This window comes from Caloenas nicobarica, chromosome 1 (genome assembly GCF_036013445.1).
Source record: "Caloenas nicobarica isolate bCalNic1 chromosome 1, bCalNic1.hap1, whole genome shotgun sequence".
In the NCBI taxonomy this organism is placed as follows: domain Eukaryota; kingdom Metazoa; phylum Chordata; class Aves; order Columbiformes; family Columbidae; genus Caloenas; species Caloenas nicobarica.
In genome coordinates this window covers 97318791-97443896 of record NC_088245.1, presented here as the reverse complement: position 1 = coordinate 97443896, position 125106 = coordinate 97318791, and the positions used below count along the sequence as shown (strand labels likewise).

Below are 125106 nucleotides of genomic sequence, written 5' to 3'. Positions count from 1 at the left end.
CCCCACGCGGGGAAAGGGCTGCGGGGAGCCGGGTCCCACCCGCGGCCGCAGGCGGGTTCAAGTAGCCAGCGCGGGGGCAAAGTGTTCGGTGCGGAGTGCGAACGTACAGTGGCTGGTCCTGCAGCGGGTAGGAGAGGGAACGGCCTCGAGTTGCGCCAGGGCGGGTTCAGGTTGGGTATCGGGAAAAATACCTTCACGGGAAGGGTTGTAAATCGCTGGAACAGGCTGCCCAGGGAAGTGGTGGAGTCACCGTCCCTGGAGGGGTGTAAAAGATGCGCAGATGAGGTTCTTAGGGACATGGTTTAGTACTAGATATAGGTTATGGTTGGACTCCATGATCTTCAGGCTCCCTTCTGTATGGGAACGTAGCGGAAGATTTGGCGAGGAGGTTGGTTAAATGTAATACGCTTAAGTGACTTGGACCTGTCTGTAGAAAAAGCACATATATCACACTAATTGTTTTACTGACTTTGTGTGCTTGGTGAGTAGAACCTCTGTGTTAGGTAACATAGGCCTGTGAGAAACTCCAGGCACCTTATCACTGCGTCTGAGATTCCTGGTTTGTTGTGAGAAAGAGCGAGGGGCTGCACCTGCCTGAAGCCTTGAAATGCAGGCGAGCTCAGCAGGCCCAGCGATCTTCCAGCAGGGCTGAACTCACCAGCGCCCGCGTCCCCGCTTGTGTCACCTCTGCCTGGGAGCTCAGGTGCGACTTCGGAGATCCCCCAGTAGAGAGGCAACTAAAATAAAACTTGCTCTTTGCAATGCATTCGTGGCCTCCGGCTCTTCTTGCGACGTGCCTGCGTATGTGTACACACCTTCCAAGCGAAATGATTCTATAATTCTATGATTTTTCTATCGATGCAACATGTCTTGTAGGCAAGGACGTCACCCTCTGGATGTGTGACACAGCAGGTACCGCTGCCCTGCGCACGCTTCTGAGAGGACTGCACCAGAAGACCCAGCTGGCTTCCTTGGCTTCTTGCAAGTGTTTCAGAGCACCAGCAGCACCGGCAGCGTGAGAACCCGCAGCGCCCTGCTGCTCTGTGCCTTCCTCGGCAAATAGTCGGGCTTTTTGTGTGGGTTGGCGTTTGTTGATTGTGTTTTTCTTTTTCCCCGGAAGGAAAAAAAAAAGTCACAATTTTTATCAGACTATCCAGCCATTCAAAGACATTGTCCCCAAGATTTTACAGATTTTATTCCTGAGGGCAGAGGGGGAAAACTTCAGAATTGTCTCTGACACTTTGTTATCCAGTGGTGGGTTGACCTTGGCCCACCCAGCTGCTCTCTCACTGCCCCTGGACTGGGGAGAAAAGGTGGAAAAGCTTGTGAGTTGAGGTAAAGACAGGAACATCACTTGCCATTTACTGTCACAGGCAAAACAGTTGCAACATGGGGAAAATTAATTTAATTTTTTTGCCAATTAAAAATAGAGTTGGATGGTGAGAAACAGAGACAAAATGAAAATAATGTGTTCCTCCCACCCTACCACTTTCCCTGGACAACTTCACCCCTCCATTGCCAACTCCTCTACTTCCCCACCACCCCCCAAGCAGTGCAGAGGAGTTGCAGTCAGTGCATGGGGGTTGCAGTCAGTCCACAACAGTTCCTCCTCACTGCTCCTTTCTCCTCTTACTTTTCTCCAGTCTGACTCCTTCCATGGGCAGCAGTTCTTCAAGAACTGCTCCCCTATGGGCTATCCACGGCCCACAGTCCTTTCAGGGCATGACCACCTTCTCCAGCATGGTGTCCTCTGTGGGCTGCAGTGTGCATATCTGCTCCACCGCGGTCCTCTCCATGCGCTGCAGGGCAATCCTTGCTCCAGCACCTGTAGCACCTCCATCCCCTCCTTCTTCTCTGACTTTCGTGTTCACACCACTGTCTCTCACTTTTTCCCTCGCTCCCCTCACACTGCTACACAGTGGGTTTGCCCTTTGTTAAATATGTTTTCCCGGAGGTGCATCACTAAGGGGCTCAGCCGTGCCCTGCAGTGGGTCCCTTGGAGCCATCTGGAAGTGGCTGTGTCCAGCACAGAGCAGCTCTTGGCCTCTCCTCACAGAGGCCACATCTGCAGCCCCCCGCTAGCAAAACCTGGCCATCTACACTCGATATGGACCCACTTACAAAACCTTAGACCCGTTTTATGTAAACTGAAGGATGGCATTCCTGATGCTGGAGGAGGAGAGGAGAGGCGAGGCGAGGCCCTGGAAAAGTAGCAAGAACTGCTCTGCCAGCTGAACAGGCTGAAGGGCTTGCCTGGCTCAGGGCCCCAGGGGCAGCAGAAAGGAGGAAGCAAGACCAGTTGGCCAGAAATGGTTGCTAAGGAAGGGGGTGACTGACACCATTTTTGGCATCAGCTGTACCGTGCCTGGGCAGGTGTGGAGCCTGCTCTGGGCTTTTGATGCTGCAGCCCAAGTCAGCAGCTCAGCCAGCGCTGGCAATGACAACACAAAGTACAGTTTTACATCTCGGCTACAACATGGATTTATTCTATGAGCCACTCATGTGGGTTTCTTGGGCACTGGCTGGCTGGATCCTGGTCTTTCACTGAGTCCTCTGTGCAGCAGCTCTTTCCACGGTGTGTCCATCTAGGCCAGCTGGAGACAGTTTGCAGCTGCAGGGAGTCTGGTACTCCCTAATCTCTTCTAGCTCATTCTCTTGAAGTCTAACTGTCCTCCCAGACCACTGTAATTTAGCAAAGTTCCGCAGACTTTTGGCAATCAGGCTCCTCTTTCTGCATATCCATTAACAATATTATAATCATTAGGAGGAATAAAAATAACATTTGATACATTTTTGTTAAAAGCTGAATTACCATTTAATTAATCTATGCAAAACCTAAAACTACATTTCCAGAACATTGTTACCTCATAATAATGGATTATCTGTTGTAACAGAGGACTTGATCATACACATGTGTAAAGAGACTACCTCTTCCCCTACTGAGATGTAGGCAGCTTTACAACGGAAATATTTAATCACCGATGTCCATAATGCTTCACAAAGGTGTTTAAATGCAGAAGAAGAAAGTAACTTTCCTTTCTAATGAGCAGATGCAAGGCAAATGTAAGTTTCTGAGTTGAGATTTTTCCATGCTGCCATGACCAATTTACTTGCAAAATCATTGCTCCCATAAAAACAGAGGATTTTATATGGCTACAGCTGATCAGGACAGGCCGTAGGTTTTATCTCTCTGTCATAACACAATCTCTCAAGCTCTGGGGTGTTTCCTGACACTAAAGCTTCAGAATATTTATTCCAGACCAAATTAGTATGACTTGTGACTTGTGAGCACGTGACTTCTTAAGAAATTGCAAATGCCTACTTCATTTCTTCATTCTCTATTCATATGCCAGTTAGACCCATCCTCTCGGCTTCTGAGATTTGATACAATAATAGCCCGAAGTGTAGTCATACAAGATTGCAATAATATCATAGTCACAAGCAACCATTATTATACTTACTTTAATTTCAACAAACTGCTGTAATTAGTGATTTGCCTCGAGGCGATGTTGTGAAATATACCTAATTACCATCTAATACAGAGCCTTGTGATCCCCAAACAGTAGTTTCCAGGTAACTGAAAAATAAAACATTTTCACTGTTAAGTTTAAATTCTAAGGCATTTGGTGAAAGAGACTTGCCATATCCATACCTTCTGGGCACTTACAGCTCACAAGGAACTTTTCAGACCTCCAGTGCCCTTCCCAGGAGGTCAGTGATTCTTTTTCAGCAAGAGAGAAGTCGCTTTCAGATAGATGCGCAAAGCGTGTGCATGGGCTGTATGGGTTGGCTTTTATCCTCATGTAGCTTTGCAGTTCCTGCTTACCCACAGGTAAGAGGATGGTAACTCCCTTTTTTTCTCTCGTTTAACACCTTTGAGCATCCCCCCAAAGGCACAGGGAGGCAGCTGTTCTCAGGAAACATCGGGACCTGGAAACCTGCCTAAGGTCTTGCACAGGGAGCGTAAGGAAGGGAGAGCTCCCTGTGTGCACATCTGTTCTTCTCCCAACGCTGGGCAGAATCAGGTTTGCCCACTGCTGTTGGAAGCTTGCCAAAATGCACAAAAGTGAGCTTTCACAATCTTCTCGATGAGATTCATTGTATTCTGTGCGTGTGTCTCTTAAGGCTCTTGAAATCCTATCTTTGTGACAAAATCTGAAGGGTGTCTTGCTTAAAGCAGGTTCTTAATCCTGTTGGTTATAGAGAAGACCTTGAAAATATCACCTCTAAGACGTGAAAATGAAGAAAACAAACCAAAAGAACTTAAATACTACTACTTTCTGAAAGCTCATTTCATGTTTTCTATCAGGAAAGGTTGTAAATCCTGTACTTGAGATCCTGACAACTTATCTAAGATTGGTATAAAGCTTTGAAAAGGATTCCTAGTTAGGATTAGATTCACCTATACTCGTATGAAATTGTGAATTACAGTTGAGAAAATTACACCTGACAGTGGCAATTCCTTACATAGTATTCAACAGGAATGAAGGGAATGATACTTTACTGCTGGGTTCACTTTCTGAGGCTGTATTCTGATACACGTTTAAGACAGAACAGTTACAGAAAACATCCCTTGCCTCCAGCTGCTGATTTAAATCCCCAACCACCTATGCAGTGGGACAGCACAAATGTTTGTAAAGACAGGTGGTAAACTGTGTTGGACAGCTGATGAATGTGAAAAACAATAATTTCAATTAGACATCTGTGCATTGGAGTCTCATACAGACACTTTTTTTTTTTTTTTTGCAGAAGCAGATGACATATACTGAATAGTATTTTCACACAGCAGTCATCACATACTCTGAGATCACATTGGCCTTTCCTTGGTGTCTCACTTATGTAAAATGTAGGAGTAGTCACATTTATACAGTCCTAAAATTACATTCGGCCCTTTGAAGGCAACTGCCAGGCTGATGTGGCCGCCGGTGAAAATGAGTTTGACATCGATGTGCTAGAGACACCCGCGCTCTAGCAGATTCTCTACTGCTGGAGACTCTTGCCAAACTGAACACCAACAGAAGCTAATCTGGAACTTGAGACCAGGCAAACCAAGTAACATGGCTAATTTTTTTATAAAATCTACTAGAATCTATTTTGCATTGCTATCGATGATTTTGGACTAACATCCTCCTGGTTTTCAAGCAACATATGACTTTCCAACATCTCCTTGCATATAGAACTGAGCCCTGGTCATCAGTAACTTTGCTGAACCACAACGCTGCTGGTCAATACAGGAATGCATTTTTTTTTTTTTAGCTGCCCCCAGGATAGAGTCTGTTAAGTGTGATATACAGCTGTAGTGCTGGGGTTAAGTGGGAACGACAGACAGGTGTGTCTGTGTCCCAGGTTACTGTGAACTTACATGCTATAACAAGGAAAAGCACAAACAGCAAAACTGAATAGTTCACATTTGCTAGCTTGTTTGTTCAGAAATGACCCACCACATATTCCCAATTTAAATTAACTTCCCTGTAAGAAATTATATCATGTCCACACATCTTTTTCTGTTGCTGGTGTTTGGGACAAAGATGAGCAAAGTTCTATGCAGTACATGAGGTGCAGACACAGAGCATACTATTTAAAATCATTCTTTAAAGGCACTACGTGGAACCCCAAGTAATTTCAGAAGTTTTTTCCTGAAGATTAAATAGTCAATAATTTTTAAAAGGCATAAATTAAATATTGTTGCCCAAATGAATGAAAGAATAATTTGAAAGCAGACCATAATATATTTTATGCGATATAGTTGAAGTATATATCCTAATAGCATAATGGACAGCATAATGTATGATACAAAACCCACATTAATTCTGAACTTTGCTGCAAGCCATCTCTGTGACAGAAATTCTGTAGCTGAGAGGGTCATAATCTGCTTAAGGGCTGCTAATGTACTGAGTGCACTTAGAGCAACAGAGCACAATTAATTTTTCAACTATAAAGCATATTCCTGTTTAGCAGTTACAGGTTCATAGATCTTACAGAAGAGTCTAGATCCCAGTGATATAAAGAAATATAAAGAGAGCTGCCACAACCAGGGTGTTGCCCAACATTCACTTGGCCAGAAAATCTTGTGTTCCACCCTGAACCTCGAGCTGAGGCAGACAGACTCTTCAGTTTAATGTTAAATGAAAATGCAATACAATGACAGTAACGTTTATGGAGTGAATCTTTTGTGGTTTGTGTCTGATAGGGTAGCAATTCAGATAACAAGCTACAGTGCTGATTCAGCAGGGCATGTATGCACATGCCAAAACCTACAGATTTCAGTGGGATTTAAGCAAGAAGACTTAACATAGTTAAAATTAAGATGAGCTTTAACAGCTTGCTGCGTCATAGCCCAGCAGCCCTGACTTTCTTCCCTAAGCTTCCAGGACTTTTCTTGTTCTAAAGAGGCACTCCAGTTCCCTTTGTATCACAGTTAATATTGACGAGATCATCTGAAGGCATCTGCCTCCAGTTATATCTCTTCATGCTTTTTCCAGGTCTCTAGCACTTAATGTTTGGGTGCTCAGTGGAGCACTGTTCCAAAGGTGGGCTCTTAGAAAGTTTTGCTCTGTCACAGTCCTAATGTGGAGAAGAAAAGCCAAGAATGCATTCAATAAAGGTTGTTTGCTCTTATAACTTAATACCTTGCCATTTTTACAGCCTTGATAACTTTTTGACTGTAGAAAGACAGGTTCTGTTTGGGTTTTTTTTCTTGCTTAGCCTCTGACATGGTATCAACCTTCTTTCGCTGTTGGGTTGAGCTGCTGCTGTGGCACGGGAGAAGGATTGCTAAGGCCAGGGATAGACACTGTCTTCCTCATTCTGGTGCAGCAGACCATCAAAGAGAGATAGCTGGAGGGAGCCACTTGTAAATTTGCTGTTGCACATTTCATCAGAATTTGTCTTTCTGCAGTCTTATTTTACATTGTTGCACAGTCTGTTTATGCTTTTCCAATGTCAAGCTCTTCACACTCATTTTGTGGAGTGGCTTTGTCTATGGTGCCAACCTGCCATGCACATTGTCCTTGTGGGTGAGAACAGTGGCTGCCTGATGCTTCCAGGGACACTGGCAAAAAGTGAGAACAGTGGCATCTGCAACAAAAACGTAGGAGGCAGCACTTATCTGGACCTTGGTGGAATCCTGGCAAAATATACTTAAGGGCTGCAGCAGTGCTGGCCTCTGCCTACATTAACCTTAGGGAATTACACAGGAATCTGTAACCCTGAACGATCCCCGCAGGGGTCAAGATTTTTATCAAACTTCATCAGCATCATAATAAGCCAGTGAATCAGATCTAAACTACACTTTTAAATATTCAGTGTTAACTGTAAAACAGTCCTGCTGTTAAAGCAAACAAACACAAGATTCCATTTGTTTTGCCTTTTCTTCCCTTGCTGTCTTTCAGCAGAATGTGCAATAAACATTCTAGACACTGTTTTTGGAAATACTGCTGCGTCACTGTAAGACTCTGAGGAATAAATTAGTTAAACTGTTGATAACACAAAATAGCAAGGGATTCTGCAGAGACAGCAGATGGAAAAAAAATACTGAAGTAATTATTATTTGGAAGAGTTTAAACTCTAAAGCTTGCTTGCATGTTAGGAAGACTCATTACACCAAGACTGGGTTTCAAATAATGTAATTTGCACTGGAGTAGCAAAAATGTTCAGTACAGAAATCAATAAATTAAAAGGGTCAGATGGAGAGGAACTGGCGTGGAATGAAATATAAGTTCTCTTGCAAAATAGACCCATTTGCCGGAGGGAGGTACCAATTGGACAAAGCTGTCATGTGGAAAGACCTTCCTCTCAGTCCAGACAGATAGAAATACAGATTTTAACACTGTAAGATGAAATCCCAAAGGAATTCTGTGATCCTATACAGGAGAAGGTACACTCCCTGTAACCTGTGTACTGTTCAGGTGAATTGATCTTGACTTAGAAGTCAAAAGAAGGGAAGCACAGCCACACCATGAGAATCTGGTGCAGGGCTGGCCGATGAGCAATGGGAGAATGGGAAATGTCTTTGAGTTAGGGCAAATGAAGTCTCCTCTCATTCAACCCTGTGCTATTTTGATTAATTTCAGGTCCTCTCTTTCCAGGAGCTCAGGAGTTATTAAAACTGCAGTAACCTCTCTAAAAACTTTTCAGCATGAGAGGCATCAGGACAAGACCAAATATATATATAAAAAAGAAGAACCAAAGTCCAATAAGGATGGCATGCTTTGGGACTCATCTTTTACTCTGTTTCAGACCTGTTCAGCAGGATCTGTGTCCCCAACAAAACAGTCTATCAATTGTCTCTGATTTGATCATATGAGGAAAAACCTGTCTCTGCTCTCCTTCTGCAAGTGACTGCACATCTTCAGCATAGGCAAACTATCAAAAAGCACCTTTCTTTTGAAGATTGCAGCACTCACTGGGATCCACTGCTGCCAAACGAACTAGGTTTGTGGGTAGGTTTTCTTAGCCCTAGCGTAGGAGATCTGCTAGTTTAGATAAGTAACTCTGAATTTGTCACCCAAAGCAATCTCTTTGTAAGCAATTGATCCCAGATAAGCACTTTCAGAGAGTAGCTAACCCAACCTATCTCAACTGAATTTCTTCATGAATCAAAAAGTCAACCAAGAGTGACAGACACAGGCTTAGACATTGAAACTTTAGCTGTCTAAAGTTGATCTTCCACAGCCATTTCAGGTAAGTCATACTTTTTATGTGGAACTGTTTATGACTGATTATTTCTAGCAGTTCTCTGTTTGTTATAGGTGCTATATGTAAGTGAAACCACAGTCCATGCCAGAAGCAGCTACACCAAATCAGCTCACATACACATTAAAGAGGTACTTGCTATAACAACTCAACTTCAAACAACTGGCTGAATTATACTCACTTGTTAATTATGAAGGTGATGTTTCTATTTAGATAAACACACTGACTAAATAACCCTGGATTATACCTTGAAACAAATCCATTAAAAGTCTAATTGAGGCATGTGAAAAGAGGTTCCACTTTAAATAGTATTGTAAGACAAAGCAAACACAATGTTGATTTTCTGGATAAAAATGGTTTGTGGTCAATTTAGTATATTGTTTACTTAAAATTATTTCCTTTTAAAATAATTTTCTTTGAAGTTCCTCCATCTATTTTGCAGCTGTTTACACACCAAAGGACTAAACAGCAAATAATAGAATACAACCAGCAAATAATTAGAAAACATCGAAAATACAGCCAGCTGCCACAAATGTAAACAAAGTGCGCTAGAGAAAGGTCCCAAACCCCAGAGTGTGAGTGAAGCCAAACTTAAGTGCAAATAAAACAAAATAAGTCTTCCATAATGAGTAAGTGCACTTTGTCAAGATGTCCGTACATCTCTCTCAGCTGTGGCAGAGCATCAAAATACTTTCCACTGATGGGCTGCTGGGGACTGACTCATTGCACACCCAGTGTGTCTCAGAGGCCACAGAATATGATGGATGGGAATGGAAACCATGGAAATAGGCCCCGTAACTCTAAAAAACGTAACTTGTCTGTCTGGGGGTGTCTGGCGACCTGCTGGCTGTCCTGCCAAGAGGCTGTGCCAGCAGCTCCCTGTGACAACGCTGGTCTCCTCCTACCAGTCCCGTGGGAAAGCCTGCTTTCCTAATCACACCGTCATGTTCAGTGTTTTCTGTTGCCACGTTTGTTGCCATTTGCACTTCATCTTTGCCCAAGTAGCTTTTTTCTGTCAGCCCTGGCCGTACCTCTCCCTGCTGCCAAAGTCTGTGTCCCAGGCAGCAGGTCACTCTTAGCGTCCTTCTCTTGCTATGGGGACTCTGGACCCCCTAAGGGGATGTCAGCAATGATGGCTCCACGTCTTCGAGGGGATAGGTCCCTGATAGAACCCACAAAATCAGCGAAACAGAAGGTTATTCTTCTGCTGATGTTAAAAGAAAAGGTTACTTCTCTTTAGGTTTCACTGCAGGGAAGACACTCCCGATTTTACCTCACAATCCTCATTGCTGTTCCTTCTTGCACGGGTGCCACCACATTCCTTATTCCTCCACAAGAAGACAATAGCAGGGAAGATTAATGACCATGTGTGATTAGTTGGCAATGAAAGCATTGCTGAAAGATATCTGCTGTGCTGAGCGTTTGGAATTTCTGGTGAACTGAAAACTTTTCTCAATCTTATTCTGGCAGCGAGACAAAATTTGGTCCGGCATAAATCTGGCAGTAAGGTGGGGTACAGCAGGCTAGAACTAACATGTACGTGACAGCGCCTCTGTAACTTTGGCTTTTCCTCGACTGTATCAGACTGCTATGGGAGACTTTGACAGTGCCTTGGGCGTAATACCACTAGAGGTCATGCAATGTACTTATTATCTAAGCTGCTTTTGAAAAATGCTCTAATACTCCACATCTAGTAGGGGTATTTGTACTGTGTTTGCAGACACTGCTTTGGCCTCTAGATGTCCCTGCTTTGTATGCATGTAATAACCACACCACAATGAATCACCCCATCTATTTTGTCACCCAAACTTGGAATTTATCTCAAATAACACAGGACATGAGAATCTGAAAATAGTATTAGCATGAAAAGTCTTCTTTATAGAATGAAATATCCTATCCACTAAAATAAGAAATAAACAGGGAAAGACTGCAAAATAACACCAGATCCTTCATTACAATAGCACAGGAAGGTGGCTTGTGTCTGACCTGACTACCGTGTCCCTGATCCCGCTAATGTATCTGACTTGCACTTTTCCTATCTTGGGGGTACAGCTTGAGATAATATTGCTTGCATCTTGAAGCAGCTGATAATTTCTCCCTGTCTTTTGATTTCAAGCCTTTTGGTGTCTTTCTCCTCTTTGCCTTTGGCCAGAAGCCTAGCAGTCAACCAAGTAACAAACACCCCTGTCTGCATCACCCACGTCCAGCTCCACGTAGTATAGACATGATTTTAGGGAGCTGTCAGACTTCACCTCCTGTCACAACTTGGCCCAGCCCCACTATCATAGTTTTTCTGGTAGATGCAGTGCTGTTGTGAGAGGGCTCAGCTGTTGGAGATGGCATGTTTTCCCTTAGAGCTTGCCACTGGTGTTAGCCAGCATCCATCAGGAGCTAAAACTTGCCCAATGGCACTGCCCTCAGCAACCTGACTTTGCTTATTCTTGGAAAAGAACAACCATCTCCCAGTACTGGCATCGCCTGATCTGACTCTGCACTTACGTCTGACCCTTCCCTTTTGGCTAGGCAGCCTCTTCTGCCTCCCTGACTCAGGGTTCTCCCAAGTTGTAGGGAACTGGATGCCTGCACAGCCTTTTGAAATACATGTCTCCAAACTTCCTGCACTATTTGGCAGACCCTGTAAAATGAGATCAGTAACACTCAATCAGTTGTTAAGTTGCCACAGTAATAAAAATTTACAATTAAAGTGTTCTTGTCCTTTTGAAGTGCCATTCTCTTAGACTTTTGTAGTCTGGGAAACTCTGGAGATAATTATTGTTACTAAACTAGAGATAACATTTATAATCTCATCATTGGTAATCTCATCTAATTTCATCATGCATTGATAATCTCATCAGTGTATATAAATACCTGAAGGGAGGGTCTAAAGAGGATGGAGCCAGGCTTTTTTCAGTGGTGGCCAATGTCAGGATCAGAGGCAATGGGCACAAATGGAAACACAGGAGGTTCCCTCTGAACATCAGGAAACACTTTTTCACTGTGAGGGTGACTGAGCACTGGCACAGGTTGCCCAGGGAGGTGGTGGAGTCTCCATACTTGGAGATTTTTAAAAGCTGCATGGATGTGGTCCTGGGCAGCTCTGAGTAGCCCTGCTTGAGCAAGGGAGTTGGACCAGATGAGCTCCAGAGGTACCTTCCAGCTTCAATCATCCTGTGATTACTGGCCAGCTGACCTTCAGTCACTCTCTTAGTAGGCTACTTATTATCTATGTTGGAGATTGGTTAGATTATACAAATTGACTGTATTAGTATATTGTTAATAATTCATCCCTTTCAGCCTATGGAAATATGACAGACAAGTTACATCTCCTTACCAGACTACTACGCTTCCAAAACTGCAGAGTGCAGTGTCCAGCACAGTGGGAGCCATTTATCACTCAAGAACAGTTCTCTGTGGGTGTTTTAGGATCTAATATTTTTAGGAGAGCTTGTTTTCCTGTAGAAGGAACTTAAAGCTTCCTGATTTGTTCCAGAACAAGAGCAAAAGTAAGCACATTCAGACATAACTTCTTAAGATGGATCTAACCTTTTTCTTTCATGTGTCTAGCCATGCCTTTAGACTGCCTAATTCAGATGAAGCCAAGATACTTAGCATAATTTTACTTACAAAGATTCGCTTTCTAGCCTATGCAATGCCTACAGGCATAGCGTATTGAGCGTAGTCAAGATTTAATCAAATATAATTTTGACTTGCTATTTCTCTATGAAGAACAGAACAGTGGGCTTTTCTGGGAGAGCTTTGTCAAAAGATTTGGTATAATTATACAAATATAGAATATAAATAGTTTATAATAAATTTGAATGCCACAACACCGTATCTACATTTTCCCCACTCTTTCTTCCTCTGTGCTTTAGAACTGTGTTCAAGGAAACCTTCCGTACACACTGTTTCTGGTAGTGGCCAACTGACAGCTGACGGTGACAGAGCATCTATGTACATGCTTGCAGGTTCAAATGATGTTTACACAACTCCTCATAGTACTAGACAAGATTAGTTTTGTGCAGGAGGTCAAATTATAATTTGTGTGCCTCAGAAGAGGCTTACTTGCTATTTTCTAGAACTTTCTCAGGTGCTTCTGACACAAGTTGAGCCATGTAGCTAGGATATTCGCTTGTTTAAATATTTATGGTGAATGCAGTGGGGAGTGATGAGTAATGAGAACAGCGACCACTTAGCTGCTTCTTTGAGCAATTGTAACATTGAAAGTCATAACCATGATTTGCACCTGCAAAGGTATAGTGGAAGAATGGCGAGGAGGTTGGTTAAATGTAAATACGCTCAAGTGACTTGCACCTGTCTGTAGAAAAAGCACATATATCACACTAATTGTTTTACTGACCTTGTGTGCTTGATGAGTAGAAACTCTGTGTTAGATAACCTAGGCTTGTGAGAAACTCCAGGCACCTTATCACTATGTCTGAGATTCCTGCTTTGTTGTGAGAAAGAGCGAGGGGCTGCGCCGGCCTGAAGCCTTGAAATCCAGGCGAGCTCAGCAGGCCCAGCAATCTTCCAGCAGCGCTGAACTCACCAGCGCCCGCGTCCCCGCTTGTGTCACCTCTGCCTGGGAGCTCAGGTGCGACTTCAGAGATCCCCTAGTAGAGAGGTAACTAAAATAAAACTTGCTCTTTGCAATGCATTCGTGGCCTCTGGCTCTTCTTGCAATGTGCCTGTGCTTGTGCACACAAAAGGGTAATGAACTGCCTTCTTCTGAGGAATAAGAGAAAATCTGCTTTGTTCCTAGAAGAAAGACATTTCCTGATATCACATACAGCTAGAAGGGGAAAACAATCTGTTTGGATATAAGGGAGATGGCAGAGCACTCTTGTGTAGATAAAATTTCTAGTCATATCCCTCTCAGACACTTTGAAAGTTTGCCGTGACATACAAGCTGCACAGTGAATGACTTTTGCACCTTGCAAATAGCACGGAACAGCTTTTACTCCAGCTAGACTTTTGTCTGCTGTAAAGACTAATGTTGATTTCTGTATTTGCACTGATGAAAAATGGCAGTTCTGACATTTTCTCAGATATACGACACCTCTGCAGAACTGGTACTAACAGAAATGTCACAGTTGTTAGTGCTTCCAACAAAGCAGAGATTCGAACAGATTTGGTTTTCAGTAAAAACATGACATATTCTTCAGAATCTAATTGCAGAACACTTAAATTTCTTTCAACTCACATCTGCAGTAGGGCATGTTTTATGGCATCCCGGGGTGTGGGGATATCTTACACGGACATAGAAGGGTAGCCCACAGGACAATCCCACTCCAGAAATCACCTGTAGGTTCAAAATGAGTTGCCATTTTAAAGCACAGAGACGGGGAGGTTTTGGCTTAAGGGGGATGAAAGGAGAAAGAAAGGGAGGCAGCAAGGAGAGTGGCTGGCATGCCAGCTGCTCTGCAAGGTTGAGCTGCCCTGCTACTGCATTCTGGATTAATGTGCTAGAAAATTTGAGTGTGCAAGGGCAGTTGCATAAACATGCCACATATTAAGATAAGGATTTGTTTGATTTTCCAGTTTGTTATAAGCACAAGAAACTGTGAGGCCTTTATCAGAACCAGTCCTACAACCTCATGTTAGATCAGTGAAAAATCTCAAAACTGCTGCTTCTGTCAGCACAAAGGGCTGGCCTCAACAGACTTGCATAGTACAGAAAACGTCTCGAGAGAGTGTGAGCTCTTCAGTGTTACTGACAAGGAGTGGACAACGTTACCACCAATAGGTCAGAGATACAGCGGGGCTTGAAAACAGGACCTCACATTTGCCTCACATGACATTATTCAGCTCTGGGAATAAGAATAAACCTGAAGTCTGTGTCAGTTCACGTGATTACAATGACTTTCATAACAAAAGAAATTGTAAAAATGCTGAGTGAACTATTTAATGGTGCTTCTGGTAGAATGAACTTTTTAATAAGAGAAGACTGGTAGGCAAAAGGAATGGGGTGGGCTGATCCATATCTCTATAGTGTTTTGGTCAGACTCATGTGAATCAATCCTGTGAGTCAATCATTAACTACATGCAAATGCACATATTTATGGGCATTTAAAACCGAAATCCTCCTGCATCCCTCCAGGTATGGCTGAACTCTGTTGAATGGCTAGATTTTGTCCTCTGCTGTATTTCAGTGCCATCTCATAGTTTTAGTTTTAAGCCTTTGATATCTCTGCTGTGATCCCACTTGGCCACTGTCCTCCATCTCTCTAAGCACACATCATTGTTTCTGCCTCAGGTGTGGCCTCTCAAACAACAAGCAGATCTAAGACTAGGGTTGGACTAGATGACCTTCAAAGGTCTCTTCCAACCCAAACTATTCTATGATTCTATGTTTCTGTGATTCTATTGTAAGACCTCTGCCTGGGACCAGATAAAAAATAATAAATGTGAAGAAACCAGGAATAGAACAAAATGATAGCTTTGCTAAACAGGCAGGCTGACTTCTGCGACATATGTGGTGGCCTCCAGACAGAGGTAGCATCCAGGTGCCACCTACAGAAGACACAAGGGAGGTTTAGTGCAGAACAGCTTGGGAAGGCAGGTGGAGACCTGCCAGAAAAAGGTTGGAGCACAAACTGTAACCGCAGGGTTATTAAAGTGACGGAGCTACAGCTTGAGGTGAAGTTACTGGTGTTCCTAATGACTGAAAACACCACAGCAATATGCCAGCTATACCACTGTAAGGAACTGAGCTGCGCAAACACAGCTCTATTAAAAGGATGCAGCCTGGTTTACAGCTGACAAGCTCAACTTGATACCTTTTTTTCTTATTTGATATCATACTCTCCAGACGATCCTGTGTAAATCAGTTAAATTATTCATGCACCATGATACCAATCCATGACTGTAAAGAGACAGCAAACTTTGTCCTGTATGAATCAGATATACTGTGCATATCAAATTCCCTGGCAATGACATAGTAGACAGAACACTGAGTTGAGAAGAACTTAATTACATCACTAGTAAACTTAGATGCCTTAAACAGAACCAATCATACTCCCATCACCCATTTGTGTATGGGTTTAGTTATGTGCACATAGTCCAGAGTAAGGATGAGTTGTGCCCAATTTTGTGTGAACATATTTTTTTAATTCAATAAAAATACTATAGGACAGTGCCTACTGGCATGCTGATTTCAGTGGAGGTGTTCTTAGAATAAGGTGATACCTGTGCGGAGGCTACAAAAGCAATGTAGCAGTAAAAACACTCGTAAACACAAATGTGAAAGTTTAAAGCTCATGCTGATGGTAGCACTGACACACCAAACTATGGATGAATGTTTTGCTCCACAAACAACATAGCCAAAAAGAAACAAACAAAAAACCCCACAAACAAGCAAACAAACAAACAAACAACAACAAAAAAGCGCTAAATCTGGGCTATTATGCTCAGCTTTAAAAAAAAAATGCCTGGATATTTCTCACTGTTGCCTAGAGAGCAAGAGGTGCAGTGCACAGTGACCTGCACAAAAGTTGAAGGATAAAACACAAGTTACTGATGGAAGATTTCACAGAAAGTACAATAACTTAAGACCCTGGCTGCAGCTTAGCTGAGAGGCAGATGAAATTACAATATACATGTAAATTGTCTTCTTAAAAAGAGCCAGCACATACTTAGCAACAGACTTCACCCAGCACTATGCAGCACATGATATAAAAACCCCAGAGCCAATTGTTGCCAGTCAGCTTTTTATTTTATAACTTCATCAGCATTACACATACTTAGCTCTGCGTTGCATACCTGTAGTCTGCTGTGAGGCCTGTAGGTTGTTCTATCCTAAAGATACACGTTGTATTGTATGTAGGTTGTATACCCTAAAGATATACAATAAAGATTTAGTGGTATAATGCTCTCATTTTACCAGAAATGTTAATTTTGAATGTGAGATTTAACGTAAGGCAGGCTGGAGGCAGTAATTTTTAATGGTTCACGTAGGTTCAAGAGCCAGGTCTTCAGGGCAAATTAATGCTTTTCATCTCTAAAAGGTTTACAAATGACAGCACTATAAGTGTAAACTTTCAGCCCTGCACAATCAAATATTTAAAGGTAATTGTACATAATTATACTGCATATTGAAGGTTGTTGAGGAATTTGCATAAATACCATCATTAAAAGGACTACATATAAATAAAAATGTAGATTTTCATAGCTGTCATCTTAAAATATTTCCAAAAAGGAGCCTCCTAAACGAAAGTAAATGTGACAAGAGACAATTCCAGATTCACTAGCAGGAGGAAAGTTTGGAAGAGAGACTCTTTTAACTGGAACACCCCAAGGAATGCTCCCAGAAGCAGCCAGACAGCAGTGCTAAGGACAGCACTAGGATCTGCCACATAACTAATCAAACATATGGCCAAAGGTATTCTGCTTTCTTTTTATGCAGAATAATGGCTAGAATATATCTGTTAGAAGTTGTGATTGAAAATAACCATGCTGGGGGAAATGTTACAGGAGCAGAAATGTCAGCGCTGCTTACACTACCACTGGAAACTGGGAGGGAATTCCTCTGGTAGCCAAAGGCAAAGCACAATCCTGCTGAAGCTGATAAAACCAACCAAACAAAAAACCCCCACAAACCCGAGTTTTACAGTGCTTCACATTTCTCTAAAACCAAACATTTTAATTACTTGGAATCCTCCCCCCCCTTTTCTGTTTGGTTTTTTTTTGTTGTTTTGGGTTTTTTTTTTTAGGTTTGTGATTCGTTGAAGAAAAAAGCTCAAGGAGAAAGTTCTGATTTTGGCTCGCTTGCAAAAAGTGACTTTTCTTTCCCTCCCCCAACTCGAGATGATTTTAAAACAAATAAATTCCAAATGAAAAATACTGACTAGCTCTATTAATTTCCTATAATTGTCTTGCTTTCTAGAAGCAAATCTCCAGTAGGATGTATTTGGTTGGAAACCCCCAAGGTGACAATGTACGTCTGGTAAGTTTTCCTGTATGTGGGAAAGAAAGGAAAAAAAAAAAAAAAAAAAAAGGAGGGAGAGAAACCCAAGTAGGAAAACGCTCGAGTGACTATATTCTCACTCTTTCGGGAGAACTTGTGCACATTCGTAGAGACCCAGAGCGAGCAGCGGCTGCGTTTATTCCCTTGCAGGTCTCACGGACACCACCGGCTCCCGGCCCCGCTCGGTCCCGAACGAGGGCAGAGCGGGCTCCAGGGTGATTTTCAACACCGCACCCGTGTGACAGCTGCTCGCCGCCTTGCTGTGCGACATGGGGACAGCGGGACTGCGACCGACCCCACAGCGCTGCCCGCGCCGCCGAGGCGGCACCTGGGACTCCCGAGGCAAAACCGGCCCCGCGGCGGGGCCGTTCTCACCCATAGAATCACAGGATGGTTTGGGTCAGAAAGGACCTTCAGAGGCCATCTAGTCCAACCCCCCCGCAATGAGCAGGGACATTTTCAACGAGATCAGGTTGCTCAGAGCCCCGTCCAGCCTGGCCTGGAATGTCTCCAGGGATGGGGCATCTACCACCTCTCTCTAGGCAGCCTGGGCCAGTGTTTCACCAGCCTCAGTGTAAAACATTTCTTCCTCATATGTGGCCTGAATCTCCCCTCCTTTAGTTTAAAACCATTGCCCCTCGTCCTGTGCCCCACACCCCGGTGCCTCCCGCCGCTTCGCCTCCGCCGGGCAGGGAGGACACCGCGTCCTCCCGGCGGGCCAGCCTGCGCTCCCCGGCCGAGGCCGCAGCTGCCAGGGCTGCGCCTTTAAGGGGCCGGGGGAGGCGATGGCGGGCGGGTTCTTGTGCGCCGGGGCTGCTCCCTCCCGCTGTCCCTCCCTCCCTGTCTTCCCCGCCGGTCGGGCGGTGGGCAGTGCCCGCGGGCTGCCGCCGCGGGTGTGGGACGGGGGGCCGTGGCCGGCTGCCCGCCCGCCCGCCCGCAGCCATGGCTGTGCCCGCGCTGCCGCTTCTGCTGCTGGTAGCCGGCGGGCTGCGGGCGGCGGAGCGGAGCGGCGGCAGTAGCAGCGCCATGGAGGAGCTCGCCACCGAGAAGGAGGCGGAGGAGAGCCACCGGCAGGACAGCGTGAGCCTCCTCACCTTCATCCTGCTCCTCACCCTCACCATCCTCACCATCTGGCTCTTCAAGCACCGCCGCGTCCGCTTCCTCCACGAGACCGGCCTGGCCATGATCTACGGTGAGCCCCGCCGCGGCACCGCGCCGCAGCCCCGCTTCCCCCCGCGCCGCCCCTCCCGGGGCCGGCGGCTCTCTGAGGGCCGGTGTCAGCCCTGGCAGGTGCCGGGGCGGGGGGCGGCCCGGAGGTGGCGACGGGTCCCGGTGCTCGGCCGCGCCCCCGCCGCCCGAGGCGAGATGCGGCGCTGCGGCCCCGCTCCCCAGTCCTCCCTCCCGGCCGGCGGGCGGGCGCGCAGGGGTAGGCCGCACCCTGGCGGGGGGAGAGGGAGCCCCGGAGCGGCACAGCGCGTCCGTGGGGGTGCTCTTGGATCCGCGCCCCTCGCCGGCGCTGTTCCTCGGGTACCCGGAGAGCGGGGCGGGGTGGGGTACGGCCCGCTGCGGTGTCCTGCCCAGAGCTGCGCTCTGCCACCGGCCCCCGGCGTTGGGGTGGCCGTGCTGGCTCGGGGACCCTCCCCGCTGTAGGACGCCGGCATGCCGGGGGTACTGCTGGCGATTCGGAGTGCTGAGCAGCGCAGTGCATCGCGGTGCTGATTCCCGAATACCTCCTCCGCCCCGTGCTGTGGCCCGGAAAAGGAGCGTGTTTAAACTTTGATGCTCCGGGGTTTGCTCACCCACTGGTGACATGCTGCTGTCACGGGTGCCCCGAGTTTGCTGGTCACCTGCTGACTGCGGTGACCCTGGGCATCCCAGAAGGTGCCCGCTGCTCCTCGTGAGCCCACCTGGTGGGAGAAAAACTGTAGTGGGTTGAGTTGGTCCTCTCCAGTCTCCCTTTCCCCTGGTGGATGTCTTCTCCCTTGCATTTGTGGGGCAGATATGATTAGGAGGAGCTGGACTCTTTCCTGGTACTAATAATGGCTGGCACAGAGGTCCACAGGTGAGCCTGAACCCATGGTGTGGAGAACTCGCTGCTCTGCAAACTCACGCAATTGTATTTCCTGCGCATTTTGCCACACAGAGCTTAAACTGTTCCGATGAGGAGCAGCCATCCGTTTAAAAAAATGATTTGTCTGATGGTGATTGGCTACTGATGTAGCACCAGGAGCACTACTTCTCCTTGGTGAGCTGAATCGGTTCCTGCTGAACGGTGAGAAACACCTACCTGATGTTGGTTGGGGTGAGCACGTTGAGGGTAACCACAGATGAGAGATTTGGTACTCAAGGGGAGGGGGAAAGTGAACCGTTTCCTCCCCTATGAGTACTACTGCTCTTGAGGGCTACGTGATTGCTTGCAAAGCAGTGGAATTTTCCTCTGCTGATGCTTCTGTTAAACCATCCCAATTTGCTCTTAGTCACTGATCTCTCTGCTGTACTGCTGTGTATTTCACATATGCGTGTCGCTGAAAACTGATAAATTAGCAACTGGGCATATAAGTTAGCTGTGTACTAGCATAATAATGCTTAGTAGCTGAATAGTGCTCAGGATATAGTCGATTAACTCTATATGTGCAAATTGGAAGAGACAGAGTAAGGTTGTATTGAAAATGTTGTTTAGATATCACCCTGCTTTTGTCACCTTCAGAAAGTTTATGTTTTAAGACCAGTTCAGTTGTATAGGTTGTTCACTTTATGGTGGAAATCTTGAGTATGTGAGACTGCAATAGGCAATACAAGTACCAGGGCATCAAGGGCATTTGGGTATGCATTTTGATAAGCTGTGTGGGAAATAAGAAATTGTTCAACTGGAGAACTTCTGCCTCTCATTAAACTCAAGTTAATTTACTGTAACATCTAGCTCCTGATCCGTGAAATGGATGCTAGATTCCCAATTTGATGTTCGAATGCTGGTATTCTGTGTTGAGAAAGGCACTACGCTGTAGTTGGCAGCACTGCCGACAGAACAGTTGGCTCAAACCATTGCATGTTCTTGTTGTGCCCTTGTTTAAATCATTTCATTTTCATAGATCCTTCCTCAATATATGCGCCTTCTAGATGAGCCCCTTTAGTATACCAAAACACATGCTCTTCTCCCTCCCAAGCAAACTGACTATTGCCATGTTGTGCTAAACATCAGAGGAAACAGGTTTTGTGACTTCAGTTCCCTTCTGACACTGTAGCCTTCATGCCAGCAAAACTTTGCTGAGGCCCAGCTTCACCTAAACATTTTTCAGACTTCTTTTAGAGCAAAGAAAAAAACACAGCAAGCGTCCTAGTAACTGTCTGTTATACTTCTGATAAACTCCTATTTGAAGAATAAAGTCTGGTTATCCTCTTCCTCCTTTATCACTTAAACGATAGTGGTTAAACTGAGACATGGGTCTCTATTTTGCTGAAAACTTGACATCTCAGAGATGCACATTGCTTTTTTTTTTCCAAACTGCATATGTATTTAAAATGTATATCTTTCATCAGTCTGACTTACACACAAAATTATATGGCAATATTTCAAACAAAGGCTGGAGAGTTGGGCAGGGAAAAATTTAATGAAATGTAACAAGGGAAAATGTAGAGTCTTACACCTGGGCAGGAAAAACCCCAGGTTCCAGTACAGGTTGGGGAATGACCTATTAGAGAGCAGTGTAGGGGAAAGGGACCTGGGGGTCCTGGTGGACAGCAGGATGACCATGAGCCAGCACTGTGCCCTTGTGGCCAGGAAGGCCAATGGCATCCTGGGGTGGATTAGAAGGGGGGTGGTTAGTAGGTCGAGAGAGGTTCTCCTTCCCCTCTACTCTGCCCTGGTGAGACCTCATCTGGAATATTGTGTCCAGTTCTGGGCCCCTCAGTTCAAGAAGGACAGGGAACTGCTGGAGAGACTCCAGCGCAGGGCAACAAAGATGATGAAGGGAGTGGAGCATCTCCCTTGTGAGAAAAGGCTGAAGGAGCTGGGTGTCTTTAGCTTGGAGAAGAGGAGACTGAGGGGTGACCTCATCAATGTTTATAAATATATAAAGGGTGGGTGTCAGGAGGATGGAGCCAGGCTCTTCTGGGTGACAACCAACAGTAAGACAAGGGGTAATGGGTTCAAGCTAGAACACAAGAGGTTCCACTTAAATTTGAGAAGAAACTTCTTCTCAGTGAGGGTGACGGAACACTGGCTGCCCAGGGAGGTTGTGGAGTCTCCTTCTCTGGAGACATTCAAAACCCGCCTGGACACCTTCCTGTGTAACCTCATCCAGGTGTTCCTGCTCTGGCAGGGGGATTGGACTAGATGATCTTTCAAGGTCCCTTCCAATCCCTAACATTCTGTGATTCTGTGAAAGAGGTTGTAGTCCTAAAACCAGAAGTATCTAGCATGAAACAGTTCTTAGTGTCTGTTTGCTTTCATAAGGACGTATTTCATCATATGGCATTGGTGTGGGCTCCAAACTCTGCCCACTAAGTGACTTTTACATGGTTTTATGGTCAAGTCTATAGCACTTGTACCACTTGTATTCAGTTTTTCTAATAGAAAAGTAAGTGTGTTTCTATCACAGCAGTTTTCAATGCTACAATGCTTTCATTTGCAGGAGAAGTAAGCTAGCACTTCAGTGCTGATTAATTTTTATCATGGAGACAATCGTCTGGGAAAAACTGGCTCATTGCACCTAAAACCCCTCCAAAACTGTTGGTTTCAAATTGTTGACTCTTTGGATGATTGTATTGGATCAAATACACATTTGACCTGAGCTGGTTAGAACTGCAGGCCTTGATGGATGCTTGCTTCTTTTGTTCTTTAAGAAGAGGTAATAGAGCTGGACTTATTTTTTTCTTATCTAGGATGTTAATTGACAGTCATGTGCAGTGAGACCGCTTTCACTGAGCGCAGGAGGAATCGGATGGCACTACTGGCTTGAAATGGTGAGCAGAGCAGCTGCCTCCAGCCAGAGCTTTAACCAGCACTTCTCACTTTTCTGAGAATCCAGATATGAGCACATCCTGTTCTATTTTCATGATGTTTCTTTCTGCTGATTCGATCACCTTTCTGTTAAAGACAGTGTGTGTTTTACCTAGTTAAAAAGATCCGTGGCCCAAGTATTGCTGGTGCTGCCCAAGTCTGCATTTCTTCCAGACTCAGAGTAGCATTTTTTTCTGCTGCTTATTGAGTGGGAGGCATCTGTCATGCCTGACAGTTTCAGTGTGGTGGTCTAATTACCCCGTCCTCAACAGAACAAAGACTACTGCCCTGTCCAGATTTGCTGTGTTTTGTGTAACTTCATCATACTAGCTGCTTTGAATGAAGATGAAAAAGTCATTAAAATCATTATGCAATCTTTCCATGTTTCTTATTTCCTGTGTAGCTACTGTCTCTTCAACAGACAGTCACTGCTTGTCTGTCTGTATTATTCTGATGTGTTAAATATCTTTCTCTGGAAACATCTGTTAAGATGTGAAATAACATGAAGTTTACATGAGTGTTTAATGACTTTCAGTGCCACTTCTCTTTTGTGATGTGTATCTTAGAATCTTCTTTTTGATTAAGCGATGTGAAAGTTATAGACCTCAGCTGTACATGCTAGATCTTACAATTGCGTATATGAAAGAGGAAGGGACCTAACTTTTTTTAATGTCTTAAAATACTTTGTTCCTAAATCTGCATGTTCAGGTGCAATGTTGATTTGAATTGATTATGCACCACGTCATCGCACTGTGATTACGCACAGGTCGTTCCACAAGGTGTTTGGCTTACAAAGTGCTAAATACAATTGAATTCTGGTCTTGAAACTGTAACAAGAGTGGTGCTCTGTGACAGTTAAATACTTGCATGGGGCAAGTGTTCTGCAGCTGCTCCAGCAACAGTATTACTAATGCAAGTCATTATGGAGCAATTAAAAAAGCAAACCAAAACCAAACCAACTCACAACAGAGCAATTAAGGGATTGAGACTTTGCTGACACACACATTCCAATTTGTGACCATGATGCTCACTTTTCTTTGGGGTGGTCTGAGTCCCAAGGGTAAAGTGTTATAAGCTGTGTTTTTCCTGAAGAGGTTGAACTGTGTACGGTAGCTCTGTGTTGGACAGGTTTCTTCACTCTTTGCAGAGGGGCATCCCCGTGTGGTAGAGAGCCACAGGACATGGACCATGTGCCTTGAGGGCTTGGGGAAGACCTTAAGGATGGGAAGTGACCCCCAGCACTCTGCTCTTTAGGAAGCAGAAATCTGGATATGTAGGTGTGTCCCAGCAGATCTGGTGGTTTTGCTCCCATTAGGAAATTTGTCCCTTTCTGTAAGTGATAAGTTGGGTAACTGGCAACCCGCACGTCAGCACAGGTGTCAGTCCTACCAGGTACCTTCTGGACTGCTGGGTTGTTCTGGACTGCCTGGGAGCTGCATGTGCCAGCGCTGCAGGTAAAAGCAAAACTGGACTTGGGTATGGAGAAAGAAAAACAACACATGAAGAGGCATATAAAACTTCTATTACCTTTTGTGGATCAGAAAGGAGAGATAAGAAGTAAATGTTCAGGATAAAATTATCAAATTTGTTCGGAGATACTCTGTATCAGACTAAGTTTCTGTATCCACAGAGTAGATACAGAAAAGTCCTATTTTTAGCTCACCTGGCTGCAGTGCTCTCTGTTGCAACTCCAGCCTCTACACATGCTAGAGCTGACCTAATGCATCTCCACAGCCATCAAACTAATGGCAGTGTTGGGATTTAATAAGCCATTTTCACATAAGCCTCTGATACTAGATTTAGGATCATAACTGAGCAGCCAGTTTTGAGAACATTATCTTTTCTCAGGCAACCTGCTTGTTGTCTTGGATATTATTTTAAATCTCTTGATTAGAATTTTTTAAAGTGGGTCTTGGTTAATTTGTTGAATGCTCAGGACATTTTAATTGTGTTGCACATCTTGTCTATAAGCTTGTTTCGTGGCCTGCGATGGATGGAAGTTATTTTATCTTGTGATAGACATATAGCATTTCTTCAAAAAAAAAAAAAATCTGTTATTAACCTATTTGTATTTCAGATTTGCTCCTCAGGTGGGGTAATTGGATAGCTTATAAATTGCTAATGTTTCTGAAATATCTTTGGAGTACAATGCAGCTGTAGGTCTCATAGCGGTGAATTGGGGGGAGGTGTGTGTTTTGGGTTTTTTTTGAGGGGGGGATTGTAGTGTGTGGTTGGGTTTTTTGTGGGGTTTTTGGTTTTGTTGGGTTGGTTTTTTTTTTGGGGGGGGGGCAGTGGTTTTAATAGCATTTAAGATAAATTAGTTCATTTTTTTGTTTGTTAATTTTGGTTTCATGAGATGTTCTATCAAATCAGCACTGGAATACCCTTCTGATAACTGGCATGAGCCAAAGAAGAGAGAAATGGCAATCCTGGATTTCCTCTATGCGAGGAAGCCTTTGGTGACATAAGTGGCTGTTAAAGCTGGTGCTGCCCAACAACACCACACAGCTGTAGGAACCAACTGGCAGCTCAAGGGGAAGGTGTTCCTTTGCATGTGCTGTAGTTCTTATCTGAATTGAGAAGTTATCACAGGTGCCAGTTCTGCGATATTGCAGAGCTCACATGTGTGCCTGCCTGCCTTCTGCTCTCACATACCTGTTCAGTGACTGGTTGTGTTGGTAGGACCATGCTGGACTGAGGAGAAAGAACCTGATGTCTGGTGACAAATTTGTTGTCAGACAGTGAGGTGGTTCCACAGTACGTTATGAGTTAGCATTGCTCTTGTTTGGGCCCTGTAGGAGCCTCAGGTTTTCCTTAGTCCACTACAGAAGATTTTTATTTTTTGCAACCATTTCTGATTTTTTCTTTGCTACTTTGCAATAGAAATTTCTCTAAACAGGTCCTGCAAGGAATCTTCCTACAAGGGTTGAGCTTCTCTGTAGATGTAGAGCATCTGCAGCTATTCTAGTAGCTTCTGCTCTTGGTGCAGATAAGAAGACTGAAAAGGGGATGGTGAGGGAGTGTATAAAAGCTGTCAAATTTTACAAGATGCCCAAAACTGCTTCTCAGGTGCTGATGGTGTCCCCATCTCAGTGCTGCTCTGCTCAGCAATTGGAACTCTGTATGTTTTGGGGAGAAGGTGGGTGGGACAGATCAGGTGTTGGTTTTCAGCTGTCTCCTTTCCGTTTGGTAAGTTAGGCCTTTGTTTTGTGGGTGATCAAATAAGGGTAATAGGGAGCATTTCCTTGGCAATGTTAACAAAAATCTACGTAGCAACTGGTGTGTAATCCTATCTGTAAGTTTCACAATATTGTATTGCCTTGTGAAAAACCAAAAGAACAGTTCAGACATTGTTCTTTCCAATATTTAATTGAAAAAATATTCTGCTGGACTGAAGTGATTCTAGCTGTGCCTTTTCTTCCAGTGTGTCTTTTACGTACCCTTCTCGCTTTCTGGGCTGTAGAAAGATGAGAGCACCTTAACACTGCAATCCCCAAGCAATCAGACACACAGCAGAGCGCTGGTGGAAGTGCCCCTGGTTCATCCGGACAACCAGGCCTGGGCAGCTTTTAGGTGCAGGACTGCAACCTGTGAAATGCCTTTTGAAACTCCTGCGTGCCCTGAGCTCACTGACCGAGGCGAAACTCTGAAGACTTCTGCTGTGTGTCCTCCCAGTTCCTACTGTCAGCAAAGCTGGTGCAACTGGAAATGGGCATAAGGCCTTGCCTCTGACTTGCTGGGGCACAAACTCTCCGTTCTTAGGGAACTGGCCTTGCGTTCAGGCTGGGATTATTTCCCACAGCCCACACAGATGCAATAGCCCTGGAAACGGTGATGGGAAAGCTCAATTCCCTGTGACAGAAAAGTGACATCATTCAGCTAGTTATGCTCCTTCTTGTGTCCTCTGTCCCCATGAACCTAATTTTGTGGGTGCATAGTAGCCCCTTTTTCCCTGTCCTTCCAGTAGTTGGCCTCCCCATCCTAACTTACTCTGTAGAGTAGATCAAGACACCATCTTAGAGTTGGGTGAAACCCTCCCCTTGCTTCTGGTAGGGTGATATTTCCACCCCCATCCCCTGCTATCTGAATAACTGTTCTCTCCATTAGGTAGAGGTGGTAGTATCCACCCTCGTACTGATCTAGAAACCAGAAATCTGAGGCAGGAACCACAGGTCAGCTATTGTAAAGAACAAAAAAAAGCCTCTGAACTTATCAGTGTTATAGGACACCTCCTGCAGTTCAGAATTATGTATCTTGGCCTGCTAGGGGCCTGAGTCAAAACACTTTGCAATTTCTATTGAGCCCTTTAACAGGTGCTGTGTACCATGGATGCTCTTGCCTTGTTCATGTGCTGAAGCTGGCACTGAGCTGCTGAACTGTTGCTGTGTTCAGGAGACAGCCTCGGTATTAACTCAAGGCTGCTGTTTCCACTCTGATAGCCAGAAATACCAGCTTGTAGACTTTTTTTTTTAATAGAATCCTTATTTTTGACTCAGGATTAATGCTTTATCCTTGTTTAATACTGAATATAGACTTTCTCCCCCTGCTTTAGACTAAGTGGTGTCTATATTGAAAGGATACGATACAAGCAATTATTTTTTTAGAAGGGTATTTATCTTGAAGGGATTTTATTAGTGTTGTAAAAAACACAGTTGTTCTTAGCAGATCAGATCTTTTCTGTATCTAAGAGAGATGGGTAATTTAGCTCAAACACACTGCTTTTTTTTTTTTTTCCCTCCCTATTAAAAAGCACTTCAGCCTGCAATTAACTAAGTGTGAAGGGAGAAAAAAGAAATGGTATAAAACTGCTTTTTCTTTTCTTCTTTTTTTTTTTTTAATGCCCTGAAATCAGACAATTCACTTACCTTTAGAAATACCTAAAGGCCCTTGAAAGCTGCGGTGAAAGAAGCTGGTGTGGTTGTTTGGTATTTTGTTTGTCTGGGTTTTTTTTGTGTGGTTGTTTGGTGTGGTGGTGGTGTGTTGTGTTTGGTTTTTTTTGTGTGTGTGTTGTTGTTTGTTTGTTTTGTTTTAAATCAGGGAGAAATAGTTGAAGGCTCCTTCTCGGTTACAGGAAATGAACTGTGCTCTTAGCCAGGGGAGGCCTGTGGTTTCTATACTTTTTTCCTGGCTTCAGTATTTTGTGTTCATTTTCGAAGGCTGGGTTTAAGCTCTGCATTTCTCTCGATGCAATGGCAAGCGAGGTATGGAGAAAGATGGCACGCCTGCCTGGTAGGTCTGTCCTGGCACAGCTGCTGTAGGTGCAGTGCTGCTGCTGGGAGGTGTCTGTGCATTTGGCTGTGCGGCTACACAGCTGGCCCAGCAATGGGGTAGCTCTGCCCATAAAGGTGTGCTGGGGGCGTGGGGGCAGGCTCATAGGTCTCCTGTAGTCTGGGCTGCTTTTCCATAGCTGTCATTTCCTCTGCTTGTAGTAGTTTTGTGGGGTTTTCTTGGTGTTTTTTGCATTGTTGGTGGTTTTTGGTTTTTTGGTTTTTTGTTTGTTTGTTTCAAAATGCACCTGCTCTGTTGAAACCATTTGCTACAGACCTATTTCAAAGGCAGCTGGAGGCTGCTGAAGTACCTGGTGCAAACTTTAAGTGCACAAAATAAGTGTACTGCTAGTTCCTCCCCTGTAACCTCATCAGCCCCTTGGAGGGGGCAGTTTGAACAGCAGAACTGTGGGTCTGACAGACACCTTGGTGTACTGGCTTTGTGGAGAAGTTTAAATAAAGCAATGTGCTTATTCTGAATGCCATCCTTCTCCATGGTTGTCTTCACTTCTTACTTATGCTTAAAAAAATAGTTAATTAGTACTGAGGAGACCTTTTTTTAAGTGGGTGCTCTTTGACTTGTTCTCCTGTTCTTTCATTACAAAGCTGGGAGACTATTCTTAACAAAAAAAAAAAAAAGGTGGAAACAGGAGTATGGTATAAATGCATTCTAAAATGCAATTAACTTGTCTGTGCATAAGATGACAGTCTTCAACGTGCTGGGTGTGTGTGGATGTATCTGTGACTCTTACCATCAGCAGCTAATAGAAGAGAAAGCTGCTGGTGTGGCTTGGTGTCCCCTGCATGTGAGGTTCTTCCCTGTGTCGGCTCTGCAGCAGGGCATGCTGTGGCCGTGCTCGGTGCCAGCCCACTGGGAATGTAGTCATTGCTTCTGAGGCTTGGATACTATCCCGTTAATTCAAGAATTGGATTAAATATGAAAACTACTGTTAATCTTTGCCATTGCTTTAAGTAGGAGATACTAATTGGAAGATGTTATAACTGATGATAGTTTTAAAATAATTGTGTGACACTTGATATATGACTAGCTTTTTTATACTCTTTGAATCTATTAGAATGGATACTATCTGTTTCCACACTAATTCTGAGAATTTTTTCCCCCTGCTTCTTAGCACTTGATATTAAGTTCTTCAGCAGTGAAAAGGACCTGCATTTAAAGTGTCATATACATCTCTGCTGTTGTTTTACTGCTGCACAATCCTTCCTATTTGATCTTTCCTTCATGTCAGTCTTCATTGTGCTTACTGATTGTGTAGCAGCATTTCTCCTGGGAATAGTTTACTTAACCATGAGCAAGCTCGACTATTTTTCCTTAGACTGTCTTCTTTCTGAGCAAACTGCTAATGTTTAACCCCAGAATCCACTCTTCCCTGCAGCTAGAGAACTTGCTTTACAGCCTTTGCTGAACATACAAGTCACATACTATGGAGCTGGACACTTCCCCCATCCAAAACTCTGAGGCTGGAGATTATGTATTTACATTCCCTGTATACCCAGCACTGTTACTTGCAGTCTTAGGATCCGGCTGGTTTTGTAGGTGAATTACAAACTCTACTTTTATGGACTATGAAGTATTAAAAAAAAAAAAAAAAAAAAAAAATTGAGAAGTAGAGGCTTCACCTGAGAATCTTTGAAAGGGACCTGGGTTGGTTTTTTCATATAACGGCAACTATCAAAGACCTTGCTTGGTTTCACCTAATTGGCACTGTATTTGCTTGTCTGTGTATGAGCATGAAGTTAACCTAAAGTGGTTGAGAGAGAGAGAATACAATCCATTCTTTGTGTTTGCTACTAGATGCCCTATTTAAGCTTGTTGTTCTTGGCCTGATACATCAACTTATGCCAGCTGGCTTTTAGCTTTGCTATATAAGTGACTCTAACTTCAGTAAAATTTAGAAGTTGGACTCAACAGAGGAGTTTGAACTGGCACGTGTAGGGATCTCCTTGGCTAGTTGGGAGGGATATGCCACCTGAGGTGGAAGGGGTGTTCACAGGATATGTGAAGCAGGGCATGGAGTTGGCACCGTTGGCTATGCTGAGGTTCTGCAACGCCTGGAAAATACAGGCATAAACACTAAGGAAGAAAACTTGTGTAAAGGCCCATTCCCACTGTGGAACTGCCACCTGATCATTCCTCCTGTGTTATCCTTGATATTATAGTTTAAATATTATGTAATCTTGTATAGTTGCTGGAGGAAATCCCGTGGGCAAGGCTGCTTGAGGGTAAAGGCGCCCAAGATAGTTGGTTAACTTTCAGGGACTGCTTCTACCAAGCTCAAGATCAGTGCATCCCGACGCGCAGGAAGTCAAGAAGGGGAGCCAGGAGACCTGCTTGGTTAAACAGGGAACTGCTGGGCAAACTCAAGTGGAAGAGGAGGGTTTACAAATCATGGAAGGAGGGGCTGGCCACTTGGGAAGAATATAAGGCTGTTGTCAGAGGATGTAGGGAGGCAACTAGGAAAGCTAAGGCCTCCTTAGAGTTAAACCTGGCGAGAGGGGTCAAGGACAACAGGAAGAGGTTCTTCAAATACATGGCAGATAAAACTAACACCAGAGGCAATGTAGGCCCACTGATGAACGGGGTGGGTGCCCTGGTGACAGAAGATACAGAGAAGGCAGAATTACTGAATGCCTTCTTTGTCTCTGTCTACTCTGCTGGAGGCTGTCCTGAGGAGCCCCGTACCCCTGAGGCCCCAGAGGAAGGCAGGGCAATGGAAGAGTCTGCCTCAGTTGATGAGGACTGGGTTAGGGAGCAATTAAGCAATCTGGACATCCATAAATCCATGGGTCCAGATGGGATGCACCCGCGGGTGCTGAGGGAGCTGGCTGAAGTCATTGCTGGACCGCTCTCCATCATCTTTGCCAAGTCTTGGGAAATGGGAGAGGTGCCTGAGGACTGGAGGAAAGCAAATGTCACTCCGGTCTTCAAAAAGGGCAAGAAGGAGGACCCGGGCAACTATAGACCGGTCAGCCTCACCTCCATCCCTGGGAAAGTGATGGAACACCTTATCCTTGGTGCCATCTTAAGACATATCAAGGATAAGAGGGTCATCAGGGACAGTCAACATGGCTTCACCAAGGGGAAGTCGTGTTTGACCAACCTCATAGCCTTTTATGAAGACGTAACAAGGTGGATTGACGATGGCAGAGCAGTGGATGTGGTCTACCTTGACTTCAGCAAAGCATTTGACACCGTCTCCCACAGCATCCTCACGGCAAAACTGAGGAAGAGTGGACTGGATGATCGGGTAGTGAGGTGGACTGCAAACTGGCTGAAGGAGAGAAGCCAGAGAGTTGTGATCAATGGGGCGGAGTCTGGTTGGAGGCCTGTATCTAGTGGAGTGCCTCAAGGGTCAGTTCTGGGACCAGTACTGTTCAATATATTCATCAATGACTTGGATGAGGGAATTGAGTGTACTATCAGCAAGTTTGCTGATGACACCAAGCTGGGAGGAGTGGCTGACACGCCAGAGGGCTGTGCTGCCATCCAGCGAGACCTGGACAGGCTAGAGAGTTGGGCGGGGAAAAATTTAATGAAATATAACAAGGGGAAATGTAGAGTCTTGCATCTGGGCAGGAACAACCCCAGGTTCCAGTACAGGTTGGGGAATGACCTATTAGAGAGCAGTGTAGGGGAAAGGGACCTGGGGGTCCTGGTGGACAGCAGGATGACCATGAGCCAGCACTGTGCCCTTGTGGCCAAGAAGGCCAATGGCATCCTGGGGTGTATTAGAAGGGGGGTGGTTAGTAGGTCGAGAGAGGTTCTCCTTCCCCTCTACTCTGCCCTGGTGAGACCTCATCTGGAATATTGTGTCCAGTTCTGGGCCCCTCAGTTCAAGAAGGACAGGGAACTGCTGGAGAGAGTCCAGCGCAGGGCCACAAAGATGATTAAGGGAGTGGAGCATCTCCCTTATGAGGAAAGGCTGAGGGAGCTGGGTCTCTTTAGCTTGGAGAAGAGGAGACTGAGGGGTGACCTCATTAATGTTTATAAATATATAAAGGGTGGGTGTCACAAGGATGGAGCTAGGCTCTTCTCGGTGACAACCAACAGTAAGACAAGGGGTAATGGGTCCAAGCTGGAACACAAGAGGTTCCACTTAAATGTGAGAAGAAACTTCTTCTCAGTGAGGGTGACAGAACACTGGAACAAGGCTGCCCAGGGGGGTTGTGGATTCTCCTTCTCTGGAGACATTCAAAACCCGCCTGGACGCCTTCCTGTGTAACCTCACCTAAGTTTTCCTGCTCTGGCAGGGGGATTGGACTAGATGATCTTTTGAGGTCCCTTCCAATCCCTAACATTCTGTGATTCTGTGATTCTGTGATATTAAGAGCACAGGAGGGTGACTGTGTGTGATTTTCCACAGACCTGTCTGGCAAGGTTGGCTGTAGCGCCCTTTCCTGGCTCACAGAATTGAGGTGAGCACTTCTACTTGTTTAGCTTGTCTTGAAGCTTTATATGTTGGCAGTTGTGACTGCTGCACAGCATAAAAGGTACGGTTTTGTCATACCTATCTACAAAAGTAGAGTCTTGCAGGGAACGTATTCCCACCAGACACTGTTTACAGTGAATTGTTCCTGGAAGAAGGTGAGCATTTTGAAGACATGATGGTGTGAGTGAAGTAGTCTGTCATGGTTTAACCTCAGCTGGCAAACAAGCCCCATGCAGCCACTCACTCTCCCTGCACCACAGTGGGATGGGAGAGAGAATCAGAAGGGTAAAAGTGAGAGAACTCCTGGGCTGAGATGAAAACAGTGTAACGAGTAAAGCAAAAACCATGCACACAAGCAAAGCCAAACAAGGAATTCATCCACCAATTCCCATGGGCAGGCAGGTGCTCCAGGAAAGCCGGGCTCCATCACGCATAACTGCTACTTGGGAAGAAAAATGCCATCACTCTGAACATCCCTCCCCTCCCCCTTCCTCCTTCTTCCCCCAGCTTTATATACTGAGCATGATGTCACATGGTGTAAATATCCCTTTGCTCAGTTGGGGTCAGCTGTCCAGGCTGTGTCCTCTCACAACCTTTTGTGCACTCCCTGCATTATCGTTGGCAGGCCAGTATGAGAAGCTGAACAGTCCTTGACTGATCAGCAGCAACTAGAACATCAGTGTGTTATCAACTGCTGCTAGGAATAAAATTAACTCTATGCCAGCCAAAACCAGGACGTAGTCTTAAGTCCGGAAGATATTTTCACGTGGGCAACTGAGTGCCAGTACCATTTCAGCCTTACCATTATTGCTTTTCATCTCCTCAAAATAGTATATCTAACTTGTCAAATATTTTGTTTATGAAGTTGTTTGGGTTTTTTGGTGGTGTGTGTTTTTTTTTTTTTCCTCTAGAAACCTTTAACATTTCTTTCAACCATGTTCGCGTGTGTTAGAGCAATGTGTTTATCTGCTGAGCCTCAGACACATTCTGAAGACTTCAGGAGCTTGAATGGAAAGGTAGTGTTTCTGTACCGGGTTTAATTTTTCTCTGAATTTCTGACTTACCAAGTTCTTAGGGAGTTTGCTCCCAAATCTCTCTCTCAGAGAGAGGGTGCCTCCTTAGAATACACAGACTTCTTGGGCTTCCAGAAAATCCAGTGGGTAACCATCTTCCTAATGATCTCTTACAGAGATTCATGGACATAAAATTAATCTTTTCCTCAGCACTGCATGACCGAAGGGCAAGTGAGTGATTTCCTAATGGTGACCTGCTTGTTAAGCTGCAGTAACTAAATATAGTTGCAACATACTCAGTTTTTACGTGTGCCTGCATGAAACAGAGAAATGTCAACATAGATATCCTGGTGATGCCTAGTACTAGATTATGTCCCCCTTCCCCATATATTAGCCTCAGGAAACCATAAAAAGAGGTTTTTTGCTTTTACTGGCAAATGCTTGAGTGTATTTATTTCAACATTTTCAGGTTTTGACCCTAATGGGTTTGGGATCTCTTCCAAAATGTGAAACATAGGACAGTTATATTTCTTGTTCTCTGTACTTGAGACACAAATACCTAATCTTCCTGTTGCATCAGGCACTTATAATATCAGGTATGTACGTGTTTTGTCAAGCCTAATTTGGGATATGGGAGACTTTGTATTACGTGTTGTATGTACATATGGCAGAGCCCCTTTCCTAAAGACTGGAAGGTCAGGGTAGGAGCTGTAAGCACAATTTACTTCATGTTTATGAACACTTTCTTCTTAGCTTGCTGACGCTAAGGCCCCCCATCAGGTCTTCAGTCTTTTAGGTGCTGCTTAAACTTATAGTTTTGTTCTTAAAAACAGAAATGGACCACCAAAACCCCTCTGAAGGATTTGGCTTGCTATGTTCACTGGCCAAAGTCACAGGTTGTCTGTTACCAGACCACAAGCTATTTTTCTGTATTAGCTGCTACCTCTACCATAGCTCCAAGGTAAACTAGGGACTCCAAAATAACTTGGAGAATGATGTCTGTATGGATTTTGGTAGCCTCCTTTCCCTTTCTTCATACGTGAGGTGCTGAGACAGATACAGATAAATCTTGCCCTCTAATGGTTCCTGTGGATTTGACTATTCTTTTCTGATCTTGCCTTTTAACTGTCCTGAAAGAAATATTGTCCTTATTCTGCTTGCCCACATCTTTTGTGGGAATGGCCTAAAACTTCCCTTGACACTTCTCTGCTTCTCCCCAAGGTGCATCCAATAGCTTATCCTAATGCTGAGAACCTGGATTCCTCTCCATAAATCCGATCTACTTTTGCTTTTTCTTCTAAAATTTCTTGCTTGCTTCCCTGCCTCTTGGGAACACCTGGGAACTAGCTCAAGCTCGAAATGGCTGAAATAACTTGTCACTTTTTTCCTGCCTCCTGCTATCACAGTCTTCTCCATTGCTCAGGCTGGTTTCCCCAAGCACCACTGAAATTATCTGTATCTTGTCTTTACCTGTGAGCTGTTTAAGCTCTGCAGGTTCTTTCTAGGTAACACATATGCACGATTTTAGTTCCTACCTCTGCATAGTTACAGTCCAGGCTTTCATTGCAACATTGACTCCTTTTGATATTTTGCTTCTCAAGGCACAGAATAATTGTGTTCAGATTAAACTCTTTCTGTTTGTAACTTTTTTCCTTGACCCTCTCTTGCTTTGTTGCTGTGTTCTCAGTTGTCCTCCTGGTTCTGTGGGTATTGATTTAGATTTTTTTAATTAATGCTATATGAATCAGTGTTTTCGTGAAGTGAAAGATAAAGATGCTAGTCTCTCTGGGAATATTTAATTGTAACAAGAGTTAAGCTAGTATCATTTAACATGCTAATAGCCTGTGTTAAAAGCAAGGCCTACTTTTCAGTCCTTGGGCTTTCAAATAAGGCTTAAAGTTTGACTCGTGGGCAAAGTGCTTGGACCACTGATGACTATTTACTGTCAGGGTTACGTTATAGAATTTTCTTGGAATGGCAAGTAAGGAAATGATCTCAATTTGTAACACTAGATTATAACAAATTTGTAAAAAATAGTCTTTAAGTGAATGTAATCTTCTGAGATCTTCAGATCCCTTAATTGCAGAAAAAGGCAATGCTTAAGAACAAAAGTTGGCAGCTTTTGCAATGATGGCAAAGTGCCAGAGTCTAAATGATGCAACATCGTCATGGTGTTTGCTGGACACTGAGATCCTTGAACTGGTCACATTTCTGACCCACGTGTGTGCACCTGCATACAATGTACTGCCTCAGAATTGAAGTACTCACTTTCCGGAATAGCCTGTTCTTGTGTAATACTCTCTATGGGAATGTGGAGACAGTTTTCTGATGCTTCACTTGATTGGAAACAGTATTTACTTGTACTTTATTTGGTATAGAAAATATACCATTTTACATGTGGGAATGGTATTTTTTGTTTTCCAATGACACCAGAAAAACTTGTCAACTGAAGAAACTTAGATGCCCTCTTTCTATTGTCCTAAAACATAAATTGAATGGAAATTGCATGGAGAACATAAAAGGTCTATGAATCATATATTGAAATAAATATGTGATAAATGGCAATCTGAGGCACCTTAAGTAATCGAATCCTAAATTTGACAATTCTTACTCTAGATTATTTACCTGTTATATTGTATTTGCATTACTGGTTGAGAAACTTGGAACAGCATCTTGTTGACAAATACAGATTTACGGGAAGTTCCTGAGCAGGTGGTAGTTTTGCGTAGTTCAGCGGTGGTGCAACCAGGAGGGTGTTCCTGGGCTGTTAAAAGTATTGGGAAGACCTTACTGATTCTTGTTAACAGCTGTTTGCCAGAGGTCCATTCCCTAATGCTAGGCTTCAATGTTAAGGAAGATGAAACTCAATGAAGTCCTATTTTTAAAATGTCTGGGAAAAATGCGCACTTTCATACTGTAACTTGTACTAACCAGGTTTCGTGGACTTGGGGTTACTACTGAGATGTCACACTTGCAGAACATGTTCTACTAGACAAGTGGCTGTATTGATGAGGAAAATTTATCTATGACTTCCCAGCTTGACATGCTTGAGGATCAAGCAGTTTTGTCATCAGCTTCAGTGAGCAGGAGATCAGCCAGTACTGAAGAAGTCACCTACTCTGTCTGGAAGAAGTTGCAGAACAAATTGCTGGTGCAACATGCCCCCCAAGGAGAAATGCTTGGCTGAACCTTATCTGCAGAGTGAGATTTAGCCAAGGAGAAGGCATCAGATTAAGTTAGGTTTACTGAAATGGGCTGAGAGACTGGCTATGAGAAGACAGAAGTATTCTAAAGGGATTTTTTTTTTTTTTTTTTTTTTTTTTGGTGGTGGGGGGCTAACAAATAAATGGCTGGAAAAAGTAGAAGCCTTTCTTCAAGTAAGAAAAATATTCTGATTACTGGTCTAGGCTTTTAATTGCTGTATTTCTGCGGTATTTGGCAAACCTTTCTACATAGTATGTGGGTTACAATACAGTAACCTCAAGTCTTTGAGGTGGTAAATAGGAAATCCTGAAAAAAAGAACACTTTCCCTCAGGAACATAACTGGGGAGGGGACTTCTGGCTATGGCTGGGGTTAGGCCATTGAGCTATGTGGCAAACCTTCTCAGAAGTCAATGTCAGTTGTACAACCTCTGAACCACCACAACAATATTACTCAGCCTGTAAAAATGTTTTTAGTCACCTGTTTACACTGCTGTTTTTTCCTTCATACTCCTACTTGCTTGGCACACCTGAAGGGATGGTATGAGAGCAGGGAGCAGGGGAATGGTTGGGCCACTGCTGCTCATCAGCTGAAGTTAGGATCCAATTCTCCTCACTACAGTTTATACCTGTTTATGTGGGATAAAGAAAGAAAAAAAAAAGTGTCTATGTATCTATTTACAACTCCATGAAATACCACATTAGTGTCCAAGGATTGTAAAGTCTTGAAAACTTTTGCCTCTTAAAGATGGAAAATAGTACTGGATCTAAAGTAAGCAACAGGAAATATTTGCTCAAGGCTGCTCAGGAAACTGGCTGCTGAATTTGGATCCTGATTTGTGCTGCTGTCTTTATGCAGTGATTTCCACCAGCATTATCACCTTCTGTTCAGGGAAAAGCAGAACCCTTCACTCTGATGCAGTTGGTACATGTGTGCTCTTTGGTCCTGTAGTGATCATACAAGGCCTCAAACACAATCTGACTTTGCATACTGTATCTGTGCCTGTAACATGGCTGTGATTTTTGCTTTATAGCAGCTGTGCAAAGCGGGCAGCCTGTCCTGTCCTGTACGGGAGAGGTGTGAGTGCTGGAGAGCATGTGGCTGCTGGAATGTCCCTTCATTGCAAATCTTAACCTGGCACAGGGTGTGTGAGTGACTTCTTGAGCCTTTTTTTGTAGCCAATAGTTATAAGGAGAGCTGATTTATAAATATGTATATATATAAATATTTATATATAAAAATATACATATACACTTTTTAATATATATATATTTTTTTTTTTAACGAATGCCTGAGGATTGGTAAAATAGTTAACAGGAACGTTTCCTGGCCTTTTGTGTGCATTTTGGTATTTGCCATGAGTGTCTTAATATTGGGAACTCTGTGCATTACTCATCTCTTAAGATATGCTTAGTCCTTTATTTCTGTTTGATTCAGTGCAAGATTTTTAGTTACTGTTGTGACAGGAGAATTGTGGCCCACCTTGCTAACTTTCAGTTGAATTTAATGATAAATCTTCCACTTAGACTGCTGGAAAAGATGATCTTTTGCTCAGAGAGTAGCCAAAGTTGAATCCTGTGCTTGAAGCAAATCTTTTAGTAGTGCCCAGTCATTACACTGGTTTCTGAATGGGTAGACTTCATATGTTTAATGATGACATCTGCCAATTTTCTTTTATTGTTATGTTTGTGGTCTGAGACTTGGCTGAGTGCAGCCTGATGAGTGTTTTCCCAATGATCTGGCAGTTCAGCCTGTCAGCTTTTAGCATGCGAATAACGGGGCACACCTTTTGTCTATGTTTTGCTGTTCTAGCAATCCAGAAGGTGATGCTTTCTTCTGCACCCACCTGGATCTCATAACCCAAAACGTTATGGTAACAATGATAATGCTGTCCTAGTCCTCAAAGTTCTACTGTTCCTTCCAAAATGTTATTTATGCCAGAAGACAATGATAGGCTAAACAGTCTACTTGCTTCCTTATGCTAATTAGCTCTGATCCTCAAATTGATCCTATATACCTGTGAGTCTAATAGCTAGGTAACACTTTACTGTAAGGAGCAGTTATCCAATTTGATCTTCCATTTATTATTGTTCAACCTTCTCATATTTCACAACAAGTCCTCTTGCTTAAATTGATACAGCTTGTTAAAGCTTTGCGGGGAAAAAAAAAGCAATGGATGTGTATTTACTGGATTGCATTATCTATTGTGTAATCTATTTTTAGCATTCAGGAGGCAATCTTTTATTCACATTGGGTTATAGCAAAATCACTGTGCAGCTGGTTTGCCTGCTACTGAGGGAAGGCGTGCTGAAGCGGTAATTCTCTCGAGGTCCTTGGCATGAATAGGCATCATAACAGTAATTTTTCTTTTCTCAAGAACTACTTTAATTACTACAGCTTCAGAACGCCCCATTGTCAGGAGCAGACGTGAACATACTTCTTGTACGGAAGCAGCAGAATGCTCTGTAGTGCTGACAACAGCGTTTCAGCATATCTGTAACCTTGTTTTATTTTTGTCATTCCTTCTTTCTGTTATTTATCCTAGACGCAAAGGAGTGGGGAAAGGTAGTCTTTATGTGTATTTAGGAGGGAGGGTGCTGTGAAACCACTTTATATATACAGAAGTGCTTTGCAGCTTTTGAAATACAGCATCTGAATGATACAGTGCTTCATAAACCCGTTTTGACTCAATTCCCATGGTTTTCCTGTTTCGTTTTGAAGAATTTGTATGTTTTCTAGCTGACTGCTGTACAGATAAGCAAATCTTCAGTGTGTGCTCTGAAAGACTGGGTTTTCTTTGGATGGATTTTTATTGTAGCCCTATTGCCATTCTTTACAATCTGAAGAAAGCCTGCATTCATAAGGATTACTGCATCTGCGAAGGATGAAGAATAAGTAGGAATGATGAACTCCAGTGGTCATGAATGGATGGATTGTTCCAGGCATTTGTGCAGTTGTCAGTATATTGTGAAGTATTTGGGCTGGCAAAAAATGTTAGCTTTAGGTAACATACTTGTTTTATTAAAAGCACAGTGGAGTACTTGGAGAAATTTTATTCCAAGACAGAATGTGGTGTACTAGTGTATCTCTCTTCTTAAGTGTGATTGGTTTATTTATTTCTCACTAAAAGCTTGTAACTTTAGACCTTAATTCTACTTTCCATCACTAGCTGCACTTGTCTTGTCAGACAAGTCTTGTCGAAAAGGTACTTGCAATTCCAAGGAAGATGCTGTGTTGTGTTATGCTAGGAGCACTGAAGAAGGAAGACCTTGCTCTACTGGCTGGACATCAGCATTGATTCTGGAGTCTGAAATGTTCTCTGTGTTTGCAAATATAAATAGTACTGTGACCAAGAGCTGCGTGCCTTCAGATTCCACTTTGCTCCTGTTGTGGCAGGTAGTAGTAAATGTGAGTGTTTTGCATGGTGTTCTGATAAAGCATTTCAGTGGTTCTATCCTCAGTGATACTCGCCTCTTCTAAATACAGTGTTAATCAGGAGTAATTGGTCACTGGCCAGTTGCTGTGCCCTTATATAGCATGCAGCACTTTGCAATGCTCCAGTACCAGAACAAGTAAATAACACATCATGTTACCAGTTTGCTCTTGATAGAACAATCTGGTTCAACTACGACCAACTCTTTAAATACATAAAACATTAGAAAGCTTGTACATTGTAATTTAAAATAAAGAATTGTTTGAAGTGTTTTGCAGGGTATGGGTACCTATTGTGCCTGGCACTAACTGCAGATCAGAATGGACGTGTCTCTTGTGACTGACTGGTGCTCCTGAATCCATTGGTACTAGCTGGCTTAGCAACTGCAGAACCCAAATGTAGCACCTGTTCATATTATATTAAAAGTATAACTCTTATGCGAGTGTTATTTATTGCACACAGTATTATTCTGGTCTGAAGAAGGTTTTCTTGCCTTTGAGTTTTCACTATGGAATCTGTTTTGGTTAAGTCAACAGGCAAACCTGGGGACTTCGATACACCTACTGAAGTAGCAAATGTTAGTGGTACTTATTGAAGGTATCTATAGATAAAGAAAGAACCTTTCCTGAACAGCATTTTGCTAGTGACAGTTCATTACTAATGACAAGTCTTGCATAAAGAGCCTTTGAATAGCAAAGAAAGAGCTTAAACTGTAGCTATTTGAGAGAAATGTGTTTTCAGAGAGGAAAGCAAGGGGGAAGATATTTTTGCCTTGATGAAGACATAGTGCTATAGAAGCCATCTAGGTGCATATTTTGAATATTGTTTTATTCAGATTTTCAGTGAAATTATTTTGTATGCAGTTGCCATCATTAGGATCTTGCTAGTAGTAGACTTGAGCACACAGTGATGTGCTTTTTTTTTTTGCGGATCTCTGCTAATGTATGTGTGTTCTCTGGTTTGATGGGAATTGGTGTGACTGCATTTCCTGACATCAGGACACCTGTGATTATTGCTGATAGAAGTTGTTAATTGAATACTTGCACTTCTGTAGGCATCAGGTTTCCAGCTGTTACCTGTCAGGCTGGATTTGCATTGCTACAGGCATGTCACAATTTTTTTTATGTTCCTATTTGATAATTTTGATAGGTCACACTGAAGGAACTGGCCTGTATAGTACATTTGTACAAACCAGCTTCCATGCTGCTTCTGACACAGAAAATCAAATAACAATGTCCAATATTACTATATTCCATGGTCATGTGGACTCTTAGGATATTTCACCAGGTATTTTGGAAACGGCAAAAGCAATGACTGTCACGCTTCAAGAATGTACTAGACCAACCTGTCCTCTGCTTGTATCCACTCTAAGAAAATGCATCCTCATCTTTGTGCCAGTGTACCTAACTCATGCTTCAGCTTTAGCTGCACCAGCCCACCTTCTGCTTTACCTTGGGATCAAGGATACTGTGTTTTTAGCAGTGATGAAGGTCAATTTCTAGATATTGTTGGAGACAGAGGGTGTCCAAAACAGCAAATGTCCTCGTACAGTTGACTTGAAAGGTCTGCTTTACCCAATGTTGTCTCTTCTTAGCTTCTAGAGCTTGTATGTGGTAGACGCAGCTGTTATCATGTAACATCTCTGTAAAGTTTTCTGTCTTCCTTCTGTTCTTTGTGAATATGATTGCTGTTCTCTGGCAGTTCACACGACCATTAAAGCCTGTGATGTGTTTGCAGGGAACTGCTATTATTCCATCTTGCAGGTAAGGAGTTGTGTCAAGGCACAAGATCAAAAGCATTCCATGAATCTCTTTCAATTGTCCCTTTTTCATGCCTGCAATTGGGATTTTCTTATCTTTATGCTCCCAGATATGCTCTTATGTATCAGTGAAGCCTGGAAAGCTCACTACTCTTGCAAACCAGACCCCTAAATACTTACTTGTTCAAGAGTGCCAGGTCACGCTGCCTTGTGAAAAGTGACTTGCGGTTGTTTGCATCACGCAGAAGCTCTTACAGAGTCAAACCTGGAATCCAGCTCTGCAGACAGCATGCCTTTGCTTTCAGGCTTTATCACTCTTGGAAGAGACCCACCTTGCTGTTACCCTTTCCAAATTTTAACAAACAGGACATGGTCCTAATGTACAGCAGCCTCCTGCAAGTTTTAACAAGTCAAATCTTAGAGTAAATCCAAGATGTGTGGTGGAATGCAACTGGATTTTATGTTTGAGCTGTCTAACCCAGGGCAATGTTCTTATGTGCTGCCTACTGATTTCTGTGAGCAGAGAGCAATTTTCTAAAGCAAACTGAAGTGAAGCTGCTTGTGTTCCATGTGCAGAGTAGGACACTTCAGTTTGCTTTAGAAAATTGTGTTCTGGAAAAACAAAACATGCTATTTGAGTTAAGATAAAGTAATGGTAGCAGTAATGGAGGGAAGAAACAAGTCAGGGGATGCAGCTCCATGCAGTTTTGGTTACAGCTTCTTGGCACTTTGCTTCTTAGTGAGTGTTTTTCTCTTTGCTTCTGCAGCCTGTTGTCACCCAGCCCTCTTCCCCCTCTCTGAGCCATGTCATGGGGCCCTCCTGCTCCAGTGTCTGTGGGTTTTCCGGTGACCCATGCGTTTGTGCTGTAGTTTTGATCAAGGGAAATGTGGAAGCCTAGATAGAACTGTTTGGGTGTGTGGTTTTTTGTTTTTGTGGGTGTTGTTGGTTGGTTTGTTTTTGGGTTTTTTGTTTTCATAATCCAAGGCAGAACTGTAATGGAAGCCTCTTTGGAGATACTCATAAGCTAATATGGATTTTTCTTACTAATATAGTAAGTGATTGGCTTAACACCTACACTACAGAGTCTTTTCTCATTATCGTTCCTCTTTTATTTCAGAATTCTTGGTTTTCTTTTTTGAGTTCCCTTTTAAAAAGTTTATGGAGGTCTTCAGTTAATCTTTCACAGCAAATTTATTTTAAAGCGCAGGCATTAAAAATGCTAGGACCTAAGCCCAGCAAAATAACTCATACAGATTTTATTTGACCAAACTTGCCTTGCTTTTATGAGACATTTCCTCAGAAACTGGAACTGTGAAATGTCATTGTTCTGACAAAAATATTTTCTGCTCCTTCTCTGCAAAAATCAAGTTACTCTCACGCAAGCATGTCTTTTGCAAAATCTGCAGCTATGTTAGGTGAGGATACCACAGAGACTACTCAGTCTGTCAATGTTGGGTTGCAAAGTCTTGAATCTTGTTGACATCTCTGCAATTTGTCTGACCTTAATATTTAATAGGCCTGATACTCTGCAATCTCCGGAGCGAGAGCAGTTGTTTTAAAAACTGCCTTGTGCCTTTGCTAGAGTTCTCAACAGGCTCTTTAAATTCAGAGGTGTGCTTGCAACACTGTGTCTGGAGGGTAAAGTAATAATCATCAATTTTATGGCTCCATACTCTTGTTGTATTAAACTTTTAAGGAGTTTGCAGAAATAATACTTTATATAGCACAGCAGGACTTGGTTTTGCTCCTGATCAGTGGAAACTACTGCAAGTCTCAGGTTGCCTTTTCAGGATAGTGAGTATTACAGAATCAAAGAATTGTTTAGGTTGGAAAAGACCTTTAAGACCACTGAGTCCATCTGTTAACCTAGCATGGCAAGTTTACTTCTAAGCCATATCCCTGAGGAGCTCATCTACACAACTTTTAAACATCTCCAGGGAAGATGACTCCTACTTCCCTGGGCAGCCTGTTCCACAGAGACCAACCCCCTCCATGCTACAACCTCCTTTCAGGTAGTTGCAGACAGCGATCAGGTCTCCCCTCAGCCTCCTTTTCTCCAGGCTGAACAGCTGCAGCTCCCTCAGCCGCTCCTCATCAGACTTGTGCTCCAGACCCCTCAGCAGCTTCGTTGCCCTTCTCTGCACTCGCTCCAGCACCTCAATGTCTGTCTTGTAGTAAGGGGCACAAAACTGAACCACAGGATTCAAGGTGCAGCCTCACCAGTGCTGAGTCCACAGGGATAATCGCTTCCCTCATCCTGATGGAGGTGAAGACTTGGTAGAAGCTGCTTGTCCAGGCAGCACTACAGCCTGTGTGTCCTGGTTGTCTGCTTGATGCTGAGGGGATCACTGGGACCAAGACTTTTCCAGAGGAAGCTGGTGGTTGAATGCCCAGGAGATGCATGAGAGGTGCAACCTGTACCTGTCAGTGAAATGGCAACAGTTGAAGCTGCAGATAAAGGTCTAATGTGCTAGAAAGGAGCAGCTGGGGCTGTTCCATGAAGACAAACCTTTTTTTTTTTTTGACTCTTGCCAAAAACCATGGGGAATCCCAGAGAAATAGTCTGGGTAAACTGGCTTAAGCAGCATCTGTTTACATAAGAGCTCTTTTATCTCCAAACTTGTGATTTGAGTTCTGGTTTTGTCTTTGGATACCCAGGAGTCAATTTTCAGCATTACTAACTCTTTGCATGTTCCCACCAGCTGGACTTATTTGTGGTGATGTGAAGTGTTCATCCTGTGTACCTTGTATCCTAAATTTGCTAGCTCGAATTGGGGGCTGCTGTTGAAACAGCTGCCTTTTCTGCTTTTCAGGCAGCCGAAGCAAAGAATCTGACTTCCTTCTTTCTGCAAACCCTTGGCCAGTAGAAAGTTATCAACAAATTATTAAAAGTATTTGTCATTACATTGGCATATTTCACCAAGGAAATCCATGGTGAAAGTGATAAAACTTTGAATTATTTTTGTGTAAGAAGCTGTGTAGCTGAAATTGAAAAGCACTGCTCTAAGTTATGTGGTTTGGGACTTTTCTAGAACTCTTCCATAAAACTTTTCAGTTTTTAAACCCACAGAAGTGGCTTTTTTTAGGCCTCGAAAGTGGTTTTAGCAAGTAACTTTCAGCTGACATCGAAAGGAAAAAAAAATTTTGTTCCTTTTTATTCTATTCTCCCCTGGAGACTTGAGTCAAAATTCTTTTTGGTTATGTATGCAAGTTGCAAATGTTGTGTAAGAACTTGTTTTTGTCCTAATAAGTCTTTAGATTTTTGAACTTGAGCTTCAACTTTAGTATTAGACTTTTTTGTCAGGCTCAAGTTGATGCTTGTACTTCAGCACTGTAACTTGTTTTGTTTGCAGTTGATTACTATTCTTTTTTTCCCCACCCATCTTGAAGAACAACCTGAAAGATAAATGTGTGGGTGCTCTTGCAAACTGCTAATGGCTTTTAAAAGGCAAATCGTTAAATCAGAACTCTTCTTCAAGTACACCAGGGACTTTCAATGTCCACAAAAATTGAACTTCATTTATAGCACTTCTGTGGATTTTCGAACTTGAATTGCACAAAGGAGATCCAGTGTTTGCCTATAGGTGTAAATGAACTCAACTCTAACGCTTTGAGACATAAAAACGTAGCTTCTGGGATGTAGAAATCACAGAATCACAGAATGTTAGGAATTGGAAGGGACCTCGAAAGATCATCTAGTCCAATCCCCCTGCCAGAGCAGGAACACCTAGGTGAGGTGTTCATGTTCAATCATCATGTTGGGCCGAAAAATGCGCTGTTGGACTGGAAGCCTCAAGCAGTGGGATGAAAGGAAAAGTTATTTATCTTCTGACTTGGAGCTTGGAACAGTACTGGGAAGAAAAGGCAAGCCCAGGCTCTGACTGGTGTCTCTTCTTAGCTTGTAAGCTTGGCTGCTTGGAAGGGGACGAGGTGACACCTGTGTTTCCTCCTGGCTCTGGGCAAGAGCCATTCATTTATCCCAGTAGCTTCCCTAAATATCAAGGTATGCAGTGTGGTGCTACCAAAACTAGGCTGGGTGGAGGCAAAATAGAAGCTTGTGATGAGTCACCTTAGAGACTTTACCTCCACCAAAGGAAATCCGTGGTCTTCATGTATTAGCTACCAGTCCAGCTTGTGTACTGTTAGGGTTAATCACAGAATCATAGAATAGTTTGGGCTGGAAGAGACCTTCAAAGGTCATCTAGTCCAACCCCCTGCAATGAGCAGGGACATCTTCAACCAGATCAGGTTGCTCAGAGCCCCATCCAGCCTGGCCTGGAATGTCTCCAGGGATGGGGCATCTCCCACCTCTCCGGGCAGCCTGGGCCAGTGTTTCACCACCCTCAGTGTAAAACATTTCTTCCTCACATCTAGTCTGAATTTCCCCTCGTGTAGTTTAAAACCATTTCTCCTTGTCCTGTTGCAACAGGCCCTGCTAAAAATTCTGTCCCCAACTTTCTTATAGCTGCCTTTTAAGTACTGAATGGCTGCAATAAGGTCTCCCTGGAGCACATATGCTGCTGTTTAACCTGCAAATTCATGTGGTAACAAATCTTGTAGTACCTCTTAAAGTTTCAAGAGGTATTTTTCCAAGTGTCTAGACAATAATTCATCTCTTAACCACATTGTCCAAAAGCAATGATACTAGCACATAATTTTTAAGAATAAAAAGCTCGTTGTAAAGGCTTGCATGTTCTTTGAGTGTAGCGCTCTCTTGATAAGCAGTATTGACAGATAGAGATTGTCTCAGTGTAGGGTGGTATAACCTGTTATCTACACAAACCAACTCTCTTTTTCGTAAGTTTAAACTATTTATCTGATACCATAGCCCTAACAGCCACACTGCTGTTAAATGAGGTATTTCTTGTGGTTTGGGATGGCAATTGTATGCTAGATGAAATGCATTATATCATTGCATGTTGTTCTAATCACTGGCACTTGTATTATTCTGTCAAGCATTTGCTTAGTCTAAGAAGATAGTGTCTTTGGAGAAGTGAAAGTGAAGTGAAGCCAGAATTAGCTGATGCTGTATTTCACTTGAAAAAACTAAATGGAAAAGTAAAAAGGTCATAACAGTTACATCTGTGCAGTAGTGTGGATGATTACTTAAACCTTTGTGTGCAAAAATAGTAAACAATGTGCACGGGGAGCGGCAGTGCTTTGGTTTGTGGCCTGCTTACTCTGTGCTACATTGCATGTGTGGGTGAGAGTCTGTCCCCTGTCCTCTAGTTTGATGGGAAGTTCGAGTTCATGTTTCTGATAGCAAATGTATAAGTTCCCAGGTTTTTATACATACGGCGTGCAGTTAATTGTTTTAAAAGCATGTTCACTTAAGCAATTTCCTAACTGAACTAGCTAGACATAGTTAACTCCTTGTATTAACAAAAATCATGTTATTAGAAACAATTTAAGGAAGTTTGGAGGATATTTTGGGGATGCTTATCTGAAGCAGCCATTAAAGTGCAGTGGTGTGAAGTGAGTTAAATAGAAATATTCTTCTTTTCGACTGGTATCTTCCCAAAAGGGTATCCATCCACCCTGAGATGCAAGAATTTTTTCATAGTGATTGTTTTGCATATGTCGAAACCCAAAATGTTAGCGTGGGGGTGGGAGTTGTGTTGAAACAGTTTGTGTGGGGAAAACCTGCTGGTTCAATCTGAGAATCTCATATGTTTGTTCTCTGTGTTTGAGAGAATATGCAGAAGATAGGAATGAATGTCCAAAAGAGAGTGTAAATAAATAGCTTTATGCTCTTAATAGCTAAGATAAGAGCAAGCTCATGGGGTGCCCAGTGGCTTAGCGCATGTGAGTGAGATCAGCTTTTGGAAGGATGTTTTACTCCTTACCTTTTTCTGTTCTGGGAGGGGGTTTTGCACCAAGCCCCTGTGGTGTTAGTAGCTGCCCTGGATGTCAGTGGGTCAGATTATTCCAATTAACAGGAATTGGCTGCTCTTTATCTCTAGTAAATCTGATCTGACTAGTGTAGGAAATTATCATCTTGCCAATAGAATAGGCCCAGGCAGGATCTCTCAGCAAAGCATATTTTATTAACGATTTTGAAAGACCAGGTGTTCTACCTAAAGGTAGGCACACAGAATAGGGCAAAAAGCCCTTGCTTATATCCCCCCCAAATCCCAGCTGCAAATTCCTGCCCCTGGTCCCCATTGGTTGAGTACTTAAGGGTTTACAGACTACCCAATGCCTGCCTCAGTTTACCTGTCTCGTTCATCTAATTCTAACAACCCCCTCCCCTTATTGATTTATTTAAAATATGGATTCCTGTTTCTTTGGTTACTCTTCCCCCTAGATGAACTTTTAAAATACTGTAATCAATTTGCATTCTGGGATTAGTTTGAAGAGAGTTTTACATTAAGGATTCATAGTCTGTCTCTCAGTCCTTCCCCCCCACTGGGGTCAGGTGCCAGGTCCTCAGTTTTGTAAAAACAACATTCCTTCGTTAAATGTTCCTTACACTAGTGCCCAACTGGCACCTTTGGACTAAGAGCGGACATGAAATCGTAGCTTCCCAACCACATCTGTGCTGCCAGTGAGACGTGCTGGGGTTAGAGTTGAGGTGGGATGCAGAGGAGAGCTGAAGTGGGTATGATTGATTGCTCAGGCACTGTGCTGGCACCACTGATGCTAAAATGGCTGGAAGGGATGGCAAAAATGTCAGACCAGAGCAGAATCTGTCAGGAGCAGGCGAGAAGGTGTCAATCTGTAGTGGGGGTAGAGTAAGAAGGTTGTGACTGGGAACTATAGGGTGAGTTTGGCTGGACTAAGGTAAAGCTCATACCAATTTAGAAGAGGAGGGTGGTAAGAGGCTGTGTAGGAGGTTGGGAAATGCAGCTGTGGGACCTCTGGACAATGTGCTGCTTGTGAGCAGGCTGAGCTTTTGCCTGTCTTGTTGCAGCTTGAAGTGTAGTCTTTCTTCTTCCTCTCTAGCTCATGGGAATCAGTTAGGAAGACGGAAACATCACAAAACTGCTCATGTACTGCAGGCTGCGGCAGCAGTCGTTTGTCTGCCTTCTGTAATTTATTTCGAAAACAACTGCTTAAATTTTATGCTATATATGAAGGCAGAAAAAGCGGTCCAGGGCAAGTAATAGTTGATTTATTTGATCCTGTGTTTCTTTGATCAACTGTCCATAAGGTCCTAGAAGAGTATTCCCTGGCTTTTTTTTTTTTCTTCCCAGCATGTAAAGTGGGATGGGTCTCAGAGTAGCTGGATCAGAACGTTAAACAGCTGTAGAGTGGGATTGAGAATTGTGGTGTGTTTGTGGGAAAGCTATGGCCACCGATGTGCCCATGCTCAGAGAGGTCCCCCAGAAAGGAGAAACAAGAAACCTGTAGCTTCTCAGCTCTGCTTTGGGAGATGTCTGTAAGTGGCAGGTTGCCCCTATGAGATGGGATAGATCTTCTGTTGAGACTGCATGTGTTTTGGAAGTTGTGATAACAAGACTTCTATGGTCAGACATAATGATCACAGCCAAAGTTGTCTTTTTGCTGCTATTTCTATCTTTTTTGTCACTGCATTTCCCCGTAAACCGCAAACCATCTTGTTTACAAGTGCTGGTTGGTCTTCTGCCCACAGCTACAGAATGTGGGGCTTGCCTCAGCAAAAAAAGATTTGCCTGAAAATGTGGTCAACTTGAAACCTTTGTCTCTGTTCTAAAGGTCTTGTTAGTAAATGGATGGGGCTTGGGGCAGCAAGACCTTTAGGAGAAAGAACTACTGGGAAGTTCTCCTTGAGACAACTGAAAAGCTTTCTGATCCAGATTTTAATTCATTCACCTTGCTCAAACTTCTTCCTGTCCTTTTCTAAGACTTTGTTTGGGTCCCTGTCCTAATCAGAAGCTCTCAGAAATGGCTTATAGGATGGAGGCCTCCACACACATGCACCACTTTAAATATCCTTCAAATGAGCGAAGGCCTGAGGCTGGGATGCAGAGCTCCTCATAGCAAGAAAACAGGCTTATCTATAGTTAACAGCTCTCCTTGTAGCTATTGTGGGGTCTTTGAAACCAAAACCATGCTGAGATGGATGTGTTTCCTGCCCCTTCCCCCTTCATCCTCTCCTTATGTCAAACCTTCAAAATTAAATGACAGTGTCAGCAAAGAGATTGCTGCTGCTTAATGAGTTTCAATTGGGCTGCAGATTGAAGGCTGACTCCTTGCAATGACAGATTAATAACTCCTTCTGCTGAAGCTTTACAGCACATTTTAGGGGGGGAATAATTGTTGTCTGGGCTTTTTTCCTTTAAACTGGGATGCTTCATTTCTCGCTAGTGCCTGGGCCAGGTGATATTACTGTGAAGCTTTTTGTAACAAGTGAATTGATGTTATTCTTTTTCAGAATCCAAGGAGCTTGTGGCCTCCTGTTTGAGATATGCCGAGTGTTTCTAGCATGCATATGCAAAATGGGGAGAAAAGCAGTAACAAAACACTATGACCACATAGGAAGTTTTCTGTTATATAACATAGAGCTGCTGCTCCTGCTGTTTGTTCTTCTGAAGTGCCTACTAGTGTGGTCACCAATGTGCCTGGGGGAAAGAATCTCAGCGTTTTGGGTTTTTCCTCATCTGGCTTAGAAGCCTGTGGTGAAAGAAATGCTCCAGCGCTGCCCTTGCCTCAGGGGACGGGGATCAGTTGCAGTTGGCACCCTGGGAGGGAGTCACTGCTGTATGGGGCAGGAGAGGGAGCCAGAGTGAGGCAGAGGTTCGTGTTTTTGTGGTTGCCTGTTGCTGTTCATGCCTTTGGAAATGGAGTGGTGTTAGTGTGGGTGTATGGCTTTTAGTGCTTTGGGCTCTATAGCTGAGGAGGAGTACTTATATTTTTTGAAAGTATAAAGAATCTTTAAAAATGTTATTTATAAAATATTTAACAGCAAATGCTTTCTTAAATCTGTGTTGCATGAAATGATGACTATGCAGTAAATCATAGAATCATAGAATGTCCTGAGCTGGAAGGGACCCACAAGTATCATCAAGTCCAACTCCTGTCCCTGCACAGGACAACCCCACAGTTCACACCGTGTGTCTGAGGCCTTGTCCAGTCTCTGCTTGAACACTGTCAGGCCTGGGGCCGTGACACCTCCCTGGGGAGCCTGTTCCAGTGTCCACCACCCTCTGGGGGAAGAACCTTTTCCTCATGTCCAACCTGAACCTCCCTGGCACATCTTCCTGCCATTCCCTGGGGTTCTGTCACTGGTCACCAGAGAGAAGAGCTCAGCGCCTGCCCCTCCTCCTCCCCTTGTGAGGCAGCTGCAGCCCCATGAGGTCTCCCCTCAGGCTCCTCTTCTCCAGGCTGAACAAACCAAGTGACTTTAGCCACCCTGCATACGGCTTCCTCTCCAAACCCTTCACCAAATTTGTATCCCTCTTCTGGACACTCTCCAGTAGCTTTATATCCTTTTTATATGAACGAGCTTGAAAACATGGGAGTTGAGATTAGTTGCAGACTCCGACCTTCTTTGTAATCTCTGAGAAATACCTTTGCCTTTTAGAATTGTGATTCCTTATTTCTAAGTGGGGATTGTGTTTTTCAATTGTCTTTTGTGGCTTGTCTGAGCTCTTCTACTGAGTCACTGCTGAAGCTGGGAATTGGGTCAGGAGCCTTGACTCACAGTCCTGTGCTTGGACCAGAGGCCACATGTTCTTACCACAAGACAGTAGTTTATTCCAGCCTTCAGTTTATGCTCTTCAAGATATGGTGTGGGGTGAAGCAAACTTCAAGGTTTGCTGTGTTGCTGTGGTGGTGGCTTTTTTTTTTTCTCCCACTCTCTTTTCTGGACTTCAGATTCTAGGAGGGAATACAGGGAGTAATATTTCTTACCGGTTATCATTTTGCCACATCTTTATGATCGTGTTTCTGTGGTTGCTATCTTGCCAATAGTGTCTATTGCTCCCTCCAAATTATTTGGAACGAACTAATTTTTCTGGAGTTATAGCTCTCCTGTGAAAATGTGAAGCCATATGTGAAATTTAATAATCCTTCAGAAGTTAATGATTGAAATTACAAAGTAGTCTTATCTTTAGATCTCTCACAAGCTGTATTTTTACATTACTTTTTTCTACCTTAAACCTGTTCTTTAACCCTATCATTAATAAGAATGTGCATTACAGAATAAAGCATATCTACCTGCTTCTGTAGTTCATAAACTTCTTGACCATTTCACCATAGATGTGAGTATATAGATCACGTTAACATGACACAACCTGAAAAATAATTTGTTCCCCTAGGAAATAAACAGAGCACAGTTAGTCAGAGGGCATTTTTGACCATCATGGACATGCTTGTGTGTTTGGTTTGTTGGTGTGTTTGTTTTTTTTTTCCTGGAACCCAAGGCTTGTGAGGAGGTGAGGGTACACATGCTGCATATGTGTCTGGCAACACAGAGCCAGCAAGTTAATTTGGTTCTGCACAGTGTCCTGATAACTTTTTTTCTTTGAGTAATTTGTTTATTGAAATTCAAAACTATGCTTAGGTTGGCTTATTTTAAAAGTGAATAAAATGCTTATTACAAAGATGCCCTTGATAGCACACTGCTATTTGCCTACGAGGAAGCATTACCAGCTTGTTTACTGTCTCTTCACTTCCTTATCTAAAACAACCCTAAATCAATGACAAAACATGACCTTGAATCTGTTATTCAGCACTTCAGGTTTTGGATATCCCCAAAATTTCCTTCAGACTTCAAGAATTGGCATCACCTGCATCCATTCCCTATTGAAAAATACTTTTTTTTTACTGAAATGTGGTGAAGACTTGTCTTGTGTTTACACTGCTGAATATAAACTGCCAAAGACAAGGATTAATTTCAAAACAGGCTTCCCATTTTTCATGTTTCACATCTTCTGCAGCAATGTGACAGGCTGATGAATGCCATGCTGGCAGTGTTGCACCGTGAAGAAAGAAGCTGATAGATTAGCGATGCCACGTGCAAGACACTCAGGGAAGTCTGGAGCTCTGCAGTCACTTGCTTATTTAACCCCTTTTTTCTTCTCTTTTTTTTTTTTTGTCAGTGTGCAGCATTACCAGCTCAGTTCTGGATCAGAAGCAGTGCTTGAGTTACTTTGCAAGAGGTGTTGAAACTTCCTCATAAATCGCTGTAAAATTTGAAGGTGTGGACTGTAAGGTTCAAATGTTGACCCTGTGTTAGCAAAAATACTTTTCTCTGGTGTTTCAGGCTATTTAAAGTGAAACTTTCCAACTGGTATCTTGATGCGCACACACATCCTATAGTAAAACAAGCTGTGTGATAAATACTGTGTGTTATTATTAGTAGTCTTTTGTCTTGAAAATACTTACAGGGCTTGCTTTCAACCTTCTCGCCGAGTTTTTTTTTACCTTTGTTTCTTTGTCTTCAAGCTGATAAAAAGTTTAGTTTGGGAGTATGGAGGAAGAAAATATAGACTTTCAAATCTAAGAAAACCTTTTTATATATTCTTTGTGGGCTTTTTTGAAAGCAAAGAAGTATTTTACTCACCATCACCTTGCACCCTGAGGAAGCTGGTGGCCAAGGACCCGGAGGATGCTGCTCTGCCCCTGTGCAGGCTGCGCTAAGGGGAGACAGGCTGTGTGCTGAGGGGAGACCGGGCAAACCAGTCAATAGTTTGCTGGGGCGTTGCTTTCAAAATTTATCACTTTTACATTAAAAAAAAAAAGAGAGAGGGAAAGACGGCTAGCAAGTGCTTTCTCTGCTACATCATGGTACCTCCTTTTTTGTATTGGTGTGGCATTAACAGTAGTTGAACGTCTCCTGGTCACCCCCTCTGCCTGCTTTCTGTAGGGGGAGTTGTGGCCCAGATCAGGGCTGATGGAAGAACTCAAAGCATCCCCTTCCTGGTCTGCTGGATCACTTCAGCTTTTAGGAGCAGACTCTTACACTGCCGTTTCCATTTTTTCTCCTCTGACTTAGAGTCAGCAGTGCAGTCTGTCATTTTAAACAACAACAACGACAACAACAAAAAACAACTCCAAAGCAACAGAAATCCCCAAGACTGACCCAGGAAGCAACAAAGTTGTTTTTGAAGATAATGTTGCAGCATAAAGTACCTGTCCGAGGGGTCCAAATCTTTGCGGGAAGGAGTACCAATAGTCTCGGCTGAAGGGGACCTCAGGAGGTGGTCTCGTCCAGCCCTCTGCTCACAGCAGGTTCCCACAGCTTGGGTTGCTCAGGGCCATACTCACGTGAGTTTTGTCTGTATGCAAGGACAGAGATTATACAACCTTTGTGGACAGCCTCTTCTGGTGCTTAGCCACTTCATTGTTTAAAAAACCAAAAGAAAACCTTAAGTTTTTTTCCTCTGAGTTGCAAGAAGTTTGTTGCCTTTACTCTTAATCACCATGCACTTTTCAGAAGAGTTTGTCCCTCTCTCCACTGTCTTCCCAGTCAATAGCTGCAAACAGCAATGACATCTCCACTGATTTTTCTTTCAGGCTGAAGTGTGGTTAATACAAACTGCGCTGCACAAGGAAGGATCCTCAGTATTTGGTGCCTGGGTCTTTACCAGGAGCCTGTGGAAAAAGACCTGTACCTAAACAGGTTTGAGTTCACTGATTGATCCAGTCCACTGGTTCAGTTTGAATTCCCTGGTTGAACTGTGTGTCGTGGAGTGTGAATGCTTTGGGTTCCTGCAGGCTGCTGCCCATTGAAGCTCCGTGAAACCTCAGGGCTGCTTCTTCAGCGGAGAATTGGGCTGCAAACCCCGCAGAGCTCTACTCCGACCAGGGACGGGGCCGTGCTCATGGTTGCACACACATATCTGAATTCATACTCTCGCTTCACTGCCTTCTGTGCTCGAACAAAACCACAAGTAAATATGCCATTTTAAATGGTGTATTGTTAGACTGGTGTTGACTATGTCTGAGGTCTGTTGTTTATTACTATTAGTGACTTCTTTTAAAAGGGGGAAAAAAAAATCCCAGTTTTTTAATGCTTCAGTTACGCTAAGATGCGTACCAGCTGCATGATCGGCATTGTACAGGCAAGATACTGGCATAAATACTTTCTCTGTTAAAAGTGAGAATGCTAGTCATGCATATAGGCCTTTAAGTATTAATTTTTGAGGTTATCCTTCCTGAAAGTCTTTGAGCAGTGATGTAAACTCGCCCTTGCAACAGTTGCCATAAACCAAAACTTTGAAATTAAGTCTTCTCAAATTTTGAAGTATTTGTAGCCCATTTCTAGCTTTTTTTCTTTTGCGACAGTCTTGCAGTAAAAGACAGTGCTGGATTAGTGGCCTTAGAGGTTTCTTTTTTGAAGAGTAAAGTGTTCTTAAGCAGCCAGATAAATATTTGCTCTCTCAATCCAGGTTCTTCATAAACTTTTCACTAGTGAGACCTTGTGGTTCAGAAGTAAACATGGAGTTTGTGTACTGATTCTTCTGTACCTGTTCCTAGCCTCCAGAACCCATCCCTTCCTTTGCTTCCAAATAAGCAACAGAGCTATACTGAACTTATGCCTGTGTTAACAACCTAGAAGTCTAAAGTATCCCCTGAGCTTTGTCCGTTGAGCAATTCCAAGGCTCTCTTTTCTGGTTTTGTTCTGCATCTGCAACTCTGACTTTCTGGAAATGGTGGAAATCAAGCATCCAGGGAGAAGTTATAGAGGATGCTCTGGCTTCTTGTATAACATCTAATGGCAGGCAGCTTAGAAAGGCATCCTTTCTGAAGCTGTAAATCAGGCTGTTCTGTCTGCCTAAAAAGCACTTGGGTTTTTAGTTTAAAGACATTGGGGGCTGAGTAAACGTATAAGCTTTGTTAATGTTGCTTTGTCAGGTGACATGGGTTGTAGAAATTATCTGGTAAGTCCAGTAACTTTTTAGTGCGTAAAGGACTTGATGTTCATTGGAAAACTGAAAATATTTCCACACGGTTTTAATGTTTTTTGGAAAAGCATTAATGACTTCAGGATTTCTGCAGGTCACATGTCTGTCAAACATGTCCAGCTGGCGTATTTCACTTCATTGTTCAAAACCTCTTATTTTGGGACTGTATGATAAATATAGCAGTATGCCTATACCTTTATAAAACTGGGGAACTTTCCCCTCTCAACTCATCTTTTGAACTACCAGATGCGTAGTATTTTTTTTGCTGATGAAGTTGTCCGTGGCATTTGTGTGGCTTTCTTGGCCCTTTCTATTTTCACATCTATTTCCTTTCACGGCTGAGCCCTGTGTAGGTTTAGCCTGTTGTCTGTACCTTTCCTTGACCAGCTGCTCCTGCTTGGCCTCCTGCCTTGACACCAGCCACCCTGGTCCCAGCTGCATCCTGCTGCGAGACAGCAGCCTGGCAGCAGGGATCGGGTGTTCCTAAACCGTGTGGTGCTCTGCGCAAACATCATCTAGTTTGGTATTTTATTAGTAAACAGTGTATGGAAACAGGTTATTTCCTTGTAGCTGTGTTAGCTGGGCTGTGGGACAATGAGAATTAAAGGATGCTTCACTTCAAACATTGAGTATCAATTATGGATATAGATGACATATCTTCAAAACTTGGTTTAAAATAACTGTTATATTTTATTATGGGAGGAAAACGTATGAGTAGATTATATCCAGTTGTATAATGTGATCACATCCTGCTCTCCAGCGTGTCTTGCTAATGCAGCAGCAGTGGGAGTTTCCCATCTGCTTTTGCAGAGAATTCGCTGAAGGACAGTCCCTGAGCCTAAGAAGCTATTACATCTGTTGGTGTCCCCCTCTCTATTCTCAGCTTAGTAGTAGTACAGACCTGGCTTTGTGCCACTGCTGTGCACAAGCTCATCTGTACAGTTTTCATTCTGGCTTCTGATTTACTACAGGATTTCTGGCCGATGCTGGTTAGATTGGGTTTGAACACAGACAGGCTTCAGGATGTGTTCTGTGAGCCTGGCTCTTCCCAGGTGTGAGTGGGGTGCAGCCAGCAGAAAGCTTTGGCTGCTTCTCTGGCTGGGCTAGTGAAGATGTCTCCAGCCATAACTGGCAATGCAAGTGGCCTAGAGGGGACTGGCCCTAACCTGTCACTTCGTGCAGAGCTGCATTTTTGCTGCATCCATCATGTGTAGCTGCAAAATGCTCCAGGGTCGTTAGGTGCATGCTTGTATAAATCTCTGTATTTAAACTGTCAGCACCTGAAATTTCAGTAAGTAGATTTATCTCGCTGAGGGGGTTTCTTCCCTTGTGCTCTCTTTGAGTATGTGTAATACTTCTCTGTTTTAAATAAAATACATCTTAACCTTCCAGTTACATTTTAATGATCTTGTAGCTGCTGTGTTCTCTTGATTGTAGAGAAAGAAGGGCAGAGGTGAACTACCACTAGAGTCACAGCTGCTACCTGCTGCACCTGCTGCGTTAAAACTATTTTCCCCTCTGAACTTGAAGAGATAGAGATGTGTTCTTTTAGCTTTTCTGGGGTACAGTTTGGTTACACTTTCAACTATGCCATAAAGATAAGTCTGTCTGGTGTGGTTTTTTTCTTTTTTCTTTCCTTTTGTGTGTGTAGTAGGATTTTTTTTCTTTTGTTTCACCTCATATATTCTCTGGTTATTACCTGTCAACTGTCAACTTCATTTACCATCTGGCGAAACAGATCTATGGATGCAGAATGAGGGTCGCGGGGGGCAAAACGAGCATTGACTACGGACTTGTCAACAAAAGGATCAAACATCCGTTTTCATCTTATGGTTGTTTAGAACAAGGATCATTCTAAGGCAACATGGGAGCTTTTACTAAGGGTGTATCCATTTGTTTACTTACCAGATGAAAACCACTTTGTTTTTATATGTTGTCTTCACAGAACTGGAGTCTCATTCTTTTCTTAGTATATTGTAAAAGGAACAGTGCTCAGTTAAAACCTTGTGCTTCTCTAGCCTCCTGGCATGGCCCTTCCGGTTTTTTTGTCATTGTGTTTGATGCATCCCTTTTATTGATAGTGTTTTCTGACTGGATTTAATCTAGGCTGGCTGAGTAATTCTTATATTCCTGAATCCCAGGCCTTTATGATTGCTCTATTTTACCTTTATTTTTGTTTTTGTGAAATGTGGAAAATGCTTGCAAAAGACATGTAGCTGGCTTCTTTGTGCACACTATCTGCATTTTAGTTTGCAGAGTGTGCAGGACATTGTGCAACAAGCCTTGTTTGCTTGCTTAGAATTGCCAGGCAAAAAAGCTGCATCCTTGCTCAGCTGTAAAATATTATGACCAAGGCAACTATTTCAGCTTGGTTATGGTCACATGTTTTCAGCAGCCCTTATTTGTTGGTAATGGTGTATCTACTCAGTTTTGTCCTTGGGCAGGTGAAATGTGTTCGTGTCCTAGTGTTTAGCCTCTTGTGCAACTCTGGGTTTACACTTCAGAGGCATGAATGAGGACGAGGAAGACAAAACACAGAACAGAGTATTCTGGTATCTGTCTGAAGTGACAAATTTTATAAATTCATCGGTAGCTTTGTGCTGAGGGCCTCTCTTCCTCTGCAAACAACTGATAGTAACAATTCACTGCAAAATATTGATGATGCACATACACTTGTAATCGTCATGCGTTGTACCTTGGATGTTACTTGAAACTCGAAAGTTGGGTACAGGAGTAGCAAATCAGCCTCATGCATTTTTAACTCTCTTCCAGGACTCATAGTTGGGGTGATCTTGAGATACGGGACTCCCTCCACCAGCGGCCACGACAAGCCCTTCGGCTGCTCGCAGGACAGGCCGTTCACAACCCTGCTGGTCAACGTCAGCGGGAAGTTCTTTGAGTACACGCTCAAAGGGGAGATAAGCCCTGGGAAGATCCACAACGTGGAGCAAAATGACATGTTGCGCAAGGTGACCATTTCTAGTGCTCAGCTGAGTGTTTCTCCTTTATCTGCGCTTCCATCACTCCTCTCCACACCTTCCTATTTGAATGTCGGGGAGTATCAAGTGTCTGTATTCCTGATAGTAACAGCACTTCAATGCTTAATTCAAAAGCACCTTCTGCATTGTATCACTGATGGTGAAACTTTGCTCTGTTGCATGTATGTAGTGCTTTCCCAAAGCCCTTGGTTGCTGTCTGAAGGCTTAATGTACATCGCTCAGGTCTGTAGAATTCACAAAGACAAAAAAACTGAACAAAAAAACCTTGATGCTGCCTTGTGTAATACAATGTAAGGAAAATTGTTTTTTCTTAGTGAAAAGTGATCGTTTCCTAGTATTTTTTTCCCCATGGTTTTTTAATCTGTTTATTGTCAGGAACAATATGCTTGTGTCCCTATAATCCATGAAATGAGACAGTCTGGTACTGGAAGTGAAATTCATCTGCTAACTGGTACTCAGATCTGCTATTTGGCTTCTTACTCTATTCAGTGTCAGGAATTAACCACCTTTTGTGTGTATCAAAGCTAGACCTCAAAGTATGGGATCGAGACTTTAGGCTCATAACCTAAAAATATTTCTTTCTGATGACTATGAAGAGAGCTTAAGTGGCTGTTTATATCTACCTGGCTGCTATAGATTTATAAAGTTAGCTGAAATGAATCCTCTTCTGGGAGTGCGCACTTGTGTTTGTTTTCTAACTTGTGCTTAGGTGGAGGTGAAGAGAGCCTAGTTAGTCTCACACATGTGCAGTGCTTCTTTTTGGATTTTAAATGATTGGCTGACAACAGCTGTGCAGGGGCTAAACTGATGTGTGTTGTGTTTGGTTTTTTTTTTCAAAGCAACATAAATAGCATCTCTTCTGCGAATATGAGTATCCCTTACAAGAATAAGAGAGATCTTCTCCAGCATTGTTTCTGTTACAACTTTTTAATTTAAAGAGACTGTGTTTGGATTGCTGCAAGACTATCATTGGTGATGGATGTAATGTCTGTTTTTCTAGATACTGTTTACCACGAAAAGCTGCTGCTTTTTGCTGCTGCATATGTATAGAGCTGGCCATTACTTTGGAGGGTCAACTTAGCCAGTTGTTTTCTATTTCAACAACCAAAAGTAGTAGTTGTCAGCAAATGAAAGAGGAAGATGACATAACAATTTCTGTATGTCTTTTTCTAATTGAAGTTTCATATTTTATTTTTTAGGTAACATTTGACCCAGAAGTTTTTTTCAACATTCTGTTGCCTCCTATTATTTTTCATGCTGGATATAGCCTGAAGAAAGTAAGTGTAAGAATTTTCTGAGAACAGCTGCTTTTTTTTTTTTTTTTTTAAATGTGATACTGCTGATTTATTCAGGAGTACAGTCCCCATTACAAGCATATTCTTTCAGTAAGAAAAATCTCATGTCCTCCATAGGCGGTCAGGCCGTGTTGTTTTAGGAGAAAATACATGTACTTTTTACTACAAACACATTAAACTTGATTTAATCTTTGACTTTTTTCCAAACATTACCAGAGGTTGATGTCAATTTCATTTAAAGTAAAAGATGTCCTGATATGAATTGCTTTGGTCCTTCTCAAATATCCCAAATACATTAAATTATGGTGAGTAGTGGATCCAAACCTGAATCTTGGTGGGGTTATGCCAGACACTGAATGGCCAAAGGGCCCAGATTCTGCTCTTGCTTGAAGATACCATGAATTGGTGCTGGTTTTTAGTTTTGCAGCTCTGATACCCCTTATGAAAACATCTGTGTGGAAAGTTTCCTGTCAACAAGCTCCATGTAGGGTTTAAAACATGCTTCAGATTTGGTTTATTCAGTTTACTGAATCTGGACAGAATTTACTTTGTAGTAATTGAAGCATTTCTCTGGAATGGAGGGGTGTTTCTGTGTATTAATGCAAGCGTAGTAGCATGCTGTATGTTTTTGAACAGGTGATACAAGTTGCTTTAAATAAGCGTATAAACCTCTTTTTCCTGTGCAGAGACACTTTTTCAGGAATTTGGGGTCCATTTTGGCTTACGCCTTTTTAGGAACAGCAGTCTCTTGTTTTATTATTGGGTAAGTGAACTCTGTGATATCTGTTCCTTTCTATACTAAAGTTTAAGTTGATAAAGTGTATGCTGAGCCTTCCAGACTGCTTCAATTTTGTAATTTGCTTGTTTGAGGATTTTATTTATGTATCCTCCAGACAAAATGCAAATGTAACTTTTGCTGAGATTCATCCCACTTCTTAACAGTACTGTCCCTTGAAATGATGTTGTCAAGTTTAAATCACTTGGCAAGTCCACAGTACTGAGGAGTGGCATTGAGTTTTTGATGTCATGGTCCAGTCCAAAACAAAACCGTGTTATACTCTTACTGGAATTGACTTGAATTGTGGACACTACTTGTAATAGAATTTTAGAATCAAACTTTTAGAGATGTCCCTTTCAGTGACCACACATTTGCTCTCTTTCTTCCTCTGCATATGTGTATATATATAATTTCATGTGTATGTACATTTGCATTTAGTTTAAGATAGCTAGTCTCATTGGTTTACTTGCATACGATCTCTTATGCTGCTAATATTACTGTGTCTGGTATATGGATATTCTGAAATACAGAAATCTTGAATTGTATAGGTAACCTTAGTTTATCTGTCAAAGAATTTCACTAGAGAAATACTTCAAAGGCTATTCTTGGTTCAGAGCTTTTGACCTATGTGCTGTGTTGGGAGGAGCGATACTGAGAGGAATTTTGAGCAGGAAAATGTTCCCTTTGGTGGAAAAAGGAAACAACCTGTAGATTCTGTGTACTAGTTGTATGAACAGATTTCATGCTTTGCTTACTAGTTTTCAGTGATATCTTCTGGATCCTATATCACATGGCTCATCTCATAAGGAAAATAAGAAAATTAATTTTGAGAGCTTAGTGTTAAACCATGGCAGTGTTCCACAGAGCCGTAGCATAGCCAAGCCTGCCTGAAATATTGTTGCTTGTGCTTTTCCTTTGCCTGTTTGAGATGCACCGACTTGTTTGACTTGGACTGTTTTATCCTCTTTCTCTTCAGGAATCTCATGTATGGGGTTGTGAAACTAATGAAGCTGATGGGTCAGCTCTCTGATAAATTCTATTATACAGACTGCCTCCTCTTTGGAGCGATAATATCTGCCACTGATCCAGGTAGCTTGGTGAACATTTTTTAATAACCTTCCAAAATAATCCTGTTGCTAGGATTGTTGGCTGCATAGCACAAAGATATTAACAGCACTTTATTTGCAGTTACGTTATGCTAGTATCTCTGATTCTTTTCTCTTAAATGCATGCAAATTTTGGGTGTTGTGAAAGCTGTTCTCTGATGGTTTGGTGCTGGACTGATATGATGTGATGGTCTGTTTGGGGTAAAAGGAAACTTTTTCCTTTTTCCCCCTTGTAGGTTTTTGTTTAGTGTGCATCAAGTTTAAGACTGCAAATGGATGAAATTAGTATATTGCATTAATAGCAGGACATCTTTAGCTATATTGCTTGTGACATTGGATAATTTAAGAGCAGTATTTGAGGCTTTTAGGTTCTTTAGGTATAGGGATCTCTTTTTTTTCCTCCTTTGAAAGAACTTCATGTTTTACAAGTGTAAGCAAAAGGATGCTCTTCTGGCAAAGTAATTTGAGCTTTTGCAAAAAAAAATACCTAGTCATCCTTCAAAGTCCAGCAGGTTCACATACATGTATCTGCTTGACAGGTCAGTCTGGAGAGCTGGTGTGTGTCAGGGGCCGGGCAGGGAGTGGTGAAGTGTGAAACTTGGCATTTAAAACAGCTAATTTGAGGTGCTCAGTGGTGATTTGTGTAAAACTGGGAAGTAGCTCCTGTGATTGAGCTGAGCTCGGAACAGCTGGTGGTTGCACACAATTCATGCAAAAAAGAAAAAATCACTGTGGTGTTTTTTTTTTTGAAGCTTGTATATGAGAACATCTTCAAGATTGTGGTCTTTCATCTCAGACTGAAGTTTCTTGAAAGGGTGGTTATAAATATTCAGCAGTCTTTCCCTTTTCAAATTCTGCACAAATGCACACTCCCGTGGCATAGTGGATGCTTTGGGAACACATTGGATTGTTACACTGTTTTACAATGGCTGAAATAATAAAGCTGTGTCAACAATCAATACAAGCTTTCAAGGCAGCAAGAGCTGCACAATGTTTAGTTGATTATCTTATGGAACGTGTTCTACAAAAAATATCTGGGCTTTAGTGGAAGTGCTTTGTCTGCCCCGTGCCCCTTGATTGCGAGGGCTTTCCTATAAACAGTGTGCAGATGGGAGGGCAACAGAACCACCTCCTAATGGAGCTGCCCTAAAACTGAGGGTGAAATTGCTTACCTATAGCTAAATATTCTTAGACTGTTTCCCAGTTTAATTTTGATCTTCTACTTCAATTCCTGGGTTTTGCTGCTTTAGGCAAACTGGCAAGTCTGCTTCAGCAGCTCACATGGTCATTCCTCAAGTCAGCCAGTGTGGTTTTTCTCCCTTTCTCTAGTTACTGTGCTAGCAATATTTAATGAGCTGCATGCTGATGTCGATCTCTATGCCCTTCTGTTTGGAGAGAGCGTGTTGAATGATGCTGTTGCCATTGTATTATCTTCGTAAGTAACTACCTGAATTTCTACTCTGAAATTACTTAATTGCTTTTGGTATTTGTCTAAAATAAATGCTTTTTCTGAGAAATGTTATTTTGATTTTAAATAGATTGTCTTGAACTGAATTTCAAATAAACATTGCAAACATTTGCCAAGATCCCTCCCTCATGCGTGCATACACCAAAAAGGCAAATTTGCCCTCAGTATGAGATTGTCTCTTCTGTTGCTCAAGTGTTGTTGTTATGGAATAAAACTTTTCTGATGCCACTTCTTACTTCTTGTTACTCTCTTTCTAGATCTATAGTTGCCTACCAGCCAACAGGTGAAAATACCCATGCTTTTGATGCAGCAGCATTTTTCAAGTCTGTTGGTATTTTCCTGGGAATATTCAGTGGTTCTTTCATGATGGGAGCGGTGACGGGGGTTGTGACAGCTCTGATATCCTTTTTCATGTTTAGCTCTTCCAGACTAGATGCTACATTCAAGTACTAACAGGGCTCACCTAGTTTTTAACTGTAACAATGGTGACACTAGCTTGTTTTAGTATGAGTGTGAAGATATGATCAAGTATTTCTGTAACTTTTGTCTATAGAAGGGCATATAGATACCCACTGAAATCATCTTTTGCCAATATAACTGTGGCCACGCTAGAAATTTCAGTCGTGTTGCTGCAAGCCAAGGGGAGGCCCTAAATGGGCATGTCCTAATGATCAGTTTCTTTTTAGGAAATTTTAAAAAAATGTATTTTTTTCTATTATTAGGCTTGAAAGACATCTCATATGGTAACTGGTGTCCGATTCTGTTGTCAGCAAAATCATTAACAGCTATTTCTGACCCCACAGGGTTCTTCCTCAGAGTCCTGCCTTTAGCTGTTCTGCTGGAAATCTGATGTCATTGGCCTTGGATAAGACTATATCTCTACCAGAGTTAACACCATAATGTGATGTGCTTTGCATGACCTGTCCTGCTTTCATGAAGCTTACTGATGCTATTTGATTAGAGCTCTGATGTGCTCAGCAAGCAGCCTGTGCGGGTTTTGTTTTAAGGTCAGGTAGTAGACCTTATTAAGCCTGACCTGCTCCAGAAATTGTGATGCTTCTTGAGGAAAAAAAAAAATCAAATTATTTACTTTTAGACCAACTAGTATATTTGTATGCATCCCAGACTGCTATGATGTGTCTAGGTTTCTGAAAACTGATTTATAAAGAGTAGAATGGGATATTTTATACAATAATAATGAACATATGATTCTTCATCTTAAGTGATAATATCTCAACCGTGTCTTGTTATATACACGCTGTATAGATTTGTCTGATATATGTCTGCATAATGGTAACCCTTCAGGTATAAGGTGTGCTGTGATATTTAATGTTCAGTCTTCCAGTTCTACCATTCTGCAATCAATGTGGTCCAGAATCATGATTCCTCATTTGGCTTTTAGGCTACTGCCCATCCATAGCTCTAGCTGATCACATGCTGCTGCTTTGGATTTTGCCTTGCTGGTGGGCTACTAATTACAGCTGAAATGCATTCAGATCCATTTTGTGAAATTATGCTTCTGAAGCAGCAATTGGTTCTTGCTGTTGCTAATGCTTGTGCTCAGGAGGGTGCATGAGGCTGGGAATGGTATTATTTTAAGAAAACAACAGAACAAACAAAAAATCCTTAAACTGTTGCTCAGTAATACAATTTAAACTCTTTTCTTTTGGAAAAATACCTCATGTCATGCAATACTATAGAAGCAAACTGTAAATTTGTGTTTTATTCTTCATAGATGGTTAAACTCATAACTTACATCATGAACTCAGTCAACAGGCTGTTACTCCTGTAGCTCTGAAGTACCTGTTACTACCTCTCTACAAGTGAGAGAGTCCATGCAGTCATGCATTGTCCTTTGAAAACAGACAGACTACTTAGTTTCCAAATATGATGCAGATAATATGCATGGACTTGTTCTGACTTTCAGCAAGCTGTCTTGGCCCCACTGTCTGTGGTTATTTTTATAACAGTTGAGGTATTGTACCACTTAGTATGTTCTTTTTACGTTGCAGAATCTGCCTGGTTGAAATGAAGCAGAAGGTCATGTTTAAGGAATAAAGAAAGAAAGTTAAGAAAACAGAAGTAATAATTTAATTTGAATTAACATTTCAATTTGGTCAATTATATGAAATAATGAAAGTTTTTTTCCCTTGCATTGCTCTTACCTTCACCTTCCCCCACAATGTTGAGCACAGGTTTTCCTTTCAGATTTACTGAAATGTTTTGGTATGGTTACTTATAACAACAGCATGAGGAATGAAGAACTTGATTCACAAAACTGCCAGAAAAGACTGGAAATCAGGCCCTGACAAGGGCCCTTGCCTAACTCCAGGGGGAACAAGGTTCGGCCTCTTCCTCTCCCATGGAGTGACTGTGGCTGCCCGGTTTTATCAGCACCATCAATGACTCTTGAGAGCACTGGGATTGATTTGTGGTGGGATTATCTGAGTGCTCTGTGGAAAGACAGATTCTAATTGTTGCTACAGTGGATGTTGCTGCTTCAGAAGCATGATCTGAGAAAACAGGTCTGTTTGGGGTGGAATTTGGCTGAGTATAACAGTACATCCTCACAAGTTTTAGAGAGATTGTTTGTGTGGAGAAATGACTGTGTAGAGAATTAACAGCCATTTAAAAAAAAATGCTGAGTTTTATATTTGGTGTAATGCCAACTGTCATGGAGAATAGCACTGTTTTTTCTTGTGTGTTTTTTTTGTTGGTTTTTTTTTTTCATGGTTAGGGATTTTGTTTTGAGGGCAACCTTCTGACAAAGCAGGGTCGCAGCCAAAGGTGCAGCTGGAGTGTATGTTTTGGTGCCTTTGCCTTCCAGGTCAAGGGAGAAACTCAACCAGAGTAGGTGTGGGTAGGAAGTGGGTCACTCCCTCAGGATTGCTTCATCCTAACCAGACTCCCAGTTTGCCTCTGTTAATCACTTGTGGCTTGTTGTAAACACCATATTCTGTGATAAAGCCCATGGGAGACTGTTCCCACTGAGTCTTCTGGGCTACCTGGCTGCTGCTTGCAGGAGGCGGTCAAGAGTGCAGTGAGCCCCAGACCTCTCAGGAGCTGGGAATTGCCTGTGAAAGTTGGTGCTGCTCATCACTTTTAACATCCCAGCTCTGTCCTGAGCCCCAAGTCCCCAGGCAGTGGTGCTGCCATTGGCTTTAGACCCTGCAGTGCTGCAGAGAGCCCAGGATGCAGCCGTGTTATGTGTGGAGAGCAATGGTGGATGATCGTGCAGCCTTGATGTGTCCATGGAGGTACCGATTGCCTTCATATGAGTGGTGGAGAGTGCTACCACCTTTCTGTTTCAAGTGTCCTTGCTGCGCTCTTGCTGCCCACTCACTTGGATTTCAGAGAACATTGTGCTGGCTGTCAGCTTTCGGAAAGACCAGGGATCTCTCTGCCACCCCTGTTAGCACATGGTTTCTTTCTGTGTCTTCTAGGGTGGTTGTGCACAGCTGCCCATGCTCAGGTACAGTTCAGTGTTTGCCTGCTGCCAGAGCAGTGATGGGGGGGGGGGGCACGGAAAATACAACAACAAACACAACCAAACAATTCTATAACTATATGAACACCTTTTTTGTAGCATGCGAAGAACTGTATTTAACACTATTGAAATCTGTTCCGCTTCTTCAGTCGCTGTATGAGCTGTTAATTCACTGGGTGTTTGATGCTCTTCAAGTTTTCCTTTCCTCTGGAAGATAAACTTCTTTTTCCGTCCTGTTGAAAGGCTGAGCTGCTCTGATGGAGTTGGCTTTTACTCTAAAACACACCAATACAAGGATAGGAAACATATTTTGTTGTAGGCAGGATTTCTGCCTCAAAAGTACAGAAGTAACTAAGCTTGCTGAAAAACGCTTGTCTGCAAATCTGAGCAGAAAATGTTGATAAATCTACTTTTTCTTAGGGTTGCTGAAGTCAGGAACAGCCCTAATTGTTTCTGAATGTATTTTATGCTTTATTTAAAGATAGGGGGAGATTTGGGGGTGGGGTGGGGGAGTGGGGAACCAAACCCAAAACATACAAACAAAAAACTGGAAAAAGTGAGGCACACAATCTAAAAGGAACACCAGGTATATATCCCTTCCCTGCTGGCACTTTGCAGGGAAGTGTGGCATAGAGTAAGATATTACCTCAAAGAGGTAGAGCCACAGTTGTGCCATGGAAATGCAGCAGAAGTATCCATAACTGGCTGTTGCAAGGGGAGACCGTGATTCTTAAATTTGCCTCGATGTGATGGAATTGATGTTTTTCTGCACTAGAAGTGTTTTGTTTTCCAACCAGCATTGGTTGCTAGCACACAAAAGCGTTTTTCATAAATACTGAGTACAGAGAAGCCAAAGGATGTTTGGTTTTTTTTGATCCCTTAACAAATGACTTAACGTGACGAAGTTTACCAAGTTGCACTGCTTCCCCCTGCTGGAAACGGCTCTCTTCTTCTTGATGTCCTGGAGCACTTTCTTGCTTGCAGAAGCTTGTGGATTTACTGGTGAGTTGTTGGGCTTCAAGCACATGGAGACAGAAGTCCTGCCCATCTTAGCAGCTGTTTTTCCACTTTTTTCGTTGTAACTTTCCCATGAGAAACATGATGTTGGTACTTAAGGTTTTTTTTACTTTCTGTACAATGTCATGGAAGGTGCAGCTCACTGTGTAACAAAGGCTTTTAAGAGCAATGGTTTGATTCAGATGCTGCCTCTCCAGTCTGGATTCTAACCTCCCAGAAGATAAGATTCATAAAATATCGAAGTTAAGGATTATGTCTAAATTTAATAGAACATGGGAAGGGAAAATATGTTGAGCTCACACAATAAATAGGCTGGTTTTTACATGTGATTCTGTTCACAGGTGTGGTGGCTGTCCTCTTCTGTGGAATTACCCAGGCACATTATACATACAATAATCTGTCAGTTGAATCAAGAAGTCGCACTAAGCAGGCAAGAACTGTTTTTCATCCTTTGTACAGTGTGGTGCTGTAGTAGTCCATATACTATTGTTTTTGAAAAGCATCTTTATTGCTTGGCCTCTAACATGTGACTCTTTTCTCCCTAGCTCTTTGAGGTATTGCATTTCTTGGCTGAGAATTTCATATTTTCTTATATGGGTTTGGCACTGTTTACCTTCCAGAAACACATATTCAGCCCGATTTTCATCATTGGAGCTTTCGTATCCTTTTTCGACTTGTGTAAGGTATCTTTATTATCTTATGTGCCTGGAAATGTGTGGTGTCTGTTTGCTTTACCAAATAGAGGATGGTGGCTGACTTGAATTTCCCTGAAGTCTTGCAGGCACAATAATTTTGAGAACAATCTTTGGTTACCCCTTACATCAAAGCCCTAAGGTCTCTGGTGTTGGGTCTGTACCTGAGCAAGTACTAGATGTCATATAATTTCAGCAGATAAATGAATGTGCTTTACTGTGTAACTCAGCTACTGACAGCCAGCAGTGTTTGTGTATCTGAGATTTGGGGGCTTAGAAGACTATTACTTTTTCTCTTCACTTCCAATGGTCCCTTGAAGAAAGCAAACAAACTTCAAGTAAATAAAGACGATCGTGGATGAATAGATTATATTTGAGCAATGCCCCAAAAGTAGAGGTCAGGATCTCAGGTGATGGGAAGAGGGAGGAGCTGAGCTGTGGTGCAGACTGGGGTACCCACTGCTGGGAAGGTACTGGTGTTGGAGGTGGGTATCCAGTTCCCAACCCACTGGTACCTGCATCTGGAATTCCCAGGAACTGAACACTCCTGTAGGAGTCACACTCAAGTAAGCTGGGAGTCGCTAGATTCCTCTCTGCACCTCACCCCTGTTGAAATAGCTCACATACCTATTTCTTCACTATATTCCTGGCTGCTTGAAAATTCAGGGCAAGTAAGTGTGCATGAAGCAATGGGAACTAGTCTTCCAGTCTCAATTTCTCTCTGCCTGCTGCAGGAGTAGGGCTATCGGCGATGGAGATAAAACCCAGTGAAAGTACAGATGAAGGTGGCCTAATCCAGAACATATTTCTTTTATCTCTCCTTATTTCTACTGCTCTCTCTAATCTCTGTACTGTTTCTAGGGATTTATCACATTTGTCTTTATTTTCCTTTGGCCATTTACTATTTTCTGAAACAGTAATAAATTTTCTCCTGTGTCTCCTCATGTCCATTCTTCTGACCTAAAAAATGCTCTGGAGCCCTGCAGCCATCAGATAAAGACATGAACAGAATAGTTGCATGTGGTATACTAAACATGGTGATTTTTCATCTCTTGCTGTGGCCTTCTGTTCTCTCTTGGGTTACTCTGTCTTGGGTTTATTTTCTGTATTTATTTTGTTCCTTTCTCTTCGCACCCACCTACCTTTTATTAAATTTCTTACATTTTTCTACCACTGCACTTAACCTCTGTTGCCTCTTGGGTGTTTTTCTACCTTTGTGAAGAGGGCAGCTAGTACTAGCACCCACATTTTGCCTCAAGAGCTACTGTCCCTGTCGAGTTAACACCTTGTGGGGGTGAAATGTTAGAGGCATCATTAGCTGTTGAAAGAGAAAGGTTGGACTGCAAAGGCAGAGCTGAAGCCTCAGTGTCCATGAGGAAAATCCTAACCATTATTCTTATGTACATTGGTCTTAATGGCTTCTGATGTCTGATTTCCGCAGTCCTCAAAACGGACTGCTATAAAAGTTGTTTGGAATAATTACATGAAACTTTTTGTACAAAGTAATAATAAAAATCTTATTTTCCTAGATATATAATTTCCTGCAGACCGTATTGCATTAACTTAGTCATGGCAACAACCCGGTGGTGTCTAGATGTCTTAAATGGTTTTATTTCTTTTTCATAGGAGAGCTGTTTCATTCTTCTAATGTTGTTATCCCAGCAGCAAATAAGTGTTTGGAGGGCTTCTGGTTGTGTGGGTGTTTAATAGGATTTCAGCACATTACTCTAGTTTGTCCTAAAGTGTTCCTTAGATGGTGGAGGGTATATTCAGCTTTCTGCTTCTTCACTGGAATGACTGGATGTTTTACACCACAGTAAAAGAGGGAAGGAGCTTACCACCTACTGTCATGAATTTCTGCAGTACTCTTTCGCTACTCTTTTTTGAGCTTAATTCTAGTGCTGACAAGTGGGGTTTGGATTTATGATCTCAGTAATTCTGCACTCTTAAATGCTTGCCAGCCGGTAGATTTTTCCCTCTGCAGGAGGTGTAATGGAGTGGCCACTTGCTGTTCTTATCTTGATTTTTTTTTCCTTCTGTACATAGGACTGCATTTCTGTTGGTCCAAAACACATAATCAAGTGGTGGTGGTGGTAGTAGTCGTTTTAAAGTGTGAATTTTTAAAGTAAAGTCTTTATGTACAATGAGTAATTTTAAATACTAGTTATAATGTCACTGTGCATTAAATTTTTTTTTGTTATATTAAGATTTGTATTCTGTGGAATGAGTTCTGTATGCACATGTTGGTAAAAGTCTGTTTTATGTAGACAGACAACAAAAACGCTTGTTATCATGATGTAAACATCTTACTGAAAACAGAAGCTTCACATTAGAGCCAGGTGCTCAATAGTGCATACCTCAGGAAAGTGAAAACCTTAACCCTCAGCTGTGAACAGATTGCAATCTTTTTGGGCAGAGCTGCACATATCTACCCTCTCTCCTTCTTGCTGAATCTGGGCAGAAGGCATAAGATCAGCTGGAACTTTCAGCACATGATGATGTTCTCAGGTAGATGCAAAAATGTCTGAAGCAAAGAATCTCATTTTTACCTCATAAGCGATTTATAGTAGTACCTTCTGCTTTTATAATCCACATGCATGCGTCCCGAACAGAAGACTTCATGATTGTTGCAGTGTGCCATCATACATCTTTCAACCTTTACAGAAAGTGTGTTATGTCTGAGAAGAGTGACATCTGCCAGCTGCTGGCAACAAGCAGTCACCTCATGTTGGGAATAGAGTATTTCCTTCTGAAGTGCATGTGAAGGGGATGGGGGAATTGGGATGCATCTCTTCCAGGAGGTTATTTCTAGCTGAGATGATGTACATGTTGTGCAGAAACAAATACCTGTTGAGAAAAGAGAAGCATATTTACGGGTGCCCTGTCCCACTTAGTTGGTGAAAGCAAGGTATTTAACTTAAACTCCTTTACAATTTCTGTCACATAGATGACTGTTTAAGTTTGTCATCTAAAGCAAATCATGGAGTGTGTTTCTATATGTATAACATGTGCATCCTCGAAGTGCCAGGGATGACTCTTTACACAAAAGGTTGTGAAGACGACAGAACCAGGCTTTGCTCAGTGGTGCCCACTGGCAGGACCAGAGGCAATGGGCACAACATGCAGCACAGGTGCTTCCCTCTGGCTATCAAAAACACTTTTTTACTGTGTCCAAGCACTGGCACAGGCTGCCCAGAAAGGCTGTTGTGTCTGAATCTTTGGAGATATTCAAAAGCTGTCTGCATGTGGTCCCGGGCAACCTACTTCAGGTGGCCCTGCTTGAGCAGAGGAGTTGGACCAGGTGACCTCCAAAGTTCCTTTCCAACCTTAACCACCCTGTGATTCTGTGATTTCCCTATTAAAGAAGTCTGCAGATGGACAAATGCTATGTCTTGCTCTTGCTAGCAGAGTTTTGTAACTGGAGGCAGGGAATGGAGGGGGGGATGTATTCTGCCGGTGGGCATGTTATTAACTAGTATATTTTTCCAGCTGATAACAAGTTAATATCAAGAACTCACACTTCAGTTATGGAATCAACTGGAAAAGATCATTTTGATTTGGATTCAGGCAGCTGCCTGTTTTTCATAATATATTTTACTGTTGTCCACAACTTTGTTTCTGCATTTCTTCTGAAGCTCTGCCATTTCATTCTTTCACATAGGTCTCAGGGGAGCCATGGCATTTGCTCTGGCTATACGAGATACTGCTACCTACTCGCATCAAATGATGTTCTCAACAACTCTTCTCATAGTGTTTTTCACCGTGTGGATTGTTGGTGGAGGCACAACTCCCATGCTGTCATGGCTGAACATCAGGTCAGTAAGCAACTGTATGCTGGGGAAATGTCACTTTTCAAATGACAACTGTACTGATTGGGAATAGCCCTACAGAATTTACTTGATGCTTGCTAAAGGTGTTCTGGGTATTTAGAACTTTGTTTTATAGAGGAAGGTGCTAGTGGAGGCTGGTGAATAAAATGCACTGATGCTGCTGGGATTCAGACTGAAGTTCTCTTGCAAGTATAATAGGTCACTAACTCCTTGTCAGCCCAGTGGCATATGGAATAGTGTTGCTTGATACAGCAACCTCTACACTGGAAAGAAATAACTAGCCTATCTAGGCTTGTATAAACTTTTCTTCCTGTTTATACTATGACATCTCCCTGTCATCTTGCTCTTGGTAATGGCTCTGTTCTGTTTTCCAAGTGAAATGGAGTCTTTAGTGGGTGGTGCTAAACTGAATGTGCTTCAAACATCTATCCAAATAAACCAGACTACCTAAACAACTGGGATAAATGGGATCCTGCTGGGTTTATGTGTGTTTCTTCCTATTTTGAGACGGCCTATGAAAATGGTAAGCAGCTCTTTGTTTGGAAATCTTGGCCAGTACTTGGTACTTTAGGGCTGCAAGTACATTCATATTTGAGGATACCTAACAACCGACGTGCTAGAAAATAGTGAATCAATCATTGTTAAAGATCACATGTTATCATTCTGTGAAAGTGTTGGCAGTTGAGAGGGAGGAAAAGGTAAAAGCAGTGGAATTAAAACAATGCATACTGTACAAACTCTTCAGTGCATTTTTCATATGTATATTATTTGTGCTCTTTGGTACTTGAAAGCTTATTTTGTCTTGCTTTCTAATTGTGCTGATCATGATTTGTATCCCATTGTCATGTGATAGGATAGGAAAAAACAACCTTAGGTAAAACCAGTTTCACTCTTTGGAAGAACTGATCATTCTTAGGGACTAGTGCTGCTTTTGGAAAACTTAGGTGAACTGCCTGTGGCAATAGGTAGTAGGTGCTTTCTCGGTTGGCAAAAAAATGGATAGGACTCCCAGAAATATTTGTAACTCATTTTCAGTGAAGGCAGCACATTTCTAGCTGGGGACAGGCATTTTGGCAGTGATTTACAGTATCTCAGCTCTGGCTAACAGCAAACATTTGGAAATCAGTTTCCTTTTTCTGGCTCCAAATGAATCCATTTCTGCCCTTTAAAACTGTCTTTAAATACAAGTTCTAGATGTTTGGCTAGCACACCAGAAAGAAACATCGCTTCTAGGTAGTCAGGCTTTCTGAAAGCCATGTCACTAACAAGAGGTAATGCGACACCTGGTGTGATGTCAACAACAAAAAACAATCCAGTGCAGTTGTGTTACTAATGATCGTGAGATATCATAAAGATATTTCTAAGCCCAGCCTGGCTGGTTCCTGTTCCTATGTGAGAGTTGTACAATGCATTTAACAAGACACCTGGAATAGGTGCCATGTGCATCTTTCCATTAAGGCACCTCTGTCAATAGAAGCAGATTTCTGTCCGATGCTGATATATAAGGAACAATTGTACTAATATACTTCGGTAAGCAGAGCAGGCCCGGTGTCTGCATAACCAGCAGTGTGCACAGACTGTCCCAGGCCAGGGGCACCAGGGATCAGGAGACAAGTCCTGGCCAGCAGCACGCAGGTAAGAATGCTTCTTGCAGTCTGCTTGCAGTGGCTGAGCGAGGTCTGCCAAGATGTGCCTGCAGCCTCTGCGATGGCCAGCGTGAGGATACCCCTTGTCTGCCTTCCACTTGAGTGGATCCAAAACATCTTCTGAAGCGTGGCTGCAACCGGGTCAACAAACCCACTCTAACAGCTCTCATCATAGGTGCTGGCATCCTGAGCCTTCTGCCCTGCTGCCCGCACCTCTTTTGTTGAGGGAGTGTAGCTGGGTATTTCCTTCAAACCTTGTCATCCAGCAAGGGACAGGATACACTGCTGAACAACTAAGTGAGGAAGAATCGTATTCAGTCTGCCTGTATCAGAAGGCAGCTTCTGAGTGCAGTCAGCCATTGCCTCTGCCACAGGGTTCCTTCAGTCGTCAGCTGTAGGGGAGGACTGAATTCTAGCACATGGCCCAGCTCCTGGCCAACTGGAAATTAGTTAGTTCTGAGGTAGCAGTGTGCTGCGGTTGGTTTTTTTTGGTGTGTGTGGGTTTTTTTTTTTTTTTTTTCCCTTTCCCATTGAGCCTAAGAAGCAGCTTGTGGAAGCATCCAAGCATATGCACTTACTCCTTTAGCAGGACTCATCTGATTCAGTAATCAGACTCCATGAGCCTGGCTGATGAGTTACTCCTTCAGGAGTAAAGGGCTAATGCCGTATCCATTCCAGGCTTGCCCTTTGGGTAGGCTATACTTGCAAAAAATTATTAATGTGGCCCACGAGTCAGAACAGCTGGAAAGGCTATGATACCATTCCTAGAGAAGGAGCTGCCAAAAGGCAGTTGGCTGAACCATAGTGTTGAATGTTTAGCTGTAGATTTTTTTGGGGGGGGAGATTTACTCACTCTCACTTTGCAAGCTGTAATTTTAACTGTCATTTGTTTGGCATGGTTGACAGAAAATAAGTGGTTAACATCCCTATTAATGGAAGGGTATCACGTAAACAGGGGAACTCTGCACAGGAACTATTTTAGAGAACTGCATGGATCTGTGTACAGCTGCCTCGATAGGCACAGATCTGTTGATGATGGAGACTGCACTTTTTAAAGCCACACGAAATCAGATTTGTACCAGGTGGTGGCAGCCGTGTGCAGCCGATCGAGAATTAGAAACTCGGTACTGGTGAAGTACCCTCTGTGACAGAGCCCTTTTGGCTGGAAAGCAAGAAGTCATGTCTGACCTGACAGATTTGAGAAAGGGACAAATTAGTTTCCAGCTGAACTACTACTATGCTACTTTTCTCTTTTTCATTCCTTTCTACCCAGTGGAAGAGGAGGAGATGAAGATAAGATGCTGTCCCAGTGCCTTGCTCAGCAGCACTGTGTATAGTGCTGACACAGTCCTGGGGCTGTGCAGTGGGTAACTTGTCCCTGGGGTGGCCCGGGATGCTTTCCCAGCCTTAGTGCTTGCCTGTTAGCTTGGTTTGTAAGAGACTGGAAATAAGTAGAGCTCCCATGCAGGATTATTTAATGGAAAAGCAGTTAAAAGCTGGTTAAAAGCAGATGAAAGGTAGGTTTCCTCCTAGATTAAGTGAAACTAGGAAACTAATGCCATCTGTGTGTTGGACTTAAAAATCAGGATTTGTGTGGACTCCCGAAAGTCCATCTTTGGTGTGAAGTTCACACCAGTTGTATTCCTGTTGACTTTGGCATTTGTGGAAGGAAAGATGTGAAGCCAGTCAGCCATTACGAAGTCCTCATGAAGTAGCTGGCCTTGCTGCAGTGTGGAGGTGAGGAGAAAAGGGCCTGCTTCAATGAAGAGTCAGCCAAACTGACTGACCCTTTAGGCTGGTTTAGCTTGCCCGGTTGTTGTGTGGTAGAGCCGTGTTCCTATAGTCCTGTGGGTGCTGGTCTGCCCACCATTGGGGTTGCTGGGCGGCCCCTTCAATAGTTCCCATGGGCTGAGCTTCCCTGGGAACTGCAGGCGTGTGTCTGTTGTACTGGGCAAGTCAGAGGAGCTCAGATGGATATCCACACCAAAGGGTCTTTCTTAAGGCTATGCCTGGGTGATTTAAGTAGAACAGTGCCAGGGAGCTGACTCCAGCTAAGACTTTCAGCCTGTCTTGAGACTGCTCATAGAATCATAGAATGTCCTGAGTTGGAAGGGACCCACAAGGATCACCGAGTCCAACTCCTGTCCCTGCACATGACGACCCCACGGTTCACACCGTGTGTTTGAGGGTGTTGTCCAGTCTCTGCTCGAACACTGTCAGGCTTGGGGCTGTGACACCTCCCTGGGGAGCCTGATCCAGTGCTGCGTTTGTGGGGAGGCAGCTGTGTGGGTGCACGGGGCAATGCCTACGCAAGGGTCCAGAGTTGCTTTGCTGTGGCACAGGGGCATGTGCCTCTGGCCACACTGTTAATTGCACAGCAATTGGGATGCGTGCTTTGTTCTTTGTTTCTGGCAGTTCCTTCTCTCCCAAGATGTGAAACGTATTAAAAATAGGTGAGGGATGGAGGGGCTGACATGAAAATAATGTTTTGGTAAAGTAAAAAGCAATATAAGGAGGAAAACAAGCAAAAATGTCTCCCCTTGCTCTGTTCTGAATGTCTCAAGTAATCAGAAGAGTGGATATCTTTCCAGATGGGGTATGTTACCAGTGTACCAGGATGACCAGGATTAAACGTATAGCTAAGCAGAGAACCTATGGTTTGTAGCAGACACTTAACTTGGGTTTACTGCTTAACTGGTTGGGAAAGTGAGGTCATGACAGCAAAATGCGAGTGAGAAATAATGGGATCTTTAGGTGCTTTTGGTTTCTGCCACTTGATGCTGAGTAAATTAAAAATTAACACCAGAAACTGGAGTTAAATCCACGACGTAGTGTGTTTGGATTTCTTGGCTATCAGTGAGATATATCTAGGCATATGAGTGGTAAACAGTTATACTTTTCTAGTGATTACTTTTTTTTTTTCTTAGAAACTAAAGCATTACTTGTATATTAAAAATAGTCTCATCCTTTGAGACTAAAACAAAGAAACAATTTCCTGTCTGAAGGTTTAATGATTTAAGCAAAGTCAAGAGCCTTTGGTGATGGTAAATCAAAACCACTAGCAAAGTTCCTCTTTTCTGAAAAAGCATCTGACTTATTTCATTTATCTGTCACAGAGGAAAAAAGGGAATTTTGTATTGCAAAATAATGTTTGTTCCATTTTTCATTAGAGGTTGTTGACCTGTTTCTTTTCATGTTGAATGAAGCAACATGTAGATGAATGCCTTCATAATCTGTTTCAAATGAGGAAGTTCGTGTTTGTTTTAATGAAGTAATTTCAGTTATACTTAGCAACCTTTTTCTAAATCTTCAAGCATTATATCTTTCAATTCAAAATATTTCAGGTATCTTTCCACCATAGAAGTTAAAGATCGCACAAACAATGTCAACTTGGATATTTACTGCCTTAGGTCTGACTTTGCAAATACATTCTTTTAAAGAGCTTTCTATTTGGTGATATTTTTAAAATTTTTTTTTTAAGGACCAAACTGAAAAATCTGGAAATACTAAGTCTCACATAGCTGCTATGTGAACAAACAAACTATCTGGCAGCTTGGTGGCAGTCTCAGGTTATACTCCATTATCTTACCCAGGGTGGTTCAACAATAAAATGTGCATTTCTTAAACACCATGCCTCAGCATGCTGTGATGGCAGGAGGCGAGTGGTGATGCTGGGATGCAGCCTTGTGTTATGTCCCAGACTGGGGTGGCGGAAGTCTGATAAGAGGTTACATCTTTCTGTTTTGCAGCCTGTTTCCATTATTCTGTAACTTGGATCCTTCACTTCCCTCCCTGCTAGCTGTTCTCTGCCACCCTCGAAGGGCAGATGCACAGATGCAGGTGCTGCCCCTTGCCCTCTGTGGGCTTTTTGTTTTCACCATATCTTTCTCTGCACTGTTTTCTCCACTTGTCTTTCCCTGTCTAATTTCTCCTGTCTTCCTCCTCTTTCTTTCCTAGTCTCTAGTTTCTCATTGTCAGTCTTGAATCTCTCTCAACAAAGGTGGAGTGCAGCCTATGAACATCCAGCCTCACCCCTCTGGGTCTTTCCCTTGGGAGCAAAGAAATTGCCTCCTCTTTTGGATGTCAGGAAGTAAGCATGGGAGATGCCTCCTTATCTCTGTTCCTGTGCTCTGAAATGCTGCAATTCACACCAGAGAGAAGAAAGCGTGGGGAAGGCCTAGACCCTGTAGTAATTATATTGAGATATATCTAAAGCATATGGATGATATGGGTTTAGCTGCCAAGACTTAGCAGGCAGTTTCAGGAGTTATTATCTTGGTTAGGTCAAGCAAAGAAATACCCAAAGACACCCTAGAACTACTTTTCATAATCATGATTCCAGGAGTTTTCTTAGTGATAGGGTTTTGTTTCGTGTGGTGTTTTTTTTCTTACAAGGTGGTGGGAATTCTCTTCTTCCTCAGCCATCTTCTGAGAAACAGTTGAACTCTTCCAAAACAGCTAAAACTTTCCAGAAATGCTGCACTCATTATAGACATCTGGGAAAACTTCAGTATACTAACTTGGCAAAGATACAACAACGAGAAAAAAGTCATAGAAGCGAAGTTATTGGCCAGTTATTAATTTTAGGTTTTGCTGTATGTGCAGAGCTGTCTCATGTTGGCCTTCCAGAGTGGAGCGCTCTGACCCAGAGTGCATGTTGGTATGGGAGAAGAGCTATTGAACCAGGAATCCAAAACAAATCTATCCAAAGCCGGGTATTTGCCTCAGCCTTCAAGGCTTAGAAGGGTGCATGCTCTTCATAGAACAAGCTATGGCCTTAAATACTTGGTTCATAAAGATGTCAGCCCTCAATCAGGGTGTGCACACCTGCTCTTTGTAAAGTGAGGCCTCTGTGGATTTTTGGTTATCTGGGCTTTTCTTTCACGTGAACTATATGTAGTTCATGTAGCATGCCTTCATGGAAAAACAGAGGGGGAAAAAACCCACAAGCTGCTAAGGAATTCACATGGAAAACATTAGAAACCAAGCATGCTTTCACTTGTGTTTTTCTTTTTTTAAGTACAATTGAAAAAGGAAAAGCAAGGAGTAAAAACATGCTCTACTATGACTGGAGATTATATGGAAGTTTATTAGTCAACTGTTAGTTAAACCAGTGTAGTGATTTATTATGTATTACTAGTTGGTTTGGACTGCTCTAAAACCAGGCAGTACTGAGGGCCTTTCTCACATGTGCATAGCTTCCTGAGGTTACTTTCTCTAATGACTTTTTCTCTTTTATACCATGTGCAGGTCCAAAGTGGTAGGAATTGCCTCTTGTAGCAGTTCAAAGCCATTGAATCTCATTTTCTGGGGGATGTAGCCTGTCATGAATGCGGGTGTTTTGCCAGCCTGAATCTGAACAAATGAAGAACATTACTGGATATCTCAATCATAAAGTGCTGCTGTTGTTACTTTTTGTTATTTTTGTCACTTTGTCATTGTTCTGCCATTCTTGTATGCTTTGCCTTTTTTAATTGGGTAGGGGTTTTTTTTATTGGTTTGCTTTGTTTTGCTGGGAAGCTCTGTAAAGCTACCATCTCATGAGCATTTTGTTACTCACATTGCATTCTTGTACTGTACCAGAGTTGGTGACCATGTTCCATCGGTGGAAGAGATGAATGAAAGCCGCTGGCTGTATTTCAGGTGACACTGTGCTTTCCTTGATACCAAATTAACCTGGTGCTTGGCTTTCTTCATCTTTATAACACTGTGTGCTCTTTTTCTGTACTATGGCATGCTGCTGCTGCTTCTCCTGTTCTGCGGAGTGCCATAGATATTCCTCAGTTTTGAGTCCGAGTCTGTTTTCTTCTGAGCTGTGGGAGAGTGTGGATCACACATCATGTCTTTATCTTAAAACAAACAAAAAAGCCCAACCAAAACACACACAAAAAACCACACCACACACTCCGTCCTTTAGCGCTGTGTATGGGTAATTAATGAAGCAAAACTAGCATCTCTGGCCTGGGAAATCTTGAAAGCTCTGAAATCATAGATATGATCCTCTGGTCCTCAATCACACAAGTATTCTTAAGGGTTCCCTGGGGTTATTTTGTACAAATGTTCAGGTTGGAAGGGACTTCCAAGCTGGAACACAAGAGGTTCCACTTAAATTTGAAAAGAAACGTCTTCTCAGTGAGGGTGACGGAACACTGGAACAGGCTGCCCAGGGAAGTTGTGGAGTCTCCTTCTCTGGAGACATTCAAAACCTGCCTGGACGCCTTCCTGTGTAACCTCACCTAGGTGTTCCTGCCCTGGCAGGGGGATTGGACTAGATGATCTTTTGAGGTCCCTTCCAATCCCTAACATTCTGTGATTCCATGACTTCATAGATGATTTAACTCAGCCACTTTGGGGATGTATTTTAAAAACTGAGGGTTATCACAATTGCTCTATAGGAAGATGCTAATAAGAGTAGAGATAAAACAGAATCCTAGCCTTCCCCAGTTGATGATTTCTAGAACAGATACATAGAGAGAGAAGAAAAAAGAAAACAAATCTGACATCTATAGAGGAATGTGTATTTGTATGTGTCTTTGTGTATATATAAAAATATATACAGAATATTTATGTAATAAAACTTTTTGGGATGAGGCAATGGTAAGTTTTTCATGTATTCTGTCACACTTGAAGGTTTGCAGTAAACTACTAAATTTGCCAGACATTCAGTATGTTAGCTCGTAAAGAGAATGAGAACTATTATCTATTACAGTCATTCTTGGCTGTTGCCACAGTAATTACATATGCTGGAATGTAATAAACCCTGGTATTTTGGGAACTTGTCATCTGTGTGTTGCCAGGCCTCGGAAAGGACTTCGCGGTATCAGAAGAAATGGTTCCACCCATTTTAAAATGACATAGCAGAGAACTTGCAGTTCTATCTGCTTTTTTTACCATTCCTTTCCATACATTTAGTTTCTACTTTGCGTTTCACATTTTGTGTGCCAACCACTTTCTACCACACTGTTTAAATTAGTGAATTATACACAGGCTTAGTGTTTGAGGGGTCAAATCAGAGTAACTGCTCTCCTACATGCGATGCTGGAGTTGTAGCTGTAGAATAAGGACCAAGAAGGTCAGGATTCGGTTAAGAGTAGAAACTTTGGTATTGGGCCTTAGGAGCTCCCTTTGCTACTACAGAGCTTTTAAGGTGTGAAAAGCCTTTTAGGCCTTAAAAACAAAATATTAGGGAGGAGTGAAGAAATACACTTAGATTAATTTGTACTGTAGCATAGTCTTGTCTACAGATTCCAGAGAGCTTCCCAAGGCAGAAATAAATGTGGCTGAACTTTATGTACTGCCTGTACTGAAGTATTAAGGTATCTATCAAATAACAAATTGGTGCTGATGGAGGAAATACATGGATTTTTCACCAGTTTGGGGATATATATGCATTGTTACAGCTAAAAGACTGCTCATATTCTTCATCGGACAGGTGCTTTTTAAGAGTTACTTATTTGAATTGCTACTGTACCCCCTCAGGGAATCCACACACAGCTGCTGCAACGGGCTTTTGGAAAGGGTGGAGGGCAAAATGAAGATGCTTGCTGGCATCTGCACTGCCCTGGCCTTGACTGTCCCACAACCAATGTGTCCCTCAGTCCCCATCACATGGATTGTCTCTCTTCAACGAAACGTTGTTTTCAACCAGAGCTTCCTCACCTACCTTTCTGCCCAGCACCACAGTCATTGGCACTGTGTCCTCCCTGTGCCCCCGGTCTCTGAGAGGAGGTCTGCATAAATCAATCCAGTAATAATTTTTCTAAATTTAAAAACTGGTTAAATAAATCAGAACTGATATTGGCCTTTACGGCACATTGACGTTATGGGAAGCTTTTTAAATGTACTTAAGGATGTGAGATTATTTTTCCTTTTCTTTCAACCGCTAGCAAAAAATTATGTTGAAGACATACATGCATCACCTTTACTTGTACTTTTAATTAACGAAGTACTTAAGTAAGGATGAAGTAACTAAATGTTTCCTGTGCATCTCTTCACTGTAAAGGAGGTTGGGAGAGACTTTTTGATATTGTTTTGTTTCAGGTGATGAAGATGAGACTTTCTTAGAAATTTGGGGGCAGGGCCTGCAAAACGTGATGCTTGTCATGAGACCAGAGTGTACATACCTTGAAACTTAAACAGGCAGACCTGCTACAAAAAAATAAAGCTTCCTACACAATTCATGCTAGAGCAGAGGACAAGAGACACAGTATGCTGGTTGAAAGAGACAAAAAGTAGTTGTGGGAATTTAAAATAGTAATGTATTTTGTGTCAGTCTGTGAACTGAGGAACACATTTTGAAACATGAACGTTAAAAAGTGATTTATAGGAAAGAATTAATTAGAAATACTCAAAATATAAATTCACCTGAAGAATAACTTTGAAAAAAAATTTTGAAATGGGCAAGTCTCTGTCAATGTACTATTTCAATATTGAAAGAAATGTATGCAGTAAGAATTTTTTTTTTTCTAAAAGTCGAACCATTTTAATATGAAAAAGCTCTCTTTTTCTCTTCAGCACAACAATGAACCCAAACACCTGACCTCTGTACTATGAGTTTTCACTGAACAGTATGGTCATCCCACTTGGGTCCACCACCAAGTCCCCTTCCTCTGCCTCAGGACAGTTAAAATCCCCCAAACAAATGCACAGCCTCGTAGGTCAAGTAAAAGCTGAGGCATTCTGAATTGTTTGTTTTTTCTTATGTACTGTGAAGTGAATAGGTAGCCCAGTGAGTTAAAACTATTTAGGGAATGTGAGTTATGTTCATCTTCTGGAATGAACTTCGTGAACTCGCTGTTCCCATTGCCAGCTGCACGGCAAACGTGAGCGTGGTCGCTGTGCACTGTGTGGTGAACCTCCCCGGTGTGCAGCTGGAGTTTGGAAAGCCACAGATCTTTTTCTTTTATGTTTATGTGTATTTGTAGAGGAATGTGCAATCTTACGTATATTGCCATGCTGAGTGGGTTTCCTGACGCTGCTTGTCAGCTTTCTGCATGAGGCTTCATTAGGTAACTAGTTTGTCTGCAGAAAACCCTTTTTATCATGTCTTTGCTGCTCAGTGATAGCCTGAGCAGTAACGTCTAAGCCCTTGTAACCTTTCAGAGCTCTTGTGTGTCGTCTTTTTATTTTAGCATGTGTTACAATCCAGTACCCAAACTGCCTGTCCAGTGTTCCCTTAAACTAGTAGAGCTTTTTAGTCTTGATGCTGGTTAGTCCAAAAGAATTCCCAGGATAAATGTGCCTAAGGGTCATGGTGACTCTGTATGTGGAAAAAGGAAGTGATGAGGGAAGAAAAGAGACTCAGGGAAAAATCCAGGCAGAGGACTGGGTTGGCACTGGCTCTGTATGAGGCTGCTGCAGCTTGTCTTAAAGTGGCCTTCTGGTTTTTCCTTGAACTACACTAAGTCATGTGAGGCCTTGGCTTAGCTGTGAGTCCACAAGGATGCTTTAAAACTTTAGTTCAATGACTACTTTTCTTCTTCCATTGCTCTGTTAGAAAGTGCTAGCCTGGAAGTTATTTGAAGGTGTTTCCCTTTAGCTTAACCCATGCCGTCTTCTGTGCCTGAAGGTAAATCATGTCTGGATCACTGCTTGCCTTATGCAAGCACATGTCCCTGGGACACAGAAATGATGTGGTCTTATCAGCAAGGTTCTGTTGGTTTCTGGTGATCTTCAGGGGTGTTGCATAAACACCATGGTTAGAAATAGCAGACACAAAGTCTAGGTAACAAAGAAATTGCACTAAACCAGCTCAGTCCCTTCCAAGAGAGGGGAGATAAAAAAACTTAGCCATTTCAGACAGTATGTTTTTGTTATTGCATGCATTTTCCTACACTTACTATGCAACATGGTAGGACAGAAACACCACATATGAGACTGACAATCTTGTCTAACATTTGAGGAGGTCTAGGTTCTACAAGACAGCACAAAGATTAAGGCATGAATAGGATTTAAAACTAGACAAGTCTAATCTTAACAAATAGCTTCCGCCAAAGCATACCAGAAAAACCTGAACATAATTACAAGGATTAAATACTCATCTGGGATAGGAGCACTATGTGAAAGGATGGTTCATTAGTAAGATGCTCACTAACTATGCAAAATCAAGTAGACAGTTTCTTATACTATTCTGTAATCATCCACCATCTCACTATGCAGAGCCTCCCTCACTCAGGTAGGAGGCTGGACTAGACAGGCCTCTTATTAACCCACTGTGGCTGTGTTCTGTTAGGTGAATGAAACTTGCAGCGAATTAATATTATCACTCTTTATAAAGTATTTTTGTTGCTTCGCATGGTGCATTAAAACTTGGGGTGTGTGTAGCTTTTTAAAATACTATATTTGAGCCATTCTGAGGCCTATCTGGCAGCTAAGCTATTTGCTGTGTCAAGTATTCAGGCTGAGCTTATCCCTTAGTCTCTGGTTTCTTGCTGCTGGACATAAGGGATGTTCTCCACTGAAGAGGATGTCACCCGCAGTTCACCTTTTAGCCAAAAATAGTATTTGCCAGTGTCCTAAAAGAATTGGCAACAAAGGTAAGCAGTTAAAGTTGATGCCAAGATGGAGTTAAAGCTGTTATCTACAGGTAGTTGCTGCTCGAGTGAAAGAGTATCTTGTTTATAGCTGTGTAACTGCAGGGGAATAATGGACAGCTCTTCCTTAAACTATTCTTATAACGTCTCTGAATGCAGCTTTGCTGGGTGCTTAAGGCGCTTTTAAAATGCGTTCTGCCAAACTTACAGCATTTGCAGCCCTCAGTAACACAACTTGCTTTGTTTTCCTAATGTTTCTGTAGGGTTGGGGTTGACCCAGATCAGGATCCTCCACCTACTAATGACAGCTTTCAAGTCTTGCAAGGAGTAAGTAATTATATAACTTCTCTGTTAGGCTGGTCTTATTTTATAACTGAGATGATAAAGAACTGCAGAAGCTATGTGCATGGATAAAACTTTTCTCTCCTAACTGTTAAGTCAGTAATGCTTTTTATTTTGTAATATTCAAGTAATGCCCACTGAAAAACGTTCTGTGGTGTTGGGTGTAATGCTGCAGCATTTAAATTTTTGAATATATGTGTATATATAAGGCATCAAAAACCTTCCCAAATCTATTAATACGCTCTATTTAACAATATGCTTTCCTCTTCCCCCACCCCCGCAACATGCTTGCTTTTAACATGCCATGGCACAAACAGTCCTCCCCAAGACTGACCCAGAGATAATCCTCTTGGAATCTGTTCAGTAATTGATACAAAAATTTTGGCCCTTAGACTTGCTTGAAGTCAAAGATTAAGTTCTCTAAACTGATCTCAGCTCCTGTCCCACAAGCCAGCTGGATCTTGCCTGTGCTACCTACCACCTGTATGAGGCAAAAGGAGCACTGGAAAAATGTCATTTACATTCAGTAAACTGTTGCTGTGAATCTTCAGTGCAGCTTTCTATGCATCAGTAACAACCCAAGAGTTGGGTTTTTTCCCCCTGCAATATGCTATTGTCAAACAAGACTATTGAAAGAATGTTGTTCATAGCAGAAATTTCAGTTTTCCTCATCTATAAACTGATAGAATTCACAGGAGGAGTGAAAGGTCTGGGGGGGAAAAAAAAAAAAAAAAGAAATTTTAAAAAGCAACATTTCCTGAGGCTTAACTTGGGAGCTTCCTCTCTCCAGACCTTAGTTTACACTCTCCCAGAGTACTGCTTGACACTAATTGTTCAGTAGCGCAACTGGTTGCTTATGTAGGAACCTGCTAGAGGAAGGTGAGTGACAGGAAAGACAGATGACTTTGGACCCAGAGGATGCTTAGGGTGCAAGTATATGAACTCTGCTTTGTAAACCTCAGGTTATGTGATGCTGGTCACACATACACACATGGCATTCTTACTGTATTTGGGATCAGCTTCCTTATTAGTGGTTTTTCCTGCCTTGCCTTTTTTTTTTTTTTCCTTTGTCACAGGTTGTAGAGATAAGAGTTACCTACCCAGGAGGCATCTCCTTCATTGCAGAAACTGCATTAGGCATCTCTCTGTTCTTTGTTGAAATGTGTGTCCAGCATACAAAATAGATTCTGAAATGGTGGGTTTGGCTACCAAAAAGCGTGAACTTTGGTTTTGTAGCTGTCTGGAAGCAATCGGAAAGCCAGGACCTCAAAACACCTTTTACAATGAAGGCCACAGTTATTGCATAGAACCAAGTTAGGAAGTGGAATTATGGTAAGATGGCTTTGGCCAGTTCAGACCAAGCTTGTCACTATTCGAGGAATTGCTTTAACAGGAAGCAGAGCATGGGGATTCTGTTCTCATTTGGTGTCTGGGTGGAAATATCTTGTTTGATTTCCACCCCCACCCCGATGTAAACATAAAGCACTTACCCATTTGTTTCCCCCTTTAGCTGTGCATTGCGTTCCTAATGGAGGCCATTAGTCAGTTCCCTTTGGATTCCTTTCTCTCATCAAGCCAAGATTAGCAGTATGTCACAGTTAAACAAAATATATCATTTGGGTTGGAGAGGAGATGAAAATGTCCTAAACTTTAACTCTTGGTGGTTCATGGATTTTTTTTTTTAATATATTTTTTTTTTTTTACATATCAGAAGCATGCAGGGCAATCCTGTCTTGTTCTTTGCCAGTAGTTTGGAAAATTATTCATACAAGGCATTCTCACTTCATCTGTTTTCCTGTGTTTAACTTTGGCCTCTGGCCAAAAGCAAAAACAAAAACAAACCCAAAGCAATAACAAAAGTAAAAACAACTGCAGCTGCAGACCAGCTGGTGCAGTGACTTGCAGCACAGCTAATAAAGGGATTATATTGAAGGCTGTTAGCACTTCTGAGGTTGATGTAGGACTTATGAAATTTGCATTACCTTCTTCAGTTGTGATTTTATACGGATTCCCTCCCTGTTAAGCACATTTCTTTTAAGTGTGATATATTTTATTGGGTTTGTGACCATTTATCAAGTATAATAAATCCCCTTGTTCTTTTAAGGAAGCCATAGGCTTAAAGAAAGAACATCAAATAGACCTAGAGTTAAGGAAGCCGACCAAGCAATGAATAGGGATCAGTCTGGATTATTCCAGTTAATTTGTCTGGGGAGGGGGGATGAGGATGAGACCTCAAGTCCAAAACTCACACATAAGACTCATTATTTCTATATCCATTACTGCATTAACTGTGCAGTAAGCTTTTAGACTCAAGGGAACTTGGCGGCTGGGGGCTCATTGAGGCAACTTGAGGGCAATGAAGAGGGCCTACTTCTCTGGAGAACTTCTGATCTTTCTAGGGAGAGTAACCTTCTTGGTATAAGCGTGTCTCTAAATAGCGTTCTTCTACAGTCCAAGTACGGTATTGAAGTAATTTGACTTTTTTGGACAGGACATTTTAACATGAATGATTGGAATGCATGATTTGTTGGTGGTTTTGTTTTGTTTTCTGCCTGAAATAATTGAATATGTTTTTATCTTATTTTCAGGATGGCCCAGATTCTGAAAGTAGGAACAGGACAAAGCAGGAAAGTGCTTGGCTCTTCAGGCTGTGGTATAGCTTTGACCATAAGTATCCTTTTGAAAACACAGCTTAGCTTCAAGGCATGAAATGTTCGCTTTATTTCCTTTCCATGTACCCATATGTAGCCTTAAGCACTTGAGAGAGTCAAACAGGAGAAATATCAAGTATTTGACAGGTTCAAGGCACGGAACTGAAGCTGGACCTTGCTGTAGCAGAAGATGGACCTTTCCTTTCTCTAATGCATGGTATGTCGCACTTGCTGGAGGACAGAAACCAGTCAGTTCTAGGAGCTGAAGTTCCTTCCTAAACGATAAGACAACCAATTACCTATTTCAGATCCTCTGATTTGTTCTATTAATCTGTTCTACGTCATCACTGGTGCTCATAGCACAAACTGGTTTTCTGGTTCATTGTACATGTCTAAGCCCCAAGTCATTGCTCTGAAGAGCTATCTGCTTTTGTGATGAAGTCCTGTTTGGAGACCCATTGCTGATATGGGAAGTTCTGGAACTAAAAATCTACATGTGATCCAGCTTATTCCCTTCACTGTATCCAGAACTTCCTATAGGTGTTAAAGCTTCTGAGCGATTTTTGTGTAGCTGTCCCGTCTTTTGTGCTTGAGTTTTTTAAATCTACTTAGCATATTCTTAATCAGTGAATCATACAAGTGCCCCTCCTTAACAGCTTGCACTTACTTAGTGGAAAATAGCAAACATAATCTTGTGGCTGTGGCGAGTCACTTATACCCAGAAATTCAAAGAAGTTTCAGTTCTTGATTCCTAGTAATTTCTGAGGCAGTTAAATATATGTAAATATCTTCGACAGGGTGTTAATCTTGTTGCAGCTTGCAGCTGAGAAGCGAGCCCTTTCACTGGGGTCTTGCTCGTTGGTTGACAAGAGATTGCTGGCCTGGTTGGAGCACAGTAGTTTCCTTCCGTGCCTTGTGCATCAAGACTTTCCACCCAGGGAAACCCAGGTGTAGTGTTGAAAGGATTCTGATCCTAATCATAGAATGGATTGGGTTGGAATGGACCTTCAAAGGTCATCTAGTCCAACCCCCTGCAATGAACAGGGACATCCGCGACTAGATGAGGTTGCTCAGAGCCCCGTCCAGCCTGGCCTGGAATGTCACCAGGGATGGGGCATCTCCCACCTCTCTGGGCAGCCTGGGCCAGTGTTTAACCACCCTCGGTGTAAAAAATTTCTTCCTCATGTCCAGCCTGAATCTCCTCTCTTTTAGTTGAAATAGCACTTGCCTTTTCAAGACAAAATCTGCTTGTGACTGATGCAGTAGTATTGGGCCAAAGCCCAGAAGTGGAGCGTATATGCTAGTTTAAATATTCATGAATGTTAGTAATTTCAAGTTAACCCTTTGAGCTGTACTGGGTGGTGTCAATGTGTATTGAGGTCAATTTTTGTTTTTTAGAAAAAAATTTTAAAAACCCAAAGTCTTCTGTGGCAAGAGCACGGAGGGATCTGGCTGTGGCTGACTGCTTCTTTTTTGTCTTTTTAAGAAGGAAGCGGAGTTCTGTCCTCTTCCCCTGCCTTACAAAAGGGATATGCCTGATGAAAAAAGGAGTTGGTGATGCTGACTTCCCCCGGCTGCTGCTGGCACAAGTGCCGTCCTGAGCAGCTGCAGCACAGGCTGGGGGAGTGCTAGGTGAAGATTACAACTTAATTAGCCATTTCACAGAAACTTGAAGGATGCTGATAGTGCATTTGCTTTTTCAGCGGTGACTAGCAATCTTTAGGGAAGGTTTCTGTGAAGTTCGTGCCAAGGAAACTCATCCAGAGGCAGAACTGTCTTAGTGTATCTTAGAAGTAAAATTCTGTTCCTTCTGTTGCACAGAGACGTTCAGATAAACATCAGCTGGGTGGGCTTAAATTGCATGGAAGGGAATATTTTGGAATTGCCAACTCTGTACTCATGGCTAAATGTCAAAATATTTTTTGCTGATGTATTCACTTGGTTTGTAGGTAGAAAGGCATGTTGTCTCAAAATTCATGCTTTGCAAGGGAGCTTAGCTTGAAAAAGATGTAAGATGTGCTTGGCCGTGTGCTGCAGCGCTGGCTATTGTGTGCAGAGCTCTGTGTGGATGGATAACCCGGAACTTCACTCCTGTGGAACGCGGAGTTCACTTAATGTCATGGGCTGTTCCCTCGGTTCTCCCACAATTGTTAAACATGGAGTAAACTGCAACTTCGATGAAGTACCAGATGTCTTTTATTGAGTTCGTTTTGTTACGACCGAGTCGCTGTGTGCCTGTCTGCTGCAAGGCAATGTAGAGGCTGGTAGGTTGGTGTGAGGGAAAGAGTTTGGTTTTTTTTCCAGGACTGGGTGTAGCCACACTGTTACTGGGGAAGGAGGAAATGTAACCCTGCAGTGGCATAATCACACCATTATGTGCTCAAATGTGCTATGCCAGGCTCTGCTAGAGGAGAGGGATGTAACTCTGCTAAAACAGCCCCTTTTTTAACACCCTTTTCCCCCCAAGCCCCTGATCTGCTGAGAGCATCAGGGAAACTAAATTATATTTCACAAGCGGACTTGATTTTTCTCTGCGCTTAAAGGCCTAAGAAAGTAACTAAGCTACCTGCAATATATTATTTACATGTAAAACAATCAGACTGACTTAAAAAAAAAAATCTTCAAAGTCTTAGCATTTACCTCCTGAGCTCTGTTCTTGAGCTAGTCAAGATCAGCATGCTGCTCCGTAGCAGGACACTTTTTTTGACTCCTGAGCATTTCCTCAGGTGTATCATCAGTCTGGACCACTAGCATGAACAAATATGGATTTACCTGTGGGCAGACCTCTGAGGAGAGGTGTTGAAGACACTTTACTTTCCTACTCCCATGCCCCCTCAGTGAGGTCTAGGTAGCATTGCCTGGGCAGATGCTTTCCTTTCCATGCCGTGTTATGCGGTTCTTGCCATATAGTTTTCCCCTCCCCTTTCTGAGGCTCTGTGAGGTGTATGTGCACTGCAGGGATGTCTTTGAGCCTGCCAGAGTAAAGATCTCTGGTTGCATCTCTGTGGCTCAGTGACCAGCCAGCAGCAGACCAGTTCAGGTGGCTGCATTGCTTGAAGGACATTGGATGGACAATATTCCTTTATTTCTCTGTGTTGAGCCACACACGTGTGTCACCATGTTACCTCTGGCTTGCCATCTCAACACTGTGCCCCCATCTGCAAAGCAGAAAGATGCCTGGACCTATTAATGTTAAAGCACTTGTACCTCTGCTTGTTCCTTTTGGCTCCAGTGAGCCCAAAAGCTGGAAATATTGCAAGTGCTTGAAACTTTAAGAAGAGAGGTAGCTAGTTCCCCTTGCAGTAAATGTGTAGGTAAAGAAACTGCCCTTAAAAAAAATCAAGGGAACAATGTTGGGGGGAGATGTTTTTCACTTATTTGTCTACAAATGCAGATTTTTTTCAATGGATGCTTTATATACAATCATTGAGCAGCACATAGATCAAAGGCAGAACCACATTTATGTATAACTGTCTTTATTTTAATAGTGTTTTCTGAGCACTGATGTGTTTTCCTTAACTACTGAAGTTATTTAAAGCCAATTCTCACTCACAGTGGCCCTCCGTTAACCACAACTCTACCCAGCTGGTGTAGCCTGATAGCCCGCTGCCTGACAAGTCCCCAGGTTTATGATGTAAGTAGAACATCTCAACACTTCTGTGTTTTGTTTTTTATTTAACTTCAGCAAAGCATTTTTTTTCTTTTTAGGCAAAAGGTTGGTACTATATATATATATATATATATATATATATATAAATAAAAAGAATGTGCTGGTTTGTCCTAGGTAAAAAAGGTTTAAGATACTCTCCCCTGAGGCAACAGCTTCTGTTAGTAGAAATCAGAGATTAACTAATTGTTCAAATACTGCATTAAAAAAATAACACTTAAGGATATCGGAAAATTGCAGGCCTAGTCAACAAACCACTTCGGTGAATCACTTCAAAATATTCAGTCCCTTCTCAACACATTTGAACAAGATTATTTTCCTGTTACCGCTAAGGTTGCATTGAGGTCTCATTTACAGAAGATGCTGACACATTTATCCATGCCGGAAAGAAATCTGGTAGAGCTTCCCTTCATTGTTTCCACTGTGAAATGTGAGATCACATTTCAGAAACTGTTAATCAGTTACTTATCTCAGTCTAGCAGGTCACTATTCTGTCTTTACAGCCACGTCTTGCAATAATTAATGCTTCATTCTCCTATTACTGTTGCAGGATCCTGATAAATGTCATTCCTATCTTTACAGTGCTTCTGAAATCTACAACTTTTTATGAACCACTTGTAAATAAAACCATAGTACTATGTGGGATCACTCAAATTTGCATGTTCTCTGGAATGGTAACATCTCTGCTATGTTCAAGTAGTCTTGGACCAGACTTCTATTAATCTTTTCCTAGAGAGTTATGAATTCCACTTGCAACTCTGAAATACTTTTCTACATTTCCTTCTGGTATCATTAGCATCTTACTTTTACTTGATAGTAACATTTCAAAGAAATGTTAAATGTCTGCTGCCTGTTTGGAGCTATTACTAATGCAAGAAATTGGCCTTGTTCCCATCTTAGCAATGCCACTGGAGATCTCAAAACAGATCTAGGCTGGAAGGCATCTGTTGGACCAATTACCCTACTTGTGTGTTGCCCATGTGTCTATCTATGTATGATCTTATAAGATTAGTTATCCAGTAACCAAGGATCTAACCAGAATGAACACGGAAACTTTGGTTTTCATTTTCTCTAGGAATTGGGCTCCTTTTTTCTCTTTACTCCTCATTCTTAGCTACTACTGCATGTGGAAACTCATTCTTTAATTGGATTGGTTCTGTCACACGCACACATTTGGGATGTTAACTTCATCCTTAAAAACACCTGTAAGGCTGCATACTTTGTTAAGGTATATAATGTGCAACTTTGACATTGTATATGCTCTCCTGGCTCCTATATTGGTACATTGCTGCATTAGTCTTAGGAAAAAATATAATTTTGAGATTTTTTTTCTAGTTTATTTTCGAGTTTTCTGAACTCTGGAGTTGCTTTATTGCTTTTTGTTTCTCTGCACGGCTGGCTTTGCTACAGCATTTGACTATTCCATTTTATTACGGGCTAAAAAGACATGGAATCCTCTTGCCTTCCTATTAAGTGCAGCTGAAGCAACCGAGAGAGCCCTGTCTTTGGGAAACAGAAACTGCTTGGAATAGGTCTGCTTTTGTGAGGTATTTGCGGGAAAATTGGATGGTACCTCTGAGAGAATGAAAGACTGAAGACTTTCAATTAAACAGACTAAAAATACTCACCAGAACGTAACAGAGCTGGAAAATGTGTTTCAAAAAGAAGTAGTAAATCCTAGATCTTATTCAGGTGCATGTCTGAGCAGTTATCACATCTGCGTAGAGAAGAAAGCATACAAGCACGTGGCTGTACTGGCTGTATATTTGTGCATTGTTTTCACTTTTTTGTTGTTTGTTTTAGGTTCCGTGTGTGTTTTCCCCCTCTGCCCTCTCTTGTTTTATTACAATCTTATTTAGAATTCGTTTTCATTTCCATGAGTGGGAGTACATCTTTTTAATTAGATGCCAAAGAGGGGTTTTCGAGTTTGAAAGCCAAATAACCCTATTACATAATCCACCCACAACCTATTCCGAAGTAAGAGATTGTGTCCTCTAAGCTTGAATTTGCGTGGTGTACATGTAGGGTTCTGAGTCAGCAAGCAGGGGTGACATACAGTGGATTTTTTTCCAGAGCTGTCATTACTGCTCCTTGATGATGTTCTCCCACTGCTTTAAGACTGTGCCACTGGGCTCACCATTAAGTGCTTCCCACGCAAACAGAATCCAAGTTGGTACTTAAAAGCATGAAAGATTCCTGTAGTTAGTGTTTAAAATTATCTTTTTCAAAAACTCACTCCTAGTTTTCTCTCCTAGTGTTATCTTCAGTGCATGACCATTTGGCAGGGCTTTCCAATTTATCCCAAACTAATGTAGGTCAATTTTCTCTTCCTTTTGACATGTCCTTCGACATATTATTATATTAGTATAATAATTCTGTTTCATCAACTGTTAATCCCATTTGGGAGAAGCATCTGTGTTATCACCTGCTCCTCCTGATGAAGGGCTTCTGTTTTGTTTTGTTTTTTCTTGGTTGTTCAGGGGTGTGTTTTCCATCCTACACTCTCTCTCCCATCCTACACTCTCTCTCCCATCCTACACTCTCTCTCCCATCCTACACTCTCTCTCCCATCCTACACTCTCTCTCCCATCCTACACTCTCTCTCCCATCCTACACTCTCTCTCCCATCCTATTTTTTTTTTTTTTAAGTTTAGTTCTTGCACCATACACAGTGTGGCAATTTGGTATGAAAGCAGAAGCAATTGGATTATTTTTCTAAATATGCCAACCCAGTAAAGAAATTTCATTTGCAGTCTATATAAGCCTTGGGGGAGGTAACTCTCAAAATTTGTAAGAAAACTGTTCAGCCGTGCATCCCCTCTCCCCTTTCTTGGTGCTACCAGCTTCATAGCAAAAGTTGCTTAGTTTCTTTGAATTTCAACTCAGCTGAGAAATAGAGAAACTCTAAGCGGAGCATCAGATTTAAGTTGTAACATATTTTCCATGTATGCTACTTGTTGCTTTTGTTTTGGAGCCACAAGACAAGTAACTTCTGCTGCAGGTTTTGTCATCCGTGGCGCCCGTGTTGTGTTCAGCAGTGTACGTGGTGACCACCAGCACTTCTATGTGTGGCGTACTTTGCATGTGCTGCTTTTTGCACTGCCTTAGGAGGAAATACAGACTGGCTTTGTAAGCAGGAACTCTAAATAAGCTTTAGCCCTTTTAATGTCTCCAGTGAGTGTTCTTAGGAGCATGAGCTGATTTTGCCACAAATGGGACAGAATGCTGTGAGGCCCCTGCAGGGTTATGGTCAGCACATCAAAGCAAAACCCAGACATTTGTAGAGGTTTGGATTTAGGTAATTAACCACTCTAGTTTGTCAGTTTAAGTAGTGAAGTTCAGACCTATGTTTTTGGAGTGAATTGAAGCTATTCCTACAGAACTGCGGGGGATTGCAGAGGCCAGTTTAGGGTTATTCTTGGAAGAATTTCAAGTCTCTAGGGATCTACTTTGATACATTTCCTGTCTCTCTTGAAAGAATTGTTCATGCTACATGAAGCACAGTAAGTTTATTCACGCATCTTCTTTGCTTGCAAACAGCAAATCCATATACTTCATGAGATTGTTCATGGATGTTCTCTGGGGAAAGAGGTGAAATAAATTGCCTGCTGCTTGCAGTGCTATTCAGAACTGAAATAAGTAAGAGGAGCTTGGCTTGTACAAGGCAATATTTGTTCGCTGTGTTGAGAGAAATTTCAGTATTTTATCTGGAATGGATCATGTTTATGTCCATGTACATATAGCCTGGGACAAACCAGCAAAGATTGAGTTAGGACTTGCCATGTAGTATAAAGCCTGCGGCTCTCTCCTCAGTATCACGCTTCCAAGAGCTCTTCAGCCTTTTGGGGAAGCTCCAGCGTAGTGTGTGTTCTTACCATAGGTCCTTGCTGCAAGGACCTGCTGTGAAATGGCATCGTGGAGCCAGGAGAAGCTCTGGGAGCTTGTTGCAGTCACTCCACATGTGGTTCTGGTCTCGTGGTCCCTCCTGGTGTGCTGTCAGCCCTGCCTTCCCCTCCTTGGGGCTTCTCAAAGGCCAACACTGTAATAGGCAACTTGATACAGCTTCTCAGCTTCTTCAGCTTCTTAAAACACAAGCAGTCTACGGTCACAATCTGCCCGCTGCTGACTCATGGCAGTTTTTCTGCTTTTCATCTTTATTTGAATTTATCTTCTTCAAAAATAGAGTATTTAGGGATATCAGTATTTCTTAAACAGACTATGATTTCGTGTGCTTTTAAAAATCATCTTGGTCTTATCCCTCTGACTTTTACTTCTTTGCAATGGAAAGCTTGTAAAGGCTGTTTCTGCCAGCTATAGCTGAACCCTTTAATTTCTGCCTTTTTTGAGATAGTGACAGTAGTTCAGTGTTTTCTTTGCAATCAAAGAAAACAAGCAAGCATCCTAAACTGTATTTGCTCTTTGAGAACAGTGCTCTCTATCACAGTAACCCTGTCTCTAATAAGCAGTGATAAATTTGGGTTCCACAAAGGTTCTGAGAAATTAGCATTCATTCTAAGTAGGGCTTGTCTCGCACCCGGCACTGAACTGTACCGTTTCTTTCGTTGGTTTTGGAAAACTCCTGACACCTCTTCTAGTCCTCATTAGTTAAATATTCTGCATCATCTAGAGGCTTCTGCTGCTTTATTTTGACTGATTATCATTCTGAAATAATGACAGGATGCTTTCCCAGGAAGTTTTATTTACCTGGGCGCTGTGTTTTTCATCGTGGACAGGTTCATCAGCATCTTCAGTCTGAGCTGTCCTGAACTGTTCTGCAATACAGGTAGGGCTTTCTGGTCAGGCTGATCACAGGCATCCTATATTATGTAGCCTGTGCCCTCCCTCCTTTGCTGAAGTGGAGGAAAATTATATATTTTGAGAATGTAGCCTGATTGGTGTCCAGCCTACCAAGGAGATCAGCAATACGCACACTTAAATTTCAGCTCTTGCTAAGCAGTATGGAGCTATTCGCATGGGGAAATTCTTGCTTTCAGTTGCAAGAAAGGAAGCTTAGAGTACCAAGAGCATTTTCTTCATATATGAGGAAGCCCCATTTTCTGACCAATTCAACTGTTTTGCCATTTACCAAGGCCACATTAAACAGGAGTGAAACATGGTGAAAATTGCTTGCTGTTGTATTATGCTGTGTAGAAAAATTAAGTGCACTTCCACAATTTCTAGTCTCTGACCATATATTTCATCTCATCTCTGCCAAAATAAATTCACAGGATTTTGTGAGCCACTTTCTTAAATGATTTTTTTTAAAAGAAAATATATGAGAACTAGTTACAAAACTTGGAAGCAAGCACTTTCTTCTATCAGTCTTTCATACTTTATTGGCTCAGGAGTGTTCCCTGAGAGCTAGGTCTCTTTAGTACCAGGTAGGAATAAGCAGATAGTTTAAAAGAGTGTGGTTAGTTTTCAATCTATAACAAAAAACTGTTGAGGAAACCCTGAATATAAGTAATTTGGGCCTAATGAGTTCTTACTGGTTTGCATGAGTCTTTTACTAAAGAACTTGACTAATTAGCAACAGATACAACTCTGGCTTTGTATCTGGAGTGACTTAATTGTGCTTGGTCTGCAGTCTTTTTCCTGTACTGCCTTCTAAATTGTCATGCAAAAACCAGTGTAGGCTGCTCATCTCTCCTGTACTTCTGGTAAACTTCCAGTGCTATTAAATCTCTAGTTATCTGTTTCATAACCTAGTTCTTGGATTCAGCTTCCCCTCATCTCTCCACAATAGCAGTAAAGGAGCAGTAAGCCGATTTGCAAACACTGGGTTCAAGGTTATTTTTAACATTTCTTAAGGTGGAACTTTACCACTTACTGCTTCTGTATTGATTCGTAGGTAAACTCTTCTGTTCGGTTACCTTCTTGGCAAAGGCCAGATGTGCACTGTACAAAGATTTTGTCGTCTTTTTTTTTTTTCTTTCCAGAATCAAGAACAACTTAGAGAAGAGGATTCTGATTTTATTCTGAATGATGGTGACCTTACTGTGACATATGGTGACACAACAATAACTGCAAATGGTTCTTCTGGCCCCCATACAGCTACCACTAGCCTTGACGGCAGGAGAACAAAAAGTAGCTCAGAGGAAGCACTGGAACGTGATTTGGGAGCAGCAGATCATGAAGTTACAAGCAGGGGTACCCGGCTAGTATTTCCTTTGGAAGACAATGCATGATTACTGACTCAGTAAAAATAACTCTTGCTCTGTGGATGGATCAAGGAAGACTGCAGGCCACTGTGTCACCTGAGGTGGGGAAGTTTATTTAAACAGGTTAACACGCGTCAGTGGTTTTACTAGGGTCTGAAGATACCACCTTTTTTTACTCAAGATGCTGACAGTGAGGTTTTCTAAATGTCTGAAAATAGACAAATATGAAAACTGGTCATTCTCTTCTTTTTCAACCGTGTATCAAATCACACTATAACTCGCATGCTGCAATTGTCTCGTTCAGCTGCAGCAGCTCTCTCTGAAGAGAGGTACACAAAAACATTGTCACAGAACTGAGCTTGTCTTGGCATAGCTTGGGAATGTGGACAAGAAATATAAACGTGATAATTATTACGAGGTAAAAAAGGATGTGTGTGTATCTGAACGTGGAGAGATCCATTGTTAATGCCTCTCATGAGGCTGAGGAAACTATACAGTAAAATGGGACAGTATACATTAAGGCTACAGGTGCATGAATGCAAGACTGGGGAATCTGTTACTGAAAGCTGTACTTAATGTATTTCAGGGAAAAAAGGGAAAAGAAGACTTCTTCACTGGCCATGTGTTTAAATAGGAAGGCAAGGAGAGCTACTTGTCCTTTTAGCTTTGGGCAGCCTGACTATTAGTATTAGCCTAACTTCTAGTGCCTCAAAAGAAAAACATCCAGCTTCCTGTGATCTGAGACGTACCCGACCTGACACAAGCCTGGAGCCAGGCTCTCTGGGGTACAAATCATGAGGTAAAACTTTCTCTCCCTCAAGGTTCTTTAAAATCAGATTAAGATAGTTGGAAACGTACCTTGGGCTGGGAAAAAGAGCAGATAAGAGGAGAGGTGGGGGAAGAGAGAGAGAGAGAGGGAGAGGCAGTATTGAACTTCCGTGGAACCAAGAGGTTTCATATTGCTCAGAAGAATCCATGGACTCTGCTTACAATTCTTGTGTGTGATAAACAGCAAACATCTAATTAACTGGACAAACAAACACTGCTGGCTTTACCATTTGTGACTATCCTAAAAGAAAGGTGTTTACCCTTGTTCTCTTTTGCAGAGTAGCTGTGAAACTTCAGTGGGGCATTGCACAATAATGTATAAGCTACGGAAGTGGCAAACTGTAGTATCATCTTAAATGTGAAAAGGGAAAAATCTTTGCCTAGTATTTAGCCCACATAGGCGTAGGCTAGCTTTAACTTATTGCTAAATGCTTTTTAATTTCCAAATGAGGAGATATCATTGTCTTTGCCAGTAGCTGAAAACTTACACTTTGAAGAGCGGTTCAGCTATCTAAAGCATGCTAAAGTGTGATTTCATTCTCATGTCTCAAAAGGTTTATTTTTTTAAAGAGTTCTGTGGCCCACTAATGTGATGTAATATCGGTTTGTCTAAAAAGTGTGGTTTTCTTGCCGCCATTTCAGTTGTTCCTCTCATAAAATTGTGTGTGAGTAAATACCCACTCTGTTTTTCCTTACCTATTAAACTTACCGGGCAAACTTTGGTACGAGAACTTACTGCTCCAGAGAAAATTTGCAGGTGTATTGTCTGGTCTGCTTTCTTTCAAATGTGTTCTCTAATGGATGATCTACCTCTTTGTCTGTCCCTCCAAGATAAATTTGTAAAGGGCATTGGTCTGTAATGACTGTCTGGTGTTATTAAGAGATGAGATATGAGGAAACCAGAAGCTTTTATTTTGTGGAAAAACTGGAAGAGCTCTGAAAAAGAGTCTGAGCTCTGCTCTCAAATAGTGAAGAGCAACAAACCCTTATGAAGATCTCTGAGCTGGACAACTCCGTTTCTGTTCTCTTCTGCTTTCAAGGAACACAAAGCAGATAGCAATGATCCATGTTATTTATACTGTTTACAAGGCTTGGTGGGTTTTTTTCGGGTTTTTTTAAGTGCTGGCAGTAGTAAAATGTAGTTTCCTCCTAAATTACAAAAGCAATTGCATTCATTTTGGACAAGTCTTTAGCACCCATGCTGCCAATGCTGAGTGAGGACTTGACACTTCTACTACAATTAATTTGAGTTATTAGCTGAGTCATATGAACCAAATTTTGGGTTGATACAGTGAAACACCCAAAATAAACAGACTTAATACAGTGAGGTAAATCTTTACAGGCAGCTTGAAGCTGAAGCTTATGAAATCACTTTGGCTGAGAACTTAAAGCCTTATGCAGAGAGAGATCTGTTCTTTGGAAGAACGATCAGGTACAGATTCTGCAGGTAGAAATTCTGTTTCATTAACTTCCGCAGGAAGACTGAATCTCTCAAACATGAATAAACCATCCCAGTGCAGATGTTTCTCTGTGTTTTTAATTGCCATAGCAAAAATATACAATGGAACGAAGCTCACCAGTAAGCCCAAAATGTGGTTGTGAAACAGCGGCCAAAATAGATCATTGGTGAAGAAGAGTGTAACAGTCTAGATACACATTCGAAAAATACTTAAAACACTTATCCAACATGGTGAGTAGAGGCCCATATACACAAGTGTAATTTTTATTCATATATTACAACAATGAATTTTATTCCTTGATTTTCATCTAGTTTTTTTTCATTTTAAGTCTTCTTCCAAAGTTGGACTTCACTGCCAACAAAAGGTAAGCTAAAACATCTAGCCTCTTCTTGGTACTGACACTGATCCTTGTACCAAATTCCCAAGGGACTCCTTGACTGAAAAAGTGGGCAAAACAAAAACACCCTCCTTGTCCTGAAACACTGCATATTTCATCAACTCTCTAACATCCATTTTCTTGTGTATATCCTTTTGAAATAATAGTTTACTTTCAATTCCTTGCCAGTAAGGTCCTGAGCTGGCAAGAACTTGACCAAACCATACCCACAGATGTGTATCTTCTTATAAACTTGGTGTGAGGTTTTAAATAGAAAACACAGCTTATGATTGTAATGAACAGCAGTTGATACATATTGATATACTCTTCAAATTGGAAAAGATGAGCTGTAAGATGATGGTCTTCACTGAAAAAAAGTATTGCTATACTGGCATAGGATGTTGTGGTTTACGTGGCGGCCCTTGTATGTGGGACTGAGTGATTTGATTTTATTATTTTTTTTTAATTTTTTATTTTTTTAAATTTTTATTATTTTTTGTTTTATTTGGGGGGGGGTTGTTTTATTTTTGGGGGGTTTTTTTTGTTTTATTTTTTGGGGTTTTTTTTGGGGGGGGTTTTTTTTGTTTTTTTTTTTTTTTGCTTTTGTGGGGGTTTTTTGTTTTGTTTTTATTTTTATTTTTCCTCCTTGTTTTTCGCTTGCTGCATCGTCAGCTTACTGCTGAAAATCTTCACCTGAAGTTGCCAAGGAATCTGCTGACTTCAGTCCCTGGAGAAGGGCAAAATTGAAGTCCCTAATCTTATTTGGGTGCTTTATAGAAGCTAATACTGACAGTAAATCAAGGCTGGTTGGCAGTTGCTTGAGTTCCCATGCAAACAAATCTTTTTAATTTGCTTGTGTTAAAGGCCCCAGCAACCAGTACACTAACATTGTGTTTAAACAGACTAAAAATTATCAAAACCCTTCTGTGTGTTCATCTGTAATGTCTTGGGTGGAAGGGGAATTAGAAAGATTTTCATTTACAGGGTTTGGAAGAACACAAAAGATATCTAGAAAACCAGCATTTCTGATCTTTGCTTGCTGGGAAATTCCGTGTGTGTGAGCAATTATGTTTTCTGTCACCTGTGCAACACCGCACACATTTTGTGCAAAAAAGCAAATTCTCTTAACTTGCATGGGACCACGGGCAGTTTAATAGTTGAAGTTGAGTAGCTCTGAGCAGGTCCTCTGTCTGCACCACAGCAGCCTCGCTACCACCATGGGCATAACGCTGGATTTTTCAGGGTGCTTTTTGTTCCAAGCCCTGCTTACTCTGGCTCCAGCAGAGCTCCGATACTCTGGTCTTGAGTTCTCGGAAAGGAGGAACGCTCTGACAAGTGGGTTTATGGTGTACGTTACATGTCTGCTATGCAGAGAAAGGGTGCAGTGTAAACTACTTTTTCTGATAAAGACTGAACAAGGGTAAGGTATCACATACTTGATACTTGACCAACTCTGGCCCTGTTTCAAGGATGCAAGCCCTTCGGCCTACTAAAGGACCAAAAAAACTTCAATTTTTTTTCACTGAAGAGGTTGCCTTCGGGGAAAGGACTGCAGAAATTTTAACCTGGGGAGAAAAAAAATCTAAGCTTTTTTTAGCTAGACTTCCACAGAGCTCATCTGAAGCAAGTACATAGCAAAGGTTAAAATGATGTAGTCTACTACTAATATGATAGCAGCTATGTTTTACTCCTGGGAGGACGGAAAGACTTCTAAGTAGGAAGTCTAGCAACCTTAATAGCTAGCATGAGCAGCTTATAATAACTAGGAGGCCAGATCCTGTGACTTTATAATCAGTGAGACAATTTGTAGACTAGCATGGAAAGTATTGTTCTTCCTGTGTCAGTTCAGTTTAACTTGGAGTCCCTCTTCACACAGTATTGGTCAGAGGAGCTTCTTTGAGGCGAATTTGGAACAATAGAACCCTGGGAACTCATATGCTTTGCGTGCTTTTCAAAGAAAGGTTCAGTGTTTCTTTTAATTCTGTTTGAAGTAGCTCACAGGAATAACATGCTTGACCTCAGCCTTGGCAGAGACGGTCTCTGCCTCTGCGCAAGAGTGGGAATGGAATTTGAGTAACCAGCAGCCTCAACTTCATGTGCTTTTCTTTAAGATGCATGGGGGGAGGGTTTTGGGGAGAAACCAGAGAACTTATAGATGCATCAGCAGGGAGTATTCCTCTCCAAAATACTGAACCCGTGACCTGCTGAAGATGAGAAGCAAAGGGGAGGGTAAACCATGACCAGGAGGCAGAGACCAGCCAGCAGGACAGCAGGCTGCACACACTCAGTTTGGGGGATATAATGTCTCAGTCATAATCAGGGTCAGAGAAAGTAGGACAGAGCTGCTTAGCAGCATGAACACATTCCTAAGAGAAAAACACGTATCAATAGAAGAACAATTTCAAATGTGCCTATGTGGAAAAACCCTCTTTGTAAGTAGCCACCCGTGCAAACCTCATTTGCAGGGCAGGAGGAGAGTCTTGCTTCCAAGATTGGAGGAGGAGAGTTCAGTACTGCACAGTGAGAAACCACAGATGCTGCTTGGCCTGGGATTTTTGGGAGTGCCCTTCAGAGAAATAACTGCCAGTAGAAATAAGCCAGCAAAGTGAAAGAGAAGGAAAGTGTGGAGGAAATAGTGAATTACAAAGCCAGGAAATGGCTTAAACAGGCAGCTTTACTGTGGGAACAGCACTGTAAACAATTGTTAACCTTGCAGCACTAAATGCTAAGAAGTTTTGTGGACTTCTGCATATGTTATACTGAAAGAAGGGCCATGGGATAGTGCAAATGTAATTACAGTATTCCCCATCCTAATGCATAAAAAACTTGAAGGCTTTCACAGGAAAGCACCAATTCACTTCTACTCCAGAGCAACAAATGTAACTTTGAATAATTTTTTTAAAAATAGTCTCACATCATTACCATGTTTTCTTGAATGTAAAAAGCCTTTAGTAATTCAAAAAGTAGTTCTAGGGTAACATTAGTCTGATAAATGTGCAGGTGCCTTACAACACATGCATATATACAAACAGGCTATAAATGCTTGACCAGTCATTTGAGTCAGTGTTATAGGCTCAAATTAAATGTCATATCTTTATTTGATACCTGCAATTTATACAAACTTTTGCTTTGGAAATTAAACAGTTGTGATAAAATACCAGAATCAGTTCAGATTTTCAGGTAATAAAATGATCTGTCTAGTTTAGATGCATTACCCAATACACCTTTATCCTTTGCAACTTTCTTAATCAAAATCTATTTTGCACCAACCTATGCAGACTTGCAGACTTCCAAAATACCCTTGGGTTTGAAGATTTATCTAGGGACTGAAACTTAATTGGGAAAGACAGCTTGTAATAATTTAAACCAGGATAAAGGACATTTTAGGTTACCTGCACTGTCTATATCACAGAACTTGGTGGTGTAGAAAGGTGTCTGCAGGGAGGGAGCGAGCCCTGGCTTTTTGAATAACCTGGTTATGCAGCTATGGATACAGCCAGTGCCCCTCCCAGAGTCATGACTGTAGTAAAGAAGTAGAAAGCATTTATATTGGTGCATGCAAATGAGCAGCAATCTTAATTCTGGGGAAATTAAAATGTTTGGGTTAGTTCCAGCTTTTGTTAACATAACACTTTTTCACTTAATTTTCTGATGCCCCTAGTTTCCTGCATATATATATATATATATATATTTTACATTTTGGAGCTCGAAAGCATCTCATATAAACATATTGCATATGTATTTTAAAAAAAGGGAGGGCAGAATAGTCAGACTTCACTTTTGTGCCTGAGCACAACATCAAAGCTATGCTACATTGCTAGCTTATGCAAATTTGGTTAATTAGATAGTAATAATTAGAAATCCTGCAACTAAAGGTCACTTTCCCACTTTTATTTGGAAAAAACCAAATTTGCATTCCCTCAGAGAACGTCAATGCTCAGCTTAAAAGGGTTTTGCTGCAATGTTAAAATACTTATCTTTAGGCTAAAAGAAATAGATTGGACTTATTTTTTTAGCTAGTGAAATCTCTGAAGTTGTTATTACAGAGGCAGGGAGAAGTAGGCCGTGCAGTTCCACGTTATAACATATTCATGAATTTTATTTCCAGATTTTAGTTTAATCAAGGAGGTTATCATCCACTGTCTGATTCTGAATTTCAGTCCTAAATTGCCTGGCTGGATGCCTTGATGTTGACACAGATTAATACCAGAGAGGAGAAATACCAGAAGAGTTTCTTCTGGATCAGAACAGCTGATTACTAGCAGTTGTTGGGAAATAACAGCTTCCAGCACAAGAGGTCACTTGAGGTAAGTTTGTCTGATTTTAGTTTGGGATATTGGAAGTAAAGAAAGGGACATGACCCATGGCTGGTTTCGGTGGAGAAGGGAGAACACGAGCCGTGTAAGAATGGCCTAAATTTGTTTCCTTCCTTGAAGGGAAACGGACTGCTGTGCCTTTCCTTTGCAGTTACAGCAAATGTAACATTTATACAGTCCTAAAATTACATTTGGTCCTTTGAAGGCCACTGCGAGGCTGATGTGGCCCCCGGTGAAAATGAGTTTGACACCCCTGAGTTATAGTATGTGCATTACTCGTTTTCTGTCTATTAGCTCTGGTCTCTTCATAAAGCAGAAAATCAGAAGCAGCATTTTGTCTGTGTTTTTTATCAGTCTACCATTCTGGGAACTCTTGGCCTGTTGTCGTTTAAGATATGAACACATCAGTAAGGTTGCAGGAGGTGTCTTAAGGTTAATTCAAACATGAAAAGACACCAGGTATCAAAGCATATCGTGCTGTCCTAAGACTGCTCTGGTAGGTGTTCTGTCCAAAACTTTTGGTAACTTCTGTCCCCTTGTTACCAAAGCACCTGAAGCCTGTGTGGTGTGAGTGGTTCAAGCTAGGGGTGGGCCAAGTGCTGTGTCAGGGAAGGACGTAATATCTGGGCTGTTTCAAGAAGATAGACCCAATATGGTACAATTACACAAAATTTACAAATGGTTTAATGAGTTATCAAGTTTTAGTAACCTTTTTATAAATACATAATGTTCCTTCCACCTGCTGTATGGACATTATCAAGATGATAGTTGATAGTTCATGGTTGCAGAGGTATGGTGATTTCAAATTGGGTCCATATTTTTGAAACACCCTGTATATTAAGTCTTATCCTTCCTAGACACAGCATTTGTGTCCTGTGTGCAAGAAATCAGGGGTAACTGTACCAAATGTCTTCAACAATGCTGAAGTAACTATTGTAAGCAGAGGTTCAGTAGAACAGGAGCATAATACTGTACTCCTGATACGTTCTGTTCATCGTGTTGATAGCTACAGCAACAGCCATCTTTCCAATATTTGCAGTTTAAGCTGTGAGGATTTAAGAAGGACAACAACCCTCTGCTGTTTCAGGGTTTGTTTTTTTGGTCTTAAGTGCAAGGATGGCATGCAGGTGCTCCAAGCCCTAGTTTGGGAGCTGAGGATCCTAATGAGATTAAATAGCAAGGGATTATCGCTTAACTACCACAGTGGGTGGGGAAGAGGAGAAGAAGCAAAATATTGTGAAAGCTCACCATGCTGTGGGGATAGTAGTAGTAGTGGAGGAGGGGGAATAAACACCTGCTGGGCTTTCTGCCACTGGCTGATTTGTGTACAGACTTAGCTAAACATTCAATGGTGTGGAGAAGATACCGCAGTAATTTCAGCTTTGTTTGAGTGGCTGATGAGGGCTTCATCCACACATTCCTTTCTCAAGAGAAGAAATGCTAGAGCTGCTTGGAGCTCCTGCTCTGTCAACACGTTTCAGGTTATGTATGAAGATGGTGTCACCGTTCTAGGTCAGCAAAGTACTTCATCTTTCCATTTCTTTTTAGTACTCCCTTACTTCACACAGACCTTGGAGTCGCTGAGAAGTAGCAGGTACAAGGTGTTGTTAGCTTTTGTGGAGTTTGTTTTATGTTGAGTTATACCGTTAGTTGCACTGGGACAAATAATCTTATTTGTCATCTGTAGTCAAGTCAGAAATGTGTCATCTCTTCTTATTTGATTAATAGTAGTGCAAAACTTCCTGTGGTTGGACATACACATATCAACTCCATATTTCATCTCAGAAGTGAAAAGGGTAGATACTGGCAGGCCTTTCCTCAAGACAAAGCTAGCAACTGAACCCTCTTTTCACAGCACAGAATTAATTTGGGGTTCCCTTCCTTAAAATGTAATTAATGATTCTCACCTGAGAGCATCCAACAGTTGCTCTGGTATCCTTTTTATTTTGGGAAGGGCTGCAAGCTACAATTAAATTAAACATCATTATATGCAGCAATAAAACATAGATTTATGTCAACATGGCTGTGATAAAGAGGAGTTATAACTTGTAGCTCTGTTCTTAGAAAGAATGAATTATCATGCAGAGAAAGGATGGTATACTTCATTTATAAGAAGATATTTGGAAAGTCTGTTAGCAAAAAGTCTTAGCTCATGCTATCTTAGTCGCTGTAGGAAGAGGAATCAATCCGGATTAGTATGTGACCATTTACTCTTGGGTGTCTTTCTTTTCACTAGTTTTCACAAGGGAGAGATGTTGCTAGCAAGGTCATTGAGAGGTTTGTGCTGCTGGATCTGGAGAAGGGAGTGAGTAGGAGAGTAAAAAATGTGTGGGATACTCAGTTACCCAGGATTATGGAACCCATGGCTGATGGTAAAATGTGGAGTAGCGCTTAGTGAAAAGCACCTCCAACCATAAAAGTGCAACTGCCAATGAAATAGCTGTTTCCTCATAAGAAAGAGCTTGGAGTCATTCTGGTTAGTGTTCAGAAGACACCAGGAATGATTTAAAAGGCAAACAACATTGGGAACTGAAGTCAAAATCACAAACGTTCTGTTGGTCTATAAATCCCCTATCTGTCGCTGGCATCAGCATCGCATGTAGCTTTGGTCATCTTTGAAAGGACATTAGGAAAAAAAAAAAAGGTCTGGAGCAGGGCAAAATGGTAACTAGAAGTACAGTGCAATTATCATGTGATTAGTAAACACCTGGGTTGTTGGTTGAAGAGATGGCAAAGGAAGATCTGATACAGTTTTGTAAAATTAACAACGTTCTGGCAAAGGAGGGAGGAAATGGTGATTCACCTGTCACAAAACCAAATCAAAACCAAAGGCAATGTCGTTACCCTAAACAAATAGTGAAACTTGATGTTAAAAAGCGCATCGACAGGTGCAAAAGTCAGCGCTTCCAACAAGACCAGTTGCACCGATGGCCCTTCAACACGTTCCAAACCCGGCGTCTGCCTGAGGCACTCCCCGAGCAGCTGAGGAGCTGGGGCAGGACTAAAGGACGTGTTCCATGGCGTTACTTTCGCCAAGCGTGGCCTGCTGGCCTGGGTCAAGTCCCACTGCCCTGATGTTTTTCCCCTTGTAATCTGAGTTTTGCAATGAAAGAGACGGATGCTGGGAAGAGGTGCCTTGTGTTAACCCCTCTGCTGAACCTGTGTGGACCCCTGGGGAGTTGGGGCTCCGGCGCAGAAGCTGCTCGTTAGTCCTCTCCAAAGCAGGGATGCAGGGGTGGCTTTGCCCGTCTTCAGGGAGGACATGAGCCTAGACAGAATGGTAATTCCAGGGTAAGGTACCGGTGAGCAATCTTATTTATCTTGCATTATCTTATCATTCATTTTACACCAAAACCACACTAGTTGCATACAAATTGAGGAATTTGTTACCGTAGTGACCAGTTAGCACTGGGATTATTTTTCAGCTTAATGAAAACAGGAACTTACACCTCACGGTAAATATTTCCCTCGCACCTTGCACTTTTTCCAGGAGAACACTGAAGAAATGGGTGATTCTTGGTAGCTTATGAAATCTCTGGCTCACAGTATGAGCTCCTCTGAGCAGGGATGGGTTTCCCTCATCCCAGTGATGTAGTCTGAGGGCTTTGCTGCACTTCGCATGCAGTGAGTCACTTCATTGTTTTTTGACAGCAGTATGAACTACAGAGACAGCAAATCTGAGCATGAAGTATTACAGTTCCAGCGGAATGAGGGGAAACCCATCTTACGCTATCCTTATCTCGTTACCTCCTGGAAGCAGTGTCTCCAGTCATTAAGAGCTGCTGCATTTTGACTGTACTTGTCCATTCTAGTCAACAATGAAGTTTGGTTTTTTTTGTTTTAAAGAGACTGGGACTTGTTTTAGGAAGAAGCAGTTCTTGATCCATTCCAGATGGAAAGTTTGGCGTGTGACTTTCCCAGCTCACTGTCATCCTGTATGTGCAAAGTGGGCGCTTGCTGACGAGGTGGGGCAGGTACCTCTGGCTGCTTTTGGTGAGGGCAAACTGTCCCCTGCACTGAAGCTCATCCTGAGGTCAAGAAGGGAAGCTCTGCAGTGAGCCTGAAAGTGAGGAGCATGTCAGGTTTTACAGTAAGAAATAGGTTTTAGCATCTGTGGGAAGACATGAAAGCTTGTAATCAGGTAAGTTATGAAGCTCAGAACTGTTATTTAATGAGAAAGGGACTCTTCTTCAACATTACCAAGTGTTATCTTGGAAAACTGATATCTAAGAAAATTACAACCATTTCCTGCCTACACCACAGAGCCCCTTTGTTCGGGAGGCCCAAGAATTGATGCCTTTAACACTACTTGTTTTCAACTTTTTTGGTTTTGTTCAATCCAAATAAACCATTCTTCCTTTGCTTTTGCAAAATGTTTTCCTCAAATATGTGGGCACTTTCTTCCAAAAATAAGCTTTTTAAGGGTACTTAAATTTTCAGTATGCTAACATCAGCTGAATATTTCAATTGAATCAAACAAAAGGGGGGAGTGGAAATAAATATAGGAGATGGTGACTAGAATTAAACTGTGCTTGAAGAGCTACAAACATTCTGCGCACTGTTTCCCCCAGCCATTTTGCATATTCTTAGATATAATCAATAAAGGATGTGTAAGTGTTTATCAGACATAGCTTCTGTTCCAAGATTAACACACCTACGATATGACTGAATTCAGTATTCTCAAATAAACTTAATTTTCTTAACTCACCTCCTATTTTCCCTAGCCAAGAGTAGGTTCACAAAGTATAAACTATTCCTGTGAAACTAATCCACAATGCAAGACAAAGTGATTTCTGCAAAGCAGAAGTAACATAAGCCATGTGTGGTTTTGAAGTTAGGAGTGATTTTCTTCTTTTTTTTTTCTTTTTAAGAAGAAAAAAGTGACCGCTTACATCCAGTTTTGTGTCGTATAATGCTTGAAAATCTGACTTCTTCTAAATATACTATGTGTTGTGAGCCATCTCATCAATTAAATAAAATTATCAAATGCATCTCTATTAAAAACGTTAAACAAAACCAAGTCTGCTCTCTTGTTATGGGACAAGAAATAGTATTTAAATACTAAATGATCACATACAACCTGAAAAAGGGAATCATAACCTGAGGTAAGACTACAGCCATCTCAAAAGCATACTTTATTCTAGAAAGGATGAGTAATTAACCACATGCCATGGTGTGAAATTTTCAATGCCAACCACAGTACTGAAATGTGCCTGTCTTTCTCTAGAAACTCACACCTCATCCTAGAATCACAGAACAGTTTGGGTTGGAAGGGACCTTCAAAGGTCATCTAGTCCAACCCCCTGCAATGAGCAGGGACATCTTCAACTAGATGAGGTTGCTCAGAGCCCCGTCCAGCCTGGCCTGGAATGTCTCCAGGGATGGGGCATCTACCACCTCTCTGGGCAGCCTGGGCCAGTGTTTCACCAGCCTCAGTGTAAAACATTTCTTCCTCACGTCCAGCCTGAATCTCCCCTCTTTTAGTTTAAAACCTTTACCCCTTGTCCTGTTGCAACAGGCCCTGCTTAAAAGTCTGTCGCCATCCTTCTTTCCAGCACTGCTTTTAGTCTTTGTACTAAGAAGAGGAGAGACCTCTGTGCAGTTACATGCCACCTCTCATGACACACTAGTCACCCTCCACAGAACATCATTCCTGTCCTATTACACTGGTTAGTTTGTGAGTTTTTCTTGTGTGGCGATGGTGGGTTTTAAAATGGCAAATGGGAGTTGTTCTCGCTGGGAGGCAGCGCTTTCCCAGTGTGCTCTGCTGTGCCGGAGTGGGATTTCAACTGTACACATCTGTGGGTCAGGCTTTTCAGCCAGAAGTAGGAATTTGGGTTTAGACCCCAGAGAAGCAGCAGCATTGAGCGGTTTAAGGCAGTCAAAGGGAGGTGAGCCCAGGGGTGCATAGGTGTAGTTTTGTCCACTGGACCATGGAAGAGAGTCTGAGTCTCCCCAGCCGTGAGTAATGCCCACGTTGGTAAAACCCCACTGCAAAAACGAACAGGACAAAACATGATTTACCCTGGCTATTGGTATTTAGAAAGGGAGGAGAAGGGAAGACCATTAAATGTAAACAAAACCACCCCCAGGTTACCAAAAGCTGTGGATAGCTGCATGCTTCAACAAAGACACCACACCTGTGTGGGGCAGAGGCAGCAGTAAGGAAAAAAAAAAGTTTCTAAAAGCATCTAAAAGATGGCCCATCCTGGGCTTTTATCCCAGAAAATTTGCAAAGATGGATGCACGTCTATTTCTTGTAGAAGTTCGCACTTCATTTGGACGGTAATACTATGCATGTATGAAAGCCCATGGTTACAATAATCAACCTGGTTTTACCTTTTGGCAGTTATTCCAAAACCTGACTGTCCAAAGGATGTAAACTTTGCTCTATATTAATTGCACTTATGCTATTACAGGTATTCAAATTACTGCTCACAGTTACATGCTTCTAGTAGTACATCTGGTTTAGTTTAAAGGAGTAACTATCACCTTCCCTAGATAACTTTTACCTTTACTGATTTAAAACCACTAAACACGGAATGAACACTTCATGCATAGAGCAGTGATGAAGACCTGCAGACATTCAGAAATAAGTCTCAGGAATTATTCTGTAGGGCCCTGTACTGCTTCTGCATTCCCCAGATCAAAGCATCGTTAGAAGATGAAAAAGTTGTATTAATTAAATGTCAACCTCAAAATCATTCTAGCTGTTCCGTAACAGATCACAAGAGACTTCTCTCCTGCTTAACCTTGAACTTTCTGCTCCCATTAAATAGTAAAGATTTTTAAAAGGACCTTTATTAAAGGCACAGCCTAACACTTCAGAAGGGTGGGGTTTTTGCCATGGGGAAGGGGCAGCATCCACCTGCTCTGTAGCCAGTAATGGGGTTTCACTCTCTGGCCCCGCCTGGGCAGCACAGCCTCTGGGAGCTGGAACTCCTCCTGGCAGGAACCCGCAAAGCCGTAGGTACAGGCACGGCTGGGCACGCTTCGACACCTTCAAGCAACCTGAAACTCAGTTTAAGAAACAAGCTGAGTTTATCCAGTCTTAAAATGGCTTACTATGTGTTTCCTTCAGGGTTTGGATTGCCTGTTTACAAGCAACACGTTAACCTCCAGTGGAGAACTATTAATAAAAGCAGCAGGGTGGCCATTTTCCAGTGCAGAAGTATCAAGGCCACAAAGGTGATTACAGAGCCACGAAGATGATGAAGGGAGTGGAGCATCTCCTGTATGAGGAAAGGCTGAGGGAGCTGAGTCTCTTCAGTTTGGAGGAGACTGAGGGGTGACCTCAGTAATGTTTATAAATATGTAAAGGGTGAGTGTCAGGAGGATGGAGCCAGGCTCTTCTCGGTGGCAACCAATGATAGGACAACAGGCAATGGATACAAACTGGAACACAGGAGATTTCATTTAAATTTGAGAAGAAACTTCTTCACGGTGAGAGTGACACAGCACTGGAACAGGCTGCCCAGGGAGGTTGTGGAGTTTCCTTCTCTGGAGACATTCAAAACCCACCTGGACACCTTCCTGTGTAACCTCACCTAGGTGTTCCTGCTCTGGCGGGGGGATTGGACTAGATGGTCTTTTGAGGTCCCTTCCAATCCCTAACATTCTGTGAAGGCAGCTACACATAACCTTTTAGTGCTTGGTAAGAGTTTAATTCCTTTCCCATTAAGGAACAAAGGTTCAAGAAATATTGGTTAGTTACCTCCACTCTGAATATAACTTAAAATTTTAAGTTCTTAGAAAAGCCAACTGACACAAATAATTTACTAAGAATTTACCGAGTATCAATAGGAAGATAGTTTCCAATTTACAATTTAAGGTGCAAAATGAAATTCATGCTAAAGTGACTCCTCATTTGCTACAGAGTAAAACCAGCAGTCAGGATCAGAAAGATGCAGCTTGAGGCTGGGTCCTGCTTTCTATCAGTTTCCATGTCTTAGAGCAACCAACAATAAAACACAAAAATCTTTGTGAACAGCCAAGACCAAGTTTCAGGTACACAAAAGCACCTCTTCATGCAAGAAACTGAGGTTATATAAATAATAACTAAAATATTTATGTGGTGACATTAAGGCAGAACTGGGAGTAGCTCTGCAGCTTGAGTCAGGCGGAGTGTGGAAGTTGCTCAATATGAAACGATGATGAACAGACCAAAATGCTTTATCAAAGTGCTTTATCAAAGCAGGAATTGTTAAATCGAGGCCTGAATTGAAAACTGATTGGGGGTTTTGCTGTTCTTGTGTAAAAAAAGAATCGTATCATCATGTCCTTGTGGTAAGACCAAGTTAGCAAAGAGAAATGGCAGCAGGCTGTTTCCTGCAGCCAGTAAGTGAAGTAACAGGCTTAAACCAAATGATTCAAATAGATGGTAGAAAATGTTTTGTAACAGTAGATGTACTGACATATTGGAGTAAATGACTGCTGGAGGATAGGAAGTCTCTCTCCTTAATGGTTTTAAGAATAACTTGGGGCAACTGACAAATGTCCCATCCTATCATTTTTAAATCTGTGTGAGATAAAGTTAGGTATCACTAATTGTTCTTAAATTAGTTTTCGAAAATAAAGGGGGGAGGAGACCATTCACCCAAGTCCTCCCTTCTCAAGTAGCGGCTGAAGTGACTGTGAAAAGCCGAGGAAAGATTTCCAAAACTTCCATCAGAGAAGCCTCTGCTGGACTTAGGGTGATCTTCCACAGCCCTTTCTTGTTATTTTAACAAATGCACTTGTATCTTTGCTGCACTTGAAATGCTATTCAATGCACACCTGAAACTCACGCGGTTTCATGCACATAAATAAACAAGGGGCTAATAATTTCACAGATCTACAGCGAAACATTAAAAGCAGCTCCTCCGCAGCTTGAGCAGCGCTGGGGCTGTCAGACCCTACACTTGCCGACCCAGCTGGGATTTCCACCCCTTGCAAGTGAACAACCACACAGCTTTTGCTTGTCCAAACACATGCCGCCTTTCCCTTCCCCTCAGCTCCTGTCTTCTCGAAAAAAAACAGGGTAAATATTACGGAGTTGACGGTATGGGATTTGTTTTCTTCTTGATTTATTTTACAGCTCTAATATATTTTATTGCAATCCTGGCAAAGTCAAAGTGCCAGATTTCCTGCTAGGAAATGTTATGAGACATTAACCTGTTGCAGAGCACTCCAGAACAAACTATTTTACAACATTTCCATGAAGGTCAGCATCGCCTCCTTTCCACAGATCACAAACAAAACATACAAAGCATCTTTAAACCGGGGGCTCAGGTCTTTTTGTACATTAGAGCCGATTTTTCAGAAGACTTCGGCACTCTGTACAAGACTTTCCATGGATCACAGGGCTCCTGGACCACACAGCTGCATATCTTGCCATAGCGTGGTTGTCTACTGTATCAGTTCCTTTCTATTTCTAAATTAATTGAGCTGTCTTTTAAAATTATTTGTCTTTTTTCCCTCCCTTCCTGCTCCAGAGCCACACTGTTCTCATGGTTAAAAAAACCCCACAACACCTTCTTCCAACTTCCAGGCTGAAGTGATTCACTGCTCATGTACAAAACTCTGTTCCTATGCCAGTATTGTTTGCAGCTTGATTACCTCTCTCCCACACGGCTGCTCATGGGGCTGTGCACCACTGTCCTCTTTCAACCTTGACTTTGAAGCTTAATAAACCACACAGCTCAGTCTTCCCAAGACATAGGGCTGTTATTTCACTTGACATTTCCCTGTATCTATTAAAAAGCTGAATTCATCCCTTTGGGACCTGGGTGGCTAGGACAGAAGATGTGTTAATGTCACCATACATTTGCCCTTTTCACAACTGGCTCACTCAGGGGTTTTGTCCCCCCACAAGCCCCGGGTGCTCCCCGACCAGGCCCACCCACAGGCTGAGTGCTGCTACAGCAGCTCTGCAAAGCCAGCTCCAGCATACCAAGTGTGTCACTCAGTCTCTGGCAGCCCCATACGGACTTGGCCTCTTCAGAAAAGCTAACTTAATTGTCTAACGTTTCACAGATAGTCTGGCGCCAGGGACTGAGTCCAGTTCTTCTGAGAGCTTTTGAATACCTCAACCATGAGACACTGCCCCCATCCTTTGCCCTCCTTCAGTCTCCTACCGGATTCCTGCGTGCTTTCCAGCTTCTGCCACAGACCGAGCAACACTCACAGTGCCAGACGTGCTGCATGACCCTTTCCTGCCCCAGATGGGTCTGACCTTGAGCATTGACCAAGTGCTGTAGAGCAGAAACACCAACAACCTGTGACAGATGACTGTCAAGGAGCACGAAGGGGGAGGCAGCAGATTCTTCAGTGCTTGACTTTGCAGCGCAGACATGGAACGTCTCTGTAATGCTGTGTGCCTATGAGAGGTTTCCTGGCATTTTTTTACAAGGCTCTTACTGAAAACAATAGATGTCAGTGATATACACATGAGTCATTGCTAGGACTGGGACTTTCAAATCCAGTGTGCGAACATCTGTCACTTGACCCAAGGACATGGACAAGGATCTCCTCCACACCCCTTTGTTTTGGCTGCTCGTGGTGACACCCACTGCAGAAGGGACCACAAAGACACTCCCAAATGCACCCCAAGTGAAGGCAACTGGATGGGACAGCTCTCACATCAACCCTTGTACTCAGAAGCTGAGCCTGGCAGTATTGGGAGACGAGGGAGGACTATTTTTACAAGCTTAAGCTTTACAACTTCAGTTTTGCAGGAGAGCGCTTCTTCCCATGCCTCCCACCCTGATGCTGCTGGGAGAGGAGAGCAGTGGGGCAGTTAATACATCACTTACGCAGAGGAGAGGAGACGAGTCTGGTTTGCTGGGGAAATGTGTTTGTATGGGCTGAGAAAGCACAGCAGAAGGCAAGTCGCTGCTGCCCTGTGGACCAGCACTCCACCGGAGGGGCTGGTCCACTGCCAGTTGATCGCACAGCCACGCGAGCGGGGAGGTGGGAAGACGCGATTTTAAAGAGCTACCGGTTTTCCCTCTACAATTTGGATTCTGCCTCCCCCTGAGCTCTCCCCCTCCATTTCCTCCAAACAATTCCCCTGGGGCAACCCACGGTGCCTTGCTGCAGACTGGCTCCTGGTCCCCACTTCTCCTCCCAGCTTTCTGTCTCCGTGTCCCTTCCTTCCCTCCCACATGCTCCTACTTGCCTTTTCCAGATAAACCTGTCACAGCTTCCAGCTGCCCCTTCTCATCAAATCCCAGTCCCTCATCCCTCTCACACCCAAGCCCTTTGCCAAACAAATCCCACTCTCTACAACTCAAAGGCAATTCCTTTCCCCTGCCCCCTTGTGTTTATCTCATCTGTCTTCAAGGCGTTCTCCTTCTCACCTATAGCCCTTTCCATTAGGAAGCACTGGAAGGCTGAACGCTGGATTCAGAGGTCTTCTTACGTGGCTTTGATTCCCACTGCCATATGTCTTATACCACACCGAGCTTTTCTATGGGACAGACAGAGGTTTGAGCATGCTCACTGAAGATAAAACCAATGCAGATTTTATTTGGTATAAAATAAACACACACACACACACACCAAAACCACTTTTACTGAGCGCATGCTATCTGTGTGGTTTTTTTTTTTTTTACAAACATTAATGTATTTGGCCAAATCATTATAGAAGGCAGAGGTGAAAACAAAACCCAGGGGACATTGTCTGCACAGAGGTCATTTTCCCTACCCAAATTGGAGTTCCTGTCCCAAAACACTGAAGTGACAAACGATTTCAAAGAAACATCTTTGAGAGTATTTGAACATAGGCAAAAGACCACCACATCCTAACCCTGGGTTCAAAAGAGCACGCACTGTGTTGACTGAACTTCCCCAAAGAGACTTGAACATTAAGCCCCAGATGAAAAGTTTCAGCCTAGGTACAATCAGTTTGGCAAAGTTGGACAACTGGAAACAGGGTGACAAATTTGGAAGCACCGCGGGAAGACCTGATTCTCATTTACCAGGACCAAGCAATGGCGATGCAGGTGCTGTAGGTCAGCAGCAGAACTTAATGCCTCAGTGCTGGGAGCAGGAATTCCCTGGGACTCAACACCCAGACATGCCAGAAGTGCTAAAACATCAATCAGCTTCCAGCCACTTGCGTGGCACCGAGACTGCGCAAGGTACGCCCCAGCCACATCAGCAGGTCCCTCTGTCATTGAAAACCACCACCTTAACAAGTTTGGATTTACCACTAATCTCTTTAAATCACAGTCAAAAGAAGGACAACCCAGCCCCACTCTCACACACACACAGAGCCAGTGAGGCGCTGAGAACTTCTATTAGTGTAAGATTTGCTTTGGCAAGTGTATTTTTCCCATATCCTTCTCTACGATGGTCAGTGTCATGTTGAGTTAAATAGGAATGGCAACATCTAAGGTAGTCCCGGCGCTGCATGGATCACAGGGCAATTCTGAGAAAAGACACACACCGTTCACACTGTCCCTGTACTCCAGGTACCACCAGAGAGCATCAGTGGCAACTCTTCATGTTCAAGAGAGGAACAGAACGTGCTGTCAAGGTTGCTGGTGCTCAGTCTTTCAGCTCAGTTCTCCGCTGAAATGTTGTTTAATTGCATTACCATAATAAACGCTGAAGTTCTGCATTGTTTTTTTAATCATCATGCTGACTGAAAGTGGCAATACTGAGAACTTAGAGTAGAAACTCAGAATTTTTCTTGATGCCCAGACTGATGGGGTGGGGTAAGGGGGAACTAAAACAACCCATGCAACACTGAAGTTGTTAAATAAGTAACTTCATGACTGTTTAATACTTCTCAGAGGATACTTCAACTGGGATAGCTACTGAACTATTTCCATAGCATTTGAAGTATGTGAGTACATTCCATAGGTATCTATGAGGACTCCACCAGTAATGTTCTAGGGAGGGCAAGTAACGCAGGGGCTAAGCCATTTCTTGGCCTTGAACTTCAAGCATTTCTCACAAGTATGTTGGTACAGTTGTCTCACCAAAAGCAACAATTTAAATAGTGTTGTAAGAGAGCAATTAACAATTCCACCGTGGAAATATCACAGCCTTTTACGTACAATTATAGTACTTAAGTTTCTACCTCCCTTAAGGCAAACATACGATGATCAAAAGTTAAGTAAAAACAGACGACAGAAATAAGCCTTGTGAGCATGTCAGCTTTGTTCCCATTTCCCATAATGACTCCTTAATATACTAAAGTTGTTAATTCATCATATGTAATGTAGCACAAGTAGGTATTTTTCCCAAATCTCACTCTGAACTACTAAAACTCTGTGGCTGAGTCCTGCTCCCAGATTCTAGGCCTGCCAAGTTTGGCTTGTCTATAAAATATGTTTATTGTTCCCTTGCTTATCATGCCATCCTCTGCTCCAAAAGATGCTGTTACGGTTCTGTTTTCTGCATCATTCAGTAGAAATGGGACTTGAGTTCAAAATTTCGGTTGAGCCCATTAACTGTAAAAAAGCTGATGACTGAGCCATAAATGTCCATCTGTTCTCAAAGTGCAGTTTAACCACAGGTGTCCTGCTTTCGGCAGGTTCTCCTTACTCCCAGAGACCTCTGCCAGCAAAACTCAGTGTTGGTTGTCCTAATCAGACCTGTTTCCACCTTTTCAGGTAAGGATCAGCACTGACACTTGACAGTAAAAGGGTTATACTTTTTTTTTTTTCTTCAAGGTATGGGTTACAAGGCTGACAAGGATATGCTGTAAGCATCCTGAATGACGCTGACACCACTAAAACACCTTGAAAAGAAAAATGAGATGTGTTTGCTGGCGAGCCTTAGCTGTCCTCCTTAGGCCGGGGAATTTTAGAAAGCCTTCTAGTGACCAAAGCACACACGTCACAACATCAGTCATTAGGCAACCACCATCCAGTCTTGGATGCTCTTGTACATCCTGGTCTAAAATCCCAGTCTGGGCTACTTACGCCCTTTTCAGCTTTGGATATTCCCTATGGGTTGTTTTAAAGAGTCTTCTAATGAACTCAGGTGCCCTGAATGCAAGCCAGGAATTGCACTTGACATATTTTGTACACTTTGCTCACCAGATCCCTTGTCACAGTATATAAAAAAACCTACAAGAACAGCTTGGGGTGAGAAAAAAATTGAATTAGTCACTAATAAAAAGCAATTGTGTTAGTGAACAACTTCCACTGAGAGAAGTCCTGATACAGAAGATGCATCTATGTCAAACATAAAAACTGCTTCAGAAAATACGAAATATTTCGCAATTAGTGGATTTCTTCCCAGCAATAAGCATCAAATTAAGATACATGGGAACATTTCTTTCCTCATCATGATGAACCAGTGTAAGTGAAACTACACATGTATTTCTAAAAACTTCTTATGAAAGACATTTCCAGCTGAAACAGCAAGATGAGATTCCCTGTCAAGGTGACGCAAACGCTGAACAGTTGCACCGTACAAATCTGTGACTGCGACTTGCTAAAAACAAATCAACAAGATATACTGGCTTTTAATCTCCCATAAGAAAATAAGTACCGTATTGTCTTTTGGAATGCAAGAAAATCTTATTTTCTTCCCAAACCTATCAGTACAAGCCAGGCTGGATGTACTCCCAGAAAAGCTTTCCAAGTTATGTTACCTGACACAAGTTATCAAGGCATTAATACAAGTACAGTCCATCTATACAAATACCATTATTAAATACTACTAGAACACCCAGAGACAAATTTTGGTCTCACAGTGCCTGTGAGAGAATACAGAAACATCGCCTCAATAACATGAAAGGTTGTTCCAGCAAAAAAAAAAAAAAAAGTCTCTGTAATTTTTACTTCAAGCAGACATGAAAGGATGCAGAATTACATGAAGCATGTTACCGTGAAATGGATACTAAAAAACATTTTAATGACTATACTTCTCTGTCAGATAATGAAAGAAATCTGCTTCTTGTGCCAGTGTTCTCTCAGGTGGCAGAGTCAAGAAAGGACAAGAGCTAAAATAAAGGAAGGTTCATCCTAACTCACTGGCACGTTTTACAGCACAATATTCAAAGGGCAAAAACCTACAATGCAATTCAAACGTTCCCTCCAAGATAAGGTCTTTGAACTGCCTTTATTTCCAGCACTTTATATAAATACTGCTTTCTTCCTCATCCTGGATTATCCTCAATTTGAAGTTCACATTCTCATTTTGTATCTGAGGACTGCATGTAACCATGCCTAAGACTTCATGTGGGGCTGTTTAAATGCTGCCAGACTGTCATGGACTCAAAAGCAGTCTCTGAGAGGTTACAATAACACATCCCTAAATTACAACTGAACCTTCTATCCCCAAATTAAAAAATAAAGAAAAAATGGTACTCACACATACACACAAACACTCATACCCTTCTCATACAAGTTGCAGGATGCCTACAGGAAAATGTAGTTTTAAAAGCCAAAATGAAACTTAGGTTTTTCTTGTTCATCGTTGTTTTTTGGGGGTTTTTGTGTTGTTGTTTTTTTTTTTTTAATAGAAGCTTTTATTTGTAAACTCCGTGGTTAATTTGTCTTAGCCTCGTTAGGAAACATTTGCTTTTGTCCAAGAGCTGCCAGCTGAGAGGATGTTATTGTTCGGAAGGGATGTGACCAGGAGGACCCTGTGCACGGCACAATGTGTCAGCCCAGAAGTGAGGGAAGAAAAGTGATTCTCTCATCTGGCTGAGAAAACAAAATGGAAATTTCAAGTGATCGCCTTCCAGTTACAGTCACCCCACGTGCGTCCCCAAGCAACATGTTAGTCACCTGTATTTCACGTGAGTGTCACCACCTAACTATATCAATATATTAGAAAATTCTACTTTATAAAGAAATACAGATTTGTTTAGAAAAGCGAAGATTTCTGCCACAAACATCTCTGAAATACATAAGCAGTCAAATGCTGACCCCCTCCGCACGACCACTCACCCCACTGCTCCAGATGACAGACACAGAGCTGGGTGCGGTGCCCCTTCCCTCGGCTGGTGACCCCTCCCCAGAGCATCAGCAGCCCTCAGGGACACAGACCATCCCCACAGAGCCAGCCGGCCGGGAGCAGGAGAGCCGCGTCCTCCGCATGGCAGGCACCCTCCTGCCCATCCAGGCCTCCACCGGCCTCTGCAGCCAACCTCACAGAAGCACCTTGTACGCGCTTCAGTAGCGACACGACAGAGCCGAGCGTGCTTCGGTGCTCAGGAACGGTGATGCAACACCTTCCAAGCCCTCCGGTTCCTTGCTGAGAGTCTTCACCTGGGGGATTTTTAAGTTTTGATGACTTTTTTTTGAAGAACACCCATGCATGGCGCGCGGTCACGGCTTCACGTTGAAAAGGCTCCGAGATGGACGCCGTGCCCACAGGACATCTCTTACCAAAGCTCTGTCTTAAATAAAACATCCGCCGTGCCCTGCTCACACACCCCGGCGCAGCGTGGCCACAGTCCCCAGAAGAAACGCAGGCCCACCGAAGCCGGCGGTGGGAATGGGGGCCCAGACCCTGCAGAGCTGCCGGCACCTGAGGCGAGGCGGGTCTCTCCGCTTCCGCCAGGGCTCCTGCCATGCCATGCCATGCCATGCCATGGCAAAGCCGGACCCCGCCGCCCACCCCGGGGCCCGCCCGAGGCGCTCCCTCCGCCCGGCCCCGCTCCGCCGGCCCGGCCCTACGCTCACCTGGCGGCGGGCTCGGCTACCGGTCGTCGCCGCCGCTGAGGGGGTAGGCGAGGAGGCTCATGGCCTCGCCGCAGGCGGCCTCCACCTGCCGCACCTGCTGGCGGCTGAGGCGCTCCCGCCAGGCGTGGATGGCCTCCCGCGCGTCGCGGGCGGAGATGAGGAAGGGCCGGTCGGAGGAGTAGGCGGCGCCGCGGGTCATGTTGAGCACGAAGGTCTCCAGGGCGGGCGGCACCGGCAGCCCGGCGAAGCGCAGCAGGCGGCGGAGCTGGGCGCGGGGCTCCCGCACCAAGTCCTCGTAGCGCAGCTGCGTGTAGCGGCGGCGGAGCCAGGCCGGGGCGCGGCGGGCCAGCAGCAGGTCGCGGAGCCAGGCCTGGCAGATCACCTCCAGGGCGCCGCCGAGGAAGAACTCGGCGCGGTGCTGGGGCTGCGGCGCCCGCCCGCCCCCCAGCAAGCCGGGCGGCAAGAGGAGCTGCTGCTGCTGCTGGTGGCGGGGCGGCCCCCGCGGCTCGGCGCGGTGGCGGCTGCGCAGCACCTGGATGCTCTCCCGCAGCAGCGCCTGCCTGGCCTTCAGGCGCGAGTTGTGGACGGCGCGGGGGTCGCGGAAGAGCTGGACCACCCGCAGGTTGAGGCCGGGCTCCCGCAGCAGCGGCAGCAGGGCGCCCAGCTCCAGCAGCCGCACGTCCTTGATCACCACCACCGGGTACTTGCGGCACTCGGCCTCCAGCTCCCGCAGCGCCCGCGGCGGGCACGTCTCCTCGCAGGCGGCGCCGTCGACGAGGCCGATCTCCCCGCGGGGCCGCGGGGCGTCGGGGCAGAGCGGCGGCGAGCAGATCACCTTGTTGGTCCGCCAGCCGAAGATGCTGGCCGTGGTGAGGTTGGCGGCGGCGGGCGGGGCGGGGGCCAGCGGGTCCCGGGGGCCGGGCGGGGCGGCGTAGAGGCGCAGGACGGAGAAGTCGCATCGGAAGAGGGCGCGCAGCATGTCGCGCAGGGCGCCCTGCAGGCTCAGCGCGTCCCCCGGGTAGAGCGCCTGCCACAGGTGCCACATGGGCTCGTAGAGGTAGAAGACGTCGGGGTGCTGGTTGAAGAGCTCCCCCAGGAAGGAGGAGCCCGTGCGCCAGGTGGCATGCAGGTAGATGTGCCGCTTCCCCGCCGCCGCGCTGCCGTTACCCGCCGCCCCGGCCGTGCCGCCGCCGCCCGCCTCGTCCTCCTCCTCCTCCTCGTCCAGCGACGGCTGTCGCTGCTCCCAGCCCCACTCGCTCAGCGCCTCCTCCAGGCTGGGGCAGCGCCGCAGCAGCGGCTCCTCGTCCTCCCGCCCCCGCCGGGCGCCGTAGTCCAGCGCGTAGGGCACCAGCAGGAGCAGCAGCAGCGTGTACAGCACCAGCACGGCGGCGAAGCGGCGGTGCTCGCCCCGCCACCGCCACCGCCGGCGGCCCTTCATCCCGGGGAAGGGGGGCCGGCTCCGGACCGCCGGGGCTTCGCAGACCCTCTGGCTGCCGGAGGGCAGCTCTTCGCGGAGAGGTAAAGTTAGCGGCGGCGGCGGCGGGGTGTGAGCAGCGGGCGGCCCTCCCCGCCGGGGAACACGCCCACGGGCACGCCGGCCAGGCTCGGGGCCGCCGGCCCGCCCGCCCTCGCCGCCGCCTCCTCCTCCTCCTTCTCCTCCTCCTCCTCCTTCTCCTTCTTCTCCTCCTCGTAGCGCGACGCGGAAGCGCCCGCACCTGCCCCCGCCGCCGCCGCCTGAGCAGCCGGTGCGGCGCGGGCTGCTGCTGCTCCCGCTGCGCGGGGCTCCGGGCCGCCCCTCGCCCGGCCTCTCCCTCGTTCCCCCCCACCCCGGGCAGAGCCGGAGGGGCGGGCTCGGCACCTCGGGTATCACCCCCGCCCGGGAAAGGGCGCACCGCAAAGGAGGTATGTTATCCGGGACAGGTACCGAGCAGCTCAGACTGACGTGTTATCTGCTGGGTCTCCAGAGAAGGAACACGTTACAGTTACAAAAAGAGGTGCCAGTGTATTTTTGAGATGCATGACAGCTATTAAAATCTGCAGTGGGTTTCAGAAATACTGCAGTTCGGTGCTGTAGGGAGCTGCGGGATTTCTCAGCCGCACTTTGGTCTCTGCGTGCGAGCCGATGGGATACGGGCATCTCAGTCATGACTCATTGCTCCAGTTTTTGCATCTGAAAGTTCCGTGTCAGCCTGAGCTGGTCACCCTTTGCAGCTGGTAGGCAGAAATGGGCACCCACAGAGGAACGTCCAACCTGTCTTGGATGTCAGATAGCCTTCTGATAACCCCTCTCGTTATTAATTACAGTGAGAGCATAACGTTACCAGCTCAGACTTCTACTTTTTTAGACATCTAAGGTGAGCTTAAATAAATTTCGTGGGACGGTGAGTCAACAAGAGGTTGACTTCAGGTGATTAAATTCAGTTATACAATCTCAAAATCTCCAGCCCAGCCTCTGCCTGACCTTGGAAGATGCTCACAGAAAGAGATGGACCACGATCCCATGTTCCTGGTTAAGGCATCCACCTAGCAGGAAAGCGATGTCCTCATCCTACTGACTGTGTAGCAAGGGCTGCTGACTGTCATAACCTCCAGGCAATGGATATCATCCTGTGTAGAATACAATATTTAAGTGTGGCATGCAGAGTGAAATTCGGTGAGGATAACACAATTCTCATTCTCAGCGTGTGATGTTTTGACCTTCGGAATAGTCTGTGTGGTACATATTCACTTGTAGTAAGGCACATGACACAACCTTAGCCAACAATATCACATACAACAGGGCACAGAAATGACCCACTAGTTACATAGGTTCTAAAAATGCTCTTTCCGTAGTATAAATATATAGATACAGAGACTGCAACTGCTATGCATTTTTCTGTCTGAATGTCTGGCTATTAAACAGTAATCTCATTTCAAATTTATCAGGCAACATACAGGGAGCACAAAGCAATGCAAGAGAAAAAGCATATGTCTGTTCCGCCTAGGTGGTGGGCCAGCAGTCTGCCTGCGGACACTTCACCTGACCTCTGTTAAGTAAGTGTTAAAGACTGGGCTTCCTGCCGTTTATGGTGTGCTAAGTGAGAAGATGGTGCCGAACAAGACTGGTAGCCTCTTGAGCAGAAGAATGTAGAATGGCATCGGAAAGGAAATTCTGCCCCAATGTGCATGTTCATCATGGCTTTGGGCTTTTTAAACAGTGAGATACACCAGCCTGAGTTTCAGCTCTGACCCTGTAAAGGCCAGGATTTCATCCAGAACCTCAAGCAACTGAAGGAGGACAAAAGAATAAAAACACACCTGCCAGAACCATGCCACAGGCTTGCCAAAAAACCTTCACCTACCCAAAGAAGGTGCATATCTAGCATTTTGAAGAGGTCTCTCCAGTGTAGCTTACTTCTATGTAATTATTTCTAAGTAATTTTGGAGGATTTACCAAGATGGGATCCTGAAGAGTGCAGATGAGGATAGTTCTGGGCTGCTGGTGTTTCCCCTTTGTAAGACAAAATACAGAGTTGGCAGTAGCATCAGCACCGTGGCTGACAAAGGACCCACAGTGCAATTCATGTTACCTTCAACATAATTTTGTATTGGTTTCTGTGATACAAACTTGTCTAAAAACTAAAATCAAGGTCTTAAAACTGCCTAACCAAAGTAAAGCTGTCTTGAAAGGAATGAAACTTCTCGCAGATTAAGATGGTCTGCCAGACAAATGAGAAATCACAGAAATAAAACTACATACATGTTGCGCTGATTTTTTTTTTCAGACAATGGAGCTACAAACTTCTGTGACAACAGTTCTGGAAAAAGTGAAATATGCAAATCACTTTGCCACAGGCTACATCTTTACTAAGATAAAAATGTAGGCAGTTCTTAAAAGATTATCAAACCAAAGAAGAATCACAGTTAATGTTTTGTTATGCACCTTTGCATCCCTTCCTCTACTGAAAGAAGATTACCCTGTAAATGTTTAGTTTGTTTGATTTGGCTTAGGGCTCTTTTGGCTGGGGAGATCCCCGCAGAGCCAGGATTCATTCTGGCATTGAGCGGATGCCTGAGCTAAGCTTGAAATCACTGAGCTCCAGCCTTCCTGAGAGGTCACGTGAAGTACCCAATTTGAGCACTGGGGAGTGGATTGCTGGTCGTAACAGCGCTGGGAAGAGATCAGCTTTTGCTTTTCTCGCTTTTCAGTTCTGTATTAATTTGTTCT

General features: G+C 43.0%; 2 protein-coding genes across 2 annotated transcripts; one reads left to right on the top strand and one right to left on the bottom strand.

The window, feature by feature from the left end:
- Positions 1–18526: 18526 nt before the first annotated feature.
- On the top strand, positions 18527–98863 carry SLC9A7 (solute carrier family 9 member A7). The gene is made up of 17 exons (XM_065652077.1): positions 18527–18848; positions 58387–58583; positions 59813–59890; positions 60595–60671; positions 61663–61775; positions 63122–63227; positions 63518–63659; positions 67644–67749; positions 68106–68194; positions 68310–68423; positions 70853–70964; positions 72118–72271; positions 79516–79575; positions 84728–84791; positions 87395–87477; positions 90986–91091; positions 97064–98863. The coding sequence occupies exons 1-17, from the start codon at positions 18599–18601 to the stop codon at positions 97310–97312; spliced, it is 2100 nt and encodes a 699-aa protein (XP_065508149.1). The 5' UTR covers positions 18527–18598; the 3' UTR covers positions 97313–98863.
- A 16931-nt stretch (positions 98864–115794) lies between these two features.
- Positions 115795–122417, bottom strand: CHST7 (carbohydrate sulfotransferase 7). The gene has a single exon (XM_065658497.1). The coding sequence runs from the start codon at positions 122335–122337 to the stop codon at positions 120916–120918; it is 1422 nt and encodes a 473-aa protein (XP_065514569.1). The 5' UTR covers positions 122338–122417; the 3' UTR covers positions 115795–120915.
- Between the last annotated feature and the right edge of the window lie 2689 nt (positions 122418–125106).

Excerpts from the sequence above, each read along its gene's own strand:
- SLC9A7 (XM_065652077.1), top strand. The coding sequence starts at position 18,599 with ATGGCTGTGCCCGCGCTGCCGCTTCTGCTGCTGGTAGCCGGCGGGCTG. Across the intron at positions 79,576-84,727 it reads AGCCGCTGGCTGTATTTCAG|GGTTGGGGTTGACCCAGATC; the intron begins GTGACACTGTGC and ends ATGTTTCTGTAG. Across the intron at positions 91,092-97,063 it reads CAAGTCCCCAGGTTTATGAT|AATCAAGAACAACTTAGAGA; the intron begins GTAAGTAGAACA and ends TTTTCTTTCCAG.
- CHST7 (XM_065658497.1), bottom strand. The coding sequence starts at position 122,337 with ATGAAGGGCCGCCGGCGGTGGCGGTGGCGGGGCGAGCACCGCCGCTTC.